Here is a 124,192-nt window from a genome sequence, read left to right as displayed (position 1 = left end):
ACAAATTGTGGGAGAACCTTCTATTTATCTAACCTGGAAGTTTTTCCTGAACGGGGTCTCTATAATTTACACATAGAATTGGCAGTTTTCTTCCTCCTCTCGGCAGATATTTAATACCCACGTATTGCATTTCTAAGCTAGTAAACCTTCATGATTATACAAAATGTACTAGAATGTTATGAAGAAATATCTTAAATAATTAAACAGAAACTGTGAGTGACAAAACAAACGCACAAACTGCAATTTGAGCTCTGTTATTCTTTCCTTTTTGTATTCACTTATTTGCTAATTTGCTGAACTTACTGAACTGCAATGGGTCTTGCTGTGATTAGAGAGAATTTGCCGAGTTCCTTTGTAATTGTTTCTTTGCAATTAACTAAATAGTAGCATGTTCTATGTGTGGCTCTCAGGGGAAAGGAAAGGAGCGGGCAGGTGCTTTTGTGATAGGATTTCCACGTCTTCCACCCATTTCCCTGGCGCTCACCAAGTATAAAAAGACTGGTAGAACATGAGGGCAAGCGAGCATTGCCTCAGGACTGGAAATGCCAGAATTAAGCTTTTCATATGATTTCTTTGAGTTTGCTTTAAGCTTTTTATGCTGGCCCTGCTTGTGACTATTCTTTCTTTAAACCCAAAGTCCCTAGGAGTACTTCAGAGGGAAGCAATGAAGACCCAAATGTACATTCCTGTCTGCAGCCGCCTCCACTCAGGGGAAATCCATCAAGCTGGGAGGAGAAGTCAACTGGGAAGAGCCCCTGCCGTGTGGCTTTGCTGGGAAGAGCGGAGGCTGGGGACTGAGCTGTCGTGGAGGGGGCAGCGAAATCTGGGGGAGGCTGGAGAGCAGCCCTGGGTTTGTTATTTCCTTTGATTTTCAGCAGAAAAATACAGAGGAAGCCCTGGGAGGGGAGGAAGGGTGATCCTAATAGAGGCACGGCCTCGCTCAGCGGGAAGGAGGCACGGCTCCGTGCACGGGCAGAGTTCATAGAGCAGCAGAGGTGAGCGGGGCCGAGGTGCTGCCGAACGCTGGCAGCTGAGTGCTGAGACACGGTTGTCTCGCTGACCTCCCTCTGACTGCCCGTAATTTAGTCCCTGGTCTCAAGAGGGTAACTCATCCATCTGCTGGCACTTGGAGTTCAAACTTGCCTTTTCTCTTCCCCCCCCACCCCGTTTTAATCTGTATTGTTGGCTAAAACCTTTCGTAACGTGTATTAGGTCTGACAGTCAGGGGAGGGCTCCTCACTTCGCAGTATATTAAAAGCTGAATTATTTCATTTCATAGTGAATAAAAAGAGCCAGGGGTATGGGATTGCTGTGCTAAAAGGTGCTCTCATTGCAAGTATCGCATCAGCAGTAGGGATGTCTGGAGCCAGAGAGAAGCCTGTGAAGAGTGAAAAATGGTGCATTTCTAGGAGTGCTTTCTCAGACTGCCTGATGGTCTCAAGGGGACAGGGGACAGCACTGGTTGCCTTATTTTGGAGGTTTAAACTAGTCTTTTTAACTCTGTTGTCTTTCATTTGGAAAACCTCTCATTTGCCTATTTTATCCAGTGATTCTTTAGCAAAGCCACTGTCAAAGCGAGTTAGCCAACGCTAATACGGCTCTCAGGGTTACTTTTCAGCAGGATTACCAGATAACAAGCTGACGTTTGCAGTTTGCTTTGGTTGATTGCAGAACTGCTTTCCGTGCAAGGGTGATTTACTGCTAGTTTTTATTCCTGGGATGTCACAGCAGTGGCTTCTCTGTTCATTTTGCTTTGGCAAAACAGAGAGTACCTACTTGTGTGGTGAGGGGAAAAAGGCTGCTAATAATCTAAACAGGAAGCCTTGATAACTGTCGTCTTGTCATGTAATCAAGAAATACCTGAATAGGATCAAATGAGATATGCTAGACATCTAAGAAATGCAAATGCTGCTTCCTGACGTGGTACAACAGGCTGAAGTGCTCTGCCACGGGAAGTACGGCCAGTGCTAGATCCTGCGGTTTGTCTCCTATTCCTAGTTTGCTGAATTTCATTTTACTCTTAATTTTCATATTTTCCCATATCATTATAAAGAATTGTGGGGGAAGAAATTAAAACTGTTGATGCCTCTGTTTCTCTCTAATCCCAAATCCTCATTCTACTATAATTTAATCCAGTTGTCTGGGCAGCAAATGGCTGCGAGAGAGGCGATGCACACCAGCGCTGCTGAGCCTGCTCCCATTCCCGCTTACCCCCTGTCCCCTGCACGGCGCCTCAAACTGCCGCGCTGATACTCCGGAGCTTACACCCCCATTTAATAGCATCCAGCTTTTTCTGTCGTTTGCTCCAAAACGTTTTGTTTGGTTTGATGTACATCAACGCTGTCACACAAGCTCTCAGCGCGGAGATGCTTGCTGCATCTGCTTCTGCGTCTGAATCTATTCCGTGTCCATCGTTTTGCTGACAAAAGTACTTGGGCTCGCAGCCTGGTGGGGTTTTTCTGTCTATCCAGAGGCCTGTGGCAGCAGTAACATCTGCAGGACAGATTCCAGCCTTGAGCGTTTTAGTGCCAAATTGCATAGACTCTGTGGCATAAGTGGCTTACGCAGAGAGATCTCTTGCCCCCAGCGAGGTCTCTCCGCTCCTTGTCTTCGGGTTGTTTGAACCGGAGGTGAAATATGTTAGATCACTGGGCTTTAAAATAATTCCTTCCTCATCCTTGCTGGCACTACGAAAAAGAGAGAGAGGAAAAAAAAAAAAAAGGCAAGAAAATAAAATTGGCTGTTGTTCAGCTGTCCTGTTGCAGAAAAATAAGAACTTTTCTTGGAGCAGGCTGGAGGGAGTTGTGGTCTTATATCTTGTACCCTTGTATATCTTGTACCCGCGCACACGCTGCGTGGCTGTGAACTCTCTGACGCGTGTCTTAATGCTATTTGTGAACGATAAGATTTCTTCTTAGCTATGTTGATAATACTCATAGGAAAATCCCGTCCTAGTCAAAAGCTATTAAAGTTGATGTTATACTTCAGAACATCAGCAGAAATATGTTTATTTGGTCCTAATGTGTTAAATAGCCCATTTTAACATTTTTGCTCTCTTTATTTATAAAATGCATCAGTGAGGACAGCGTAAAGTCCTAGCTGCATTTGCGGAAAGTAATAAAATCATACTTGCAAAAAGAGATGTCTATAATATCTACTGACCTGCCACCATTTAGGAGAAAAAAGCAGTTGGTATTACCTTTTTTTTTTTTTTTTTTTTCCAATGGGATACACAGCACTCCAATATTTTTTTGAGTTTTCATGGGCTATAATGGTTTCTAATTCTAAACAGTGCTAATTAGATGAGGGTTTCTCGAGCCTGTAAGACCTGAGAGACCTTGGCTTGAAGCCTGTTAGAAGGATGGATGGTCCTCCTTCTCCTTCCAACTCCGAGTTGTGTTGAGTGATATTTCAAATGTGTTGCTTTCAGCTTGTCAAATCGGCAGTGGGTGAGTTGTGCTGCTGCAGGGCTGGACAGGAGACTTTGGTCCCTGTTGACCGTACAGAGAGGGCAAAGGCCCAGGAGATGGTCTGAATAGATTGGGCAAGTTTAGAAATGTTAATGCTGGACCACACTGCGTAGTTAGAGCAAGAATGAAATGATTTGATCTCTTCCTTTTAACAGAAAACAAGAAATATTTGTATACATTTCAGTTGTTTTAGGAACAGCACAATCTTTGTAATGAAGTGAATGAATTTGGGATTGCTGCTGCTTGCTGCTGTTACCTTTTCTATTTTACTATGCTATCCTAACCTTATCCAGAATATTTATGTACTCGCTGGTTTCTGACACGTCCCCCCTGAGAGGGTATGCTCGTATTTTTTACCTTTAAGACTAAAAATAGTTTGGTTATGTTCTGTTTAGGAAGAAATTAAAGTCCTTTCCTGCCGGGTCAGAGTATAATCCTTGGGGAAGTTGTGTCTGAGCTGCTCTGCGGGGAGCACCCCACACGCTGTTACCTTATGCACAGCTCCGCTGCCGTACGCAGGAAGATGCTGTCATTGCTTAAACACCGAGGTGTTTAATTCACGGCTCTGGTTTACATAGTCATCAAAACAAGCTGACAATTCCAAGCCCATTGAAGTTAACGAAGCGATGTAATTGGCTTTGGGTCACGGACTGGAAGAGGCCAAACCTTTGCCTGCAGAGAAGACAGTGGAAGTTAAACCAGAGCACTTCACGTCTCTATGAAACGGATGAGGATTGGGCATGCTGGAAAACCATGCAAGGGGCCGTCAGTTTTTTCAGACACCTCGGTACTGATAAAAATTTCCCCCTGGAAAAGCCAAGGCAGGCCAGGGAAGCGAACAGGGACCTAGTGCTGGGGAACACGGGTGTTGCAGGAGGCACGTTCCTCTGCTAGGGCAGCCGCCACGTTGGTGCCCAGGGCCTGGGAACGGCACCCGGGGAAGCTAAGCGCCGTGCAGTTGAGTGCGTTTTGGGGTTATTTTGGAGGGAAAGGCTGCCCGGCAGAAAAGGACTTGGGGGTGTTGGTCAGCTGCTGGCTGAATAGGAGCCAGCGGCGTGCCCAGGTGGCCAAGAAGGCTGGGAGCATCCTGGCCTGTATCAGGAACAGTGTGGCCGGCAGGACTAGGGACGTGATCGTCCCCCTGTACTCGGCACTGGTGAGGCCCCACCTCAAGTGCTGTGTCCAGTTTTGGGCCACTCACCACAAGAAGGACACTGAGGTGCTGGAGCGTGTCCAGAGAAGGGCAACGGAGCTGGTGAGAGGTCTGGAGCACAAGTCCTGTGAGGAGCGGCTGAGGGCGCTGGGGGTGTTCAGCCTGGAGAAAAGGGGGCTGAGGGGAGACCTTCTCGCCCTCTACAGCTCCCTGAAAGGAGGGGGCAGCCAGGGGGGTGTCAGTCTCTGCTCCCAAGGAACAGGCCACGGGGCAAGAGGAAACGGCCTCAAGTAGCACCAGGGGAAGGTTTAGGATGGATATTAGGAACAAATTTTTACACTGAAAGGGTTATTAAGCATTGGACCAGGCTGCCCAGGGCAGTGGTTGAGTTGCCATCCCTGGAGGTATTCAGAATACACGCAGACATGGTGCTGAGGGACAGGGTTTAGTGTGGTTTTTGTCAGAGTTAGGCTGATGGTTGGACAAGGAGATCTGAAAGGTCCCCTCCAACCTAGACCATTCTATGCTTCTAAGGGGACGCCCGCTGATGCCGGCTGTGGGACGTCCACCCTCTGCCACCCGCGTCCGCACACCCAGGCACCATGTTACCGCACCAGCCTGCGGTGCTGCCGAAGGCTGGGCGACCCGGGCGCGCCGGGGCACCCAGGAGGACGCAGGGCGACCCAGCAGGGCCCGGCGGCCGCCTGAGGCCAGGGCCCGGGGGAGCCCCGAGGGTCCGGGGGAGGTCTGAGGGCCCGCGGCGGGCGGGGCGGGGCGGGCGGCGGCGGCGCCAATGGGAGCGGGCGGGCGGCGCCGGGCGCGGAGGCGGTGGAGCCTCTCGGCGAACAAAGAGGGAGCGAGCGGCGCGGCGGGAGGGAGGCGGAGGAGGCGGGGGGTGCCGGCCATGCGGGGCCGCGGGTGAGGAGGGAAGGAAGGAAGGAAGGAGGCAGCAGGCAGCCGAGCGAGCAGCTCCATGGCCGGCGGGTCGGGGTGAGGTGAGGTGAGGTGAGAGGCTCGGCTCGGCATGGCGGGCGTCAGCTACTCGCCGCCCTGGTGGGTGAGCCTGCTGCACCGCCTGCCGCACCTCAGCCTGCGCTGGGAGCTCACCGCCGCCGACTTCCGACCGCACGACGCCGAGTACCAGCAGGTGGGTCCCCGCACGGGGGTTGGGGGGTGTGTGCGGGGGGCCGTGTCCTGCGGGGGGCCTCCTCGCAGGGTGGGCGGGGGGTGGCTCCACAGCCGTGGGCTGTGCGGGGCAGGGGGCTCGGCCGGCCCGGGAGGTGTGGAGGGGGGGGGCCCGGCCCCGGCTGGGGGTCCTGGGGTGGGCGTCTGTGGGGGCCATGTCTCCCCTGCCCCGTGTGGTGTGTGTCCGCCCCACCAGGGGCAGGTGGGGGCTGCCTCCCTGCTGGGTCGGGGGAGGCAGGAGGCCATCACCCTCTGTCGGGGTGGGCAGCTTGCTGGAAGGCCAAGTTCTTCCTGGGAGAAGGCGAGGTGGTCCCCCGGAAGGGGAGGCAGGAGGTGGCCCTGGCCAGGTGCCCTCACCAGGTGCCCAGCTGTCGCAAGCGGGCACTGGATGAAGGGACCGGCCCGGTCTGATGCCCCTGGCCGGGTCATAACCCCTCATCGCTGGTGGTAACTGCGCTGCCGGCCATCCACGCACCACCACCGCCAGCCAGCCCTGTGCCGCCGCCAGCCATCCTGCCACCCCGCACTGCCACCGCCAGCCCGCCCCGCACAGCCCCGACCTGCGGAGAGGCCGGCAGTGCTTTTCCAAAAGCGACCAACTGCCTGCTGGAAAACGGATGACTTAATGCATGAGCGGCGTTAGCATCAAGTGCACAGGAAGATGCTCGCGGAATACTTGTGTGACGCTTTTTCTCTTTTTTTTTTTTTTTTTTTTTTTTTAATGCTGCTTAGCCTGTATCCTGTGCTTGGTTGGCTAGGCATGTAATTAAAATGATTGTGGAGTGAATCTGTGTGCCCTAACATCTGTGTTCTCTGCTGTCATCTTGGAACAGAGCTGCAGTGACTCTGCTGCCTCATTTTGCCACGGTCTCTGGTTTTGAAAACACCATTTTGCTTTTCTGAACATACTTGCAGTGTCCTATATATGCAGCCTGCTATCGTGCACGCAGGCGGAAAGGCTAGGGCATCTAAATGGTTCTCATTTGTCCTAGAAGTAAAAGGTATTAGAAATACTTTAGAAAGCAGTACGTTTTGGCTTTTTGTTTTAAAGAGATGAACAGATCTGTGGGCTGAAGCTAGAGCAAAATGTGAGAGATGTATTGGAAGAGCAATGGGTGGATGCGAAGTATCATCTTTAAACCAGTAAACAAAACAGACTTTTGACTTAACTTTTGTGTTTGGGTCTTCAATTTGTTAATTTGTTTTAGTTCCCTTGCCTTAGCACAGTTCAAGATGGCCACACACAGATGTAACACTGCACAGCAGCTTAGCTGTGTTTCCATGACCTCAGAGGGTAGCTGCCTTTAAAACAAGGGATATGAGATGCTCGAGATCAGAAGTTAAGAGTTCATGGAAGGATGTTCTTGGGAGCGTGTTATCATGAAACAAGCACTCGTTAACCTCTGAATAGACAGCAGATGTACTGTTTTTCACTTAAATTGCTTGAAAGCATTCCTCGCAACAGTCTGGGGTTGTGTTCATTTGTCAGATAATTTTTCTACAGTAATCATATTCCGACTTAAAGGCTCCTGCTGTTCTCCTCCTGTGTAGCTGCCTCCCCTCCCTTGATTATATTAGGGACTTCTTGCACAGCAGTGATGGCCTTTTAAGTCTTAACATCAGTTCGCAAAAAAAGGTCTTATCAAATCCAAACTCAAATGTCTGGATTACCGAAGTGTCTGTCATCAAGAAAATGATTTGGGCGGCAGCAGCATTGCTGGTTTTGGCATCAGTGAGGGATAGGAAGAAGGCTCCAGTAACGCAGCCCGTGTTATCGGTGTCGTCCCTTACATAACGAAGCTGCTGTGGCTCTGCAAGTTGGCTCTGGAGTTCGCAGCCACGTAGATTAATTCTAATGCAGTGAAACGGGGAAACCCTAATCCAGGAGTAGGAACTGTAATGCTAAGTGTTGTCTCATGCTTTAAATTGTTCTGAAGGCCTTTTGGTTTGAATTCTCATTTTTGTCAGTTAGCTTTGTTATGAATTTGCATCTCTTGCTCTGTTTGCAGCCAGTGCTGGCATAGTCTCCCCTTTTCTTCAGGAACCTTTCGCATTTAGCAGGCAAGATTGTATAAGTCCTGGAAATAAGAAAGTCCGTGGGGTTTTTTTGGGTTTTGTTTTTTTTTAATTTAAATTCTGCATATTTTTCTTTTCTTTGTAGGTCTCATTGGCACAAATTCTGTGTATTTTTGTTTTCTGTTCCATTAGTGGTTGATACCCTGGTTCTTAAGTATAAACTGATAAACTGCACGCTGCCTTTGAGCTCTCCAGTGGCTGAAGAGAGGTCAGTGGGGGATGCTAGCTGGGAGTTTATGGGGATGGGAGAGGGCAGAGTGTCCCTAGCTGCAGTAAGGAAGGATTACCTTTACTAAACTGAAAATACCTTTAAAGTTTCCATGACTTCAAGTCATCAGGTAGCTAGACTGCTGTCATAAATAGGCAACGAGCAAGGCTCAGCGTCCTTTCTCATTCTGACTTGTTAGGAGGAAGGAAGCAGTGTACCCTTTCTGATTCTTCACAGCTTCTCTAGAAAAGATTTCACAGCCCGTGACCAAGGGAGAACATTGCTTTCCTTATAAAACTGTTTCCTTTGGTAACCTCTTTGTAAAGACCTACCTTTTTTGTGTACTCGTGTTTTGATGATAGGCTTTGAACTTGTGCATCAACTGAACATCCCATTTCAACCGAAAGTGAAATACAGTGGCGTGGATTTGAGTGCTGTCACGTCACTTGTTGCAGTGCCACGTGCTCCTGCAGGTGAGGAGGCTGCTGATTTAACAGGCTTTCCACCTCTACCTAGCAAGGATTACTGTAAAGCGCAAGCCACTATTGCGCTGAAGCAGCACACATGCTTTTGTCCCCTGAAACCTCTCTAAATATGGTGTAGCTTGTAGATAAGCACATACTGCCGGTCTTTGAAGTCTAGGTCTTTGTTGTGTCTTATGGGACCCTGGATGATGGAGAATATCTGGAAGGACTTAGATCTAATGGCTAGTTGTGCTGTTCTGTCCCGTGTAATCCTTTTCGTCAGAGCAGCAGGGACACCCACTGTGCACCGGCCTCTCTCAAGGCGGCTGAGTCCATTGTGTACCAACCTACAGGAGCTTCCTCCTTTTGTCTGAAAGCATGAGAAATACTTATGGCAATGTTGTTGCCAAGGGCTGAGATCAATGCAGCTGCAGGTTTTGGCTGCGTACCTTCTTCACCTGAATCTGTCTCTAAAATGCTCTCTCTTGGCATTACTTACTTCTTATCTTCTCCCACAGCGTATCTTGTTGCATGAGGTTAGAACAGTGTGTGCAAGTGTGGAGGAGCAGAACAGATCCCTTCCCTCTGGACTAGATTGTTTAAAAATGTACGTGTATACATATGTCCTTCAGATGTTTTGCTTCCATCATGACAAGCTGTGGACGGCAGTACAGCTACTTATTCCTTTTTCTGGGGGAATGGAGGTGAGCTTCAGTGTAGAATAGGCTGGGGTTGTGATCCTTCTTCTCCAGGGGTTCTGGCATGCTGGTGAGTCCTGTCAGAGCTGCCTTCATGTGCTCCTTGCAGGACTTGCTCCATAGAGTCATCCCTACAGAGGATCTTATCAGACCAGTTCTAATCAAACCTCATCCTCCCATGAATCATTGGGGTTGAAGATATCTTGATATGAACAGTTTTGTTCTGGCTGTATTCTCATCTGAGTCATACTGCAGTGCTCTGCAAAGCCTTTTCATTGTGTAGTGAGTCACAAACTCTGGAGCGAAGGGAATGTAAAAATGGAGCAAAGCTCGTGTTCCTTCTGACAGCATGATGCTAAAGCCAGTTCTGGTCTGTGTGCCTTTTGCTGCTGAACAAATGATGATGATCTTACCAGTACTGTCCACTTACTTTCCAATTCAGTTAATCAGAGCAGTAAGATGGTCCTGAGACTGCTGCTCTCACTAATTTAATCTATTTAGTAATGTAAGTACTCCTACTTGTGACTGACTTAGTTGCATGGCTTTGACTTTGCTTTATTTCTCAGGGTAGAGTTGGTTGAGAGCCTTGAGGTAGTGTGGAGGTTACATGCTGGAAAGAAGTAGAAAAGCTGAATAGCTTTTTAATACTCACGACAACAGGCAATGGGATATCTGCCTGAGACAGGGTGTCTTTGGTAATGACAGAAAAAGAGTCAAAGTACAATGCTTTATTGTAGCTCTTAAGTCTCACTGGGTGCTGAGAAGTGTCCTAGAGACAGTGAAGAAGAAAAGAGGGCTGTAAAAGCTAAGCTACAGACCACCTTGACTTGAATTTCTGCTTTTCCCTGATTGTTAGAACGTGGCAATGTTGACCTGAATCTGTGTAAACATATGGGTTATGTGTGAATCAGGCTAGAATAAAGCAAAATTCTCTAGCATCTTTGAAACTCTTTCCTTGCACCACTCTTGCTTTTTCTGTGAGAGTCAGAACTGCAAATGCACAGATAGTAGGTGTAATGGCAACAGTATGTGCTTTGGAAAAAAGACTGGATGATTGATTCACACCAATTAAGATGCGGAACCACGCTAAAGGAAGCATTGATAAGGAGTATGCTCTAGTCCTTGGTTTTGAGGTGGGCTCTTTAGTGTTGTCACCCAGGAGTTTCCTGTCATACATCTATCAGTGCTTTTGTGTTGTAACATTCTTTTTCTGCTCCTGTATGTTTGTTGAGGGGGGATCCAGCAGTGAAAGGTGCTGTGTAAGCCCAACGATGCTTCCCACTTCTGGGCTTGCGGACTGTAATCCAAGGCATGTGTGTTTGAACCTGTAGGCAAAGGTTCAGTAAGGAATTAATTCTGTCAGGTACTTTCTGGCTCTGTGAGGCTGTTTCCCTACACAAAACAGCTAATGTCATCTTTGGAAGCGTATCTTGGCTGGAAAAACACGATGGAGCCTAAACTGCCAAAAAACTTGGATTAGAGAGATTGTTTTAGAACTTCCTCTACTGTACTGGCATCTTATTTCAATTCTGAAATCAAGAGCCTTTCTGTAAATTGGAAACATGTGTATTAGTCAAGTTGGATGACGTGTTCTTGTCTAGTTGGCTCAAAGTCAGAGGGTAATGTGCCTTTCTTAAAGGAGTTAGACTGAAAGTTTCTTTCAAGAATAGATGGACCGGCTCCAAGGTCTGATCAGCTATCCTGCTCTAGCACTAGTTTGCTCACATTTCCAGAAAGGCTAGGTGATCCTGGTTAGTAGAATCCAATGTTTTCTAATTAAACTGAAGTTGCTTTTAGGTTTTTAAGAACTGATGGTAAATCCCCTCTTCCCTTTACTCATCAGTTTCGGTTGCATGAGTAACCATGCAGTAATACCTCTCATCAGCACATTGGTGCTGTAGTCTGACTCCTCTGTTGTGTATTTAATCTGGAAGAGCCTTTACTAGGGATCTGCAGCATAGTGAATAACCAAAAACGTAGAATCAAGACAATTTTTGATGGCCGGGTTTTACCAAAGGTAGACATGCAGTGGTTTCTGTTGACCATAAATCCAGTCATGCAGCAGCATATGGTATACAGACAGGGTGAAAAAAGTCAACCTTTGCCAGCTTTCTGTCTGCAGCCTTACTTTTTTGCTGACCCATGCTGTGCTGCTCCGTTTTGAGATGGTCTCCTGAGAACTGACAGTTTCTGGAAACCCTGACTGTAGATTACCTTCCTCTAGTCAAAAAAAGTAACTGTTCTGAACGTATGGTTTTAGCAGACCAAAGTACGCACAGAGGGGTAAAAGGTGACTTGGACAAATGCGAAACACGTTGTGGAGGGAGGAGGGAAGGAGACGCAAGTGAGTGTGCAAAGATGTAAACCATACTTGCTTCATCTGGGTAGAATCCTAAAAGTATTAATACTGCACAGAGAAGATGCTTTTGCCAGCACTGGTGAGTTTCCCAGTCTTAGGAGACCTCTATGCTGCATGTGGTGTTCTGAAGGTATCACGCTGGTCTTAGCTGGAAGAGTAGAACCAGAGTTAAAAGCATTAGTCTGGTCAGGTAGCGGACAAACACTGGTACCTTGGTGCTGCTGCACCAAGACATTTGTACTCTTGAAAATCCTTATTATTTTTTTTTTTCCTACCGAGTGTAACAGTTTATGTCTCCTGGTCTGGATTTAAGTACTTACAAAGTAAATCTCGTGTAATGCATCTGCCTCCTCTGAGCGCTGTCTATGTGTTGTGGTTACCTTCACGCACACGAGTGTTTATCCATTTGGAGGAGCTGACGTTCATTAACCAAATTTCGCATTTGCTTTGGAAAAAGGGAGTCTAAACAGGAATTGAGAATGCAGATGAGAGTTTCAAACCTTCACTTTGCCACCAAAATGATGTAGCTACTTAGGAAGTTTATCTTGTTGTCCAGCTGTGAAGGCCGATCACTAGCATTCTGGAGAAAGGTCTAATCAAAATCAGTTCAGTCTTACCATCTCTTCCCTTTTATTCTTTTTTTGTCTTCCCCTCAATTCTTAATGCCTTTTTGAGCAGAGAAAAATCCACGCTCTTCATGTTAACAAAAAGCCTTTGTTTAAATGTTGATCCAATAAAACAAGCCGTGTTTCAAGCAGTTGCTGGTGTGGATTTTTAGTGCTCCTTATTTTTCATTATTAGGGAAAGTGAGAAATTCTCACCCCGAAGAACATATCCCATTAGGCATGACTCTGGAGATTAAGGGTGGGAAGTCAGGTGCTTTCCTCTGACTTAATCCCAAGGTTTTGAATGTGGATTAAGGAAATGTGCCACAAGTCGTCTTGATCTCTGACTTGTATTTTGGGATTAGATTTGTTTTTGAACCTGTAAACAAAAATCTGTCTATTGAGAGTGAGATAGACAAAAGTTATGGGCCTTCGTCACATCAGGTTTCTTGACATATGTGTTTTCAGAACAGACAGTTGGAGGGACAAGCACTCTCCAGTCCCTCGGCATTTCTCCCTTCTTTTTTTTCCCCTTTATTATTTTTCCCTTTTTCTTCTTCTTTTCTTTCTCCTTTTTCTTCTAGGGCAAGGCTAATTTTACACCTCTTCTCCCCCACCCTTTTCCCCCACCAGCACACTTACTGGTGGAAAGGGTGAAGTCCAGAATCGATGGTTCATGCTATTTGTGTTGATGTGGTAAGACTGTGTTGTGGCAGAGCTTGCCTGGCCAGCTCTGTGTGACTCCTTTCTGGGGACAGTTCTGTACCTGTAAGGATGCTGAAGACTAAGCAGGGATGGCTGGTGCTTCATTCTTTTATGTTCTTTGATGTCAAGTGAGTACGTTTGGGTGGCTGCAAGCAAGCACTGAGTAAGCTCACTCAATTCTTGAGGTGGAGGGGAGTCAGCAACTAACCTCTTGATGACTGTCAATTCTCCTCTTCTTTCTGCTTTATCTTTTAGTAGTAAGCTTTCCACCAGTTACGTTGATATTTCCCATTGCCCTGGAGTGGGTAGGAGAACTTGGCTGTTTTTCAACTGAATGTAATTCCCATAGCTGGGGGAAGGGACGTGATGTCTGGGAATTTATTTGCTCTAAGCTTCATTTGAGACTTGAGTAATTTTGGAATATATCAGGATTACTTTCTGTACTGAACTTTAATTCTCACTTTTAAGACATGGATAAGACTCAGAACACTCAGGGTCATACTGATATATACTGGAGAGTTGTCTCTAATGATGATAATAATAACAAAAACAAAACCTGGTAACCCTGCTCCTCTCTCAGCAAGGCTGTTTGTACTTTCTGGGTATGTCATCCTACTAGCTCTTTGTCTTAGCTGATGATGATTAACAAGACAGATGACCTAAAATCAAGGAGGATCCAAGTTCATGCAAGATTTTTAGTCCTGGGGGTGCACTCAGAAGACAGTCTAAAAAAAGAAAAAAGCCATCACTGTTAGAAATCCTTCCCTTTCCTCCACTTCAAGGAGTGGCTGAGGCTGTTGGTTGTAATGCAGTGGTGAAAAACTAGGAATTGATTATGTTTATCCCCAAATCAGAAATAACTTTTGCTGCATGGTGAAAGGGTCTGCAGGTATCTAGCAAATAGTCACTGTGGGGCAGTGCCATGTTGATGCTATTTCTTTTTTATTTTTTTCATATTAGATGGACTAGGAAAGAGCAAAACACAGTGCACTTTCATGCTGCAAAGGCTTTAATTTCAAATTTTTTTATTTATTTTTTTTTTAGATTTCTGGGTAATGAGCCGCTTGTAGTTTTTGAGTCTGATCCTTATAATTGTGAGCTTTAGGGTTTGGTGAGCCACAAGTGTGCATGTTCTTGCAAAGTAGTCATTTCTGTGCTTAAGGCTGCAAGGCCATTCTCTTGCTAAAAAGGAAAAAAAAAAAGTAGTTTAGCCTGCAATCCATGGACACGGCAGTCGGTGTAACTCAGCCATGATCCTTGTACTGATTCCCTTCTCTAAGCACTTGGATATGAGGGTAACATTTATGATAATGTAGGCTTTCACATGGTTATCAGGTTGCTTGCTTCAGCAGATACAACGTGTGCCAGACTAAAGTTACGATTTTAACAAATGAGCGGGTTTTTTTGGTGAATAGCAAGAGCAGCGTTGAAACCAGCCAGGGGAAAGAGCTGACGCTCCCCTTCACCCTCACGCGGACTGGAGCTGCACCCTCAGATTGTGATTTCCTTGGTCAGTGCTAAATGCTTTTTCTGGCTGATATGCCTCAGAATGGTGCCACACATGCATATGCATGAAAGTCTTTTGTAGTGTGAAATTAGGGATGAAAGATATTGCTAATCAGTCCTAACAATGCTGGACTTATTCCTGGACAAGGGGAAACGGGAATGTGGGGAATGGATGTTTCACAAATGTATAACACATTCAGACGCGTTGTTATGCCAGTGTTGGTGTCTGTGCATGGACACCCTTTTGAGTCTGTAAAATGCTGCCGTTCATGCAGAGAATTTAAACAAGCTGCCTATTCAACACTGAAATTCAAAATAACACCAAAATCCAAATGGAGGCACTTCACTTGCATAATAGTGTCTGTTACAAGGAGGACTCAGTGCCGTAGATGATGTAATGCTCCTTGGGAGCTGGGGGGGAGAGAGGGGAGAGGGTGTCTGTGAAGGGAACCCTTCAGGGTATTGGTAACGGTATCAAAGCTATCCATAGGGTGTTAATTAGCAAACCTGAATAATCCCAAAGTTGATTGGGTTACAACTGTACGGGGGGGGGGGGGGGAAGGCGCATTGCTTGGTACTACCTGTTTTCTCTGATTATAATTGCTTTAGTGTTGAATAGTAGATTTCTGAATAATGCGGAGGGGCAGAGTATGACCTCACCGTACTTCATGCCGTTTTCTTGGGGTCAGCTTTCTTGCAGTTTAACAGTGTGCTCAGGTTCCGGTAGCTGGTAAACTGGTAATTCTGAGGCTTGCTATAGGAGCTAAGATTCTTTTTTTCAGCCTGCCAAAGAGATGCTCTCTGTTGCATGGCTGACACTGTAATGCTTTTCATCTGGGCTGTGCCTGTAGCCTTGCTACTTAAGTGCTAGTTGTAACGGATGATGTTACTGTTCCCAGGCCTCTGGCAGTTTGGTACTTTCCTTCCTCCCTAAATTTATGTTTAGCATATACTTATTTGTTTCAGTTTAGGAATAGCCCTTTATGTTGTTTCCTCGCTGCCAGGGCCTCTCTAGCCTCTTCTCGGACTGTCATGGTCAGAGGGGCAGCATACGATTGCTGCCTCACATACGGCCCCCCCGCCCCCTTTCTCTCTTGTTTTACAGTATTCACTCCAGGAAATGCTGAGAAAGTCGAGAGTAATGGAATTCATGAAATTCAAGCTGCGCTTCAATGAAAACGTGTTTTCAATTTCTGCCTCCTTGGGAGCCTGAGACTGAACTGTAATTGTCAGCGCTGGGTGGGGGCTGGGGCTGGGGATGAATGAAAGCAGTGGAGTCAGCGCTCGGCGGAGCCTCTCGCCCAGCATCTCCCTGCTCCTCGGCATTCAAAGGCTGGTGTGTGCTTTGTGACCGCTTCAGGAAGCGTTTTTGTATTCAGCTGTCCAAAAGGGCCCAGGCATTTTCCTGCTGGGCTTGATCTGGCTGTTGGGATCTGAATGACAGTGACATGTTGGAGAAGAACGTGATGGGGGAAGCATCAGCTGGGGGTGGTTTATCCCCCCTCCCTGCTCTTCATCTTGCTCACGCTGTCCTTTGAGTGTCCTGCTGCCGATTAAGGGTGAGAATTATAATGGTGACTCAAAAGCCTTTGGTAAAACTCATTAATTCATTCCTCCTTTAATTAGACACCCAGCCATGGGCTTATAATTATCAGACCCTAGGAACATTTGCAGCTGTAATAAGCTGTGCTGCACCAGTTGCAGAAATCATGGATTTCTGGCCAATGCAGCTGTGGCGAGCTCTGACTTGGTTTGGGTTTTGGTGAGGAATGTGGAAGGGCATAGAAATGGAGGAAGTAGCTGAGAGTGTGCGGTGGTGACCTCTGGCTGAATCTTGCCTCGTGGGGTTGAACTTGGAGGAAAGGGTGGAGTTGTCATGCTTATAATTTTTTTTTTTTTTTTCCTTTTGAGGTGTAATAATGTAACTTTCAAGGAGAGAAAAGAGGAAGGAGAATCTATTGAAAAGTTACGCAAACACCTTTTCTTAACTTCAGCACCTGAGGGAATTGTACTTTTGGAATAAAAGTGTAACAGGAGCACTTGCAGGCTTTGCAAACAGTGCCCGTTTTGCTGTTTGGAAGTTAGGGAATGGTCGAGTGTTTTACAACAAAAAAGTACCAGCTTCCTTTTTTTGGGGTCTTCTGGGGAAAAGAATCAACCACTATTTTGTAATCTCTTCTTGTTTCTGAAATATGAAGGAAGGTAATTTTCAGAACTAATTTGGTGACCCCTGACAACAGATGACTAGGGTCTTCTGAGAGAAGTTTGTGCTACTTCTGGTATCTTTGAAGTACTTGTGCTTTTTTTTGCCTTTTTTTTTTTTTTCTTTTCAGAAGGAGAAGTAGAGGGAAGGCTAAAAGGACTTCAGGGAAGAACTTGTTATTTCTACACTACTGCAACTCTACTTGTAGCTAGGATCACTGCGAATGCAATGGTAGACCCTGAAAACATGATCTCCGTTTAGCTTTGGACTGACAGGCTGTCAAGTGTAAGCAATACCGAAAGTCACAGACCTAGGAAAAGGCTAGGGACGGAGCTAGCTGGGCTTAGATAGATATCCTTAAAAAGATAGGTTTGCTTTTCTTTTTCTTAGAATTTGAACTTGAGTAAGGTTAGACTGAAAGCCTTGGACTTGAGTAAATGGGGGCTATTGCCCAAGACTAGGTTAGAGGTACTTCTAGTCAATGGCAAGTATTAATGTTCATGCTCCCTTAAGAGGGAAACCGTTTCAGTTGTAGTAGGTGGCAGGAAAAAATGGATCAGCTGTGTTTTGGGTCTTTTTCTGTCTGGATTTAGTGGAAAGCACAGATAGCACATCCAGTGAGGATGGAATGATTTGCTTGACACTTCTGTAGCTAAACAGAAGTCTTTACTTCGGATGAGAGTGCTATTTTAAAAGCACTGTACAACACTTCCTGTGTGCCTTTTAGTATTTCAGAATGTGACCGATGTCTTCTGTTTGTCCTTATCGTCTTCTACCCACGCAGTCTGAGTTATTCTTGGCTTACGAGACTGAGAAGTGCATAGAGCTTGGGTAGGACAGGGTTTCATCCCTGGTCTCTGAGGTCAAATACACTGGATCGCTGGCCATTCGTTATATAGGTATATATATCCAAAATCTTTACAGGTTAGACAACAGATGTCGCATCAATGTGAGTAGACAAATTAGTGGGAGCGACAAATTGACAAGGTTAAAATAGCCTTTCGTTCTCATAAGTACAGCCAGGTAAAGATGCTGGTAACATTCTTGGCTGGCCTCAGGGACCTTGTTCTGGGGCAGGTTGAGTGCTCTAGCAGGGAACCTCTTGATCACTGCAGTGGTTGTTTTTCGAGCTTTTTCAGCTTGACCTGTTGCAAGTTAAAAGCTCTTCAAAAGCATTTTAAATGCTTTAATATTAAAGGGTAAACTGAAGGTGATGAATATAAAATATGCCCAGTGCTGTTGACAAAATTCTCCATGTGGACAAGCGGCACTCTGGGATGCGCTTCCAATGCCTGTGCGTTAGCAGGCGGCTCTTGGAGAAGCTGTGTGAGTGATAGTAGATGCTGGGAGCATTCTGCTGAGGTGTAAATAACAAGGTTGGACAGTTTACGCTAGCTGTGCTGTTTTTATTAGTGCAGTTTAGCTTTCGCCTTGGGCGATGTGGAGATTATGGGAGAAGGAGGAAAGGACAAGCTGTGAACTTGCCTCTGCTCCCAGCAGAAGATGCTGAGAAGGTATGGGGATCTTGTTACCCTAATCCCCATTTGGCATGTTAATTCTTCTTGTCTGTGCAGTCCTATCTTAAGTCTGAAATACTTACCGAAGCAACTGCATGCTGGGTCACATGTATGTCTTGCTCCCGTGCCCTTTCAACCTTTTTGATGTTTGTGTGGATTTTGCTGCAGCTATTAAAATTCAGTTGGCTGCTATAGTATTTCATTGCTGTTAATTTTGTTTTCAAGATAAAGTTGCTCTGAGAGACTGCTGCTCATCGTATTACCTCTTCTAAATTCATTTAATAGCTAGTTGCTAGCTATTGCTTCTTCTGTCCGTGACTGACCCATCTCTTGATGTGTTCCCAGTGCTGAAGAGGACTGCAGATCCAAGTTTGTTTGGTGGGTAGATCTGAATTGTCTTCTGATGATGTCAGCTATGCTTTAGCCTGGGAGGAGATGTGCCCCTTGTACCACAGCAGTGGCATATCCAACAGGTGAAATGTAGTTCTGCAGGTATAACCGATGGGCAGGACTTTCAGCACCAACTTAATTATTAGGTTTGGTTTGCTTGTGCTGGCTTCCGTAAGAGTGATCTTGATGACTTGATGCAATAAATGAAATCTAAGGTTCCTGAGAAAGAACCAGTTTCAAGGATAGGCCTCAAATGCTCATTGAAGTTTGGGTGCAAACCAGGCATGTCTGTATTTCTTTTCCCTTCCAAAGTGGAATTTGCTGCTTGATGTCTGATGTAGTGAATGCCAAGTTTTCTTTCTGACAACTGCGCCTTCAGATGGGATCCACCAGCTATTTAGTTCTTTACTTCCTACTCACAAACACTTACACCACCACTTCTTTGATACTAAAACTAGTCCTGCAAGACTTTCGTCCTTGGGGATGTCCCCAGCTAGCCTTTGACATGCTATTGCCTTCCAACAAATCACTGATTATGTCTCCTGGGAAAACAGAGATCCTGAGTATTTTCAGTGTAGCTACACTCGGACCTTGGTCAGTGCATGGTCTCTCCCATGTGCTATGAACACAGGCTAACTATAAAAAGGGCTGAGAGCTTCTGGAAACTACGCTGTAGTCCTCAGCAAGAATATTTTTTTTTTTTTTTTCCTGTTAGGACACCTGTGCAGCAGAACCGCAGCGTTGTTCTAATGCTGCAGTCAGAAGTATTACATGGTGCACAGTCTGATGTTAACGTCAAGCTATGTATTCCTCTTGTACTCAAAACATTAACTATACTGGGATAAGAATCTTGTTCTTGGTGCAGCTGTGGTTTGGATTGTGCAAGGGCTCTTTGGATTCTACTGCAATATTTCTGTATCCCCTGATCTAGATCAGGGTCTTGATGGCTGAAGCTGTGCTGGCAAGACCTCAGAGGCACGCATGCGTAGATACATGCCATCAGTTAGGCGAATGGTGCTAGCTGCTGCGTGTGAGCATCAGTGCTGTACTTGGGGCGCTGGCTCCCTGTACAGTCCTGGCTTTAAAGATCTAAAGCTCCTCCAGTGTTGCTGAGTGGGGTCTCAGTAGGTAGGAAAGTGTCTTGTTTGATTCCCAGTTGCTTGCAGGGAGTGCGGTCTTTAGGTTATTTATGCTGCACGCTTAGCTGTCCTGTATTTAACTTCCAGGCAGCACCCAGATAACCCCCAATCCTTGTGCCCCTGGTAAATAGGCTTCCAAGAGGGGTTTTGCATTCCAGGCACGTACGCTGTCCTGCTCTGCTAGCTCAAGCTGGGTTAGTCATGCGTCTCACCCAGTGTGTCAGATGGTCTGTCTCTCTTGCTTCGGATCTCTGAATCCTTGCTCTATAAAAGACAGTAATCAACAAAAGGGCAGTTAGAGTTGTGGAGCTTGGTTATATGATCTTGTCACTTCTTTCACCCTGATCTTTGGACTAAGGAGATGGTGTTTTGAGTACAGAGAAATTTTCAGGGTCCCGGGAAAGTGGCTGGGACTGTACTGTTCAGCTGTAGGGCACTGTCTAAAAAGAAATAGTGGGAGCCAGTGACAGGACAGTGAAACATCTGAGTTTTAGGAGAAAATCAAATGAAAACTTGATGCCTCGTGGTTAGATTCTGCCTCTGGAAGCTACTGTTAAAGCTCCTAGTCATTACACGGGGATTGCACTATCATGTCTTTAAAAGTATGCAAAAACCTGCTCTTGTTCCTTCACTTACAGGTTTTCCACCTGAAGGTATAATGTGGTGACAATATAATCTCTTCCATAGCAACCAGCATGTCGTAAACAGGATTATGGTGCCTAGTAAGGATGGAGGGCACAAAGAATTTAGGAAGGAAGTATCCCCTCGTGTAAATACCCTCATTAACATGGAGCAAAGAAGGGTAAATTGAGTGTCATACGTACAGAAAGCAGCACCCTGCTTTGCATGCTGTGTGGCACCTAAGGGCTGTGTCACCAGGAGAACAGGGGAAGAGGAAGGGCACACAGGCACGTGTGTAGCATGACGTGTGTCCTTAAACTAATGTGGCAAGGCCCTAAGAAGGTGAATCTGTGGTGTTAGCAAGCCAAGGTAAACCCTACAGAGAGCCTGTTATTGATGTCAAGGTGCAAGTGCAGCAATCTGCCTTGTCTCAGCTAAAGTGATTAAAACTCTGACGGCACCACATATTCTAGCCATCTCTCTTCCTGCCTTTCTTCTTTTCAGTCCCCCATCAAGAATGTCCTTACCCCCAGTCTGGAGAGGGTAAAGTGTGTCTGCTACAAAGTACTGCATTTTTCCCCACTAGTACTGTCTGTAGAGTTAAATTAAAATGCTTTCTCAATACACATTCAAGCTTGCTTTCTCTTTTTAGTAAAAACTTGAGCTGGCTGTTTTATTGTAAAAGATGATGGGAAGAACCAGCAAAATCAAAAGCTTCTCTCTTTAGCCCTTTCTGCAGTGAAGACTAACAGTGTCTTGTGACGTTCTTCTGCAGACCCATAAAGAAGAGAGAGCTACTTGACTTGCACACAGTTACTGCCAGAGGTAGTGTGGTGGGTTTTATGCTGCATAGAGTTAAGTGATAACAGTTACTGAATGCTGTGTAAGAGTGTTTGAGCAGATGCCCTGCTCTACTGTGTTCTGCAGTTCATGCACCACTTGCTTTCATTCAATAAAAAGCAACACGAAGGCATGAGAGTTATTGCAGATATTTGTTTTGTGGCTTCAGGGTATCTTATCTTGGGGCTGCTCAAAACTTCTTTCTAGTGAATTGCTCTCACTTTTTGGAGTGTTTGGATGATGTAATGAATGGTTCGATTGCTTCAGTGAGTCAAAATTACTGCTTGGCTCTTTCCCAGAAGCTTTAACACCTGCTAAAAGGGTGAAGAATTCCAGGCAACTGCTGCCAGCCTGTAAGTGCTGTGAAAAGTCTCTTGTCAAAGATCCAGTTTTCTGTATAGGTTGGGAGTCAGATAATGTTCCCTTCTAATGTAATGCGATTTGTCAGAGCGGATCTGGGCAGTATTGCTGCCCAAACTGATTTTCTTGGTGGTGGTGTAGTGAGCTGAGTTTGTAGCAAGGGATCGTGATCACTAGTGGTGATACCAAAGCGGTGATAGAGCTAAGGAGAGCATGGCTCTCTCCTTCCTACCTTCAGAGAATCCGCGATGGATGTCTTTAAACTGCTGGTTCTGTACTTAGTGAGGTCTGCCAGCCTCGCCTGATTAGAGAATAAGCTTCAGTAAGAGATAGTATGAGTCCTATACTGGAGCTTATAGTTTTTGCTTCTCTTTGTTCCCGATTAGGATACTCTCTGAAAATAAGTTCACAGATGTGACTTAAAATACCTGTCTATAAAGAGTAAAAAGAAGAATTGTGCGTAGGGAAGGGTGGCTCTTAAGTTTGAGATTTTGAGTGCAAGTTGAAAATCTAGTGCAACCTGGCTTAAAAAAAATGTATAAAACTACTCAAATGCAAAAAGATCCACCTGGCTCCCTTCTGTGGCGTCTTTTATAGGAGAGTTCATAAACAGCCTGGGGGACTTCTGCTTACAAATTGGTCAATCTGACTTTGTGTTCTAAATAGGCAAATTGCTGGTCTGCAGAGCTAACAAGATACTTGGTGCTTCAGAAGAGCTATTTCAAACTGTGAAGATAAATGTAGGTATTAACCCTGAAGGTTATTATTAAGCTAAGGAACGTGATTCACCAGTCAAGATAGCTCGCTGAAAGTCCATCCAGCCGCGGTAGTGAACTGAAAGGCACTGAATTAAAAATAAACAAAGCAGGAGATGGTTGGCAAATAGCAAATAAGTAACTAAGCACCAGTTCCTGGTGTGGATCTGATGAAAATGTGTTTCAGGAACCACAACAGCTAGAAGAGGTGAGCCCATGTATTTCTGCATTCAGCATTGGGGAACCTCTAACTTCAGAATGCTGATCTGGTGGCAGCCCTAACAGCTGTTTTTAAATAGCCTAATTTTTTATATTTTTAAGTTTCTGTAAGCACTCCCTGGAGGACTGGTAAATGCTTTTTTTGAGTTTTGGTTGTGTTTTTTGTTCTGTTTGGGGCTTTTTGTTTTGTTTTGTGTTTTTTCTTTTTTCATTTAATGGAAGCGGCCAACCTTGGTGACGTTGCAAACATACTGAATTTGCTATGAAGCACCACAAGGTGTGTGTTGGATGGCTTGCCAAGGCAAAGGTCAGAGGAACCACAAGGATGGTTCATAGCAGGCATTGCCCACTGCTCTGCTCTCAAATGGCCGTGGCCTGGGTGTTGTATGGGAGGCTGGATTACATAGACCTTCCCAAGAGTTTTCAGGCCAGGAATCTATCCTGACTCCACATTGCTTCAAAGCACTGCAGTACACGAGTACATAATAGTCAGTGGACAAGACAGCTGGCTGTTGTCCATTGGATTTCTTCTTCTTTTGCTGGATTCCTCCTCATATTTCCAGTTTGAACGTCAGGAGGCCGTGTTTCTATCCCCAGATGTGAGGTTAAAAATGAGACAGCAGGGTGAAACGCCTGTGTTCCTGGGTCTTCTTTCTGAAAGACACTGTAATCCAAAATCTGCCGCTCTTCTGCCAGTCAGTAGTTTTGAAGGTGCTGGTTTGTGGTTAGAAGTTCAAGGCCCTTGCGTGGCCACGTGAGGACCTGCTGAGCAGGGAGCTCTGCAACCTGGTTGGTTCTTCAGCTGGTGCTGGTATGACGGCTTGTTGAGTCCTGGCTGCTCTTACTCGTGTGCCAGATGCAGATGCCGTGACGGGGTGGGGTGGGGGGGTGGTGGTGGTGGTGTTCACAGCAGCTGTTTTGAGTGAAGAAGCCTTTCTCTTGAGGTTTATCGGGTGACTGTGCAACACCTTGGACTTGACCTGTTAAGCTCTTCAGCTGTAGTGCTTCTGGCTTGTTGTGATTCTTCACGGATAGAAAGGGTTCATCTCAAGCACTGGGTGTTAATCTAAAGGTATCACTGAGAAGACACGGAAATATACAGTAATTACAGTGTATCTATCTAGAAGAAAAGAAAAAGGGGTTGGTGGGAAGCATAGCTCAGGATTACACTGAGGGGGGGAACTATTAGCCAATTTAGGATGTGAAAGAAAAGGTACTTCCTCCTTCTACTTCTTTATAATTTTGCCCTCAGTGGGTAGCGTTGCTGCTGCTGTCTGAAGGAAGGCTTCAGCGTGCGTAAGGTTTTCAAGGTCAAAGGCGCAGGGCTGCTGACTAGCGAGGCTGTCTGTTGGTGGGAGGATGTGATGCTTTCAAAATGCAGAACTGCAGTGGTGGGATGAATAGCCTTTTGGCGGGTGGAGAAATGGGGAAAGGCTCCATATCTACAGCCAGTGTCTAAAGTGGCTTAAATTTCCCAATGAAATACAAGATGAAAGATTGCAAAGGGTAAGTTGATCGCAACTGGGGAAACCAATTTGCAGACAGTGCCTTTATAAAAGGCACAAATTTTGCTTTTAGCTTGTGGGGATCGCTTTTTTTCCTAGACAAAAGGTGGCATTTAGTGCAGCTCTGCATTGGTAGCAGTATATAAATCATGCATTGAATGGCCCTAAAAGAACAGCGTTGCCAGACGAAGGCATGTCAGGATGATGGCTTGCCTCTCTGTGGTTATCAGGTGTGACAATATCAACAGGGGAGCTGTTTGCGGTTATCTCGGAGCTAACACTGGTACTCCAGGCCCGGCTTTGGAGCAGCAATCCCAAGTAATGAAGCGCACTCGGTGGCTGCATCCAAGTGACAGACACACCGCTCAGCGCAGAGGGTTGGGGTGGCACATATTGACAAGGCATGGATCTATGGAGCTCTGAGCACTAAAGCTTCAGCAGAGCATATGGTGTTTGCATTTCTGCCTCAAAACCTGATCCAAGTACTGCTCTGCTGAGAGGTAGATGCTTTGCAGTAATTTCTTCTCCAGATGTAGCTGCTATGAAAACAAATGTTGAAGGACTTATTTTTCCACAATAGCCCTCTCTCTATCAAGGGCGCTTCAGTGTTCGCAAGTTACGGGATTAGCATAAAAGGGGTGGCTTGAAGCAATGCCGATAAGAGCAGAGTGTTTCCTGCTAAAATTATGACCGAGTGACTTATAATTCTGCTGTCTTGCACATTTTTCAATCACAGGCTTAAGAGGAAAGCTTTGGCGGCCTGAAGCGTCACCACTTCCTCTTTTGCATCTGTAAATTGCAGAAGGGTTTGATGGTGTCCAAGCCTGCAGCGCAGACTGGGGTTAGTGCTCAAAGAGGTCACTCTTTGTTCTGGGAACTGTGAAGCGTTACAAAAAGTTTCCTCCCTTGTGCTGTGATTGGAAAGACTGTTCTTTCTAATAACCCAGAAAAACAGGGCGTTCACAAGTCCTGCGTGGGTGTGTTTTTGTTTTTTTGTTAAAACTGTTTTTTTTTTGCAACATGCAGGTGCTTAGATATGCTCAAGGGATCCAAGAGAAAACTAACTATTGTCACTTTCCTTACAAGTTGGACAGATGTTTTGAAGTTGTTTAAAAACAACAAAAAATCCACCTTTATATTGTAGAAGCCCATGCAAACAAATTGACTTTAGGTTTGCCTGTTTGTACACTGAAAACCCAGGAAATATGATTATACTCAGTCCAGACTTTGCTGTGTCGTTTGTATTTGCGATCTGAATGTTTGAAGAATGAATCCGTTTCTCTACAGAGCAGCAGATCTTTTTTAAACATCCCCAAATTGCTTCTGCTGGGCAAGCCATGACTCATTTTGAAATGCACGCTGGAAGTTGTCCTTGCGTAACATGCAGGAGAAGGCGATAATGCACCGAGCGCAGGTAACCTCTGCTTGCGGTGGAACTGGATGTCTGCGTTCGGTAACTGCCTGCTCCGCTCCAATGCTCTGGAAGGCGGCTGTGCTGAAGACAGCACGGCTGGAACGTGCTGCTGCTGGCAGTTCTTAGACCACCTAGAAGTCTATGGCAGTGTGTACTCAAATATTTGTTGGTGTATCTATAAGCAAAAAGTAAATAAAAGTTAGTAGAAATCTCCAAAGAAGGTGGTGGTGAATGCAGTGCAGGAGTGCACAAGCTGTGCTTCCAGGGAGGTGCAGCTCAGGGGGAGCAAGGTTCTAACGAGCTCTTTCTGGCATTATCTGTAGCAGTGTGCTCAAAGTCTCCTTATTAGCTTTTTCTTCACTGTAGAATTCTTCTGCACAAAATTTGGCACCGAGTTGCCGAGCTGCAGCCTTGGAAAGCTGGATTATTATTTTTTTTATTGGCATCAAAGACTTTTTTGCTCCTGAACTGCTGTGGAATGGCACGACTGTATCGCTGCTGCAGTGCTCAGACCTCTCTCTTCCAGCATTCACTTGGAATAAATACATGTGTAATCCTTGTTGGACAATATTTCTGTACAAGAGGAAAAAGAATTGATAGTGCTGTATTCTAACATACTGAGTGTGATTTTAAAATTAGATTTGGGCTGTGAACATGAATGCTTGTCCATGCAAGGCCTCTTCAGACAAGACCTCAGTGGAGAAATGGTGCAAAAATGTGGTTTCCACATTGTTCTTTTGTTTGTGTAACTGGGACCTAAACCTGAGGGCCTGCGTAGGGAATCCTGAAACTGATGAGACGCTCCCATCCCTAATAATATTTGCAGCTTCAGACCCTTTAATCACACCTGTCTGAAGTGGAAGTTTGTGGCTCCTGAGGCCATGGTCCAGGGAAGGCGGCTGGAACACTTTGCACCCTGGAGCTGCTCAGTGATTACATCGGGGAACTGACCTGGCTGAAAACAGGGTTCAGCACCGGCACAGAGGTATGTCTGATCCAGGTTATAGTGTAACTAGCCCTGGTGTGAAAAGAAGCAGTCCGGCTAACCAGAGGCCGAGGTATTTGAAGGGCTGCCCAGTGAACGACATTGAGCACCTGATCCGGGCATAAAACACTGTTTCTTCTTGTCGGATGAGTTGTAACCCTGCGCTGGCATAAGCATGGGGTGGGAAGAGAGTAGCTGTGCTTCAGCGTTAAGAAAGTCAGGTGGAAAACTGCACCACACTAGGCTTTGTCTTGACTCTACCTTTTGGAATATTTTGGTGTGTTGAATCAATAAGCAGAATTCAGGAGGCAAATAAAAGTTTCCTGGCTGACATCTGTCTTCCTGTGAACCGATAGTTTTTTCTAAACCATAGCCTTTTTTTAAACCGTCATGGAAAACCACACACTTCTAGGTTTGGCTTATACATTAGCTGCTTCCTGCCCTTTATGGCTTCTTTCTGGTTTGGAGTCGGAAACAATGCTGAAAGCTGGTAGAACAAACCCCTGTACCACTAGTGAAAGGAACCTGTAATAGCATTTTATTTCTGGTTACTTTGACCTGCAGAATTGAAGCTGAGCAGGGAATATTCCTGTTAAAGTGCTAGCATCAACCCATACTTTTCATCCTTTTTTTCTTTGTTTCTCTCTGCCCTGAAGACCGCACTCCATCACTTTAACAGTCCTGAGCGGTTCTTGTTGCCACATGAGCAGCTGATCAATTGTTCACTTCTACAGCAGTGGATTATGTGATTTGATGCTCTCATTGGGTGGTGTGTGTGCATCTCCTCCTCACCCAAGTGCATTGAAGCTTTGGGCATATCCTGTGAAATCGCACACGACTGTATTGTGTCGACACTGAGCGTCCAGGGTGGCGGTGGAATGCAACTGTTAAATGCTAAATGGTGTAATGATATAATGTGGTGGAATGCCACTACAGCGGGACAAGCAGTAACACAAACGACTGTCTTCGCTAGACCCCTGGAGTTCAGCTGTACCTCTGTAATGTAGCCACGGTCCTCGGCTTCCCTTCAGGTTCCGCTGTTGCAAGTCTCTCTGCATTTTGAAGGCCTTTGCAGAGTTGTACCTCTTTAAAAGAGTAATGAGGTTGAAAGCAAGATACAGGGCTATGTGACTAGTTCAGGCCCATCCATTTATCAGGGAAATTGCTTCCTAGTGCTGCATACCGATAGAAAGTGTCAAGTCTGATAAATATGCTCGAGCTTCTTCACTTCTTCATTCTCCCTAGAGCTTAGTTTCTAGAAAGAAATATTGATATGTAAAATATTGGAGATACTCACCAGGGGCCAACCTGGAGTGGAGACAGGGTAGGAATATTTTAATTTTGAAGCTGGCTGGATAAAGTCAAACAAAGTAATAGTTTCTTTTGTTTTATAAAGACTTTATTTAACAAAAAAAAAAAAAAGGAAGGGAACTGAACTTCATACGTTGAAGTGTCTGGGAGGGAACATCCTTTCAGATGTTTGGTGTGTTGGAGATAACAGCTCCCTTCCTTTAATCAGTAGCCATTTTTCCAAGTGCTTTTTTAATGCAGTGCAGAGCCAGTGAGTCTGGGCTTCTGGGCATCTTATTTCTGTGCTCTGGTTGAAATAGCTCTTCCTGCTGGAATCGAAATCGGAAATGACTTGAGCCTACACACACTGAACAAGAGGAAGATGGGGAGTGGCTTGCCAGCTGGAGACTTGTTAGTTCTGTTTATCTGTTCAGTAGCTTAGAAATAATTACTTCTGAAATGTTAGGAATTTGTCTAGTGGGAGCATTTGCTGCCTTGTTATCTATGGAAGTGTGGTGCCGGGAAAAAGTGGTATTCTCCTTGTAAGATTTTATTTATAGTAAAATTTGTGACTAATATGGTTAAAAAACTTCCCCTACCCCTCCAACACCACTTTCATAGAGAGAGTTGTCTTGAATCTACCTCAGAACTATTAGTCTGAATAAAGATTTCTATGTGCTTGGTGAACAGAAGGTCAGTCAGATGATAACCACGCATGGGCTATGGCTGGACGTGCTTTAACCCCAGTCACATTGGTTTGCAATGTCACATTGGTCATGTGTGGTATTGAAATGCCATGCTGTTATTCCTGGGCTCCATGGATGAAATTTCAAGTTGACTGTAGAACCGAGAACCTCTTAAATAGTTTTTCTTTCTTACAATATCAGCGTACAGGTCCATATTCAAAAGAGTTGCTTTATTTTAAAGATCATAGGTATGTTGATACTTTTGAATGCTTTAGTCTGAAGTGCATAAATATGAAAGGGCTGCTTCTCTTATTTAATTGTAGTGGGAGTAAATTTTTCCTAATGCCTGTTTGCTAGGGAGTAACCAAGGGATCTAGATCTTGGCTATGGCTTAAATGTTGTCTTTTCAACTGAAGGGCGTAGAAGAAAATAAAAAGGGTGTCTCTGAAGGACAGACTGAAGTGACCAACGTGTCTTAAATGTGAATGATGAGGTCTTCCTAAATGTAAATGCTTTGCCCTGGCAATCTGTGGGTGCTTTTATATTTGCTTTAGGATGGTCATGTTTTCTAGAGGGACAATTTCAGTTGGAGAACGATTATAGTAATGGGATCTTGTGAACAGCAGGTCTTTCCTCTACCTAGGAGAGCCATTTTTGTGCCTGGAGAAATCACTAAGGATCTGAGCAAAAAGGACAGAAGACTAAACCTAGCTTGTCTAGAGATCAAATGCTTCACTAGAGTGGGTATTAAAAATAGTTTTGGGAGCTAAGATGCTCTTTGGTGCCTACAGCAATGAACTACGCGAAATAAGCCTGCTCGAGTCCTGGGACATCAGAGGCTTATTTTGAACTGACCTCCCATTAAAGGACTTGAAAAGACAGCCCTTGCAATTCAACTTGTCCAACTTGATTAGATTTTATCTGGAGCTTGATTGAATTTGTGGACAAGATTATGAAAAGCAACATGACTGTCAATGAGGTGAGCAGTCTTTGAGGGGAAATTCTCTAGTATCTCAGAGGGTAGCGCTTTTAAGTCCAGTTATGAATATTAGAATTCCTTGATTTAGTTACAGGTTTTAATAGGGCATTCTTGCTGCTGTGCCATCAGTGATACTAGTTTAACACATAATTTGCATGGTGCTTGTTACCCTGAGCTTGGTGTTTGCTTCAGTCTTAACTATCCTGAAAGCAGAGGGTTTTCTTCCCATCTTAGCGGTTACCAAAGTGTTCTTAGCCCCTGGGATCATAGCTTTTTAGGGAAAAGCTTTGATCCTAAAGTGCAGCAGCAAAAATAGCCTTGCTCGTTAGGGTGGAGTTGTGTCCGCTGTGCTCTGTTGCTCTAGCGGGTCAGATTGGGTAGATGATGACCTCTGGGTAGCTCACGCAAACAACACATCTTAATATTTGTGTAGTGGATATCAAAGTCAGACTCTCACTTGAGGACACAGAGATAGCCTTTTTGTAAGATGAGAGGAAAATGGAGGAAAACCTTGATATCTTTCCCCCTGCAGATGGGGTAAATAACAAGTTTTAGAAGCAGCTATGCTGCTGCTCTTTTGCTGGCTCTGTTTTAGTAGAAGCGTGGCGTTGTCTGCAGCTTGGAGACCAGTTGCTTGAGCCCAGTGAGAGCCAGCCTGAATTGTCCCAACCTTTTCGTGGTGGTGGTGGTGTTTTTCTTCTGTTGCTTAACACTCAGTGGCGATGCTGGAGAAGACAAAGAAAAAAAACTCTCTCTGACACATTCATATATAGTGGCAGCTGTTAATGGGGAAAGTAGTACTTTGTCAATACTGGGGACATCTCACTTGTTAAAACTATGATTTTACCTCTTTTTGTTGTTGTTGTTGTTGAAGTAAAAGCAAGTTGATGCAGAAATAACAGTAATTTATAAGCTTGAGAACTATGCCCATTTAAATGTTTACCAACCTTTTTGGCTGCTGCCGAATAATGAAGAAATCTAATCATTAACTGTCTGCTTGTCAAATGTCTCCGCAACTAGTTTTGCTGTACACGACGCAAGGGAACTAACGAAAGATGGGACAGACTTTCAAATGAATTGGTCCTCTTAGTCCCTAAAAACTTTAAAAATGTTTTCGTACTGGATATGCTGGCAGGATCTACCACTTCTCTGACAAGAAAGTGTATGGGGAAAGTGCTGTATTTCTCAGAGATTTTTCTCTGTTTGAGACAACCGTAGCAGAAATGGGCATGTGTATGTGCGCGTGTGGGGAGTCTGTGGTTTTTGTCTCTAAGATATTAAATCTGCTCTTTGCTCTATCCCCAGCAGAGCTGGCAGCACGGATTTCTTCAGGGCCTCCCATTTCAGTGCAGAGTTTGGTCGTCAGGAGCCAAGCTTATCTATTTGACTTCATGCTAGTGCTTCTCATCTGCCTCTGTGCGGTTTGATCAGCTGAGGGGCCGGCAGTTCAGGGGAGGCTGTGACATAAACCAGTTTTTTCTGCAGTGGTTTGACTTTTGGTTTATGAATAGTGGTAAACAGGTAGCTGTTATAGGCTGCATAAACAATTGCTGTAATTACAGTTGTGCGATGGCAAAAGGGAGAGATGCCAGTGCTTTTCCACCCTCTAACACACTCTTCTTTGCCAGGGAAGAGGTGAAGGTGACAGCGTTGTATGTGATGGACTCCTGAGGTTTGTAGCAGCTGGACCACTGGAAAAAAAACTAGAGAAGCCGTATGTGCATATGTTCTAAAATACCTTCTCCCTGTCCCAAAATTGTCATCTTCCCCTGCCACATGCTTGTAACTTACCTGGGATCTTGTACAGGCCTCAATAGTAGCCAACATTAACTTGTCACAATCTTTGTCTGTTGACTGCCCTAAGACCTTGCCATGGTCTTTGGTTTTGTGTTCAGTGGCCAAGTCAGGAATGCAACAGAGGTCTTTGCCTTGCTTTCTTTGGAAAACGGTAGAAGTTGGGCTGTTAGTTTTGCTGTTCAGTTTTCAGCCGCCTGCCTTCTTTTAGTTCTGCTTTTCCAAGCTCAGTCTCAGCACTGTGTGACCAGGCGCTGCCTGCAAAGATGCACCTGATCAGTAAGGACTGCTCAGAAGACGAGCTTCTCCTGGGCAGTGGGGCAGAGGAGTTCAGAGTGACCTTTGCTTGGCTCTGAGTAGTTCTGGGAGATAATGATTTTGTGTCTGGGCAGAAAGAATTCTAGACTTTTCTTGTGCTACAGCCTGCAGACCATTGCATTTGAGTTCTTTGTCCAAATGCAACATTTTTTCGTGTGTGTGTGTCTTAAAAATTAATTTTTGCTTCCATCCAGTGTTGTTTTGATTTAGGTGGTTGTGCTAGAGGAAAGCTGTAACAAGCTCTCCTGCTGTGAGCTGTCGTGCTCAGGCATTAGAACTAGTTTTCCTCCTCCACATCCATAGCACATTTCATGATCTGTTTTGTGGCTGCGGTGGTAGTGAGCCCAACAGCTGGATCACTTATTCTTCCACATTATGCCAGTTTCTGTACTCTCCTGCTTGTCCTTCTGCGAGAAGCTCTGATATTCTTTTGTAGATGTCGGTGTGGTCTGGGACCCTGCAATTGGAGCCCCTTCTGTAGGGAAGCTGAGGCTGGGTAGCTTTCTCTGTTGTGACAGCTTCCTCCCTTGCTTTCTTAAATTAACGGAGTGAAGCATCTACAGGAGCAGCACCAATGCTGTGCAGTCCTGCTTTTGAGGACTATTAATACCTTTTGGGTGTCAGCACTTCTCTGACCTGTGTCAGACACGAGCACAACTGCACATCGTACCCCTTCCCCTCCACTCCATCCTTGTTTCTGCAGTGCTGTCTTCCCGCTCACCGAGTAAAAGCTGAGCTGTGGACTGAGGCAGAACATGGGATTGTCCTATCCTGCTCTTGTTAAAATTACCTGGTGTGGCTGCTCTGCATCGACCCTGTCATTCGTTTAACCGAGGTCCTGCCTGCTTTGATTGTCTCTCTCTGATTGACCTCTGGTGGGGGAAGAGCGATCGATATTGCGATGAGCTGGAGCAGTGTCGGTGCTTGTCAGGCTGGGCTGTGGGGATGCGGAGGAGGGGTTGAGCAGGGAGCTCTCATGCGTGCTGGCAGCCTCCCACCTCCCGGGCTCGTTGCTGTGCAGCTCTGGAAGGCAGCAGCCAATGGGATGCACGAGCATCCATGCAGTTGGGTTCCGAATAACTCCCGAGGTGCCTTGTTTTCAGTCTGAAGCGTGTAACTTCTCTATTGCTGCTTTTTTTTCCTTCCCTACCTCTCCTTTCCTCCCCCCTCGGCTGTCTCATTTTGTTGTTTTGAGGAATAACATCCATGCTGTTGAGTCTCTCGCTCAAATGCTACTTGCTGTATGTCTCGCGCCCACAGAGCGACCGTCCGTGCTGTTCGGCGTGGGGGCAGATCTGTCACCTTTTGGTGCTTCGTGACTGTGTCAGGTAGGGTAAGTCATGCAGCTGGAGGCAAACCTGAGCTCTGAAGGCTGGTGCTTTGCCTAGCCCTCTAAGCAAGCTGAAAATAGCCCTAAAATGGGGTCATCAGCCATTTTGCGCACATGGGCTCTCCTCCAGTTATGTGTGCCAGCATAAATGCTGTATAACTGCATAATGATTTGGGGCCCCCAGTGCAGGGGGGAGCATGGTTAGAGGAAGGCCACTGAGATGGTTAGAACCCGACCTGGGAGGCTTGGGACCCTTCAGCCTGGAGAGGAGAAGACAAAAGGACAGATCCATGAGCAGCCCTTGCATACCTGGAGGGGGGACTTGGAGAAGACAGCACCAGGCTCTGCTCAGAGGTGCCCAGCAAAAGGACAAGCGACAACAACCTCAGGTTGCAATGGGAAATGGCACTTGGGTGCAATCATTTATGAACGCTTTTCTTTGTAGTGCTGGAGCAGGGGCTGAGGGGAGCTTAGGAAACTCGAGCCTTAGAGACGCTCGAAACTTGCCTGGGCAAGGCTCTGGGCAACCCCATCTATTAAATTAGCCCTACTTTTAGCAGCTGGGTGCACTACAGTGACCTCCAGAGGTCTCTTCCAGCCGATTGTTTTCTATTATTTCATGGAATCTGTGAAACTGAGGTTTGTCTCTGAAATCTTGTAACAGTAACGTGTTGACTTAGTGGAGTGAATGCTATAAAACTGGAGTTTTAAATGTGGACATTTAACATTTATGGGAATTAATCTTTCAGGACTCTGCCTATTTTCAAGTTACTGGGAGAGGAGACCAGGTGACTATGAATGCTGCTTTCCCCCTTCTCCGTGGGGTGCTGACTTAAGGCTGAAGGGTGCTCTGTTTTCCCAGTTACCCACCCCCCATTAGCATGTTCTCTATTTGAAAAGTATGTCTTACATTCACATATTCTCCATATAGTCCTTTCAAAATAGTCAAGACAAACATGTAAAGAAACAGTCATTCTTATTTTATCTTTAATAAAGTCCAGTGGTGTGCACGTGGGTTACAATCTAACTGTAATGAAAAGGCAATCACAAGCCTTCTCCACCCGCTGGGATCCCAGGAGGTTACTGGAGCAGCACACTGCCCCAGTTTCTCTTCCTCATGTGTGTGATTGAATTTTTTTATTTTGTTTGGTGTTTTAAGCATGACTCTTGATAAGCTAGTTTGATAGTTGGCTGCTATGTGTCGGGCCAGCATTTGACGGATGACTTTAGAGGGGGAAAGCAACTTAAGTAGCTTAATAGGATTTAGCTCTGTCTACACTGTCCAGCCAGAGCACGTTATAAACCACTTTAGTGGGATTCCTTCTTTAAATATAGCCATGACATCAGTGCAGGGAGAACGTCTGGGAACTTTCCTGAAAAATCGATCTCGAGATGCAATTCAGAAGAATTGATGAATGAATGAATGACTGCACAGGAGCTCGAGGAATCCTACCAGCACTGATCTCATGGCAGAATAGAAGGATCTCTGAAGGAGGGCTGTGTGTGTCTTAGTTTACCTATGAAGTGTATTGATTTGTAGTGGAAATGATGCATCTGCCTTGGGAAAGCGGAGCAGCTGATGAAAAATCCTGTTAGGACACAGTGGGGCAAACGCCTGCTTCTTTTAGCTGTGGTAGTTACAGCAAAATAGCCCCATGTCCTACGTATTCCCAAAACTTGGTGGTAAAGGAAGCTCAAAGTGAGGTGTATTTTTCCCTAACTAGCTGATATAAACCCAGCACTTTAAATTTTTTTAGGCCAATAGTCCATGGCAACTTTCAGCTTTGCAGGCAGACAAGCCCTAAGGGAGTTGAACAGCTTTCCTTCGCTGAAAGGAGAAAGTTTCCTCTCCTCCCTGACCCGTGGGGAAATGGAGAAACTGTGAGACGAGCTGCTCAGAGCCGAAGGCGCGAAGCGGGCTGCCCTCTGTAAATACCTGTTGTGGCACCATATTTGACTTGTAAATGCAAGGGGTTTTAATCTATATGCACATCTACTGTTATCTGTTGCCCTGTTCTCGTGAATGGCATCCAGGAGGTGAATTTAAAAAGCGTACGCTCCCCTCTTTTATTGGCATGACAACCGGGCAGCAGAAGTCGGGGGGTAAGATGTGACCGCTGGCCAGGACGCTCGCTGCTCTTGAGGGGGCAGCATCTGATTTTACTCTGGTTGCTGAGAAAGCCATCTTCAGCTCTGCGCTGCTTAATGGGGAAAGCTGTAAAGAAAGCATCTCTATTCAAATTGTATTTCCCTTCAGTGTAGCTGCCGGAGGCCCTAATCCCTTCTCGGCGTTTGGCGAGCAGCCTGCATGAGGCCTTTCTTAGCTCCGTAGCTTCCCTCGCACAGGCTGCGGTGCTGAGCGGAGAAGTGGTTAATGACGCTCCCAGTCTTGTCAGTGGTGCAGGAACACGGGCTCCAGCTGTGACTGTGGTGGGTCTTGGCTGGCTTGGAGAGGTTTTTGATCTGCTTCCTCTGTTAGTCTCTCTATGGTATTTTTTTTTCCTGAGTTTGAAGGTTCTCAATAGGGAATATTGATTGTCTTTGTCCCTGAGGGCATTTTTTCAGACCTTTTTTTTTCCCTCCTTACAGAAAGAAAAGAGGGGGGGGACGACACCAACACAAAAAACCCCAAAATAAAACCAAGGAAGACTCGATATGGAAATGTTTCCTGCATATGAATGAGCCTCTTTTGGGAGAGGGAAATGTACAGCTTTAAGTTGAAGGAAGAGATTTCCTCCATTTTCTTTTTCCGGTGGTTTTTTGTTGTTTGTTTTTTTTTTTTTTAAATCCTGACTGTAGTAGTCTTCAACGAGGAAGTTTGGAGTGAATTTATGGTGAGAAGCGTTGCACTTGTTTGTCCCTGGCAGTTAAATGGCATGTTTGCATTGTTTGTGCAAGGAGGTCGCTTCAGATCCGCAGTCAGTAGACAGGTCAGAGGTCTGTGTTCCTCCTTCCCCAACTTACAGAAGGTATCCCTGTGGGATATCACCCCTTTCCAGTTCTTCACGGCCTCTCCACATGACTGACATACTGCATTAAAGCTGGCTTCAAATACAAATTATTTTAAGGAAGATGTCATATGGACTGCTAGCTGTAGCACAAAGGGCTGTGACTTTTGAAAGATGTAGGGCAGTTTGCCTTTGATTTTGCTCTTTATCCCCTCCCAGAGGTCAGCCATCAGGGCAGCTAGTCCTGAGTAATTTGCTAATGTAATCGAAAGTGCTATTTCTCTCACCTTGTAGTAGGCTTAGTGTGTATTATGAACTACACTGTTTTTGCTGTGTAAACAGCCATTTTGCCTGCTTTAGTTGCGTAGATAAATGCTGGTAAAGCTGAATGAGGCCAATATCAATGGAAATGCAGTGCCCCACTTTTTAATTGTTGCTATTTTTTGTTGTTCCAAACGCCTCCCTTTTGATTCTGAAGATTGGGTTCAGGTAGCAAACTGAGCACAAACTGGACATGGATCTCCATTAGACACTTACTGATCTAACCCATTCCCATCAATGACACATAAATGCAGAAGCCCAATTTTAGCAACTTACCTTCCTGTCCATTCACTCCTAATAGAAGCAGTTTATAAAGCCATTTGCGGTGGATTTGTTATCTTGGCCAGAAAGTATCTCTCTTCCTCCTAATTATTTTTTTTTTTTTTAAACGCGGGTACCTCTAAATGCCAAAGTGTGTGCTAGAGCTTCTTACTGTGGCTCAAACGTTTTCCTAATAGCTCCTGTTTAGAAAAAGATCTCTTCATGGTGCTAATGACATGAAACAAGTTCTATAAATGTCAGCAGGCACCTTTCAAGTCTAACATTAGTTACAATTTGATGTTGGAGTTTCCATTCCAATTTGGACTCTCTCTCAAATTATTCTGCATCACTTTTGTGGTTCAATGCAGCAAATGTTATGCTTGAGTTTATAGCGTGCAGCAGTAGACGCATGGCACAAAAACTCCTAAGACACAAATGGGATTAAAATGTTGCCTGCAGAGATGCTGCCATTGAGAATTTTCTGGACAAGACATTGTTCTGCAGACGAGTGAAGGACACGACCCCATTGGCCAAGCAATGATCATGTTTTTGACGTTTGTCTTAAATTTTTTCATCTCTCTGGTTTCTTCATACTTTCTGTGTTCCTGTGGTACACTCAAGACACTCTCATAACCCTGATTGCAAGTACCAATTCCTTGTTTCCAGGGATATCTGATTTAAAAAATAAAATAAAAAAAAAGGTATTTAATATTCTGTGCATATCAGTTATGAGTCTTGCCATAAATCATTGCTCTACCCTGAATAGTCTCCTTAAAAATGAGATTGGTAGGTCCGAGCAGGCATTGCACTATGTTATTTGCACGCAGTGCTTGGGAACCGAGGTAAAGTTTCTGCTTCTATCAGTCCTGTTGTTGCACTTCTCCCCAAAGCCAATGAGCTTCCCTACCTCTTTGGGCCTGATCAGCAAGCCTTACTAAATCCGGGTTAATCCCACCAAAATTACTGGTGGCGGAAAGTTGCAGTGGTGTTGCGAAGGGAATGAGGCACCGTGCATGGTCCCGTAGTGGAAAACCATGAAAGGCAGCCTGCCTTGGCTTTCCAGAATCACTTCAGTCCAAGTGTAGTGGTTAAAAATATCTTCTCTTAAAATGAACTTCTTTCATGTGGAAATTTTGGAGACAAATTTGGAAAATCAGGGTGGGTTTTTTTATCACTTGGGGTAGACGAGAAGTGGCCATACTCGAACTGTTTTCTTCCTCAGCTGCTTTGGTATGTCTGCAAGTCACGAGCTGCAGAGAGAAGATGCCAGGAAAGTATAGTGAGAGGCAGAATGCTTGTGCTGAACGTCTGTGCTTGCATCCTATGCAACTGACTGCATACGCTGCTACGAAACTTGAACAAATCCTCTCTGCCTGGCAAAACTTCTGAACTAATGCATGTGATGTGATATTGAACCACTGAAAACAGTCCAGCAAGTTCAAATAATGCAAAAACAATGGCAGAAGTGAGCAGAACCACATTACATACGGCGGTCATGCTTATGGAAACACTGCCGTCCCTGATGGTGGGATGGGTTGACCGTGTTGATGGGTTGATGTTCCTTTGGGGAAAGTTTCCACAAATTGGACAAGTTTTTGTTTTCTGTTCCACTTAGGGGTGGCTCTGCTTGTTTCCATTTTCCTTCCTCTCCCTCCCTAATGCCTTGTTTATCCTCTTCCAAATAGAAATGGCATGTGAAAGCCTCTCCCAAAGCGGGCTGGTGGCTGCCTCCTAAGGTGGTACTGCATGGTGTATGCAGCTGAGGGCTGAGCTCAGTGTCTTCAAACTCTGTAGTGGCTGATCTCTTCCGATTTGGTTGGGTGGTTAAAGAGGAGATGATGAAGATCGAGAAAGCTGCTGTGAGCTTAAATACAGCATTTAATCTTAACCAGTATCATGTCGTTACCTATCCGGTCCTGGAAAGGACAGGGTTTTGGTCCTACAGAGGAACAGGAGACTCGTAGATGATGCATGTAATCATTTCTACTGAAAGATCCTGTCTTTGTGGAGAACTCTCGAAATTCACAGGAGCAGTATGAATACTTGGGTTTCAAACCATATCTAATAAGAAACAGCAACAACTAAAGAGAGCTGGTGGCCTGCAGTAGAGCACAGACTCCTTACAGCTGGAGTCTTGAAAGAAAATCCTTGAGGTTGGCATCTACTCCAAGCATGCATGGTCAGCAGAGATAGATTAAAAAAAAAAATGCGATGTCCCAGCCCTTTGCTTGATAGTGTGTAAGGATAGGCACATAGGAGGGATTTTTTTTCCTCTCTAAATGAAATGCATTGTCTCTGAGAGCCCACGTTGCAGGAGGGGGAAGGGAAAAAGGATGGAAATTGGATTAAGTCACTGGGCTTCAGGCCTAAGCATTTCCTGCTTTTTTTTTCTTTCTTTCTTTTTTTTTTTTTTTTTTTTTTATATATATACACTAGTGCTGCCTAGCTCACGTGCTGGGCTGGGCGAGTGTACCCTGGTCCCTGCCTGCGTGCAACAGGCAGCTTGGCAGTGCCACGTCTTGCCTTCGGGGAGCTCCAGGCCAGCAGGAGCATAGCTGAGCTCCCGCTGCGGGGATGGGGATGGGGAATTGTCTTGGCATGGGAATTTACACAGCCCTTGGGCTTCAGCCAGGTAACGCGGGCAGTGCTTGCTTGTCCCTGAGTGGTAGGAGCATTAAATTCATACTTCCTTTATAGCGTGGGGTTTCTTTCCATTATCCAGTTTGCTGGAAAATTACCTTGTGAGGAGATTGTGGTTTAAGACTTTAATGGATGATACAGCTTTCTAACCAAGGAAATAAAGCTGCTTCTAAAGGACCTCGAGTAGAGGAGTCACTGTCAGATGGGAATGTGAGAGCTAATCTGTCGTGGGAAAGGAATGTCTGGTGAAATTGGGCAGATCTGCTATGGGGAAGCTCCGCATGGACATAAGCAGTGCACAACACCCGCTGGATTCTTCCAGCTATCCTTCACCTCAATATTCCAAATATTTATCTGATTCTTGCCTCTAAACAAAGTTAACTAGTGTTTTTAACTTTGTCCAACTGGGAATACTAGGAAGGAGTAAACTTCTGAAGCTGAAGGCCTGTTCCCAAGAGGATTCCTTACACATTTTGCTGGTCTGGGATTTGGGGCAAAGACCTGCATGAACACTGATGCGTCCATGGTGTGTTTTTTAGAGCCCTGCAAGGGAATTTGCAGAATCCCCAGAAAGGAAATCCGCCTTTTCAGCGAGAATGCTCATTTGACAAGCTGCCAGTTCTGAGCTAAGCCTCATTTAATAAAGATTTAGTCTGTGGGGACCTGTCAGTGGAAACTGAATTTGGTGAGTGTCTCATTCTTTTCATCGCTGTAGTGCATAGAGGCTTTCAGCCAGCATTATGGAGAAACTAGGGATAAGAACATCCAATTTAGAGGACCCCCTTACCTCTGGGAACGCTTCCTTGCTGTGCAAGATGGAGATTGCTGAGTTGGTAACAGCTAAGGGAATAAATGGATTGTTATTTGACTTCAACCCAATAGGACTCCAGTGTTCACTGCTGATTAGCACGTCTTAGATCTGCATTTGTGGGCAGAAAAAAAAAAATCCAACTGAATTGTTAAGTAAATCCTTTCTACTCCATGCTTTCCACCTCTGTTTTGCGATAGGAGATGCTCTGATGAATTCTAGCACCTGCCCCCATGTAACCTGTGGGAGCTGAGGTGTGCAGATGTACCTGTGCTATATATTGTTTAACCACAGCTCTCAAAACTCTGGCAATGATTGTGTTGCTTGTTAGATCCTGCAATAAACCGAGTATTGGCAAGGTTGTGTCTTTTCGGCCTCTGCACTGGTGGCTTCTGTAAATTGGACCAAATATAAAGGCAGCCTTGAAAGTCTTTACTTATGAAATAAGGGGTCAGAATGTTCATATGGAGGAAATGATGAATCTTTAATCAACCTAGCCTTGTTTTCAGTCGTTGCCTGCACAAGGGCACTTGAGAAATTAATCTGAATTAACTGGAGGAATAAATTCAAAGCAGATTAGTTAAACCACTTTAAATGCACTGAAGTGAATTAAACTACACTGAATTAAGGCCATTCTAGTTAAACTACACTAAAACCCTGTGTGAACACTCATTTGTAATTAAAGTGGCTTTAGTTCACAGCTCTAATACCAATTATCTGTGGAATGCCCTTCCCTGTGCAGCGAGCTTCAGCATTGAGGAAGCTAGCCTGTTTATTTAACCAACTTGGTTAAATAGACGTGCTAGGAGATGTTTCAGCTGTGGATCTGTTTTATTCTAATGCGTCTGCTGTATTGTCTTCAGGTGATTTTAAAAAAAAAAAAAAAAAAAGCATGACATAATCCTTGGCATTTTCTCTTTTCCAGAAAGGAAAGCCAATTGCCAAGAAAAGCTAAAGGCAAAGTGTTGGCCTATATTGCTTGCTCTAGTGTGGACTTGCCCTAAATATATAAATATATATCTATCTCCTGCACTCCTGTACAGCGTGCTTTCTCTGGGAGATGTCTGTATAAGGACATTAAAAGGTGGAACCTGTCCTCTGTATCCATGGTGCTCTGCCATGCTGCGGAGGGATCCCTCACGAAGGAGAATACATCTCGGTACCGTGGGAAAAGCCTCTTCCACAGCACGTTTCCTGCCCAGCCTTGTTCCTTTACTGTCTTGAGTACAGTAATTGGCCTGGGAAGGCCTGTCCCCCAGGCAGAGGAGATATGGATGGTTTAGTGCTGAGATCAGCAGTGGTTTCCACATCCTCCCCCCACATTACATTTGCCAATACACGGTTGGCTGCATTCCCTACCAAAGCCTGCATCCTTCTGTAGAGGCTGTGGGATGAATGACATCCTGAGACGCTTAAGTATCTCAACAAACGCCACATACAGCATTTTTCAGAAATGAAAATTGAGTCTCTGAACATACAGCTTGTTCAGAGCAAGTTGATGAGTGGGTCAGAGTGTGTTCCTTGTGTTGCCAAAAAAAGTCAGTTTGGTAGGGCATACTTACTTATCTATGGGTACGTAAGCTTCTTAGACATGTCATGAAGTCTGCAAAAAACCGGTGTAGGAAGTAGTGTAGGCATGACACTATCCCACAGCAGTTTCTTTTCTTGCTAAGAAGACTTCCGTCCTTCATGGAATAAATAGAGATGAGTGCTCCTTTGGCAGCAGCCCAGTTTGCTTCATTTGTTCTTCTGGGTGAACGTTTTTCTCTTCCCACACTCCTTTAACCTCTTCTCTCTGTTTTATTATCACAATCTCAAGTCGCTGCATGGAAATCCAGAAGGAACATTAGTTGCATATTCAGTGGAAAGCTTTCTTTTGGCAAAAGCTGACTTTAAGGTAAAACTATAAACAGTTCTCGATCTGGCAATGATTAAGACAGCTGTGTTGTTGAGATGCTCAAAAGCTGTAGCTATTTTGTCCTGTGGGTTGAAATTATGAAGTTTTAAGATGAAATAACTTTAAAATTATTGATGGAAGATGAAAAGGGAAACTGCATGCTTTTCAGAAACCACCTGAAGGCTTGAGCTTTGCTCTCAAGTTTCTTAATGAGGTTTTAGTGGACTTTCTAACTAGTAATAAAATAGTAGTGCTATCCAGAAATAGCCATCATCTATTCCATGTGAAGAGCTGCTCACTACACCGTGCTGCTCTTAGTACAGTTAATGTCTAAAGAATGTGGCAGCTGGAAGTTGGATAGCTTGAGATGGGTAAAACTCGTATTTAATAAACACATGGATTATTCTGAGCCCGTGTGTATTTGGAATTAACTTTCTAAACGTTTTCTGCTGCCAGGACTTCTTGTGACGAGTAACCTTCATGGCAGAGGGGAGGTGACGGTGTGAGGAGGTGTCTGTCCCTAAGCCAACACTCCTCTGTGCAGTTGAGTGACCAACAAACAGCACTTAAGGCAGCACTAAACCTTGACGCTTAGGTGAACGCAACCCGGCGTTTACCTCCTGCGTTACAGCGCTTTGTGGCTTCATTTAGGCTTTCCCTTCTAAGGAAACGCACTCAAATGTATCTTGTATATCCATTTCTCATGTTATCTCTCACTTCTCTTTGTGACTATATGTAGGAAGGGGTGGAATATACATCCCCTTAAGTGTAGCTTCAGTGGCTAAAATTAGCCTTCCAGGGCCACAGTGATCAGAGGTACATTCAGGTAACGAATGCTGTGGATCGCAGTTTGGAACTTGCGGTCTGAGAGCTGAAACCAGCTGTCTGGTATAGAAATTTTTCATCCAGTAGACAAATATATTGGTTGAATCGATCCGCGGTAACATACGGCATGGTCTTGGAAACCAAGGATTGTGGTAACTGAAGGCTCGTCTACACATATGTCCTTAGGTTTAATATCAGCACCTGCGGGTGCCCTTACACCGTGTGGAAGAGCTAACCAGCCCTGACTGTTTTTGCAGGAGATGTTGTTGCCGTACCCAGTGATGGTGCCCCTCTCTGTGTGTGGGAGCCTCGGTATTTTCTGCCCTTTTTTTGGCTTCTTACTCCCATTGAGAGGGTAAATACTATGAATCCTGGCAACCATGCTGGAGTCGAGAAAGGCTGTTAAGGCTGCAGCAGGCTGTCGAGTACCGTCCCCGCACAAGACTGAGTGTATTCAGGTTTCATGGTGCCTTTCCATGCTAGCAGTGCTGCGCGTGGTTTCTTCCCTGTGTACTGCTATTAACTTTTATTTTGAAAGTGCTTCCTAATGCTGTAGCTTCGTCTCCTGCCAGTCTGGCTGATACCGCTTGGATTTACACTCATTTTCAGGGACTGCTCTGTCTCCACTTCTGCCATTAGCGTCAGCACAGTGGTAAAATGTTGCTCCTCCAAGTTGTCTCCATTTTCCTGTAAGGGCAGTCCATGCATCATTTGCTATAAAGGTTCTGATAGCTCAGCAAATGTTCGAAGGGGAATTGATGCTCTTCTGTGGCAAAAGGCCCAGTGCATAATTTTACATTTACTCAGGATAACGTGGCCTTGGATAACCGAGCCCCAGATTTACTGTTGCAGCATAGAATGTCTGAGGGTTTACCCAGCCTCAACCCCCCCTTTTTTAAATACTGTCATTTAATCCCGATGAGCAGGCACAGGCATGCCTTTGGTTGCCACCAGGCTTTCACTGCCAGCCAGTTTCTGGGTCCTAAACTGACTCATCAGTCAGAAAGATTAATAACTGCTCTGCTGGATGATTTCACTTGTTGTCATGGCACATATCCATTAATGGAAAACAAATATTCTCTGGAAAATGAAACACAGATCGCGGTGTAGTGGCCAGCCAAGTCCTTTTGGCCAGATGCATAAATAAAAGCATATATTAAGTGTCAAGAACTTCAGGTTGCTTGCTGCATGGTAGTCTTTAGTTTGGTTGGGTTTCTTTTTCCTCTTTTCAGTATTTCCTTTTTTTCCTTTTAAAGGGGGGGGGGGGGGGCTGTTTCCCTACGTCTGGAGCTGCAGTGTGAATTTTTTGCTGATGAAGAGTCACTGGGAGGATGTTTTCAGCTGGGTTTTTCTTTTCAGCGGCAATGCCTTTTAGCATCTGCAGGAAGGTTGAGGGTGTGAAGAAAGAAGTGCAGGCGAGCAGCGCAGGAAAGCTTTGCATTACAGCAGCCTGACGTCTTTAAAAAATAAAGAATATCCCCAAGGAGCTTTGGTATGCCAAATGTGTTAGTTAAATTAGTATTGAGTGCTCGTACATGGCAAGCCTTCAGAAGTGGGAGAACGTGGGGCTCTGAACGCAGCTTCCCTCTCGAAGGCCCCTTTCTGCTCAGGATCTCAAACGGCGCGCACACCATCTGGTGTAATCATGGGAAAGGGGGACGGGGCTTTTTCCCTTCCAGCTCCACTCCTCTCTGTTAAAGATCCCAAAGTTCACTTTCTACAGTGGGACTGGGTTTCTGCTGTGTAGTCTGGGGTAGCAGCACCTGTAAGCTCCCCCCATCCCAGTGCGCTTGGTGGGCTTTGGGTGGGTTTCCAAGGCTGGGGAAGCAACGAGCGCCTGGCTGCGTGGAGGATCTGTGATGGGAGCAGTTCAGTTTAATTAGCGTGAATCCCGTTATGTGTGGCTGATGGGCCCTGCAGTCTGTGCAGGCTGACGTTTGCTTGGCTGGGGACTACGTTGTGTGGCTCGGGTAGTTTGCCAGGATAAGAACTCAGCAGGGAGTACCTGTGGAGCAGGCTGGGGGGAAAGAAGGGGAAGAAAAGCCTACGAAGAGCAAGTTACTACCGGACCCTGTTAGAAACAGTCACGGGTTTTGCTCAGAATCTTACTTTAATCGCGGCATTCTTTGTTTTATTTCTTTGACCAGGAAGAAGTTATTGTTTCAATCAGGAGGAAGTGTATAAATGTTCTTTAAGAACTTTCTACATGGGGAGGAAAGGAGATACTGATTTAAAAAACCCAAACCTTTGTTTTAGGTTTGCTGATACAGATCTGTGTCTGCCTTCCTGATATTTGAGGCAACAGTAAGTGACTTAGGCCCTTTCCAGATATTTAAGTCATTTCTAACAAGTTGGCATTAGTCATCACTACCAAGGGTTCATCCAAAAAAACTTATGGATAAAATGACATCCTTCTTCTTCATCCATTCATGTGGGAAACTGTGGCTGGATTTGGTGTTAGAATAGATTTAAAATTTTTTTTATTAATATTTTACTTAACAAAATTGTTTTGCATTTTTGGGTTTCACCCAGGATTTTCCAAATAAAAAGAAATTGGAATGGAGTTAAATGAAATTGGAATGGAATTAAATGCTTACCGCTTCCCTTTCCTCCCAGGAACATCTGACTAGAAATAGGTATAACACAGTAATTCAGCTTGTGACGGCTTCAAGCCAGTGTGTCTGTAGCATCCACGTTTGTTGTACCTATATATGTGGATGGTATATGGAGGGATTTAGCATTTATTCTAGGTCTACCTTGAACAGAAGCATTGCATGGGGATTCATTTTTTTAAAATCAATCTCATGCATGTATAATAAATTCCACCCCCTTTCAAACCCACTCATGCACTTGGATTTCTAATGAATAAGCCTGCATATTTATTCATGAAGATTAAACAACTGTACAGATAGAGGCAGCTGGCTGAACTATTTTTTTTTATTTTTTTTTTTTTTCTTTAAATCTGCTGACCTCTGATCAGGGGTAAAGAGGAAACCCTCCCTGCTTCGCTTAGGCTGTTTGCAGACTGGGACAGACAAAATGGCTCAGTTGTTTCCTGCTTAGGTACAGAATGTGGTTTCATTGAGTGGGATGCAGAGAAGGGAGGAAGTGAGGCTAAAAATCTCCTGTTTATATTTAAAAAATATACAAAACCCACAAAACAACTTGTTTTAAAGGTTTGCCTTCAGCACTGTCTTGTTGCAGAGCCCTCAGACATCTGGCCCCTGATTCACACCCCCTGCTATGGCTGTGCCTGGTCGGATGTGACACCCGTCTCTGTTTTCCGCAGGCCCTGTTGCTGTTGGGTGGCATCGCTCTTTCCTGCCTTGCTCTGGACCTGCTCTTTCTCCTGTTCTACTCATTTTGGCTGTGTTGCCGCCATCGGAAGAGCGAAGAACATCTAAATGCTGACTGCTGCTGTACGGCATGGTGTGTCATCATCGCAACCCTGGTGTGCAGGTATGGTCCATGCCCGAAAAGGGATCTTCCCTGGTACTTGGGGTGGCGTATCCTGTGCGTGCATTTTCACACTGGGTATGCTGTGTCTGCAGTCAGTCAATGTTGGCAGTAATCCCTCTTTCCACTTGGTACATGTATTTTTTAAATATCTGTAATGTATTTTCTTCCTTCCTGCCACTTGCTGAACTGCCTAATGGCTTGAGCAATGTGGAAAGGAATAGCTAATGTCCTGCTCTTGATACTTCGCAAGTGGTGAATCAAGGACACTGTGTCCCCAGATGCTTATCACTTGAATAGGACGGATACAGTTGAAATATTTATCAGGTCTAGATGTAGATTTCTTAGAATCTAGTGTCCAAAAAGAATGACTACGTGGGAGAGTAGATTAGGAAGAAAGAGGCACAGATTATTCTTTTGGGTTTGGATGTATTGGTGTTTGACTGGAGAGGACGTTCAGATCTTGCAGCCTGTGTAAGACACTGCTGCGTTTCATTATCTGTACTAATGTGCCATCTCCAAGGGTTGCTAGTAATGCTGCTAGTGTCAGCAACGTTTCATGTTATGACTAAGCAATAGAAGGCCTTTGGAGGGGAGGAGAAAAGAAGGGTTGCCGAAAACAAGAAAAATCAAGTAACTAGTGGAGAACATGGGCAGAAGTTAAAAAGAGAGAACTTTACATTTTGTTTGTTTTCTGGGTTGTGGCTGGTTTGGTTTGGGTTTGTTGGGTTTTTTTGTCAGCACAGATGAGGATCCCATTTCCTAGAAAGTTAATGATGGGGCATCTGAAAGCAGGGATATGTTTGCAAACTTCTGGAAGGAGCCTTGGACTTAGTTTGTTTTGACTTGGACAGAGCAAATGCTCTGAGCTCTATGGATGTGTGCCCTGAGATTGAGCACCACATCTCTTACCAATTCCGAGCATCGTCCTACTCTTCCCCAAGGCTCCAGGTGGTCTTAGTTGCCCCTCCACAGGGCTGGCAGGTCTGGGAGCAGTCCCCTGTTCAGGAAGGACATACTGAGACGATTGTATTTTGCAGTGTCTCATGGCTCACTTTTTGTATTAACCTGCTGATAGGTGATGGATCTGGTATGTGATCTTTTTGGAGGTGAGCGTGTTCCTTGAAGGCCAGGTTTAGCTATTCAAGGGCTAGATCGTGCTACTAGTGCATTTGTGTATTTGTTCTTTCGAGGCACATACTTAAGAGAATAGAAAACCCCTGAAGTACTGGTACAAACACAGCAGAGCAGACATTATGTTGTGAGTTTAGCAGCTGGGGATGGATCTGCCTGTAGAGGCAGGAGCTCAGTGTTGAGGAGGAGAGCTAGTGCACTAGCAAACATTGCCGCCTTTGCAGGGAGCTTCTCTGTGCTTTGCTGACTGCAAATAGGTGCCTGGAATGGAAAGCAAACTAGAAAACAACTTGTGAAGAAGAAATCTCAGCCTCAGTCACCTTTCTCTTTAGTGATCTCAAGAGATTCAGCTGCATCCATTCCAATCCACTGAAAGTGCTGTGGTCCTAACCCTTTCTTACAGAAGCTCTAGCTGATGCTATTTATAGTTGTGCTGCTGCTACAGGCTCTCGTTAGCTATTGTTACGGAGCATATGTGTCCAAGACAGCTGCTCAGAGTGTGATAATTGTTTGTTTTGAGTTGTAGAAAGTGGAGGTATTCTGCACATCTCCCAGAGCCTGCATGAGACAATTTAAAGTTGGAAGGTCAGCGTATAAATTCTGGTAAACTTGATGCGACTCCCAGTCAAGTCTGCAAGCTGGAAAACTGCTTAGATTCCTCAAAGTGTGAACCACTGGATTCCACCCCTGGTGTACCATTTGTTTTTGCAACTATTAAATGCAGGAGTATCCTTAAAAGTAAGATCCTACCTGAATCTACAGTGATATTGGATGAATATCTGTCTCGACCTTTTTAATTAAGTTTTAAATTTGCGCTCTGAGATCGGCTCTGTTGGACGGCGGCAGGTTGGTACCATCCCTGGCGAGTGGAGCTGCCGTACAAGTGCTGCCGCTCTCCTGCAAAGCCGAGGTCGGTTTTCTGCCCCTCTGAGAGCAGCTGGATGTGACACTGCACTTGAACCGGTGCCTCTTTGGCACTCTGTGCTCAGCGTCTGGCTGGGAATGCAGATACGGCTCCTGACACGCAAGGAATCTAATCTGTGCTAGCAGGAAGTCCCAGCTAGATACCAATAGTTAAAGATTAGTCCACTGGATATATCCTATCCTAGCTGTGCGTTACACGTAACAGAAGTGCCAGGCCGGCAGATGCTGTTGTGTTTCGGAGTGATGGGGAATGAGGCTATTGTGAATGTCTGCCTGACGGCAGGCTGACCCGGGAGGGAGTTCGCACCACCGTATGTGAGGGGAGAGAAGGAGCTTGGATGGTGAAGCAGCAAGAGATTCCAAACAGTGGCTGGTCTGGTCTGTCTGAGTACCGTGAAGTGGACTGTTGTCTTCCTAGCTGAGAACTAGTTAACTCTGGTTAAGTCTAGCCATGCCTAGTAGATGCTTGTCTAGGTAGTACTCAATCCCAGAGGGCTGTTTGTACTGTGAATCCTGCTGAGTACTATGGATCACTGTTTCCTGATGACTTGATATTTCCTGCTGAGCGAAAGGGAGAATGCTGAGGCAGCAGGAAGGCGTAACTGGTTAACAGGACCTCTCCAACAAAATGTCTCTCTAATCAGTCTTCCCAGTTGCTCTAGCCACAAAGCTGCAGGAATGATTTGCCTAGACTATTCCTTGAATACTTAGTTCATTTCTACTCCTTACCAGTTTTGATCGGTTTCTGTGTATGGGGAGTTGTCTTATAAATCGTCTCATCCATCAGTTAGGTGACCCCAACTCTCCCAGAAGGGAGCTCAGCTCCGAAGGCGGATAGGAAGCTTCATGGAGAAGGTACCTGAAAAAAATCGGGTCCAAATAGATGGTGAAAACTTGCTTTCTCAAGTGTCAGTAATAGCGCTTTCCTCTGGCGTGAAAGTGCAAGGTGGTAATTAGGCAGACAAATTAACATTCCTCCTGAGAACACGAAGTCTAAAAAGGGCTCTCCTTATGAAGTTCCTGTAATTAAAGCTGACTTGGTGTAGTTAGGTTATTCATTTCTAAGGATGTGATGTGAATGGCTAGTGTTCATCTTTTCAGACTGGTGACTGGGTACCCAGAGGGGTTTTCGGTGTGTGTGTCTGCGTGGGTATTACAACGGGAGGATCTCTTCACCAGAAGGCACGTGTATGCTCTCTGGATCAGATTAACACTCTGCTGGTCATATATACTTCGTGTAATTCAGGAAACGTTTTTTTACGGGTCATATTGCAAGCTAATTTGGAATTACACTTGATTATTCTCTTCTGGTTCTTTATCAAGGGGTGTCCTAAGCAGACATGATTCTTGCCTATAAACAGCAGGAAAACTGTGCTCCAGACTTAAATTTCTTGAGTCTTGCTGGAGAGTGATACTGAAGTATGTGTACACAAGCTGCAGTGCTTTAAGTCATACTATTGTATCTGGAGGAATACGTAGGTATCACGGCATGCTGCTCTTCTGGCTCATGTCATGGAACTCTTGGAAGAGCTGGCATAGCGTACCGTTTCTCTCTAGTGCATTTCTGTGGGTGTGTGCCAGTGACGATGGTGTTAATCTCAGGAGTCCAGTGTTTCCTTAACGCAAGTGAGTTTCCTAAAACTTACCCAAATGACTGAGTAGCCAAGTGGCATTTTAAATGCAGTATTGGACAGCAGGAGCAACTTTTTAAATGGCCCGTGAGGGCGTAGAAGATTGATTTTTAAGATATTTATTCAAAAATACAAATGAGAAGGAACGCGGGGAGAGATGGGGGTGGTGGAAGCGACAGGAGACTGATACAGGTAGGTTCGGGAGGAAGAACTGAGGACAGGACGGTGTGGACGCAGGAGGAGAGAGGTGTGTGTGCGCTAGGGAGGGGAGTGCGACAGAAGCCAGAATAGCAGAAGTGGAGATGACTTTCCTATAGAAGCGTCGAAAATGCGTTGGAGTATCTTCCAGAGGGTGCTAGGGTGGAAAAAAGCTGTGTCATTCAGGAACGCTGTTCTTGTATCCACACTGCGTGATAGAAATGAAGGCTTCCCCATTGGGTGATGTTTTTGGCATCCTGTACTGGGAGATGGGTCTGCTGTATCTTAGGCTACAGAGCCTCCCAGGGTTTGTGCGAGAAGCCGTGTGACTTGTCCTGACCTCCAGGCTTAACGCTGTTGGGTTAAGATGACTTGATCTATTTTTACATTAAAAGAATGCACTTAAATAGAAGGAGCCCCTCGGTTTCCCTTTAATCAAATAAAAGGTAGTTAAAAACTAGTGCAAATCTCTAAATCTGCTTTAAACAATAGCAACTTATACCAGTGTGTGTAGGCAGGGATTTGAAACAACTGTTGGGATTTAGAAGAAGCCAAATGCAAACAGAAAACTAAACAGCAGTGGTTCTCTCCTCTTCCCCCACCAGCAGTTCCCCCGCTGCCTGCCCTTCAGCTCTGCCCCTCCACAGTCCCAGCGTGGGGCCGGGCACCGGCCCCCAGGCTGGGCTTTGGGGATGGTTTCCTTCCCTCTCTAGCATGGTAGAAGGGGGAACTGCCACAAAACCGTACAGCTTGCTCCTAGGAGAAAGAATGGCTGCGTTAAGTGGCTCTTGCTGGCACAAGGTGTGAATGCAGAGCTGGCTTTTGCTGGGCAGTAATGGAATAATTAATGCTTTACGTATAGTTTCCAGTGAATGTGTGATACGCATGTCCAGAGGAATTTGTTATTTGAATTAAGTGGCTTTTACCCCAGTTCCTGTCGCTCGAGTGTTTTCTTTCAGGAGTAGTGACTGTGCCTAGAGGGTTAAGGGCAGCTGAAGCTGCGGTTCGGTTCGTGCAGGGCTGGATGGGACGCCTATGGATGGGACGCCTACGAGGATGGCTGCTGGGGTGGTTCTGCCTTGCATAGGGTAACGACTTTCAAGTCACTTGCCAGTAGCTACTGGCACTTCATAAATGGTACCTTTGGGTAAACTGGCTAATACACCTAGCTGTGCTGCCCCTTTAAGGACGAGATGACTGCTGCTACTTCAGAGTGCTGTTTCTGAGTCTTTTCCACCAAAACAGCGCTATTGTGCTGGGAATACTGAGCCAAGCAGCAGGTTTTGGGCACTTACCAAGGCTTTGCTGAAAGAATAGGCTTCTAGTAGCTGTAACAGGCTGAATAAAAACCGCTCGCTAATTAAAGGGGTCAGATCTGCATATTCAATGTCAAGAATGTTCTGGAATTTATTTGGTGTCTATAGGAGAAAAACTGTTAAAGTTTTCTGCTGCTCAGGAGAGTGAAAGGGTCTGTGTGAATTTTTTTGCTCTGTTAAAGACAAAGGGGAATTCAGGGCAGAGGTTTGTAATTGCCAGGATGGGATGCTGGGTTGCCTTATCCTGGGCATAGCTCTGTATCTGGAATCTCCGTAGTTCAAGGGGAGGGGTATGTGTGGGTTTTGTTTGGTTGGTTTTTTGTAATCCCCTCCACCCCTGTGCATCCTAGGCATGCGTTATCAGGCTCTGGTAATAGCTGCAACTAAGGAGGAACGCAGGGGGCTTTTCTAGCTCTAATTATCGGCATCACTTGGATTAGGAAAATGTTTGAGGGACGGTGTTCATGAAGAAAGATGCTGATTTCTTGCATTAACACTAAATATTAAAAGTTACAGACCTGCTGCCTCTCTTTCTGTATATGAGGTAGTCTGACTACTGTCCCTGGAAGACTCTTCAGCGGAGGCTTTTATGGGCCAAGCTCTCTATAATTTATGGAGATTCAATTGTTGGAAAAAGCATGAGGCTGACACAGATTTTCATAGTGGATCCGCTTCCAGTGCGTGATCTTTGCTTCCATCTCTTGTATGTATAAGGAGAAAGTAGAAATGCAACCAGGTGAACTGTATTTTTCTGCTCACTTTTTCTGAAGTGGATGAGCCCAGGAAAGCATGGATGGATGCTGTCCTCTTGCAGGAGAGGAGCAAGAGCAGAAACAGTCGTTTGGACTGCAGATTGAAGTATGTGCCAGAGCAAATCTGTGCAAGGGTCTCTTATCTAGGCAAAGCCCACTCTGACCTGCCTGCTTGGGTTCATTTCCAAGCCGGGTGGTGATGGTGCTGAAGAATGCCTAACGTCCTTTAGTGACCCTTCCTATTAAACAAAGGCGCTACGCTTACTTGTCCTGAAAGCTGTTGTTTGGCTTGTTTCCTTCCTCTTTCATTCCTCCTTCAAACCAACTCTGTGAGGGCAGTGCTGTAACCCAAGCACGAAGTTGTTGTGAAGAAACTGAAATGTTTCATCCAGAATAACTTTAGATTTACACCAAAACCACCATTACCACCTTCCTTTCCACTACCACAAACACAACCTTGTTCTGAGAACCTTCCCAGAAAAGATCCTGGGTGCTCTGAAGTTAAATAAGACATGAGAATAGGAAATTCATGTCTTAGTAATGTTTGTTTGGGCCTGTAATGCCTTGAGTTTAGTTGTGTGACGCCTTCATAAGTTCTTTCCTCCTCTATTATTAGGAAAAATGGGCTTGGGAAGAGGAACTGTGAGTTCCTGCAGCGTTGTCTTAGTAGAAGAGGTATTGCTGACTTGCATGAGATAATCTCCTGGTTGCAACTCATTTACAGGATCTTCCTCCTTTAAGTGAGGCTTAAGCTAATATGGTGTACTTCATAATTGGGGCAGACTGATATGTGTGGACAGTTATGGCAAATCAGCTGATAGGTGGTAATTTGCTAAGCAGCTGGAGTTGAATTGTATCTGCAAGCTTGAAATTCACTCGCTTTAAAAATAAATAAGCCTTTTGTCCCAGTAAGTTATTAAGCCTTCTTTCCCAGTACTCTAAATCAGTGTGACACAAATGCTTCTAATGGGAAGATAAATCAAGATAGATGATGTTCATAGATGTTTCAGAGTGTAGAGAAGAGGGCATGGATAACGTGTCTGGAGGAACCACCACCATGGGGAAGTAGTCAATGTAAGCTCTTTGTGTCCTTCTTTTTAAAAGATGTCATGAAACAATCTGTATTTCGTGTCCAGAGAAGGCAGTGCCTCCTGGCACAGCAATGGTAGCTCTTGCGGGAGCCACTGGAGAGCCGCTTGGCTGGCTGGATTTCTGGTTGCCAATGCTAGATCTGAACTCTCATTATTGTACCATAAATGAAACATACATATTGAGAAGGGATGGTGTTCCACTGTTTCGCAAGTGGATGCTATGCGAACAATTAGTGGCTGTGTAGAAAACACAGGTAAATGTTTATAGGTGAATTTTTTTAGTGGTTGCTGAGGAGTGTGACTACCCCAGTTTTCTTTGTGACTACCAAGGGTGCTGTAGCAGTAAGCCATGCGTTACATAGCTTGCCTCTTAGCTTTAACTCTGCCCTTTCTTGCTTTCTTTCTCTGCAGTGCTGGAATTGCTGTTGGCTTCTATGGGAATGGAGAGACCAGTGATGGTATTCACCGGCTGACGTACTCGCTACGCCATGCAAACCGCACCGTGGCAGGTGTCCAAGACCGGGTAAGCGCCAGGGGGACACACTAGCAAATGGGGAGAGTGGAGCTGAGCAGACTTGCTCAGCACCTCTTCTCTTGAATCTGGCTGTGCCTGTGTCTCCTCTTCTTTTTTGTTAGTCTCCGGGCTTAGAGATGTGCTAAAATTTCCATTAATGGAGTGGTGCTTTCTTCAGCTCTTCTAAAAATACCAGAGCAAACACAGCTTGTTAAATGAAGTCTTCTCTTTGCTAGGTCTAAAAACAGCTTCTGATCAGCTCTCTTCCACACCCGGAAGAGGAGGCAGGCCAAAGCAGGCATGTCTCTTAGTAAAATCTATCATTTTAGTAGAATCAGTTGTTGCTGTGCTACCTCTAATTTCATGGTATCGTTCAGCAACCCTGATGGCTGTGAAATGTGTCCATGTGTTAAAGGCTCGGCTGAGTTGCCATCATTGGACTACTTGCAAAATCTACTTTATAGATGCTTATAAGTTGCTTTTGAAGGGTAAGCAGTCTGAGCCTCTTAAGATGGAGGACTGGTAATCTGGAAGCTGTCTGTAACTTCCTAGTAAGGATGAATCCTCTTTTACTTCCTTGACTTCCTGTCCTTCAATTATTTTTCTCTTTTTTCCGTTTTTCTTTTTTTTTTCTTTTCTTTTCCTTTTTCTTTCCCATACTATAGGTACTAGATACCACAGTGGCCCTGAACCAAACAGTGGAACCAAACTTGCTCATCTTGGAGGAGATGTTCACGAAGCAGACGGACTACCTGCATGTTATCCAGAAACTGCAAGGTCTCTTGGATGATCTGGTCAGGAAAACAACTGAGATCCCCTTTTGGAAGAATGAAGAGCTGTCCCTGGAAGAGCTGGCAATTCAGATTGACCTCTATGACTGGTACAGGTGCGTAGCATGCTGTAGGGTAGCGGTTGTAGCATCTGTTTTGGTCTGTTTTGCAGCAATAACGTGCGTGTTCTGGGTGGCTGAGCCAAAGGCTCTATATATTACTGCAGGTGCTCTTGGCCCTCCCAGCTGACTTGTTTCTTACAGCAAAATTGCATCCAGTTTAAATCAAAATGCATGAAAACAACATTTTTCTTAACTGTGTTTATTACCAGCTGAAGAGAAACTTACTTTCAATGTACAAAATCCATAGCTTGTGTTCTAACAAGCAAGGGAAAAATGAGCCACAGAGATAGCTACTCTTGTGTCTTAACAAGTGCATTGTTGTTGTCTGACACGTTAACTAAATAGAGTGGAAAACTGAACTAGTTCCATATGGGAACACCACACCCTTACATTTCTTTTTATTAAACTTCTTCAATAAAAGATTGCATCCAGTGTATTCCACAAAAGAAACCTCTGTCCACACATGTGGAATAACTGAAGCATTTTCTAACAAATGTCTAGGAAGTTCAAGAAGCTGCAATGCCTGTACCTCACTCACCTGGGGGTGTCCAGTTGTGTTCTCAACAACTGTGCGTGCTGTGTTGTGTAAAGTGTTGTGTAAATGCTTTTACCTACCTTGATTCCAGACCCAGCAAATATCCAGAGCTCTCTGGAGGTTAATCATTAGTGGTGGCTTTTACTTGAAGAAAAGAAGGGCTATGTTTTTCCCATGAGTCACCCTAGCTTCTTTATCTGTGCCTTTTATACGCCAGTTTTCCTTCGCAGACTATGTGTTGGTTTTTTTTGTTTTGTTTTGTTTTTTCTGCAGGTGGCTGGGTTACCTGGGCCTGCTCCTCTTCCATGTCCTGATATGTTTGCTGGTGCTCTTTGGGCTCATTAGAAACTCCAGGGCCATTCTTATGGGGTAAGTCCTGACCCAGGCGCAGTGCATACAAGAAGGTCAGCTGAATGCAAGTGCTTGCTAGTTTAAACCTCTAGACTCTTGTGAGTTCATTTCAAGAACTTCCGAGACTAAGCAAGTTAAATTTGCCTCTCAGTGTAGAGAGACTTTGTCAAGCTCTGTGGATAGGATTAGGGCTACGTGAGAGATGTTCACAGGAGGGTTTTTGAGCTATAAAATGCGATGGTACTTGTGTCCATTGCTTTTGCGTCGAAGACGAGAAACTCATCTGGGCAGTCTGCCTTTTGCTGGGCAGCATTGGTAGCCTCTTTGCTGGGAGGCAGTAATGTGAACTGTCCCTTAAATTTACAGGCTTTAAAAATCTCCCTTTAATTCTCTACAGTTGTGAAGGCATATGTTAATGGATGATAAGCATTGCATGTGTCTACACACCCTGGTAGCATGCCTTTTGTGTCACGATCTGCTCTTGTTTACCTTTGGCTGTCACACCTGAAGAAGTTTTTAAACTGAGAACAAGCAGTGGTTTGTACAGTTGGGGTACGAGGAGGAGTCTTGTTGCCATGGTACCGCGATATTAATGCGTGTCTATTTCTAAAAAGCACTGCAAATGCTGCCATGCTCAGGCCCCATTACAAGAAAAAAATATTCCTCTCCCTGTCTTGTAGCTTGGTTTAGCTTGGCATATTTGGCAAAGACGCTGGTATCATAAACACAGTGACAGTTTGACAACTGACATGGCCAAGAGTTTATCCTGGTACGTGGTGATGCCGTTAATAATTGGAAGGCGTATTCAGGTTTATTATTTGCCAGATGACTTCATACCTGGCAGGTTATACAGACAAAAGTCCAAGTGAATGCACAGATGGTAAACCCAGGGCTTAAATTAGAATCTCATTCTCTGTGAGCCAGAAGTTCATATTAAGGCATTCCCCAAAGGGAGCACATGGCAAGTGTGTCACAGCCAAGGAAGACGGTGAAATGCCAGCTTTAGGTCTTCTGGCCAACCAATCAGTTACTGACCCAGTCATCTTCATTTGAAGTAAAACAACAAATATGTCTTATTGAATTGATTACCATGCTCAGTTGGAGGCACCACGCCGTGTCATCCTTATGTCACAAAACCACAGAACCTTGCTGATCTGTGGCTGGTAATTCTTGCATCCATTTGGAAAAAGCATAATAAAGTCCTTAGCCATCTTATTCCAGAGTGCCGCACGGAGGTCAGACTGGTGAAGCTCCATTACTTCTGCAAGATAACTTACAGATCCATTCACAGAATAGGGATTGCTCAGGATTAAAAGAAGTTTGTAAACTGAGGTATAAATCTTTTTCTTTTTTTTTTAATGTAGGCCCATAGATTTATTTTTTTAAGGCTTTAGTCTTCCATGATGTAGCAGAATGTAGCAGAAAAGAGGTATGTCCCTTCCTTACAGAGATGCTTGTGCTAGGTTTGAATAAAGAATATCTTGGTTATGAACAGGGTTTTGTTTTGTTTTCTTGTGTTTCAAAGCCTGAAGGAAAAAGCATCCCTGAGAGAGCAAGCCAGTGTCCCTTTACTTTGAAGACAGGGATACATAAAATGAAACTGCTTATTAGTCTGCATCCCCATACCTGAGGGAGCTGAGGAGCACTTTTGCCTAAGTATCTCTAGCACTCGCTGACAGCAAAGGTGAAGAGCTAATGTGCTGGCTGGGGAGGTGCAAAAGCCTTCCGCCAGCGTGCCGTGCGCTAGCTGCATGTCACCGAGACCACTGCTCTGTCATTCCTCTGCCTTGTCTGCTTGAGAGCAGACACTTCCCACTATTTCTGTCGGTAATGAGGTCCAGCTGTCAGAACAAAACCTTTAAATCTGTGCAGAGGTGCACTCGCGTGGCTGTGGTAGGCACCTGAACTGTTGCTCTGGACTGTCTGCCTGCAGGTGACCGTCTCTCTTCTGGGGCTGTGTGGGGCGCTCAGGTGCTGTTTGGGTGCACGCAGCCTGGAACCAAAGTCAGGTGTCCTAATGCAGGCTGAGGCTCCCTCTTTTGTATCAGTATATTTTTGGGTTTTTTTTAATATGCTTTCCTTTGAATATCTTTGGACCAGCATGGGGATGGTGGAAGTGATGGGATTGTAGTCATCCATCTGCCAATCTGCCTTCCCTACGGCTACCCCTTTGTCTTTGGCTTTCCTGCTAGAAGCAGAGTAAGACACTGCTTCCACCCTCTTCTTTCCTCTGCGGCCCTAGGGCCAGGTAATGTGGGAACCGACAACTGGACATAAACTTCTCTGATTGCTGCTGTCCCCGTAAAATTGAGTGGTTTATCTGAAGATACAGTGGTTGGTGATTTCTTGGATTTGGTAATTGCTTTGGACTCCAAATAATACATTGTGTGAAAGGATCTGCTTGAAGTCAGAGCTTCTACATCTGCCATCTGTCTGTCTCCCACAGGGTGTGCTTGCTTGGGGTGTTTGCCCTGATTGTCAGCTGGGGATCCCTGGGTCTGGAGTTGGCTGTCGCTGTGGTAAGTGGCTCTGATCCAAGTCCCGTTCACCCTTTGCTGCAAGTTTATCTGACCGGAGATTAATGCTACGCTGTGCCTGTTTTATAGCGCATCTTGTCCAAAGTAGCTGTCCTGGCAATTTGCATCTATGAAAAGTACAGAGCTCCTCCTTCCTCCCTGGTGTGGTGTGCTAGCTGGTACTCCAGCACTGCTGCGGTTGTGTAAAGCAGTGCTGGTGGGGGGTGACGATGAGAGACTTCAGCCTCTGAAACACCCCCATAGGAGAGTGTTCCCTGATGTTAACCTGGCTCAACTGCTCTTTGATACCGGTGTTCTTTGATACTCCTTTTCCCTTTTGTCTTGCATCTATCTAGGGCTCCAGTGACTTCTGTATTAACCCCGATGCTTATGTCTCCAAAGTGGTCGAAGAGAATGCGGTGCTTAGTGCTGGTAAGTGCTGGGACTGGCTTTGGCACAGGGTACGGCACCTCCAGCTGTCACACGGGAGCGTGGCAGTGGCTGAGAATCCAAGGCATTGTTTGGAACAGAGGAGCGGGATACAGTGGGAAAATCAGATGTGTGTGGAGCTCTGCAAAACCAATGTTCTTCCCAAAGAAGCATTTATACCCTTGTCAGAAGTGCACATCTACGCTTTTCTTTCTCAGAAGAGCCCTCAGAACCTTTCTTCTGTCTTGGCCCTTAAGTGGAAATAAATGATAAGATGGAACAGAAGTTCCTGGATTATTTTGCTTTAAATGTAGCACTTCTCTCTAAGTGACAGAACTGCGGCAATAGCTGTGTGCCATTTGAGTTGTCATTTTTAAAACTTGCTCTTAGATCTCTATTCCTGAATCTAGAATACTTATTTTTATATCTGTTATAAACAAATATATATCATTTTTTCTCTTAATGGTGGCTATAAATAGGAGTCTCTTTAAAGCTAATTTAGAGGGTAAACGAACGGAAACAGCCACAGAGAAGTAAGAATTGCCATTATAAATGCAGTGTTTTGACTGCTTTGTTTATCCTGTTCCATTTAAAGCAATCTGCCTGCATCACAGCGGCATCCAGCTGAAGCACTGATGGATTTTGGGTTTGTTGCTCCTGATTTAGACTGAAGTGCTTGATGAGATGAGCGGTGCCTCCAATTTGGACCTTGGGCGAGGGCAGGGGCAAAACTGTGGCTTAACAAAAAAGTGGCTGGGCACCTGTCAGCGGGGATACCTTAAGTGCTAAAAAGTATTTTTCAGGTCTGAGTTTGCTGCTTAGATAACAAAGTTAACTTTTCTTTTCTCCTACCTCGTCTCCCCCAGTAGTTCCTCTCTATAGTTCTGTGTATGGTAAAACACAAATAAGCAATGACACTGATTTGTAAAAGGAGACACTTGTGGTTTTCCTGGTTCTTATTTAGTGGAATCGGAGAATCTTTGCCTTGTGTACTGAAGGTCTAGCGTATGGCCGTGCGCTTAGCCAAATGCTGCCTCTTACCGTGCAACTGATAGGAGATTAGGTATATAGCTGTGGCTGAGCACGCGGGGATTGAAAGCAATAAGAAATGTTTATGTCTGGAGGCAGAACGTAGTATAAGAGAGTACGTACAGTTGATGTTACCACCCTACAGCTTATTTTTGGAATGCCTTATTTATTGATTTCCTGGGAAGGAGAGGGTAGAGTCAGGCCAGCTCTCTTCGTAACAAAGAAATGCAATAAGGGAAGAGAATGAATGCTTAACACCCTGCAAGATGAAAATCCTCTCCTGGCTGTGAAGGTGACAAAGACATGGCTTCAGGTACCAAGCTGGCTTCCTGATTATTCAAGGAGGCAAACGGGTCAGTGAGGCCAAGGGGAAATATCTGATGCTAATGCCAGCTGTGTGCTGTGATAATTTGGTAACCCACATCAGCTCTGGAGCGTGTTTGATAGCAATTAGATTGACCCTGGGAAACTGAAGAAATGCCTCTTTGTGCTACTTCTCCATTTCGGTTGTCCTTGTCTGCTTGGCTCCGGCAGTTCTTTGTTAATCAGTACCATTCATTTAGAGGCTAACGGTGAGTGCAGGACTGACGTTCCTGTCCTTCCTCCTGTTTCCCCTGGCAGGGACAGTCACCTCCCCCGGGTGAAATCAGGCTCTGTTCTGGCAGCACCGCCAGCTATAACAGTTGTTGAGGCTCCATAAATAACAGTGAATGGGTCTAAGTGAAACACTGAAGAGGAGGAAGAGCAGGTGTTGTCACAGGCTTGAGTTGGAAGGGTGGCCCCTTCCGTGGGTTGCTGGTGTGTCAGCTCCCTGCTGTTAGGCAGCCGTTGGGTGTTCGTGAGCGCCTTTTCCTTTTTTTCAGAAGGAAATCAGTCTAACTTCTGAGCCTGTCATCGCGCTAGGCAGCTAGTTGGGAGATGGTTGAATGTTCTGCCTTCCCGTGTGGATTTTCACTGCTGTGTCATAACTTAATATCAGGAAGCTACAGAAATAGCTCTTGGTCCCCGATGTCAGGACCGTCCTGGGCACCTGAGCAGGAAGGAGTATCGCAATGTGAGGACTGCGGTGTGGCACTGCTCAATGACACTTTAATCACCATGATGGCTCCTTAGAAACGCCTTTAAAAGTCTGAAAGAAGTGTTGGTATCCCTTAATGTGCTTGAGTGTAAACTGTAGCAGCTGCTTTGCGAACAGTTCAGCCGTATGTACAATGAGAGTGAGGAGCTCAAGGAGGCAGGGCAGGCAGCTGGGAGCCACCATCGATGCTCTCCCCTCAGAGGAAGCCGCTCTGTTTGAAGGCTCCCAGTTCTAGTGCACGGACTCTTCACGCTCTCTGGTTTGCTGCCTCTGCCCTGTGGGTGATGGTGTCCGACATAAACAGCTGTATAGACAGATGAGGCTGAAACACTTTTAAGGTTCTCCAGCTAGTTTCACTACGGTGTATTTGACCATGCATTTTTTCACTTCAGAAAAAAGACGACTAGGAGAGGATGTGAGTGGGTTGAGGGACTCAGGTAGTCCGTGGAATAAGAATCCATTGGGAATTGCCATGTATGTAGGAATCGCCTTTACCTTGGGAATCACTTGAGCTGAAGTTGGGCTGAGAGGACGCTCGTGTTTTCAGTCTTGCCTAGGGGTCTGCTTTTGGCCGGTGCTGGGGTATGGCATACTGCGCTAGGTGCTGCCGTCTATTTTTAAGGATATAAGAACCAACAAGTAATCTCAAGAAGCTTTGTAGTGCTGGGTCAATTTTTCCCTTTAATCGCTACTTTTAGTTGTTGTTTTTAAATATAATGTGTTGTGATATTCCCAGCCCTATGCTCTGGCATTCAGACTAGGATGAGTCATCTAGGTTTGCATATTTGCAATGCTTTTTTGTTGGTGGTGGTTATAGGAGTTTTCATAGAAAAAGAACTGTGTTGGATACTGGGCAACTAGTACGTTAATGTTCCTATTTGTGTATTAATTGCTGTTTGCAAATCTAAAGAGAATTAATGGAGCTGAGAATAATCTGATTAAGTGCATTATTATTGTTGTCGTGTTTTTAGCTGGAGAGGAGATGTCCTTGTTTTGTAGATAAAATGTGCTGCATTAGAAAAAAGCAGGGGAAAAGTGGGGGCAAAGCCTTAATGCAGGTTTCCTGGCGAAGGAGAAACTTAAATCATTTTGCAGAAGAGGCTGACATATGTGCCTAACTCGTGCAGTATTCATTAATTGAGATAAAGCCAATGGAGTTGAACAGTGGCTGTATAATCAGCTCCTGCTGCTCGTAAAAAGACTTGGTGCAGCCAAGATGTTTATTTTCAAAGCAGGAGGCCATCTTCTAGTCTCATTCTTTTTTCATTGATGTTATGTTATTATCAGATGACTTATTGCATAAAATTAAATAAAAAGGCACAATCTGTCTAAACAACAGGAAGAGCTTTCTCCAGATTCTCTTACTGGAAATCTGCGTGGCGAACAGACACTTGCTTCATCCGAAGGAACTGCAAACCTCAGGGGATGGATAATGGAGCCTTTTACCTCCAGTCCAGCCAAGTTGGTCAGGCTGGATGCTGAGACTTCGCTACTCGGATATAAGCAGGAAGCGTTCTTGTCGCGTGCAGCCTCCTAGTTGGCCTCTCACTGATTCACTCTCGTCTTAGAAGCCCAGAGCTGAATGAAACAGAGGACTGACACCGCCACCGCCTCCCTTTCCTCTCTAGAAGTAAGGTCAGGACAAAACCTCACATGGGGCATGTGGTGGTCGCGCAGTTATTACTTGAGCTCAGCGAGCACTGCAGAAAAGAGTTTGCCCAAAGAAGTGCTCTCGAGAATCCTGCTGCACTGATGTTGGTGTTGAGAAGCTGTATTTTCCTGCCTGGTTTTATTGGACTCCTGATTAGCAGAAAGCTTTGAGCGGAGGGCATGTGGGATGGCTATGAGCTCCTTACTGAAGGCCCCCGATGAATGATTTCACCAGTACAAGAGTGGCATCTAAGAGAGAAATATAAATGTTACGCAGATACCTCCCTTTGCTGTCAGACTGTTGCCTTAGGGAAACAAACTCTTGGTGGAGAACGTGTTACCTGGGCAAGAAAATGCTTCAGCTTTTTCTGATGATTGAACGCACAGAGTCAGTCTCATTTGGGTGTATGTAAAATGCAAGCTGCTTAGAGAATGCTCAAGTAGAGATGAAGGGCTGGGAAAAGCTGTTCTAGGTGTGGGGATTTATTTTTTTTTTAAACTAGGATCTCTTTTTCTGATTGCTCTTTTACCCTGCAGACCTTCTCACTGCCTTTTGGCGGGTGCATAATGCCGTTTTTGCATTTCAGCTGGGCTTTGAAGTGAATAGTAAGTCTCCATGGTTGCAGAAGCAGTAAGTAGTTCTAGCAGCTGAAGCCGTCTTTAGTAGGCAGTTCTACTTTCCTTTCTAGGAAAAACAGACTTTGCAAAAATAAAGCATTTTGGGTAGTTCCCTTCCTTGCCTTCTGCTCCCACATTGCCTGCGCACCAAGAGCGTGGGTCAGGAGGATTGCTGCTAGCAACAGCAGGCACAGGCAGCTGCAGATGTCACCCTGCCTAACCCTTCTATGAACTGGATTGCCCAAAGGCCGGCTTCAAAAATCAGATCCAACCTTCAGGAATTTTCCATGAGAGGAAAATGCATCAGAAAGATAATTACAGAGAGAAATTGCCTGGAGCTGTTAGCAGAGTACAAATGATGGGTTAGTGTAGCTGTTCTCTGGACAGAAACGTGAGATTTGGTGTTGCAGAGGATAGCCTCCACCGGGTTTAAAACTGGTGAAGGTGCCTCCTGCTCTTTCCTCTTTCCCATCCAGGTGGTATGGAGGCGCAGGGGTCACGCTCCTTTTGATTTCCAGGCTTTGCAGCACAGGATCCCTTTAAGGGAGCTTCAGTGCCTATTGTAGCCTTAGTCTTAAAGCACCACAGCTATTAGCACACTGGTTGCGGTGCAGGGGAAGGCTCCTCCTGCTGGCTTTGCCATTTTGAAAGCACATTTTATGTACAGAGTGTCACACTTGTCAGCTGCAAAGCCAGCGCTACCGCAGTGAAGCCTTGTTGATCCTGCCTTCCAGGGTGAAGCATGGGAAGCACTTATTTCGCTGTACTGCTTTTCACTTCGCTTGTAACCAGCACATCTTTATCCTGGGCTTACAAGCTGCAAACTATGATGATATCAGGAACTCTCATCTGTAATCTGCCCACCAGGGATGATCCAAAAGGCCCTGAAGAAGTGTTTCTGGAGCTCTGTATTAGCGGTATGTCATGCCACTTAAGGCACCTACAAAGGCGATGTAAACTTGATAGCACTGTGGGAGACTAAAAGAAACTTCTAGCGGTTTGTTGATTTAAAATAAATAGGTGACAAGATCACAGCTCCTTTAGGTCGTCGTGTGTGATGCTGTGGATGGCTGCTGCTATGCTGTTCTCCCAGCACAGGTACCTTTTAATCTATTTTTCCGTAGCCGTTCAGTGTGATTTATGAACCTGGGAGGAGCAGCCCTTTCCTTGGCTCAGTAGTTGTGGACAGTCATTTGTGTGGCCTGCCCAAAGGGAGGCACACAAAGCAATTCTTGCTGCCCTCCTATCTACTCAGATTTTGCTGATTGCTGTTTAGAGGCTTGGCTGGGGAGATGTAAGCCATCCCAGAGAAAGAGCTGGTGGGGGGGAGATGGAGCAGCTGGCAGAAGCTGCCCCAAAGTAGGCTAATGAATTATAAATAACAGCTGTCAGGTTGCATTGCCAGTGTGCAGGAGCTGACAGTCTGTGTTGTACCACTTGGTCTCCAGCGGGTTGGCTTGCCGAAAGGTGCATTCAATATTTATGGGAAGCGCAGCAGAGTCAGGATACAGTCAGGTCTGCCTTCTTCACAGCTCCGCTCACTTGTGGTTGTGCCTTTTACTGATTTCTGAGTTGGGACTGATTAGAATACCTTTGCAGCCTGGAATATGCGTGACTGAAAGTCACCGGCAGGAGATTAAAAAGAATGGAGAAAAGGATGCTAGTCGGGGGGAAATGCAGAGTGTATGTGTGTTTTGGGGCTTTTGTCATCTTTCGCAAGCAAATGTCACCCTTGCTTTTGCTGAGCTGATGCTCTCCCATTCGTCTGAAGAGGAACTGTAAATGTTTGAGAAATAATCTAAAGGTATTTGGATGATCAAGTCTTTCAGAGCTCTCTCCCTGGATAGCATTATTGAGAATGGCGGGGGAAAGCCTGGTATTTGTAACTTGTGCGTGCTGGCAGTTGTAGCGTTATGGAGGGCTCATGAAGGCACCAGGCTGGTTTCATACACACTTGAATGAGGAGAAATAAATCTGTGTCTTCAAGCCTGAAAATAAGGGATGCTGCTAGCAAAGTACTTCAACAGTCTTATTTGGAAGTTTACGAGTGTGTCTTCACTGTACTGTGATTGCTGGTAGAGCTACTCAGTGCTAAGACTAACTTTGGGGATGTTGCCAGCCAATGATCTGAGGTCCCCCGAACAGGTAAACATGTTGCTCTTATCCTAATACGTGGAAAGAGCTTTCTTTCCTGATCAAGTCTGCAGTATTGACTCAATACCGAAAATACCTTTTTTGCATAAGTCAAAAGAAGGATGCAAAACAAATGACGTGCACTTCTTCTAGTTAAAGTCTAATTAAAGCCTTCTTATTAAAATCTAATTGCGTGCAAGTGACATCCATCATAAAACAGACTATTTACTTGTTCGCCCCTAATACCTGTCAGAAAGACAAGAACTTGTTGTCTTCCATCCGTTTCCTTGCTTGCTTTTCATTTTTAGGAAGTGACATTACTGAAAGTTCTGGTTTTCTTGAATTAGGAGGACTTTCTTTTGTTCTTCTACAGAACACTGTCTAAAACCAGTCTCTCCTTGAACACGACAGAAGAATCCCCAGTTGTGAAGATGTCTTTTTTTTGCCTGTTTTTCTTTTAAATGCTTGAACTCGTATGTTTAGTACGCAGTATATTCAGCACTGTGTAATAGCACAGGGATGCGTGTACGCACCTCCTTTGGCCCAACGGTGTGCTTCCACAGGTATTTTTGATAGCAGCCTGTATTTATATCACAGCTCTAGTGCCTCTCCTGTACTAGTATTTTGTGGCTGTGTAGTGACCTATCCGGTGAACTGAATTGGCTGAAAGTTGAGTTGTCTCTTTGTTATGTGCCCTAGGCAGCAGCCCGTGGCTGCTTTCAGTGACCATAGAAGGGTATTCTGACACTGGGAAGTTGCAGAAATTAAACATGCAGTTGGATTTATCCTAGACTGACGTCTTGTCTTATGCCTATACTGTGGATAGTGTTGACTTTTGAATAAAACCTTTTGGATGTTTCATCTAATGGTGTAAGTGGGGCAGCCCCATTGCCTTTTGCTGTTCACAAAAAAAAAAAAAAAAAGAGAAAACCAATCTTTCTTTTCTCCCCAAAGGCAGCTTACAAGGTTTCCCTTTCTCTAGTGCCATCCTTGCACTGTAATCCTACATGGAGAGAGGGAAGTGATTTTATTTATATTGCATTTTCATTTTGCTTATTGCTTTCAGAATTTAACACCTCCCTTGTGGCAGTCATAAAATACTGCAAAGCTGGAACAATGTATTTAGCATGACTTTCTTTTCTTTTGTCTTTGTAGATACTCTCCGCTATTACATTACCTGCAGTGCTGGGTACCCCAACCCTTTCCAGCAGGTGAGTGTAAGCATCCTAGCTCTCTTCAGCCCTTCTCAGTATCCTGCAGGGTATTGGTTAAAGGCTTTTGATGCCAGCAAGTTGCAGGGTGTTGGCTTTAGGGAGCACTCCACCTGTTGGTAAAGCTTTGGTAGCTGCTTTCCAGCTGTGCAAGAGGTGGCACTGTGATTTAGTGAGCAGTTTTTTCCAACTTCATCACTACCCGCATAGCTTCAGGTCCAGGATGCCCTCGTAGAAGGGCCCATGTGTGATGTGGTGAAGACCATGGCTTTGTTCGTGGCACCTCTGTTTACATGGCACTCCTAGAAGAGCAGCAACGCGGAGATAGAGCATCCACAATTAATGCCAGGGTGGGAAATGCCAGACTTCCTGCTTTGAATCTCTTCTTGCAGGTTCTTTTGGGTTAAACAGTGACAACACTCCACTCCCAAAATGCAGCCACTTCTGTGGGTGAGGGAGTGATTCTCACATACACCTCTTAAATCCCTTGGAAGTTGAAGGGTTTGTATCCTGAAGTATAAATGTGAGTCATTATTCTTTTGTGTGGGGGCTGAGGAACAGCACCTGGGCCCATCCCAAACTTTGTCGTATGCATCAGAGGCCAGAATGAACCCACACCACCCACCGTTTGGCAGACACCAGCTGCTTCACCATTTATATTTAGGATTTTTTTAAGTCTTGTCTTCCTCTGTTTTAAAGGGTGGGGTAAGAACACTTCAAGCTGTGGTATGATGCACCGTTGCCATCTGTTGCATTTCTGGTTGCTCAGTATGCTCTGACATGCTATTGCATGTGAAATTCCCATGGATGCTTTAATGGGATGGGAAGGCTGCACCCCAATACAAACAACGTCTAGTGTTAACATGAAGTCTTTCTCAGCCATCCGATTTAATAGAAAAATCCAGCTGTACTCTGCGGTGAGAACCTGGGTGCTTTGTGGCTTTCTCCTCCTCTATCCTGGAGCCAGCCCCAGCTGCGCAGATGTTTTTGTGTGTGTACATGTTTGTTTTTTTCTCCTGGTTCTTCCCTTTCCCTCTTCTTTCTGTCCGTATTTCTTCCAGGTTGGTAGAAGTCAAACTTAACCCTATCGCAGCTGCATCAGTGTCAGTTGGGACATCCTTAACTTGTACCATTCATACAGATAATGCTTCAATATTTGGGTAGTAGGGTTTAAGTCTTTTCCCAGGAGTTCTGTTGGTTCGTGTGGCCTGAATTGCTGAAATATTGCATGTTTTGTGTTGAGCAGAAGCTGTCAGGAAGTCACAAGGCTCTGGTGGAAATGCAAGATGATGTTATGGAACTCATGAGGTCAGCAAGCAGAGAGCACCCCACCTCCAAGGTAACTCTCCTTAAGTTTGTTCTCCCTGTACTTTCTTGCTTCCCTGACCCTTGAACAAAGCCCAAGATCACCTCCTGCTAAGCCGTTTCCTTGCTGTAATCACTGCCTTGTTGCTTACAGGAGTATCTTACTCGGATTCAGGAGGTTTTAAATTCGACAGAGATCAACTTGCAGCAACTGACAGCTTTAGTAGACTGTCGGAGTCTTCATTTGGTGAGTACTCAGTGACTGGGCTTGAGCTAAGAAAGAACAAAGCGGGTGTAGAGCCTGTAGCGTACTGATTACTTTGGAGTTTCAAATCTCTGGTGTGCCGAAACAGTTTACAACAGATTTTACTGATTGACTCCAGCAGAAAGGAGAGTGGGAATTTGGGTCAAGTTAGCTTTCTGTTTAAAAATCAACATAGGAAACTAGATAACATGCCTTTATACATCTACAAGCTGCAGCCTTAAGGTTTCAGGGGCCTTCAAGCATTTTTTTCTATAGCACGTAGCTTGTTGCCTTTCCTGTGGAGCGGAATGAAGGCTGCCGTATAGCATGGCCTAACTGTTGCCCTGGCTGTGTCTCTGAAGGCAGAGAAACAGATAGTCCGTGCTTGTGTTCTTGGGCAACGGGAGATAGTGAGGGAGCTGAGAGGCTTTAATGAAAAATGTGGTATCGTAAGTTGGGTGGATAAGCTTGCCTTGGCTTTTTTTTTTTTTAAATTATTATTTTTCCTCTCTCTTAAAGTCTTATTGTGTGAGTTTGAAAATATTTCCGCGTCTAAATCCGAGCTGGACTTCGTGAGGGGAAATAAGGGTTAGATCAGTTATGAAAAACATTGGGGTCCCTGAAATTAAAATAGAAATATGCTCTGGAAAAGGGACTACAGTCTCTTAAGTTGTTTCGGAGAATGTAATCCAGGGGAAGGGCTTTTGAATTAGAGCTCAATGTTAACTCTCTAGTGATCAGGAAATTGTTCATTTCTCTCCCCAGGATTACGTCCAGGCTTTGACGGGCTTTTGCTATGATGGAGTGGAAGGCCTCATCTACTTGGTTCTCTTCTCCTTTGTCACAGCCCTCATGTTCAGTTCCATTGTGTGCAGCGTCCCACACACTTGGCAGCAAAAGAGGTATAGAGAGGGTTTAGCTCCTGTAGCGTTGTAGAGCTCTTTCCTAGTGAAGACTGGCTATTGGATTTGTGCCCGTGAGCATATGGAGCTCTTTCCCATACAATCCCTGGAGTGTGAGGGATGAGGCTTTATAAGCACAGGTCCAACAGGAGAAAAAACAAACTATTGGCTTTTGCTCTGGCTGTGGTTAATATTTACATCTGAACCTTATTGCACTGGAATACCTTGTATGCAGAGTATTCAGTATGCTGTATGACCGACTGTGAGTCAAGTCAGAGATGAATGATTATAGCTTAAAGAGAAGTAATGCTTGAACTATGTGCCATTGCTGTAAAATACCTATTCTCTTGCATTGCTTTGAGGCATTTGTTCGAGTACGGGGAAGAGAATTGCAATGAGAAGCAGTTCGCACTTGCCTTTTTGGCTTTGCTCACCTGGGGCGGCTGACTTGCATAGCTAATAGAAACCAGGAACTGTCTTGTTGGCAATAGCACGGGCAGGTGAGATACTTGCAAATTGGGGGCAATCATCTAACAGCAGAGTTGTTTGGAACTAGTATTAATGATGGTAACCAGGCTGATCAGTAAGTCTTGAGCAAACCTTCGCTTCACTGACCGGCTGCTGCGCCACATGCAGCTATTAAAATAGCTTGGAGTTTCTGTTCTTGCAGAAGAGCCACAGACTGTGCAGCAAATCCTCTTCTGTGGTCCTCAAACGGGACTTTTGTGGTCTAAGCCCAGGCTCAAGGTTCAAAGTAAAATGGAACATCCTGAACAATAGCAGGAAGCCAGAGCCCGCCAGGCCTGCGCTGCCCACAGAGAAAGCCTTGGGAAGTGCGTCAGAACAGCACTTAAGAAAATGGCTGGGTTCCTTACCTCTTCCACATGCGGCTGCAGAGGCGATATCAAGAAGAGAATGTAGTCAGCCCGTTTGAAGGAAAAAGATTTACCCAGTGGTATCTCTTGTGCTGCCTTCCATGAGGGCTGCCGCCTGCCCTGCCAACCCCAGCAGGCTCAGGCTGCTGCTCTGAACTGAAGGATTCCCTCTCGCATTCCCTGGAGCACCATTTCTTCCTCTGCCTCCCTCCGGGAGGTGGAGGATGTCGTACTTAATTGCCTGTAAGAGCCTGTGCAGGCCGCAATTCCCTGAATAAATCTTCAGTGCCACCTTGTGGCACAGAAGCTGCAGGTGATGTTTGGGATGTTTTAGTGATGTCCATGCTGTCTCCCCTCAGCAACGAAGTGTTCCGTGTAGACGGTTTTAGTAGCTTTGTCAAGTGTCACTAAAATAGATTTCAAATCTCGTTGCTTCATCCCACAATTAGGGAGATGAAATCGTAGTGTATATTACATAGGAGGGACAAGAGAATGCTGTGGGAAGGGGGGGAAAGAACCAACTGGCAAACCAGCTCTGCTCTGCAATAAAATGGATTTAAAATCCTGGCGTCAATGAGCTGAGAAAGCCTCTAGACGCAAATGTTACAACTTAGTCCGTGTAAAGACTTCTGAGATTTTGTTAGAAGCTGAAGCAGACCCTTTTGTAACCAGAATGGGAGTTCAGAGAAGTCTACAGGGAATTATCCTTAAAAGTTCTTTGGACGTGGCTGCAAGAAACGGAAAGACACAGACTGCAGTTTTGAAGGATGCTTTCTGAGGGCTGCATGGCACTACGTCCCCACTGCCTCTCCTTCACTTTTTTTAAAAGTGCTGTGTATTGCAGGATGTTTGTCCATCCTTTGGCTGTACGACTGGGCAGAACTGTGCTGTCTGCCAAGCCCGTAGGGAGACTGCAGGGGATCACGCAGTGTAAAAGCCCAGATGGTATCTGTGGGAGGTCTGAGTCACTGTGGTGTAGGCTGTGTTTGACACTGCCACCCTGAGGCATCCCAAATGGGTATAAATGTGGAGGTGTGGAAGATGGTTGGGAGGTTCCTAGGATTACCATGGTTTCCTGCAAACCCCACGTGTGGGGTAATTGTAGGGTTCTAGGAGGAACTTTTTCTCCTTCTTGCAGAAGCTCAGATGATGATGGGGAAGAAGAATCAGCTGCTCAAGGGAGTAGACAAACACACGATAATCTTTACAGAGTGCACATGCCCAGCCTCTATAGCTGTGGGAGTAGTTATGGCAGTGAGACCAGCATTCCAGCAGCAGCACACACAGTCAGCAATGCTCCCGTCACGGAGTACATGTGAGTATCCCGACAAGAAGGCTCTATTGCGGCTTGTCCAGGTTGCTTCACTCTGATTTCTCTCGTCGCCAAGTGCTGTGAGGCTGGGACTTCTGACCAAGCAGTAGAAGTGATAAAGGATTTTATCCAAAGTGTCAAAAGGCATGTTTTCTGATTGGCATCTACTGGGAGAATAGAATAGCTTAAACGTGCTGCAGTCGAAAGGGTTGTTGTATTAGACAGCACGCTGCAACGTACGAACAGCTTTGTCCTGCAGGATTTAGAAATCTGGCTAGAGAAAAGAAGTAAGAAAGTATTGTCCGGGCTCCTTATTACACAATGATTCTGATCTCCAGAAGACTTAATTCTTCAGACAGAGCAGTTTTGCCAGAAGATTTTAAGCCTCCTGAGAGACCAAGAGTCAAGACAAAACCTGCAGGCTCCTTACACAATATTTGCAGGCAGCTCTGACAGCCGTTGCACTATGGAGCTACCTAGTCCAGGTGGGATCTTTAGAGCTTTCTCCAGAAGTGCCTAACCCTGATCACATTCGGGTTACCTTCAGGGCCCATTTTTTTGGGGCTGGCACATCATTTTGTTCTTCCTGTTAGATTTTTGTCCTCATTTTATCTCCATTTCTGCAGCTTGGCAGTTCTAACGCTGCAGGGAGGCAGATTCTCACACAGACCTATTTTTAAATCACTTGGCGTGATTCAGTGTGGGCCCTTCTGAGTAAGAGTGTAAAGATAGTGCTTGATTTGAGGAAAATAATGCTAGTTTTGTGCCCTTGTCTGGAAAAGGGGGATCCACCTGGCCTGTTAGAAAAGCTTTGAGGAAGACTGACCTGTTACAGTATTTCTGGGGGTGCATATGCTCTGTCCCATGTCACCGTCAGAGACCTTCCCCAGAGAAGTGTGACACGTACCCCTGTTACCATGTGTGTCTTCCTTTCCTAGGAGCCAGAATGCAAATTTCCAGAACCCCCGTTGCGAGAATACCCCGCTCATTGGCCGGGAGTCCCCACCTCCCTCAGTAAGTCTCTCTTTACTGCTCCTCTCTGCTTCAGCAACTTTGGGGAATACACGTTTACCACTCCTGTATACTCTCAAGGGAGCTGATTGTGCCGCCAAACACAGGATCTGGCCCATAAGTGGCAGCAATTTGAATAGACAAGCCACGTCTCACCTGCCGCGGGGAATAAAACCTCGCTCTGCTACTTTGGACATTGCACATAAAAAGAATAAAACTCGGTCTGTTAACACTGTTAATGCTATGGGCCCAGTCCTGCCACCACTGGAGTGCATGACTGTCTTGGTGGGTGACTTCAGCAGGATGATTCACTTGCATGCAGTGTACTTGCTATCTGTGGCATTGGTTCCTCAAGTTTAAAATGAAAATTGTTAAAACAGTAAATTCAGAGTTATTGCTGAACCTCTCTCCTTAATCTGCCCTAAAGGGATGGTAGGATGAAACCTGTATTATTTTTTCGTTGAGATTTTTTAATTTAAATCTTTATTTCACAACTGTTTTTACTTTCTTTAGAATCTATTTTTTGTATTTAATTTCCTATGGAGGAAAAAAAAAAACCAACCAACTTTCATGGAAGGTTTTGGTATTTGGAGTGGCCTGATAGCCATTTCTGTGCGCTGGATAAAACATGGGCTTGCCTTCATGTATGTGTAAGAACTAGATGAATCTTGCCCTCCTTCACTGGATCCTGTAAGCCTTACTTACACCAGAACTTGGAGAACATGCCATCACAGTGCTCACTAACTTGGTGGTGTGGATGCAGAGGATGAGTAGTAGCATGCTTTTAATGATCAACCAGTCTTCAGGTATAGATAAAGAAAATACACTCCGTGGTGCATGGTTCAAATTTATGGGAAGGGGAGGAAGAGGATGGAGGAATAGAAACTGTGGTGGAAAAGGGGACATCACATTCATGTTTTCACTTCAAAATTACCAGCTCATCTTGCTGTAGAGAAAGTGGAAAAGCGGAGAGTTAATCCTTGTCTCTGTACTTGGCCAGACTCTTTCAACCTTCACAAAGAGTTTTCCCTGATCTGGTGCTCTTATTGCGAGCTCTGGTAGCGTTATCTGCTCTCAGCAACGAGGTGGGCCTTGGGAGAAGAGCTGACGTGTTGCACACCAGTACAGTGTGGCAAATGCTTTACCGCTGGCGTTCCCCGTTGACCGAAGGGCACTGTCCCTCTGGTGCTGCCAAGGCATATGTTCATTCAGCGTCTGTAGACCCAAGGTCCTGTTTCCCCTTCCCCTACGGCTCTTCTGCTTCAGAGGCAGCACATTCCTTTCTACGGGGGCTTTAGTTACACAAGAAGTTCCCTGGTTCTTCAGTAGCTGTTTGTGTTAATACCCTGAGGGGGGATCCGAGTCCTGGTGCCTTAGGCTGGTTTCTGACAGGAGATAAAGATGAGATTTTTTTTTACTTGGCAGCCATCGATATGGGCTATAGGGAAGCGCAGGAGCTGGAGGAGGAGAGCGCATTGTTGCTCCTATGGACAAGGGGAGCTTCTCCCTAGACAAGGCAAGGAACAGGCTATAGGATGAATGCGTTTTCTGGAGGATCAGAGTGGTAGTAGCCGGGCAGTGGAAACAAGAAAAATGCTGCCTGCTCTCATATTGGCAGGCAGCAGAGAAGGGGGCTTTTCTGGGGTTTTTGTATTCGTGGCTCTCCATAGCAGGTGGCTGAGACCGTACTGAGGCAGGAGAACTTGCAGCTTTTCATAGCAAACCATCTGTGGGAGGAGAGAGATGAAAAGGGAATACCAATGCACATGTCCCTGCCTCTTCCCGGGAGGGAGGAGGTGGGGGTAACCATCCAAAGAGGTTACGTCCAGCGGGTGGACAGAGCTGATGTATTCCATTTAGCTTTCTGTGAACAAGTGGTGAAAACTAAGATGTGATGATCCTGCTGCATTGTTTGTCCGTTACTTTTCCTGGCTTTTTGTTTGTTTGTTTTTTTTTTTTCCCTTCTCTCATTCCTTCTGTTTTCTCCTTCTTGCCACAGGGCTATTCCCTTAGGGTTGTAGAGCCCACCTTGTCACTGACACACACCACGGCGTTTCACTTGCTTGCACTGTGTTTTTCATGCACGTTGAGGCTGCACTCTCTTTTTCTCTCTCTTTCTTGCGTCATCACAGTTGTATTTGGCTGCCATGGACAGTAGCAGCCATATGAGCTGGCAGCTTAAGCCCTCGGACAGTGCACGGACATACTGGTAACAGCGCCCGCAAATGGAACAGGTACTGGAAAAAAGGTCCTTCTTGCTCAATCCCTTCTCCACTCCCAACCACTCCCTTCATCCCTGCACTGTTTATCCCAGGCCAGTGCCTTTTATTTCTTCACATTCCTTCCCTCTGCACCTCCCACCCCATTCCCTCCTGCCAAGGGTTAAAATTAAAAATCAGTTTCGCTCTGGTGCAGACTCAAGGAGCAATATCAACCTTCCAAAGGCTTCTGGTGCGCGTTGTGAGGGTTAAAGGTGCCCATGCCTCACAAAGGTTGACTCACAGCAGCTTCAACTCAAGAGTCCACACCTGAGAACAGCTTGAACACTTAGTACTGCGTGCTGCCCAAATGTAGAACTAACCTTTCACTTCAAATGCAAAATAGAAGTTCTGCCACCACAAGAAGCCCATTTCTAGAAGTAACGAGAACCAACCTAGCAGCTTTTCAGTTGGGACTGGTTGTCTTAATTCAACTTTTTGACTTCCCTTGAGACCTGCTGCTGTTCTGTTTGTCTCGACTGGTCATAACGGCATGTGCCCCAAACCACTGATACCTATCTGCACATGCTTCAAGCTCCTCAGCAGGATTTTTAATTTGTTGAAAGATCCTAGCTGGTAATGGTGGCCTGTCCTGTTCATTGCCTGTTAGATCTGTGTGCAGCTTCTCCTTTTTTATCCTTGCATTCAAAATCAAAAAGGAGCAAGTTTAAAAAAAAAAAAAACCAAACAAAAAACAACTTCCCAGAAGGTCCAGACATAAGCACTAAGATCTGTTTCATTCTGTTTCAAAACCTTTTACTGTTTTGTTTGTTCTGTGTGTGTCCAAATCATCCCATCCTTGTCCCACAGGCTCTGTGAGCAGGGCCCTCCTAGTACCATTTCGTGGTCTGAATTCCTAATGGGCTGTAGTTGCTGATGTCCTCCAAGATAGCCAGCGTTTGTTCCTTTGCAGTGGTCCGTGACAAAGCCATGTGCCTGCAGAAGGAGTAGGTGGTCTGCATTAGGCCTTGTAGTTTTTAGCTTGGTTGAATATAGGGTATAATTATTGCTCTTAGGCTCGTCATACTCATCTGGTCTGAAGGACAGCGTGCTCCTTCAAGGGAACTACAGCCACACAGTCACTGGGAGGGGTTGGTTCCAGTTGGAAAAGAGGGCCCGTTGCTTTTGAGTCATGTAGTCAATGACCTCTATCTTACTTTGTGTTCCCACAAATACGTGTCCATAAAGCTGCTGTTCCTCCTTTTCTGCCGTTCTTGTTGGGACTTTTGTCAGCCTTGCATTGGATTCCGTTCTGTCATGTTGCTGCTTGGTCTGCATTCTTGCTGCATCTTGCCGTTTGTCTGCCTGCCTTGTGACGTGCTGGGAAGGGTGCTGTCTGAATCGGGTGTCTTGATGCCCTCTGCCGTGGTGCATGAATGCAAACAAACTTGTCTTGAAGCATGGTGCTAGCACCCTCAAAAGGCTCACAACTTTATTCAGTCTTAAGTCTTGCAAAGACTACTTCTGGGTGTCAGCTTATGGTGGGTTTTCTGCTTTTTGATTCCTGCAGGTGGTAATGTAGTGATATTAGATGGGTCTATTCCATGAAATAAAATATTGCTTGGGGGGCGTGGGGAATTCTAGTGCCTTCATTCTGGCCTTGAAATCTCCTCTGGGCTGAAACATGACCTATCTCAGCTTGCGCTGTCTTCTGTTTACCTAAAGTCACACCCAGAGTTTAATGTGGCTGTCTGCAGGGCTAAGAAAAAGGCATTGCGTTCTTTCCAAGACTTTAAAAACAAACAAAACAAACAGAAGCTCTGTTCCTTGGACTTGGAAAAGTTAAGTCACTTTGAATTCAGAACCCACTGGCTGGAATTGGCCGTTTCCCTGCATCTTGTACCTCCCATACATAATGGTACCAAACCCTCTGTGTTTACTGTGCTCCGGCCATCTGAGAGGTGGATCAACCATGAAGAACTTGAATCCAGAAGCTTTGGTCTGTATTGGATTACCTGAATAGCTCTGGCAGGAAATCAAAGTCGGGGCAGCTGAAGAGAGATATGTATGGGGTTTTTAACCACAAACAGTAAATGGTTTATACTCAGAGTCATGGTTTCATATGGTAAGTGATCTTCCAGCACAGCTCAGTTAGCTGTGAAGTACTCGTGGTCTGCACAGTTCACAGCAGTTGGTAGAATTTATGGTCTCTAAAATTAACTGATTATTCTCGTTATTTTTTTAACTTTTTTTTATATTTTTTTGCAACCAATGATTCCTTTGTACACAGGCTTTACGTGTTTATACCCTCAACAAGGCTGAATGAGAAGGAAAGCCTTTTTTTTTTTTTTCTTTAGAGAAATGCAAAAATAAACTTACGTGCAATCAGCTGTGTTTGTCCTAGCTGACTGGTAAGTGACTGAGAGGTGTACTGTGTTGGATAGCACAAGCCGTCAGGAGAAACGGTAAAAGAAGTCTTTTAGGTACTCTTTTTAGGGTAGCTGAGAGTGTGGTGAAGGTATGGGTTGAAACTTGTCCTCCGTGCTGTTTTTGAAAGGGTAAATGAAGGTGTATAGGCACGTGGGTACTTCCAGAGAGAGCAGCGGAAGAATGACTGCATTGTGCATGTTCTTTAACCTTCTATGAAAGCTCCTCTTTGAAGGAAACTAAATGCCACCGTATACCTGATAGCTGTTGGGTACTCTATCCACTTTATCTCAGAGTCCGTGACCTCAATGGCTCTGACTTGTGCTCGAGCTTTAAGTCTTTAGAGTTACTTTTTAAAGGAGCCAAAGACTTAGTTGTTTTAACTGTGGATAATATAGTTTGGTTTTGTATCCATGTGACTGGCAAGTTTCTGCTGATACCGCTTCATCTGCTGGCCTGTCCAGATGTTGGGATCTGTCTGTTCCGCAGCATCTTCCCTCTGCTTCCCAGCAGAGGATGCCCTCCCCTGCAGGACTTGGATGAGGGACTACTGTCAACAGCATATGGAGCAAAGCATTTGTACGTGGAGTCTGATGCAGTGGCTGAAGATCCGGTGCACGCTGATAGAGCTGCGCTGGTGACGAGAGGTGCACAGTGAAGTGTTAGCTCTCTACTTCCAGCTTTCAATCAGACTTATCATGGTCGTTAAATTACACTTTAACAGAAGGAGTGACTGGTTCAAACTGTAATGGGAAAAGGTACAAAGGCGCAAAAATCCTGAGTTAAGGAGAGAACATCAGCCCTAACTCTGACTACTCTGAGTCTTGATTTTGTTCCTTGTGGTGGATTGCAGGTAGGTTTGAATGTAAAATGCCCTCTGCTTGACTGTCCAAATCTCATGTTCCTGATTACTTGGGTTTAACGATACTTAAACAACTGTGGGGTGTTTTCTTAGTGGAGGAAGCAGTGAATTTTTTTCGACTTCTCCCTCCACGATGGGTGTACTTCGTACATCCTTGAAATGCAGTTCATCAAGTGGCCCTTCTTGATTTTAATGCTCTAATGAAAGTTGATGTTGCATGTTGTGTGCCGAACCTATATGACTTGTCCAGGAACCTATATGACTTGTCGAGGAAGATGCACAATAACCTTCCATGATCTGAGAAATATTTTTTTCTAAATACTTCTTACAGAAGCTTAGCATCTGGAAATTCTCTGTTCGTACTCGTCTGCTGTCACATCACATATAGAATACAAATGGAAAATGAACGATCAAATGCATTTTTCCTTCTAAGACCCTCTTCTTAGCATGACGCTTGGCTGGTAATTTCAGCATTTTGCTGCCCTACTTCCTCTATGAGAAAGTTCTTCGACTTGTAAACCTCTCTGAGCCCGTTGGGTTAGTGTCATACATTTTAATAATGCCCTAAACTTGATTTCTGAAACAGTAATCCCACTTAGTAAACTATAGAATGTAGTCCTAAAATGGGCTCAGCTTGGTATTTTCTACCTTTTTCCTTCTCACTGGCAAAAAAAAATACATCTCAAAAAGAGAAAGAACAGGTGTACCCTTTGTCTTCTAAATATAGATGCCATTTCTGGGACAGACTTTTATATTAAGATCCATGTTCAGCTGAAACTTTTCCAATTATGGAAGACACTAAGAGATGAGTGTGCAAATAAGCCACAGGTGTCTTCATCTTGTGCCGATGGGGTCAGCTCTGCCAAAGGAGCAGTTTCTCTCTTCTATTGTGCAGAGGTTCAGCCCGGGTCAGTCTTTGAAGGAAAACTGATAAAATACTGTTAATTCTCTGAAAACCCCTTTGGACAGCTGAGCTTTTGAGAGCCTAAAGATGCCTCATAATGTTCTTTCCCAGTGGGCAAGATAAATCATACCTCCTGGGGTGGAACTGCCTTTCAGTTGTCTCTTTGCCAGTTTAACCGGCTATTTTATGTGGTTCGGTTTTAAAGGTGATAAAAAGTCAGTACGCTGAAGAGCACTCTTGGGAAGTAAGATGTCGGTATTATAGAATTATTCAAGCTCCAGCTGGTATAAAAAGATGAATAAAATGTCTGTCCTCGTTGCTTGGTTGTTAGTATCATGGTAGCAGAATCCCAGAAGCAGTAATGTGGTCATGATGAAGGTATTGAACACATTGGCACAAAGAGGCAAAAAGTCTTTTGTTCTTTCTGCTGGGTATTATTTACATGCTTTTCAGCTTGTTATTCAAAGCTGAATGGCATATGTTACCTCAGTAGCTTCTGGGAGCTGTTTTGGATTACCTTGCTTAGAATAAAACAGAAAATAAGAAAAAACAACTCCCCCCTCAAGGAAAACAACCTCTCGTCTTTCTGACTTTCTCTTCTCCCCCCAAGCTGGAGTCTTGTCTACTGCTGCACAGTACGCGAGTTGGATCCCAAGCCTCAGTGGATTATTACCCATCTGATAACTGTTAGCTAATATCGTCTTGTTTGATGGCGACCTGTTTCCAGCCTGACAGGGTCTGTTCTTTCTTGGGCGTAAATTGTTCAGAGACTCGTTCTTCCACACTTTTCTTTCAAACTGCCCATCTGTGATGCATGCAGTCTTATGATGCCTTCGTTGCCGTAAAATGCAACGTAAGAATGCAGTGCAATCTCATTTCCTTTTCAACCTCCTTTTCCGGCATGGTTGAAAGCAATAACATGACTAAGAGAGGATGAAGGTGTGAGGCGGGTTTTCTGCATGGTTTCCATTTCCCTCTCTTCTCGCAAGCAAAGTATGGCATATCTCGTCTCAATGACTACTGAATTTCCTTCTCTGTAGAGAGCCTGGATAAATCATTAGCCCACCTGCACTGACCTGGCCAGCATCCTTGCAGCAGGCCGACTCAGAGTAGACTATGCAGTGACTCGTGAAACTTTCCTTGTCAGACCGAGCCAGCAGCTCCTTGACATGCTTGCTGTAAATACAGACCAGTTTGTGCTGGGAGGTGGTCGTAATCTGTGGTTCAGTGTTTGCATTAGTCATTCTGACTTACTTTTCTGTTCTGTTTGTTTTTGTTTTTTTTTTTCTTCTTGTCTTATCTTCCTCCAGTACACCTCCAGCATGAGAGCCAAATACCTCGCCACCAACCAACCTCGTCCAGATGCTGGCAGTGTGCATTAAAATGAAAAAGCAAAAGCAAAAAAACAAAACCCACACGTGCAGTCAGACTAAACAATGTGCCAACTGCTGTGCCCCTGTGCTGTCCTCGTAGAACAATCCTGCTGTTCTGCCCAAAATCCAGTGCAGCTCCTTCTGTTTCTCCAGTCCAGACCACCCTCCAACCTGGTTCCTGCCCATTGGAGCAGAAGCCCCTTCTGAATTTAAGCCTTCACCTTGTTGTACCTGATGTGCGAGAGAGAGCAAGCACGTGCAGGCAAGCAACTGGGAGCTCCCAGGCAAGAAACCGGGTCCACCTGCCTGGGGCCAACTCTATCAGAGTAGCTTATCAGAAAAAGTTGGTGAATATCTTCTGCCCCCCTTTTTCCCCCCCTTCTGTTCCCCAGAGGGACTCGGTGAAAGACGGTGGTAGATCTTCTTCACTTCTGCAGTGGGATCATCAGTCTCAGAGAAACACTGAAGAAGCAGAGGCTCGGTGCCAATGACTGTCGTACAATGAGGGAATGCTGAGTCAAAGCACGATGCAGCATTTTGGGAGTCCTCTGGTCTGGTGCCCTGTGTGAGGGAGGAGGGAAACCCCTGCCTGATGGTGTCACTATATCCACTGTAATTCGGGAGCCTGGGGCTCTTCTAGAGCAAACCATTCCACTACCCTGGTTAACTTTTTTTTTTTTTTTTTTAAAAAATCCATTAAGAAAATGCTTTTTTCTTTCCCACTGTATCTGGCCTGTGAATTCTCGAGGAGGAGCAGGGGACTCCCGGCACCAGTCCATTGCTCTGAACCTGACCTCTCTGCTCCACCAGGGGAGCCCAGGTACTTGCAGATGGTGTTCTGGGTGCTGTCTTTACGAGGCCGACACACAGAGCAAACAGGAGCCAGCCACCCACTTGGTGCCAAATTTTTCCAGGAAAAGACTTGTAAGACTTTATGGGGGGTATTTTTGCACTAAAGAGTTTCAGCTCTCTGATGCTAGATTTTATGGGACAGTCAGCTTGCAAAAAAAAAAAAAAAAAAAAAAAAGAAGCAAGAGAGACTGGAAGCACCAGTGGATTTAGAGCAAATGCAAGTTCTCCCTGCAGGAGTGACCTGTGAACTCTGCTGGACTTTTTCTTTTCTTTTTTTTCTTTTTTAAAGTCATAATTTACAGCACAGGGTTGCTGAGCTGGCACTGAAGGAGGTTTTTAGAGCCTCAGTCCTAACAAACTCACAAGATTGTCAGTATATCTTCTTCCGTGTTCCAGAATCAGAAACCCAAATGACATCTGAAGAACATTGTGACTGTCAGAACAGGTTTTTATTTTATTCTATTTTATTTCGTTTTGTTTTTCAAGACATGTTGCTAACCACTATCTGACCGTATTAAGGCACGTGTAAGGCATTTTTCTCGCCATGAGGCAGAACAAGGCTTGCAAAGGGGCAGCTGGGTGCCTGCAGAGGGCAACATCCTCCATTGGTGCTGTACCTTCCACTGAAGAGCAGTGCTCCAAAGGGCGCTGACAGCTTCCTACTGGAAGAGGAGACCGCCTCTTCGGAGGTACTGTCGAATACTGCCCTTTCAGTAGGGTAGCTTCGATGTTCCTTTTTGTCTTTTTACCTCTGAGCAGGGGCATCTTAGTGTAGTTGCTGAGCATTATATTAAATAACTGGCAGAGTAAATAAAGTGGGGAAACGTCTCTCGAACTGGAGTTGAGCCATTGGCAGAGGCAGTTAGTCTTCGCCTCGGCGATGTTCAGACTCGATGTCTGTTTACCCCACGTTTGCTGAACGGGGCACAGAATCTACCAATCTGCCTTTACTCAAGTCAGTTGCCTTCTTGCAGTGAGGTAGGAACTGCTCCGAGCAGGTGGCTAACTAGGATGATGATATCTGCTGTAAAATGGTACCAGCTCTTGTCGAAGAGCAAGCTTTGAGACTCCTCTTAAGATAGAAACCACTACTAGACTGGAAAAGCTGTAGGCCAGCTATTACCATTCAAAGGAGTGAGGGTGACAGGGAGGAGGCACCGCCATGCAGACAGGAAGAGAAGGTTTTGGAGGAAACTTCACACTTCACTATAAATCTCTGGAAGCAGGATTTTCTTGCTCAGGACTGAGTACGCCCTTTCAGACACGTTTGATGGGCTTCACACTGAAACATACCTCTGTGTTATCAATAACAAGGGCAGGGAAATGTAGTCACAGGTGATATGGAGGGACACTGTGGCTCACGAGCACCAGGTTTTCCACCCTGTCTTAAAGCCTACCAGGAGACGGGGGTGTGCAAGCACGTGGCATGGTTAGCTTGCAGGGCCCAAAGCACACTGCTGTCTGGGGGGAACTGAACCTCCCCCTTGCTTGGAAGAAAGATGCAAGAGCCATATCATCCTTATCAAGACTGAGTTGTTCTGCCATCATCTCTCTTTGCAAGGACGTGCTCGGATTGTTACTTATGCTATCAGTTTTAGGGAAGCTGCCCTAAAACCTGTGGCCCGGTCCTACTCATTGAAGGCAAGTGTTTTGGAGGCTGGAGGGTGTGGGGAACCCGTGAAAACAAGTGCTTCTGTATATTGATTTTTCTGATATACAGAATGCATCCTGAACATGCGTGTGGCTGCACTTTGGGTTGGATCTAAATTGTCACAGTGGTATCGTCTGTGCCAGCAGGGGTAACGGGGGAGCGAGCCTATGCCTTTTTGTTTGCAGCATCTAATGGAGCAGCCACCTTGACCTGCTTCCTTCCAAGGTTCGGCGTAGCCACTCAAAACACCCGGGACAACTGCTGACAACGTTTGGGGCTTGCAGCAAGGCACAGATGTGGAGATATGTGCTCTGTGACTTCAAAATATAACTGGAAAGAATGTTACGGAGATAACATTTTGCTCTCCGGAGGCCAGCATAACGTGACTGCGGTGTGAGCTGTGTACCTTTGTCCAGCCAGCACTTCCTTTACTTGACATGGATATTGCACTTTTGTAAAGCATCCTGGAACTCTGCTGCCCCGCTGCATGCTGTGCAGAGCGCTGGATAGGAAACACAGACAAATGGGTTTCTTTTGGTTTATTGTTATTATTGCTACTTTTTTTTTTCTTTTTTTTTTTTCTTTTTTTTTTCTTTTTACTGGAACCTTGAGCAACAGTGTGGCATTTCTGCAGGCTGGTCTGAACAGATCTGCTGAAGAACAGATGGCCTTTGCCTACTCTTATGGCTGCGGCGTAATCAGCCCCATCCATATGGTCACATTTTGTCTGAGGAGGGGACTTTCCAAAGCCAAGATCTCCCAGATTCGGTGCCTCCCTCTCGGGTGAACAGCAGGTGCTATCTGGCGAAGACTCATCTGTTCTAGATGGCATTCATGGTTGAGGGAGTCCAAACTCTTCAAGCTGTAGGAGGTAAAGCTGTAGAGACTTCTCTCTCTCTTCCATTGTGTCTCTCTGTTTTTAATGTGACAAAATGCCAAGGCCATATCACTTGGTGTGTCCCAGCTGACCTTATCGGAACATTACTCGTGTTACTGGTTGCTAGCAAAAGGGTCCAGAATTCAGGGGAGATGAGATTGGCCTCTGGACGCCTTGCTGACTGCGAAATGGAAGGCAGCTTGTCCGGTTGAAGGCGACTGCATTGGTGAAGACACTTCATGTTACCTTTTCAGAAGCACAAATGTGGTCATGGGCTTGTCTGGTTGGCTTGGTTTATTTCCACTGCATCATCATGTGTGAGTGACACTTTCTTTTGGAACTGAGAACTCTTCCAAGCACACAAACATCTCCACAATGTGAAATGTAAATAGCATGTTGGACTCTCGTGTCCAGTGTTCAAGACTGCATTGTAATTGTAAAGGAAATCGAATCGAGACTTGGCTGTGAATTTCTTGTGCTGTCTTGGGAATATAACTGTAGTGTTTGTATCCTGTATGTATTATTAAACTGAGTTCATTTTATGTGCTGATAAAAGGGTTCAAGCTAAGATTTTTAGCGTGCATCCATGTATCCAAATGTGAAGGATGGAGTGCTCCCTTCCCCTCCTGTCCTTTTTCAGTTTTCTCCATTTGATAGGTGTTAATTTTTCCGTGTACAGTCATCTCAGCCAAGATGCAAGGATTTGAGTGCTTTGAGGGGGACACAGTGCATGGGGTTTTAAGTGATCCTAAGCCAGGATTTCCATAGCAGTTCCCTGAACATACATGCAAAGTCTGGCCTTTCCGAGAGTAAACCGTGTCTCGGGGGGCTGCTCAGCCATCGCTCACGAGAGCTGTGGGTGCTGCAGGGTGACAGCGGACAGGAGCCGGGCGATACCCGTAAGAGCAAGGTACAGGCCCCTGTGTGGATAAACCCATGCTTCACTTCTGGTCCCGCCTTCCCCTCCTCCTAGCAGCAACTGCAATACCATGCTGAGCCCTTTGAAGAGGAGAGAAGTGTCTTGGCTTGTTGATTCTAGCCCCCCCCACCCAACTGGGGAGTAGATGGGGTGGGTGGGTTTTCCTTTAGCTAGGGAGGGGAGGTGTCTTTGAAGTACTTCCTGCCTGGGGACCAAGGAGAAGCCGGGGTCTTCCCCCAACTCGCCAAGGCTGCTGGTGTAACTAAGGGAGCATCTCTGCGTGGGAGGGGAAGAGCCCTCCGGGCAGATACCAAGGAGTAGATCTGATGCCTTGAGAGAAGAGACCCGACAAGACTTAATCTGTACCTGTAACCAGGTGGCTTCTTTCATCACAGCCTACTCCCCTTTTCTAGAAGTTGTTCGTGTGCATGCTATGGATGGCTTCCCTAGTCATTCCAGGAGGCCCGGCAGAAGCGTGGGATGTTTTTGGTAGCAAGTAATCTGTGCTTTTGGTGGGGGAGGAGAGCAGGATCTCCTGCCCAGCCCTGATGGTGAGTGTGTTGCCCAGCTGGGAGAGAGAAGGGACGGGTTACTGGTGGTAACTGGTGAGCTCCCGGGTGCTTGCCCAGCCCCTGTGCCTGCATGCATGAACAAAGTGGAACATAAATTGATGTACAACCAGAAAGTTCAAAATATTCCTTTCCTAAAGAGGATAACTGTAGCATGAAGCTCTTAGGTGCTCTGCATATTTGATACCACATCGCTCCTCACTATGCAATTCCCAACTCCTTCCTTCCTGTTCCTCCTCTAATCTCACCCCAAGACTTCTCCAGCGGCTTCCACCCAGGAGGCCGCTGAAGTCCCAGAAAAGCTTCGTTTCTTTCATTGTCCTCTGCATTGGGTCCAGGTGCCCAGCCCTCACGTCGTGTGCCTCAGGTCCCTTGATAACGGGAGGCCCCATGAGTTTTATTCACATCATTCAGAGGGAAGTTTATTTTCTTGGACACTGTGCACAGAAACCTAATGGTGAACATGTACCTGGCCTTTTTGTAACTTTTCTGTTTTTTCTTCTTAACCATAATGGTTGTATATCATACCACTTTATATACATATATAATATATAAATATATATAATTTTTTTTAAAACTTTGGACCTGCTAGTTTCTTTCAAGTGTTCCTGCACTTACCCAAAATGTTTTTAAATTGTGAGGGTTAAAGAGGATTGAGCCCATTTTTGTATCTTTACTTTTAATTCTGTAGTTCTATTGATTGTAATGTAGCTATTTTTTACTGTAACTTTTTGGTTTGCAAATACTAAACAAAAAACCTAAATGTAATTTCTGTGGTTTCTATTCAGCTTGGGTTTCATGTTTTAAAAATAAACTACTTAAAACCACTGTTCCTATTTATTGAGTCTTCTTTTCTTTTTTTTTTTTTTTCCTTTGGTTTCCCTTTTCATAAATCTGCTTGAATTTTTGTTCTCTTTCCTACATTGTGGTAGATCCATGAGGTGAGGCTGGGTGATAGAGCCATAAAGTCTAATGGTGGAGGATAAGAGGAGCGGGAACCCGAGTGCCCTGTACTTCAGAAATCAAATTCTTGGTGTCAGTGCTGGGGGTGAGACGAACCGTGCTCCCAGGTGTTGGCGGAGCTGCGTTTTCCTTTGCTCGCAGGTCTCGAGGCCTGCCCTGGTTGCTGTTAGAAATCCCAGACTTCGGGATTTCTAATCCCATTTGAAGACTGGACTGTTAAAATTGGGCAGCCCCAAAAGAACCTCTGAAGAAAAATGATTAACGTGGATGTTTCCTCCATGGGAAGCTGCTCTAATCCTGCTTTAGAAAGAAGGTGGCTTTTCCCCCTCCCCCCCAGGTGAGGTTTTGGAGCCTGGATGGGGGCACAGAGCCGGGCTGTGGGGCCGTCCCCGTACCAGGGACCTCTGGGGCCACAGGCACCGCTGCAGAAGATTCTGGAGCGCTTGGGGGACGTGTCCATCAGCCCATGGAGATGTTCACCCTGTGCACGTTGCGTGGCATGGGATACCCCCCCACACCCCGAGCAGCAGCGGACGCGAGCAGTTCATTTTCACCAGCAAAAGAACAAAAAGTGTGGAAAAACGGTATGGGGGCAGGGGGGGTACACCCCCCATATCAGCTACCGCGAAGGCATCCCTCTTCGGTGAAATGCATGTCTGCGCCTCCGGTAGCGGCACACGGGCGCCGGAGGAGCCGGCGCTGCAGCTCGGCGTGGGCTCGGCTCTGCCCTGGGCTACCGCGGGTTTCTTTTTAGTTCTTCCTTTGTTCTGTTCTCTGATGGCGGGCCCACTCTGCCGCCTCGCTGGCAAGCGGTGAGCCGAAACCTCCGCCTTCCTGTAACTCTCTCGATCTGTTTTCTGCCTGATCCTGCCAGTCGAAGGGAGGGACTGGTCTCCTGCCCCCGTCCTGTGCTGCTCTTGCCCCCAACCTCGGCCCCTCGCTGACTGGCTGCGGGTCTTTGGGAAAGTGCCCCCCGAACCGCGGTAAAGCCAAACAGCACCTCGTGCTGCCGGACACCCCCGCACCTGAACTCGACCCCTAGGACGAGGGACAGGGGAGCAGAGCAGCTCCTCACGCAGGAGTGCAGGGCTTCTGGGGGAGAGGAAGCCACCGTGGGGTGGGAGGGGACATGGAAAAGCCCCCTCACGGCGTTTGGTGACAGCAGGTACCTCCGACTGTGCTGAGTGCTCTTAATCCAGCCATGGGTCAAGGCAGAAAGCTCCCAAACTACGCAGTGATGCTGTAAAGACCAGCTGACGGTCCTGGATGTCACCGCTAAGTGGCAGAGCCAGTTTGAAGGCCCCTGGGAGGGGACAGTGTCCTGCAGCCCTGCCACCTGAGCGGGGCTCCCGGCCACCCTCCTCCTCGGTGCCGCTGCCCCGGCCCCGCTCCCCTGGGAGAGTGTGTGTGCCCGGGTACGTGCCGCTTCCCTGGGAGGCCGCACTGCTCTCAGCGAGGCTGTAGCTCTGTCGGTGAATGCTGTGGGGTTTTTCGTGTGCTGTGTGTATTTATGTGACTGAAACCCACACCCTTGCCCTCGAGTCCTGCCCGTCGGTGCAGTGCAGAACCACAGAGGGCTCTTTCCTGCCTTTCACCCTCACTGCTGTGAATCTCGACAGACGCCAGTTTTCCTCCCTTCACTAACAACTGACAGATTTGCCTCCCTTCTTTTCTTTCCCACCCCTAAAAGAGGAACCCACGTTTTCCGTCTTCATCCCGGACGTGAGCTGATTAAACCTGCTCTCCGGTGCCAAGGGCTTGGGGAGCAGTGAAGGGAATCGGACGGCGCAAAGGAAAATCAAGCCCCCATCGGAGTCAGCACGTAAATATTTTACAAGGTTTACAGACTCCCACCAGGGCTGGGAATGTGCAAAAGCCACCTGCGGTGACCTTTCCCAGTGCTTTCCAGCAGCCGCAGGCTTCGCTCGCCCTGCTGCTCCGCTGCCTGTCCCGGCCGGAGCAGGGTATGGCTCTCCCCGGAGCAACCAGGAGCCGGCAGAAACCAGAGGGGAGGGTGAAGGATGTGTTTGAATAAACCTTGCCTTCTCATCAGCCTTCAGTAGTGGTCCGTTAGATCTCTGTCCTGGGAGATAAAGCAGGGAGGTGTGCCCTGGGGAGATGCTTTCAAACTTCTTTGCTCTGTGGTGTGCTGAGCTGTGCTAACAGGAGCGCTGCCTCCCGGAGCTGCCGGTGGGTTGGCGGCTGGAAAACCGGCAGGCAAAGCCGGTGGTTGCGGCGTGCTCGCTGGGACGCAGGTACGGGCTACATGTCCCCACCTCCTGGCACCTCTCGGGGTGGGAAACGGCAGGTGCTACTTGGCGGGGCGATGCTTTCTGCGGAACGTGGCACTGTGCGTGCAGCGGCTGCTGGTGATGCTGAAGCCTGGGTCTGCCCAGCATCATTCCATCGGATGCACCTGAGATCTGGAGTCACAGCTCTCCTTTGGCAGGGTCTCGTTGGGGCTCTGCCTTCCCACGTGTCCAGGGAAAGCAGCGGGCAGAGGAAATCCCATCTCATCTCCTCTGACCCCTTCTAAAGCACCCTTGTCCCCGAGGAATGACCCCATCCCACTCTGCCCCGGCAGGTCTGCTTTCAGGGTCATGGCCACCCCTCTCAGGGTGAGGGAGGCCAGGACAGACAGCCGAGCGCCCGCTGGCCCCTTGGCTTGAAAGAAAAGCCTAAACAGGGAGACTCCGATCTGTCTGACCACATGGGGATGCTGAAGTCCTGCTCTTGGTGGCTGGAAGGGTTTGCAAGAGGAGGCAGCCACGGGAAGGGCGAGGGGAGAGATGCTGCTGCTGGCCCAGGGCCCGTCCAGCCCCGCTGCACCCCGGGGCTCGGCAGGGCTCCTCTGCACCCCGCCATTGCAGCCCGGCCTGGAGCCACTCCAGGGGTCACAGCGCCGCGGTACAGGGGGACGTGACCACCCCACACGTTTGCCAGCCGCCTTCACCGGCTCTGGCGGCCAGGGAAGGAGGGAGGGTGGCCTGGCTGTGGCCATCTCGGGCCATGGGTCCAGCCACCGTGATGGAGCAGCCGGTCGCACTGCTGTGCCCTCGTGGAGTAAGGACGGATGGCGGCAGGAGCAGAAGGACTTTTCCTTCTGTGGGTGATGTCTCCGTTGCCGCACGCAGGGCGCTTTGCCGCGGCTCTGCAGGCAGGAAGGTCTTTGCCCGGCGCAGGCGGCATTTCTCACCATGACCTCAGCAAAAAATCCCTCCTCAGGCATTTATTTTTAATCCCAGCCCGGTGCGTGGAGGGGAGTGGGAGGCAGCAGAGCTCCCTTCTCACTGTGAGGTGTCGCAGATGCTGGTCGTTCTCCCGCCCGCTTCCTCTTCCCACCAGCGCAACACCGCGGGACCTGGCGCTTGCACCCCATAAATCACCCGGTCACTCGTGATCCCGCTCAAAACGCGGCTGCTCTGGGGCCCGTGGGCTGCTTGGGCAGGGAGCCAGCAGGCCCCCCCGCTCCCCGAGGGGCTTCGAACTCAACAGCCCGTCCTGTCGTCCCCCCCTCTAAATAAAGGGGGGGCTCCCCAGGCTGATGTGGACACGGCTGGAGCATCCCCCAGCGCTGGCCGCTGCTTTGCTGGGTGGTGTCACTGCTGTCCCCTCAGTGGGGGCAGGAACAAACCGACACTGTCCCCCCCCACCCCGGTGAAGCCACCCTGGTTTGGGGGGATGGAGGAGGACACATCCGCCGAGGAGGAGGAGGGAAGGATTGGGAGCGGGGCCATACAGCGGTGCGGCAGCGCCGTGGGTCTCGTCCGGCAGCGCCATGGGAAGCGTTTCCAGCTGCTTTTAAGATGCTCAATTCATCTCCTCCTCCGCTCTTGGCTTGCCAAATGGCTACGGGAGCAGAGCTGGGCAGCCGAGGCGGGTGTGGGAGCCCCAGGGCCGGGGCTGTGGGGGGGGGTTGGTTTTGATCGATTCAAGGCTGGTCTTAAAAGTCAGGAAGAGAAAAATAAAACTTTGGAGGGTTGGGGGCGGGGGTTGTATTTCTTTTAACCACCTGCAAGTGATGCAGGGGTGGGAAATAGTAGAAAGGTGAAAAAAATAAAGGGGATGTGGGTGATGGCTGGGAGCTGCTTTTGCTGGGGGGGGGGAGTTGCCCTGCACCCCCCAGCGCTGCGTCTCGGCCGTGCTGAAGACATTGCTACCTGCTGCAGGGCTTGGCAGCCCCTCGCTCCAAGGCAGAGGATGCTGATGGGGGATTTAGTCACCTCTGGCTGCACAGAGGTAGGGGGACAGCTCATCCCCCCCCCCACGGGGACCCAGCGCTCTCCTCTCCCAGCCCTGGACCAGGCGGCTCCCAAATCCGCAGCTGGTGTGCTGCATGCATCGCTCCGGCCCTGCAATTTGTCCACTTTTATGTTCGTTTCCCACAAATATTCCAGTTTGCTGGGCCAGAGCGGCTGGAAGTGGCGCTTGGAGCCGATTCACACAAGTTTTGTTGTCTCCTGACACACACACACACACACACACACACACCCCGCCACCACCAGTCCTGTCCCACCCCGAGTCTCAACTGTTTATCGGCACCGTCGGTGCCAGGTGTCCGTCCCGTCGGTGCCAGGACGGGTGTTGGTCCCGTCGCCGCACACCCAGCGCCCTGGTGAGCAGCCACAGCCAGGCTGGGACCACAGGGAGTCACGCAGAGTCCAGAATTCCGAGTAACCCAAATGTAAAATGAAGCAAAAAAAAAAAAAAATATATATATATATATAAATAAATAAAGGAGGTGGAGGAGCAGCAAAAGGACTAAAGCAGTGTGTTACTCTCGACCCGTGATGCTGCAACCACCCGGGCAGCAGGAAAGCCTTTGTCCAGGTGCTGTGCCGGAGCATCCCTTGGGCAGGACGGTGGTCCCTATGTGATGGCAGTGTCCCCACCAAGCCGGGCTTGTCCCCAGACCATCGCTCTCCAAAAGGTACAGCCGCCTTATCAGCCGCCACGAGCAGCCGAGAGTAAACAGGACGTCCCACGGCAGCGCCGGGGCGCAGATGAAAGCAGGCTGGCCTGACGAGCCCGCCAAGTATGCGAGAGCAGCAGGCTTGGCTTTTGTTTTCCTCTTGTTTATTAATGCCTGTATTTATTTACTTTTCAGCCCACGAGGAGGGAGGGAGGAGGGAGAGGCTGGGAGTCTGGTGTGGGACAAACCGGAGGGATGGTGTGCTGCCTGCCCCCGCTCCTGAAGGCTCAGTGGGGTGTATTTTATTTTATTTTATTTTTTTAATTATTTATTTTATTTTATTTTATTTTATTTTATTTTATTTTATTTTATTTTATTATGTTATATTTTATTTTATTTTTTATTCTATCTTTTATACTTTATTTTATTTTAATCTTTTATTATTTTTTTTTTTATTTTTATCTTATTATTTTTTAAGCCCCCTCCGGGTGTTGCACCGCGCCCAGCATTCCCCCCCACCACCACCACCACCCCCCCACCCGCTGCCAACCCTTTACCCCTGCCAAGGGGCTCCTGCTCCTTGCAACAGCATCCCAGCCCCACGCCACAGCCCCCGGCCCCCCCAGTGGGTGCTTAGCACAAGATTTGGGCTGTTTTGCAGCAAACAGGCCCCCTGCACCCAGCCGTGCCTGGGTGAAATGGGTGCTGCCCCGTCCTGGCTGAATGTCCCCATCCTGGTTGGATGTCCCCGTCCCTGGCGGGGGAGCGGCGGCAGGGCCAGCCTGCAGAAGGGGTGACGGCATCGCTGCCGGGAAGCGCCCGCGCTGCCGAAACCGCGGCCCGGTGAGCAATAGGAAAATACGCGGGCGAGCGGCGGGTGGCACGGCTTCCTGCGCCTGACGCAGGTCCCCTTCGCTGACCCCGTGCCGGGGACAGGGCGGGGGGGGTGCGGAGAGACACAAACCGAGAGGCACCAAACCCTGCACCCACCAGCGCCCCAGCCCTGAGCCCCGCGCGCTGCGTGAAGGCGGCTTTGCAGGGTTTGCTGTCCACCCTCCTTTCTCCGGAGAGCTTTTTGGGTACCTATGACTTTTCGGGAGGGGGGGGGATCTGGGTGAGGGTGATGCTCAGTTCCCCAGGGCAGGATCTGCAGCCCCCCTGCCCACACACACACACACACACCTCTGCCCACAGGACTGCAAGAGCTGCAGAATTTGGGGGATTTTTTTTTTTTTTTTTTTTTTTTCTGACTTTTGGGGCTGTCTGAAGCGAGCGGGGGTGCGGGGAGGAGGGGTTGCTGCTTTAGCACACGCCGACTTCCTGCTGGGCCGTATTTTTAGCAAGGCCAACCCCCGATAACCCAGAGATTCAAGTGAAACTGTGAAGTAAGAAAGTGTGCCTCGAAAAGAAATTGAAAAAAAAAAAAAAAAAAAAAAGAAAAAAGAAAAAAAAACAGATGCTGGGTACAGAGGAAGGCGGGGGGGAGGAGAGAATGGCGCAGGCGAAAACCGGTACCGATGGGGCACACACAGGGCTGGTTTTAGTATGGGGGGGGCAAGATTTTCCGCTATTGCCACATCCCGTGAAAAGTGGGGCTTGTTACTGGCAGGTGGGTGCTCGGTGTCGGCTGAGTCGGTGTCGGAGAGGGCGAAGCAAGGGCTGGGAGGAGGGACGGGGCTCGGCCCCCCCCGCAGCCCCCAACCTTCCCACGCACACGCCTGCCTGCTGGCTGTTAACAGCACCCTGCTAACAACCGGCTCCCACCCCCCTCCCGAGCCTGGGAAAAACCAGCCCCGAGGTGTCGAGCCCGGCCCCGGCCTTTTGGGGAGGGGAGGGAGGAGGAGAGGACCCTCGCACCCGGGGATGCAAACGGCCAGCGGTACCCGTGGGAACAGAGAGGGATGCAGGCGCGACCCCTCCTCGCTGCATCCCTGAGAGCTTCACTAGAGGCGATAACATCCGCGGGGGTGTGTGTGGGGGGGGAAGACGGGGGTGTTCAGCGCAGCCCATCCATAAAGAGACGCCGGAGCCCGGGACCAGGTGACTGTGGTCAGCAAAAAAGCTGCTTTATTGGTGACGGCTCCCACGGGGACCCCGTGGCAGCGATCGGGTTCAAGTCCCTGAGAACACGCTGTCCATGCTCGTTCCCCATCCCACATCTATTGCTTTAAACGCATCCTAGTTATAAAAAGCACAGAGTGACGTTCCAGATACTGGAACACATAAATTAAGGTAAGTGATAGTTACAAGACATCGCAAATTTTTTTTTTTTTTCTTAAACAGATTATCAGAAGGTTGGGGTTGGGTTTTTTTTTTCCGATCCACAGAAAACGTATAAAAAGCATTTTAAAATCTACATAATTCTCAACGGTTTTTGTTTGGGTTTTTTTTTGTTGGTTTTTTTTTTGTTTTTTTTGTTTTTTTTTTTTTTAAAAAAAGAGGCACAGTAAAAAAAATACTGGCGCAATAACATATTTACAACGCACCCATTATGGGCTATTTTCACTCAGCTTCGGGTTGGAAACGTTCAGCTCCGGCTCAGCCTGCTTATCCCAGGGGCACAGGGCTGGGGGGGGCAGGCAGGGTGGCAGGTGGGGGGATGTTGAATCCTTCTCCCTCCCCGGCTACATCGGCGGGGAGCAAGGGCCAGGCTGGGAAACGCCGCCTGCCCACGGTGGGTGTCCATCCGTCCGGGCACCTCTTGGGTGCTCTGGCCACTGCAGCATCCCCCGCCGCCGAGCCAGGGATGGATGGAAGATGCTCCGGCCCCACGGCGGGGGGGGGACACGGACACCCACGCAGCCCCCAAAGTGCTCCTTCGCAAAGGCGCGGGCCGGCGAGCAGGCGGGGGGGCAGCACTGGAGGGAGACTACAAACACAGCACCCACACTGTGCCGGCGGCTCTGGGAAAATCCTCCTCCCACCCCCCCCCAACCTGTATTTATAGAAAATCTTTACATTAGTCTCTATAAATAGTGCATAGATCGATGCCGCCAGCAACAGTTTAGCCAGAGGAGGGGAGCTCCGGGAAATGGCACTCACGCCAACACCGGCTCGCAGCCCACCCCCCCATCCCCCTCCAGTGCAGCCCCCCAGCACCCGGCAGCTTCGCAGCGCCCTGGAGCAGCGTCAGCCGTGGCGGGGAGGCCCCCCCTGCCCACCGAGCCGGGCAGCGGGACGCCCCGCTGACCCTTCATCATCCCCATCGGGAGCTGGAGCTTCGCTGCTGAGATTTTGGGGCTGGGAGAGAGGACGGGGCGGGTGAGGGGGGTGACGGAGGCACACAGCAAAAAAAACTTAACATTTAAAAGGAAAAAAAAAAAAAAAATAAAAAACACAAAACAACCAAAACAAAACAAAAAAAGGAGAAGCAAGCCTGGGGGAGGCAGAGCCACGCAGCGCCCACGGTCGCTCCCCACACATGGCGTGGGGCTCGCCGGCGCCGTGGGGTGCCCAGCGGTTAAGTGCTCAGGACCCGTCCCCTCCCCGCCGTCCCGGACGGAGCGGGCAGCGGGCACGGGCAGCGGGGCAGGCAGGGCAGGGGACAAGGGGCCGCACAGCAGCCTTCAGTACACACACACTGTGCAATACCACAGCAACGACGTCTCCGACCGTCCGCCTCACGGCGAGGCCGGACCGACAACACCCGCACGCAGGTCCCGCACGCCCGTCGGATACCGGGGAAATTCGGGACGAGGTTGGAGGGGACACGCGTCTCCTAGTAAACCACGTTGGCGGGGCACCACGGCGTGTCGGGGTACAGCAGGCAGTGCACGGAGCGGAACCTGCGGAGGAGAGGAGCGATGCTGAGCACGGGACGGTGGTGGCCCTGCGACACCCCGGCTTGGAGGGGGGGACAGGGTCCCCCCATCTCACCTGGATGGGTCCTCCTCGACGGAGAAGGCTCCCTTCATGTGGATGGAGTTGCGCTTGTTTTCGAACATGCCGTAGCTTAGTGTCACCTGGTGGGGAGGAAACACAGTGGGGTCAAGCAGCCGACACGATCACGAGGATTGAGCAGGGGCATGGGGGGGGCTGCAAAATTCACCCCTTTTCCCACAGCCTCCAGTTACGCTCTGCATTGCCCCACGGGGATGGGCTGATGGGGCTTTCCCCCCTCCGCTGATGTTTTGGAAGCACATAAATCAACATCTTAGTTGCGATGCCCAATTTTTAGGTGCCAACATGAAAGCAGATGATGGTACCATCCAACCCAAGCCCTCCATCCACCCCAGGGCATCAGGACAGGGATACCTGTTTGTGGATCTCCGTCTTGGGCACCTGGTGGAGGTTCTCCAGGTGTGAGTGGAAGAGGTTGCTGCGGATGAGCTTCACCCCCAGCACGGACTCAATGATGTAGCCAATGGTGCAGTCGTCGGGCAGGCGGATCTTCTCCGCCGTGCTCATGAAGTGGCCCCCGCTGCGGGGAGAGAGAGAGGAGCTGCAGAGGAGCAAAGCCCAGGGATATGTGGCCACCCCACGGGGTCTGGGCTTGGCCAGGGGGTGCCCAGCTCTAGCTCTAATTAAAAGTCAATTAGACTTGGGGGAACCGAGGTTCTTCCCAGCTTCTTTGCAAGCCCCCTACAGACACTCCCAGCAAGGCAGGGTGGTAGAACATGGTCCAACATCCATCCCCAAAGATGTCACCGCTCTGTGCCCCGCTGGGACCACAGTGAGTCCCCCGGGGTGAGCAAAGCCAAGGCTCTTACCTGGCCCACGGGCTCATCTTCAGCGCCAGCCCCCGGCTGATACAAAACCCTGCTCCTCCCGTGGCAAACCAGAAATGCACAGGGTGCTGCGAGAGAGGGGAAGCAACGGCAGTGAGACCTCCTGCTGCCGAGCGGGGGGCGAACCCCAGCCCCAACCTCTCCCCCTCGCCCCCTCACCATCTTGTTCTCGCTGATCCTCTCCGTCGCCTGGATGGGCCGGTCCAGGCTGGGCTTCCCAATGTAGATGTCCTGCGTGTGGGGGTAGCTGGAGAGCAGCTTCACCAGCGTCCGCACGTTCACGTAGTTGTCATCGTCCACATGGCAGAACCACCTGCGGTGGCAGCAGTGTCACGCCGGGCCGGGGCAATTCCCCAGACCCCATGATGAGATACGGCCCCAAACAACACAAACAGCCTCTGCCTGGACCATCCCACCACACCCCCCGCCCAGCCCCGCCGTCCCCCGCGGCAGCGCCGGGCACTGCTTACTTTCTGCCAGACTCGATGAACTTGTCATACTCCACGGCCATCTTGCAGGAGAGGGCCTGCCGGCTGTGGGCGGCCGAGCAGTTGGTGTTGATGACGTTTCCTGCGGGAAGAGACAGGGGTCAACGCCCGGTGCCGGGGTATCCCACGCCTCCCCGCCTGCTCGAGCAGCGATGCTTCACCATGCACATTCCAGGGGCAGCAGGTGGGATGGAAACCCCAAGGATGCTCGATGGCTTCCCTGCCACATCACTTTGGGCAAAGAATGATTTTTTGGGGGGGGTAATGGCTTTTAGATCCACATGAGACAAGGGAAGGGATGAGCAAGGGATGTGGATGCAGCAGGTGCATCAGAGTTGAGCCGTATCCCATGTGCATGATGCCACCCTACGCCACCTTGCCCATCCTGGGGCCGTGCACCAGCCACCCCAGGGGTGTCCGTGAGCTGGCTTCTCCACCCACGACACAATAGCCGAAATCCTGCCCTATTCCCACTGCCTTTTCCCACAGCAGCCACCTGTTATTTGCTTGCCCAGCTCAAAGGCAATCCCTTCCCGGCCTGAAAAGAAGTCATTTGCATGGGGAGAATAGATGGAGCTGACCCTGGCCCGAGGGAGCGGCTGCCAGGGAAATGCTCCCATGAAACCCTGCCCATGTTGCCTATCAATCCCAGCTCGCCCCAGGGACACACTGGAGCAAAGGCACCCCCAACCAGTTAGCGTGCTCCCCAGCACTGGGCCGACTGGGAAGGAAACCCATCCCCATGTGAGGCTTCCAGGCAGAGGGTGCTTTAGGCACCATCAGTGAAACAAGTTGCCCTTGTTCTCAGCCCAGGTCCCTACGGTGAGAGCTCCTGAGGGCTAACTGGTGGCATTTTGGCCATTTTTTCGGAGTTCCCGGGGCAGGCTCCACGCCAGCCGCGCTCCCCAGGCGGGGGCTCCTCAGAGAACCTCTCCAGGAGATGCATGCAAAGGGACAAGGGCCACGGACTCACGTGCTTGCTTCTTCAGCTCCTCATCCTCGCCATCCGTAAAGATGAAGGTCTGAAAGAGAAGATGAGGCACCTTTGAGGACTGAGAAGTCGAGGCCACGTAGCTCTAGACACCACCTGGCACAGCCGGGTGGCACTGGGGACTGGTCCCACTGGGGCGCCAGTGGTGACCCCTTCCTCCTCACCAAAACCCAAGGCAGCACCGGAGAGCCAGGTAAACCCAGGACACGCTCAGCCTCAGACCAAGAAGGGAGCCAAGACGTTCTGGCAGGACATGACACGCAATGCCGTGCCTCGCCGGGGTGCAAACCCCAGCCCCCTCCCAGCGCCCGCACTGAGCATCCCCATCCTCCGGCCTTTTCCATGGGGCAGCAGCAGGCAGGGGGACTTTGGGTGACACGGGGGCCGTCCCCAGCACGAGGCGGGTGCGTGGAGAGGAGCGGGTGACGGGGAGCTGGTGCAGAGTGCGGCTGGATCTGAGTGGGGACTTCAGACTTTATCCGGCGCGGGCGGCACGTGTGGCCGGGGACGCCAAAGCAGCCGCCCAGCGGCTCTCCCTGCCCAGGCAGGTGTGTTTGCCCGCGGCGCCGGCTGCCAACCGTGTCCCCACCTGTGTCAACAACACGTGGCCGTCCCCGGCCACTTGCACAACACCCCCATGGCTCCTCTCCGCTCCCCGTCACCCCCCCAGGGTGGCTGAGCCGCTGCTGGTGGGTGACTCTTGCCAGCCCCAAGGAGGGGACGGTCCCTCGCTGCCCGCCCCAGCGCCGTCCCCGCGGTGCCAGGCAGCACCCTACCTCCTCCCTGGGCACCCGTGCTGCCCGCCCGGCCGCACTCCTCTATTTACACAGCTAATTCCTGGCATATGCTGCCTGGGAAGGAGGATTGGGGTGGGGTTGGGGGGCCGCTGTTGGCCTGGGATTTGGGGAAGGGGGAGAAGCAGGAGGAGAGAGCAGGGGGTGGGAAAGGCATCGCCATCAATCAGCGGGCAGCAAACAAAGCTGGAGGAGAGAAACCACAACCAGCTGCCAAGCGCTATTAAAAACCAGACGTGCACAAAAGGGCAAAGGAAGAAAGACAAAAGGGCTGGGGGGGGTGGGGGGGGAGAAAGGCAGGAGGCGACGGAGGGGGAACGATGGAGCCCGAGAGCGTTGGAGATGATGAATTACAAGTGAGCTGGAAATTGGGTGCCACCCCGCAGCCGGCCGACCCCGGGAACGCGCTGGGGTTTTGTGGTTTGTTTGAGGAGGTGGGTACGATGTACAATAGCGGGGGCTGACTTTACTCAGTGGAGGGAGAGTTAAGCGGGCAGCGGCGGTCATTAGCATACAGCTGCGCTGGTTAAGCCGGGCCCGTGTTTGCTCGGGTCCCCAGGCTGGTGGGGACAGCCCCGGCCTGCGGGAAGGCTGAATGGGAGGGGACGGGGCTACAAGTGACCTTTGAGGCTTGAAAAGGAGAAAAGAAAAAGTGGTGGTGGGGGGAAGGACGGAGGAGGTGGGAAGGCAAGTTCTCACAAACGCACAGCCCCGCTTTTGGGGAGGGACAGGGGTCAGCCCCCCCCCCCGCCATGGGTCAGGAGGGCTGCGAGCAAAGGGTTAGGGGATGGGGGAACCTGCTGATGAGGAGGGGACAGCTGGGGGATGGGGACATTCGCCCATTGGCTGCAGGGCCAAGGATGCCCGTGGTCGTTGCGGCCCTGGGACGCATCGTCGCTGGGGTGGGACGGGGTCAGCGCTGTACGTGGTCACCCCCAACCACTGCTGGGGTGGGACGGGGTCAGTGCCACGCATGGTCACCCCCAACCAACACAGGGTCCAGCCAGCACCTCGCCGCTGGTCCCCATTACCTCCAGGTGCTCAGGGAGGGGTCAGGCGGTTGCTGGGGGCATGAGCTGACGCAGGGCAGGCGGAGATCATCCAAGGATGCCTAGAATGACCCCATCACAAGCCCTTTCTCACCCACCCCGAGACATGTGGCGCCCCAGTACGTCTCACACCAAGCCCCATCCCCGCTGGAGGGGGACGGGGGAGGCGGGGGACACGCAGCCTCCGCACAGGCGAGACAGAAAATGTTTGCTTGATTAGCTCAGAAACGCCGTCCAGCAACTGTGCCTTCAGCCGCTCCAAAAATAACCCCGCAACTAATCCTCCGGCTCAGCCGCTATAAATAGACCACAGGGACAATTGTTTATTATTCGCCCGCACCGAAAGGCTTCTTCCTAACGAGGCATCTTCCCTCTGGCCTCTCCCCACGTACATCCCGTAATTTTCCTGGTGCGGGTGGACCAGGTGGCACCTTGGGGACCAGGACAGGGGCACGCAGGCCTGCAAGCCACCTTGCGGGGGCTACTGGGGCCTCGCAGGTTCCCCACCTCCCTCCCAGCCTCACCCCAAAATTCAATTAAAACTAAAAAAAAAAAAAAAAAAAAAAAATCAGAGGCCCTCTTTTTTGCAATTAGTTTGTCTGCATTTCTTGGAGAGGAGCTGTGCCCTTCCTGCATGGCCCTCTCAACCGGGGCTGCAGGGAGGGGACACACCAGGAAAGGAGGGGGACAAGAAAACATCGTTTCCACACGCCAGGAAAAAAACGTGGGTCAGCCTTGGGCATCCCCGATGCAGAGCACTGGGCATCAGGGCAGTGCCCGGTTTGCAGCAGGGTAAGTGGGATGGGACACTGCAGCCAGTGTCCCCGAGCCGTCACCTACCGAGCCACCACCTCCAGACCCAACAGCAGCAGAGCCAGCCCCCCACCCAGGCAGAAAGCACCCTCAGCCCTTACACCCGCTCCCCTCCACCTCTCCCCCACTTGGCCCCCATGCCAGCCGTGGCACCAAGGGGTGCCAGGACCTCTCGGGCACCCCCGCAGTCACTTTTCCTGCGGGGTGCAGGAGAGGAAGGGCCCGCTGGCCCCCCCCCCCCCCCAGCCCCTGCAGGAAACCTCATTGTTCTCAAAACTGCAGCTTCAAGAAACACAGGATGCCAAATCCCTCCCGAACAATAGCTGCCACCGCTCCATACAGCCCGGCACAATGCGCGGCCTCCGTGTACGGGGACCGAGAGGCACCCGGGGTCCCTATGGCCGGGATGGGGTCAGCCCCCCCCAGCTGCCTGCAAGGAGCCAGGCAGCCGCCGGCAGCCCCCTTCCTCCTCCTCACCCTTGGGGAGGGCCATTTCTTTTTTTTTTTTTTTTTTTTTCACCCTCCCCTTCATTTCTCCTTTTGCAGTGACTCATTTCCCCTCCACCGACCGAGCTCGTGGGTCGCTCATGGCTGGGTGCTGCGCAAGGCGTCCCGCTAGCCGGGGCCACCCCTCTGTCCCTGGCCGAGCATCCCACCAGCTTCCCGGGGTGACACACGCTCAGCAGACCCCACGTCCGCTGCCATCCCCACCGCCCCCGGCGGCAGACCCGCCGAAAAAGGGGAACCTCAGCCGGGCGGACACCCCTGTGACCCTGCGGCACACAAATCCTGCCCCCGCGCCATGTCTCACTTCCCAGTGCTGGAGCAGCCCAGCACCCACCCATGCCGCACCCGGGGGGGGCTGCAGCCCTTTTCACCACAAGGACAAGGGGGAAGCGGTCACCCTGCTTGGGTGCAGGGGGAGGGAGGCAACGGAGAGGTGCTGGGGGGGGGCTCAACCTCCAGCTGGGCAAGGGGCTCCGGGGGGAGGCAAGGATGCTGCTGGAGCAGGTCCCTGCCCGGCTTTGTGTCCCCCACAGCAGATGTTTTCCCTCCAGCCCATGGGGGTTCAGAGGGAAAATCCCCACCTCGCTCCAACGGGCTGGGAGCAGCGCAATGGTGGTGTCCCTGCCACGGCAGCGTCCCCACCATGGCCTTCCCCAGGACAGGGGGGGTCCGTGCTGGCACAGGGTCCCAGGGCTGGAACCCGCAGAGGCAGGGAAGGGGCTTGCAAGGCCGTGGGCCCTTCCTCCCCCCCGTCTCCTTTCGGCAAGAGGAAGAATCTTCCACTGTAATTTTAAATGCTATAATTTTTTAATAACCTCCTCGCAAACAATGAGCTCATTGTGCGGCGAGGGTCCCCCACCCTCCCGCCTGGCGCTCCACGCGCGCCGCTCGCTGGCCCCACAGCTTTTATGGACAAGGACAGCGGCATCATCCTTTGGGGCAGGCAATTAAGGGGCCTCCACCCCCTCCCCCCCCCCCCCCCAAACCACACAGGCTGCCCGGGGCTGGGGGGGAGACAACAGGGAGGGACCCTCACACATGAGCTGAGTTCAGCAGTGCTCAGCAGGCCCTGGCACACAGCCCAGGACTGGGGGGAGCCGGATGCACCGCGGAGCTGGTTTGGGATGAGCAGCCCCCATGGTCCCAGCTGCTCCGGTGGGAGCGCAAATGGGACATGCTCCACCGAAGCCCCCCCCCCACCCCCCGAGGATGGGGACCCTGGCCTAGGTGCCAGAGAAATCTGGGAGCTGCCATCAGCGGAGCGCGCTCTCCAAAAGGCTAAACCCATTCCCTGTGCCCCGAGAGCAGGAATTTTTCAAAGCCTGTAATTATCACACCGAGCTGGAGGAAGCCAGCGGATCCCACGCCGGCGGGACGGCAGCCCAAGCCCAGGCCCCTCGCAGGCACCGCGGCGTGTGCCGAGCCGCCCGGCCGCCTTCGGGCTGCCCCGGGGACAGGGGACACGTTACTTATGCAACTCTACCACAGCAAATCACCCGACTCAGCAGGAAACCAGTGGGTTTGGACTCGCTCCTGTCCAGGATTTCTGCCTAATGGCCATTTTCCTCCTCCCCCCCATCTCTTTTCTTTCAAGTGTAAAGTTTCCCCAGACTGCACTCCAGCATCCTAAGGGTACCGGGACAGCTGGAAACTCTCCCCAAAGCAAGTAGGGGAAAAAAATCCATAACTCTCCTCCAACAGCAGCTTGTCCTGCCTGGATTGTGCAAGCTGGGGAGCAGATTTCAGAGACAACAGGCATCTGCCCCCGCTCCCGTGCGGAGAGAAGGAGGAAGGAGAAGGGGGTGCCCCATTTTGGGGTCTTGGAGGGGACAGAGGGCAGGAAACAGGGACTATTGTGGGCAGAACAAAGAGCGGCTGAGGAAGGACACAATAGCTATTCCCCCTATCTGCCAGGGTCTGGCCTGGAGTTACCTGCTGGATTTAATCCCTTCTCCCCAGGGCCGGCATCCCTCCTCCCCAGGGCAGGGAGCTGCCTGGCTAATGAACAGCCAGGAGGGAGGCTGAGGTTTGATGCCAGAGGAGGGTCAGGGAAGGATCGGGCATGGGGGATTCTCAGCCCTTGGGCAGGAATTTCCCTGCGTCCTCGAGGCGGCACAAGACGCCGTTAGCGAGACACAAACAAGAGAGGGACAGGATGAGCAGAGCCGGGCCTGACTCAGACCAAGAGAGACGTTTGAGCAGAGGCAGCGCCCCGCTGTCACCACACCACCCGCCCGGGACAGAGACCACGGGGCAAGGAGGGGATGCAGGAACCGCACAGCCCCTCCCCAGACAGGGATGCAACGGAGAGGAGCCCCGTGGCACCCATCCTGCACTCTGCAGGCAAAAGAACCCCAGCCTGATGCCAAGTTTGGGGGAGCCCAGGGTGCCCCAAAGCTTCCCAGAGCCAGCAGCCAGGTCAGCGAGGGAAGGCAGGAGCTGATTGCCACCGGCAGCATGGGTTTGTCCCCTCTGCGTCCGTGTGTACCCCCCCACATCCAACCCTCGCTTTGCTCGGCTGGAGTTCGCGCCGCCTCCGGCTCTCTCGGCAGCTCCTTGTCCTCAAGTGCTGTACAAGAGCCGTCACTCAGCGGCTTGGCTTGTCAGGCGGGCACCTTGCCGGGCTGCGGCCCCCCTGGCTTCATGGCCCTCATCTCTAGGCAACCTGACCTGGACACGGCCGGCTCCGGCTCCCCCGTTCCCATGGAAAGTGCCACACAAGAGGCTGCGAAGCCTTTTCTCTGCGCCGGGAGAAAAGGGGCTTTGTTAGCTTGCCCAGGGGGACAGCGTGAGAGCCGAGCCTCGGGTCTCTGGGAATCCAAACGGACAAACGAAGCACAACAACAAAAAAAAAAACCTAGAAGAAAGCCGGAGCTCACAAGAGGGAGGGGGAAAAAGAAAAAAAGAGCAGCCATTCCCAGGATCATCTGTAGGTGCTCAAAGAGCATTTCCCCCCACCGCCACTCGCCACCCCCTCGCAGTGACAGCAGAGCATAAAAGAGGTTTCCATTAAATAACTGTACCAGGGAGAGACGGCAGAGCCACTGCCAAGCCCAGGAGATCTCAGCAAAAAGAAAGGGACAAGATTCACAGGGGTGGGGAAAAAAAAAAAAAAAAAAAGAGTAAGCGAATGTTTGGGGTAAATTGCAGGCGCCAAGCCCTCCCGCGGGGTCCAGCAAACCCGGGTGAAAGAGGCAGGGGCAGGTCGATTCCCCCCCACACACACCCCTCCCCTCCCTCCCCAACCACTTTAGATTTCCAAAGAAAACAGTTTGCAATCAAGAAACACAAATCCAGGCCAGGAGGAAACACGTGGAGACAGTAGGATGGAAAGGTTAGGGCCAGGCATAACTTACTTGGGAAGCTGTCTAAGGACAGAAAAAGTGTCTTAAGAGCAGATGGCAAAGCACGTTTCCTAAGGAAACGGCATTTCCCCCCCCCCTTTTTAATTTTGCTTCACAACTTGAAGGACAGCGTAAGGGACAGCCAGGGCTCAGGGCACGACATCAGTAAGGTCAGCAATCAGACTAGCTGCAACTGCCCCGGTGCGGGTGAGCCAGAGCAGACCTGCAAGAGCCCCCAGCCACTCCAGTCCTGCCCAGTTCCTGGCAACGGGACCAAAAGCCTCAGCACATCCCAGTGCTCTCCCAGCCCTGGGCTGCTAAACCGAGTGTCCTTTGGGCAACCCAACGGCAGGCACCTCCTGGGGACCTGCCAAACCTCATCCACAGCCAGGCCCCGCAGCCCAGGAGAGCATCCGCAGGGACCTGACACCACAGCAGGCACCAGTGGATTGGGCTCCATCCCTACACCGTGCCTCAGTTTCCCCAGCGGACAGCAACTCGGGGCAAGCTCTGCAACGGCAGCTGCTCAGCAGGAAGGCCCCAGAGCAGAGTTCTGGGGGGCTGCCGAGTGCGAGGAGCTTGTGTTGGGCTCCCTCCATCGCTCACTCATCCCAAACTCACCCTGCAACGCCGCATTTCACCCTCCCCAAAACACAGCTGGCTCCAGCACAGCCCTGACGGCCTCGCAATAGCCCTCCTGGCTCAGCGATCTGCGGGGAGCAGAAAGAGGAGGTGGCGTTTGCCGGGCCACAGCACCCCTCGGACCCCGCACAGCAAAGGGCTGTGACCGCGGCTGTCACTCGTGGGCTCAGCCCGGGCCGCGTCGCTCCACCCCGGCGGGGACCGTCCCCAGCCCCCGTCCCCTTACCATGTCACGGTTGCGGGAGATCCAGGTGTCGAGCAGCAGCTCCAGCCGCGCCTTGTGGAACTTCTTGGTGGTCTTGACGGCGATGAAGACATCGCGGGGGGAGATGTCCTCGGCCGGCGGCCGCGGGGGGCTCGGGGGGGCGGCGGGCAGCTCCCGCCGGGCTCGGCTCAGCCGCCCGAAGTAATCGGCGAAGCTGCGGAGACCGGGGGGACCCTGCGCCGCCGGGGGGGCGGCCGCCGCCGCCCCCAGGCTCTGCAGCGCCCGCTGCGCCCCGCCGGCCTCCCCCCGGGCCAGCCCCGGCCTCCCCGGCGGCTCCACCATGAGCACCAGCAGGCAGGTGAACATGGAGCCCACGAGGGACAGGAGCAGCTTCCTCCCGCAGCTCTTCAGCATCCTCCCGCCGCTCAACTCCCCCTCTCCGCTCCGCGCCGCCGCCGGCCGCGCTCCGCCCGCCCCACCGGCCCGGCCCCCGCCGCGCCGCCGCCTTTAAACCGCCCCCGCCCCGCCCGGGGAGGGACCGCACCGGGGCCGCCCCCACGCGGGGCGGGAGCAGCGCCCGCCCCGATCCGTGTCCCCCCTCCGCCCGCGGCATCTTCCCCGCCAGCCCCCTACACGCCGTCCGCCCGCCCCTCGGCCCCGTCCTGCCCGTGGCTGTCCCCCGCTCCTCTGCCTTGCCCACGGGCGGGACGCGGGGGTCGGTGCCCGCAGGCTGCCCGCTCCTCCTTCCCTCCCATCCCGGTCCCCGGGGGGGGATGGCGGGATGGGGGTACGCCGGTCCCTGTACCCCCCCAGCGTGCCCGGAGCACGGGTGGCTGCTGTGCCGGCAGCGATGCTGGCCCTGGGCTGTCGTTTCCCAGCCCTGCACCGGGGGTTTCTCACAGCCGTGGCCAAGAGGTTACCAGAAAGCCGTCCAGCCTGACCAGACTCCGGGCTGTTTCCCATCAAGTCTCATCTGAGGCCAAGCATAGAATCATGGGATTATAGAATGGTTTGGGTTGGAAGGGACCTTTAAAGGCCATCTAGTCCAACCCCCCACCATGAGCGGGGGCATCCTCAACCAGATCAGGTTGCTCAGAGCCCCCTCCAACCTGACCTGGAATGTTCCCAGGGATGGAGCATCTCCCACCTCTCTGGGCGGCCAGTGTTTCACTACACTAATTATAAAAAATTTCCTTATATCTAGCCTAAATCTCCTCTCCTTTATTTTAAAGCCATTACCCCTTGTCCTATCGCACCTGGCCCTGCTAAAAGGTTTGTCCCCATCTTTCCTGTAGCCCCTTTAAGTACTGAAAGGCCACAATAAGGTCTCCCCGGAGCCTTCTTTTCTCCAGGCTGAAGACCCCCAACTCTCTCAGCCTGTCTTCATAGGAGGGGGGCTCCAGCCCTCTGATCGTCTTCATAGCCTCCTCTGGACCTGTTCCAACTGGCCCATGTCTTTCCTGTGCTGAGGGCTTCAGAGCTGAACATAATGAAAAAAAAAAACAAACCCAAAAGTCCCCCAAAACACAGCAGTGCTCTCACTTCCACCAAGCTGCAGTCTGGTGGGTAAATCTGGGCACTGGGTGCTGGGGGGTCTGTTCCCATCCCTGCTCGGGGAGTCCTGGAGATGCTCCCAGACCTGGCTAGCCCCATTGTGGGTGCAGCACCGTGCTTTGGAGCCCCAAGGTGCAGGGGTGTCTGAAAACAAATGCTGCATAGATGCCGAGCAAGCCCCACCAGTGATCACTAACCATGATAACGATGCCTTGTTAAGTGAGACATGGATGTTTCCAGCCAGGCAGTGGGAGAAGTGGCGGCTGCAAGGGAAAACTGGGTTGAAATCTGCTCCTGGATGTGCCACCAGCCTGCTATTTTACTGACGCCAAAGCCCGGGGCATCTTTTCCCCCTTATCCACCCTCCCTGCAGGCAGGCAGCGCTTGGGGTTTTCTCTCCCTGCGTGTGCGCTGCTACAGGGAGGCGGATTTGGGTTTGGGCCTGGGCTGCAATGTAATGCCCTAATCAGGGGCTGCTGCATTTTTGGGCAGGGACCTTGTCCAAGTTGCATTTTTCCTGCTGTCACGTGCTCCATTCATCTCTGGCACTGGATAAACAATACCATAATACCAGCCAGGACGAAGCAGGGAAGCTGCTTCCTCAGGCAAGCCCCAGCATTTGCCTCCTCCTGATTTTAGGCTATACATTCCCCTGGTCAGCCCTTGGACCACAGCCCCGGGCTAGAAATGCTCAGGGAGGCTGTGGGGTTTGCTTTTGCAGGCACTGCCCATGTCTGGGGAGAGACCTATGCTGCCAAAGAAGCCTCCCATAATAAAATAAAAAAAAAAGCAGTTAGACCGTACAAACACAGGAACCGAATCCCACACTCCCCACTTCCCGCTATTGCTGCAGAGCCCAGCCTTCCAGTCTCGATTTGCTTTTTTTTTTTTTTTTTGGGCGCCCTTTGTCTCCAACCCGATGGCACAGCAACCGCTGCTCGAGAGGCAGCTGAAAAGCCCGATCGGCAAAACCCTGAATGAAGAAAGAGCCCTTTTCTCCAGGAGCCAAAAGGGGAAGAAAGGCATTTTCCCCCGACCAGCTGCTCTCCCGCTCCCGCAGCCCCGGCGCTGGCCCGGGACACGCGCTGTGCCCAGATGTTGGGGTCCCAGCCGGCGCCGCGAGGCGAGTGACAATACGGGCTCTGTGTGCCGCCAGAGCAATGTGGCGGGGTCTGCTGAGATGCTGTGCCACCACCAGCGCTGGCACAAGGGCTTTTCCGGCCCCCTGGCACTGCTGTAACCCCCTTCCCGGGGCTGGCACTGGGCTCAGCCCGGCCACCCGGGGTCCGTGAGCTGTGGTGGCAAGGGGAAGCCATTCTTTTGGTGGCATTGTCCCACTGGAGCAACACTCCACAGGGATTGTCCAGCCACTGGCTGCATCCCCACAGGCTTCCTCTCCAGGTGCCTGGCCTCCTGCCTCGGCATCACCTGCCACGTGGACATCCCCAGTGAGGCACCATCCCCTCAGGGAAATGGTGATGGGGTACATGGTCACCCCCTTGGTGGGCACAGGGTGGTACCCAAGGGGCGGTGAGCAGGAGGCTGCCATGGGGAGGGTGCTCCAGGAACGCCCCGTACCCTTTTCGCTGGCATTCAGCCACTCTCCTGGGTACGGAGAGCCTAACCCTAACCGGAGTGTCCCCACTGCCAGAAAAATTCAGGTGCCACATAAATACAAGAGCCAGGGGAGAGAGACGGTAGACAGTCCCGTCGGCTCTGCAGGAGGGATGCCAGGGCTGTACCGGGAGGGGCATCTCACTTCTCCCCCAAAAGGGATCCCATTTTGGACACAGCCCGCTGAGGTGTCGCAGGGTGAGGCTGGCTGTGGCTGCAGGGTGGCAATGTGCTCCCCGCTCTGCCCAGCCCCCCAGGGATGGGTCTGAGCCAGAACCTGCTGCCCAAGTCCCCCAGATCTCAGGGATATGCCCTTCGCAGAGGAGCCCCACCAGCTCATTCCCACTGCAAATTAACCTCACCGAAACCCCACACTGGTTTTGCACTGGAGCTGGCTGGATTCAGCCCTGCACCGACCCAGGGCCGGGGCTGCACGTGGGGCATCTCCCTTTCAGCCGTACCACGGTATTAGGTCTGTTTAAATTGGTTTAAACCCTCCGCATCACCCCCCGCTCGCAGCCTGACCCCGGCACTCGATAGGTGGTCCCTAAGAGGCTCCCAGGTTCTCAGGGCTGCTAAAAACGGTTAATAAATCCCCAGTAATAAAGTGTTCAGGTCATCCGAGAGAAACGCCGTGCTCGGGCTGGAAAGCTGCATTGTCCGCCCAGAGCGATTTACGCGCTTCGTCGGACAGGGGTTAAAAGCTCTGTCAGGCGCCGACTTCGCCGCCATCGTATTGTCGTGGGTATTTAAGGGGTTCGGCCCCGACACGCAGCCGGACGGCCGCTGCTCCGACCGCAGGGCCGAGGGGTGCGAGGGGGACGTCGGAGGAAGGCAGCCCGGGAGCCGGAGCCTGCCCGTTGTCCCCCTCCCACCCCCAGCTTTTTCTTTCTGGGATTTTCTGAGAGCACAAAAGAGACTTTGCATCAATTACTGGTAGGAAAACGGCAGCGCCCCGCGGCAGACTTCTGCGCTCCCCGGCCCGGGTTTGGTTAACTTCCCATTGTCTGACGGGCTGTGCTATTCAGGGCCAGTTGCGAGGGCTCATTATTTTCATCTATTGGTTTTTTTTAACCACCCTGGGAACACAAAACCTTCCTGCCCTTGCAGCAGAGGGCCCGGCAGTGCCATGGGGGTGGCTACGGAGGGCGGAGCACGCCGGTGCCTCTCTGCCCGGCACCCAAATCTCCTGCAACGGGTGCTCACGGTGCATCTCCTGATGCTGAACCGCCCCTGTCCCCATCGTCCCCCGATGTGCTCCAGCTCTGGCACCGCTCTACGCCAGGACCCGCTGTGGCCTCAGACCCTACATCGCTTTCCCCCTCCACCTCGGGGGACCGCGGGTCCCCTCGGCGGGGCGGGGGGTGGGGGGGGACAACGCTGCGATCCGTGCGGGGCGCTCGGCGATCCCACGGGGCCGGGGGGCTATAGAAATGCAAAGCGTTATTATTTTCCCGGGGCTGAAGCAGAGGCCTGAGAAAGGTTGAGGGAGAGAGAGGCAGCGAGCGGGGAACAGCGGGGGATTTAGCTCCTGAAAAGGAGCTGGGGAAAAAAGCGGGCGAAGAGCTTCATTGTGCGCTGGGCAGAGGGGGTCACGAGCAAGTTAAACTGGTTAATGTATTGGAGAAGCTTCCTCCGAGCTGCCGGGAGCAAGCAAAGCCCTGCAACAAAAGGCCGAGGGAGCATTCTTGCGGGGAAAGTGGGCTCTCTCTAAAAGGATTTGATTTCTTTTCTGTCAGTTGAATGGAATTCGGTGGTGACTCCTCCAGGTCTAAGAATTTGGGGCTTTGGCAGTGGCGGTGGCGGGAGGGGACGGTCCCCGTCTCCCCCTCCCCGCTCCCGCATTCTTCTCCATCTCCAAGCCCGCTGCCCCCAGATTACAGCCCCCGGTGCTGTGGGGGGAGAGGGGGCTCGCGGAACACAAGTGGCCCCATCGAGGCACTGATCCTGAAAGAAAGCTCGGGGCACGGGGCCATCCCCGCCCGGCCTGGTTTCTCATGCTCCCTATTCAGCCCAGGGGAGGGGAGGTAGATGTGGGGAGAGGGGAGGGCGGCGGGGCGGCCGCCACTGATTTAACGCCTCTCTCGGGGCTTCGTGGTCGAGGTGGATCTCAGGGGGGGTTTCAGCGGTGTAAGGTGTGCGAGGGGAGCTTTCGGCTCCTTCCTCGGAGCGAATTTTTAATGTTAGAACTGTGGAACGAAGGTAAAAACAGGAGGGAAAGGGAATCAGTGAACCAGCTGGATCCGACCCCGCTTTCCCGCAGCCTGCGCATCTCTCTCCTCCCAACAGCAGCTCCTGGGGCAGACCTGGCCTTACGGACCTGGCTCTCCCACCCCAAAATCCCCCAGCTAATGGGCAGGAGCCCCCCGGCTCTTCGCGATGCCGTGAAGGGGTGAACTGCTGCCGGCCAGGGATGCTGGGCTGGATGCAGGGTCTCTCAGGCTGCAGGTCCCTCATTTGGTGTTGACCCTGACAGCAAACCAGGGAGCTTTAGAGCTGCCCTGGGCTGGAGGCTTGCTGTCGCACACCGCTTGGATTTAACTAGCAGTGTGAGTTTGGGGTGGTAAAAGGCAATAATTAATTAAGCAGAGCGTAAGTGACTGGTGGCCCTGCGCTGCATGAGCTATACCAGAGCCAGAGCCTTCAGCCGCAGTCAGCTAGGTGGACAGACAGACAGACAGAAGTGAGTGGGGCAGCAAAGACTCCCATCGACTGCGCCCAGCTCGCCGTGCCTCAGTTTCCCGAGAGGTGACATGCCTCCGGCAGAGATCCCATGGCCCCTGTCCCCTGGGCAGCTGCGTGCTTGGGAGATTCCCCTCTGGGCTGTCCATGGAGCCTGTACGTGTCCGTCTGTACAGGCATGGCCGGAGCACAGTGAGATGAGATCACGCTTTGCTGCAATGATGGCCAGCCTGTCCCAAGCTCCTTCCAGCCAGAGGTGGGGTCAGAGGAGCTTAACAGCTCCTGGCCTTTAATTTCTGGCATCTCATTCTTTCTGGCCCCAGATTTTTTCCCATTCCTGTCCTGAGCTGTCCCTCTCCCCACTGCCTTTCTGAAGATGAGCCAGAAGCTGATGTCAGGGGAAGTCTTTAGAGATTACCCCTAGGAGGAGGCAGGAATCAAGTCTCATACTGGGCTGGACTGGGCTGGACAAAGGCCCAGTAAATTCAATGTCCATCTCCAGCAACAGCAGACCCGGAGTATAAGGACAAGCAAATAAAGGGGGGGGCTGCTCCCAGACCCCATCCCAGCTAAGCCCTGACGTGTGTTTGCTGGTCACCGCTGTGCGTCCTGGGCAAAGGGAGAGAAGGCAAGAATGGAGAGAGGCAACAAGTGGGAGCAGGTGAGATCTGGCCCCGAAACGTCACACCTCAGCTGTGCCAGCAGCCACAGGCAAGAGCAGTGCTGGGACCCTCCTTGCAGGGGACAGCCCCGACGCTGCACTGGGGAGCTGAGAGGAGCCCAGGTGGCTGCTTGCCCCCAGGGCTCCCGTCCAGCTCAGCCCTTAGTGACTCCCTAACTCTCCTGCTTTAAGGTCCACGTTTATGCAGCAGCTGGTCCCCCCTTGATGGGACAGCGGCCACTCTTTTCCTGCCCACAGCTCCCTACAGCTCCAGCTCTCCAAAAACCTGCCGGGGAGAGGATCGGGGATGCATTTCAACTCCCTGCCTGGACCTGAGCATCTCAGTGCCTGCAGCTCGCCCCGGAGCAGCGATAGCTCCGGCAGCCGCCCGTGCACACCCTCTGCATCCCACCCACATCAGATACGTGTGTCACCCCGGCCCCGATACGCTCCTGCCAAGGCTATTTCCAAACGCTGGCTGCCCCCAGGGAATTTGGCTTCTCTCTGGGCCCCCACAGCTTCTTGGCTCCTTCCTCACCCCTGGGGTGCCCCGATGAAGTTGCTGAGTAGGTTTCCAAAGGCGGATCGGTGAGTCAATATTCCCCCACTGCTTCCCCCAGCTTGCCTTGGTGGTCTCCAAAAGCCCCTTCCCCGTCACACCCCTGGGAAATTGTTCGCTCCTTTCCCATTCCCCCTGCAAAGGGGATTAAAAGCAACAGTTCATTTTTCATGTGATGTTAGTTTAAATAGGAATTTCGCTGCTCTGGCTTCGCCTGGTTTCCGGGAGCCGAAGCAGAGAGAGGGTGGTATTAGCGCTGTGCGAGGCAGGGAGGAGGAGGAGGAGGAGGGAGGTGGGAGTTGAAAGGGGGAAAAGGAAGGGGGGGGGGACGTGCGGGGGTGAAGACGGGATTAAAACATCCCATTAGAATTTCTGTTTTTGGAAAGCTCACAAAAATGTTGACATGTAGCATGACTAACATAGTGCAAATGTCAGCCCGGCTCTGCGAACGGGGGCCCTCGCTCTCCTCCCAACACGCTGGCCCCCTTTTAAGGCAAAAATATACAATGAGCCGTACAATGGCCGAATTCCAGAGAGCAGCGCTAATTGTTCCTCGCTCACGTCGTTGGGCTAATTGCTGCGCTGAAGCCATTCGTGCCTGGCCTGGATTCCACGTGTTTTTACCATTTAATTAGGACAGAAAAGCTGGGGCAAGGAAACGGGATGAGATAAAGGCGGGCAGAGATGGAGGACAGGTCGGGTGCCCCAACCTGGAGAGGAGACGTGCTACGTGTGCTCCGGCAAGTGAGCGGGCAGGGAACAGCCCCTGCTCTGTGCCAGCCTCCAGCGGGATTGAAGCTGTGCAGGCACCCGGCAGAGGAGAGGGAGACTGGGATGGCTCATGATCCTGTCGAGACCAAATGTGAGATGGAGAAATGCCACCAGCGGCAAATGTTTGCAAGAAACACCTTCATCCAGCTGCTCAGTGACGGCTCCGAGGCTCGTGCAGACAGCAAGAGTATGCGGAGCTCTTCACCCGGTGCTGTAATTAGAAGGTCTGTCAGTTTTCAGACAGACCATGTGCAAAGTTTGATCAGGACCCAGAGAGGCAAACAATAGATGGGCAGGAAATGCCTTTTGATGGCTGCTTATTGTCTTCCACCTTCTGGGGGAACTGGAAGTTTAACTATAGTTTTCCTCTTTCAGGTATTCCTGTACGTCTTCGTCCTCGGAGGATGCGCCTGGACCACAGCATCGTCTGGCGCTGGGCTCCATTGTGCTGAGGAATGTGCGTGTGGTTTTCCCCCTGAATAGCTCCTCCGAGACTGCAGCGACCCAGAAACGCTGCAGGGCCCCTGCACATCCCCCCCCGGGGGAGAAGGGTTTGCTTCGGGTGCCACTGTCCCCTCCAAGGCGCAGCGCAGCATCTCTGCTGCCTCTCACCCCACCGCCAGGCTGCAGGCGATGCCACTCCCCACCTTGTAAACAGGGGTGGGTGCACAGGGTTTAATATTAGCACTTCCTTCCCCTTCTCCTCATCCATCTTACAGAGCACCACTTGCTCCACAGCATCCTCTGGGATGTGCGTTTTCATAGGCAGAAAAAGCTACTTAATACATATGATCTGACACCAAAGTGCAGCATCTTCTAGGGTGGACCCTGATGGAGCTGATCTGTAACTCCTGGAGGTATTTCATCTCCCCTTGAATGCAAACACCTGGGGACTCCTCCATTGCCCACCTATACATCTTCCTCTGGCGAGAGCAACCATCAAGAAGCCAACAGCCTTGTTCACAGAATAATGACAGGGGCTGGAAGGGACCTCTGGAGACCACTTAGTCCAACCCCCTGCCAGAGCAGGGTCACCTAGAGCAGGTTCGTGCAAGAGGGGTTTGATTCACTGGTCTCACAGAAGCCTGTACCACCCTTCGTCCCCCTGCAAGTGCTCCCAGCGTTCAGCATCGCAGCAATACAATTCGCACTTGGCAAGATTCATTGCCCAGTGGCTCCATGTCAGAACAGCTCTTGGCCTTATAAGCAACACACCTGGTGGGTTTGGGCACTCGGCACAATCATTTCAGACGGGTGTGGAGATTGGAGCACATCTCAAAGTGAAGGTGGCTGCAGCCTCCGCTAGTGCTGCAGAGTAGCCCCAGGAGCTCTGCTGATGGGCTGTCACACCCCCCTGGGCAGAGGAGCTGTGACATCTGTAGCTGGAGGAGTTTTCTTCCAGCTGTCCTGGAGATGAGGGAAGTGCTTGGGCTCTGCATCCCTCTCAACCCAAGGCTCTCGGCTTTCAGGTCTCTTGAAAAGAGGAAGCATTTTGGCCAACTGCAGATGAAGGGGGAATTAGCCACATGGAGCTCAACCATGAGCAGATGTGGAAACTACCAAAAACGGGGAACCCAAACTTCCTGCAATTCTCTGTCCCAGTATAACAAGGGTTATCTTCTCTTTGTGTTTCCATGAAAGCCCCTAAGAGCACACCCACGCCCTGAGGACAAGGATTTTAGCAAACACTGGAATTTACAACAGCGATTTAGTCAGAAGAAAGGCTCCAGGTGAAAAGGACCGATACTTAAAAAAGAGAGAAAGAATTCTTCATAGATGCAAATGCAATGCTTGTAAGTCAATATTTGCTCTTGCAATATTGGCACACGCAGAAACGGTTTTCCAACATGAATGGGTTTCAGCCCAGCTGCTCCAGGATCACATTGTTCAGAAGCAGTCAGATCCACTTCTCAAACTTCATTAAAAATGTGGGGTTTTTTTAAAGCCTTTGGGGAGCTAAGAGTCTTTTATGACAAGTCCTTCTAGCCATTGAAATCCACCAGTGCCATGGGGCGGCCTGGTGGTAGCTAACCAAGAACAGATGATCCCTGTAGGAAGAGAATGTTAGAAACCCCAAAACACAGACAAGACAGAACAAATCCTTGTGGCAATAAGAGAGTTGAGAACATTTCTTCTCAGATGAGTCGGTCATAGACAAAAACCCCAGATGATATTTATTCCAGGACTAACCCCCACGCATATTTCCAGCTCCCCCCACGCACTGGAACCTCACCCCAAGACACCTGGCACTGGTCACTCACATGGGGTTTGGTCAGTCCCCTTGAAGTTGCTGTCACGTATGTATGAGCAGGGTGCCTGGGACACCCAGGTGACATTAGGACCTGCTGGCAAGGCACAGCCCACGTGTACTGCAAGCCGATGTCCCTGCCTCAGTCTCCCCGTGCCTGTCCCACACACAGAGCCCAGCGGGGAAGTCCCTGGCCAAGGGATGTGGAAAGATGCTCCCAACACCCAGCGTGGCCAAGAGCCTTTCCTCAGACCTGGGCTGATTTGCACAAAGGAGGAAATGGAGTCAAAATACTGGGAATTAATTTTCCTGTCTGGGAGGGGAGTACTGGTAGCAAAAAATGAGGAAACTCCTTATTCCTGTTCCCTATGGCTCAGAAAGGTTATTGTCAGGAAAGGTGGAGGCGGCGCGTTTTGTACTCTTGGAAGGGACTAGGCGTCCTCAACAAAGTGATCTTTGAGGACGACCCTCCTCTCCTTGCTGCAGAACGGCCTCTGTCCTTTGCCCTGAAAGAGTGCCCTTTTCCCCTGTTCTGTGGCCTTGAAGGACTGCATCTAAGGATGACAAGGGCGTTTCTTTTGGCTTTATTTCAGGTGTTGCAATCCCCACTGAGGAATGGCATCCTGGCTGTGGGTTGTCCACTCTGGTGGAGAAAGGGCTGATTCAAGAGTAGGTATCCTGGTTTTTACAATGGGAATAACATGACTTTTATTCTGGAACAAGCTGGTCGGTGGCTGCTCCCCTGGAACGGGGCGCAGGGAGCGTGCCAAGCCCACGGAGGGGATGCGGCCACCTGCCCCGTCGGAAGCGGGACGGCAGCCAGCCGGCGGGGTTTGCGCACACGGCCGGGGAGGCACCCAGCGGCAGCGGCGTCCTCCACTACCGACCTGGGCTGGATTCAAACTGGCAGCTGAGAGGGAAGAGGAAACCATATTATATCGTTATCTCTCACCTTGCTTCCCTTTCGTAACAACCCCATCCCTTTGCAAAACAGAAAAACACACCGGGGCTTTGCAGGGGCTGCCGGAGCCCATGCACTGAGCCCAGGCCAGCCAGGGCTGGAGCTTGGATCTTCCCTCGCCGAGGGCCATGCGCGGACAAGCTGTCGTTTCCCCAAACTGGGTCAAGTGCAAAAGAGAAAAGCTCAGGGAACGGGGAGACTTTGTTTCCCAGCTCAATCGAGCCTCTGCAGGGTGGGATGCTGTTGCGGGCAGGTTTCCTCCAGGAGGCAGGACCTGCTGGCGCACCGTCCCCTCCTTGAGACCCTGCAGTGCCGCCCAATCACTTTTACCATGATCCTTTATTATAAACGCCCAGGAGGGATATGAGTCAGAAATGTGGGGGGAAAGAGAGACCAAGCTCCCAAGATGGTGGCTGTCGTGCTCTCCCCTTGCGTTGTGCGACGGTCCTGTCTCTGCTCGGTTTAAGCTCCTGATGTCTCAATCCCGGGGTCTGACAGAGAGCCTGGCTGTCAGCTCTGCCCACCCTAATCCGTTCATGTGGCTCCTGTACAGGCTCCCAGGAGCGACGGAGGCCGGTTCTCTTTTTTTTCACACCGAGAAAATTCATGAGCTGGTTTCACATTTGTTTTTCTTTCAAACTGGAGGCTTTGCAGTTATTAAAATATAATCCAGGAAGAATTTGCTTTGTGAGGGAAGAGTGTGGGATCACGGAGGGGAGAGGGGTCAGTTGGGGGAGCGCAGGGAGGTGGGGGTGGCAGAGATTTTCATTTCCCTTCTGTGTCCCATTGGGATCGAAGTTTTTACCTCCCTGCAAACAATAGTGGCCAGTATGGGACCAGTTAAAGGCTGTGGGAGACTCCAGGCTCCCCCAAGCTGGGAATTTCTATTTGCAGCAGAAATTTTAAACATGGCCCATAGCAAAGGCAGAGGAAAAGCTCTTCGCAGGTGGTAAGAACTGGAGAAGATGGCTGGGACCACGGAGAAATGAGTAGAAAGGAGGGAAGAAAACATCTCTCCTAGTACCGAGTTGTTGTTCTGCATTAAAAAAAAAGGCAAACAAACAGAATTTGTGTCATAGGTAAACAGAGGAACTGGCCAGGCAGCACAGGAAGGCAGAGCCCCGTCAGAGCCCCGCGCCGCGTGGGGAGATAAACAAGAATCCTAGAAATGTGGAGAGAGGCTTAAGGTGATTGCTCAACGCGTGAGGAAATACGGGGCAAAAGGCAGATATCAGGGAGAGGAAGCTGGAAAAGGGCAGGCTGATACGAGCAATGAGGTCAGCGCTGCAAAAATAGTGCAGGAAGGCTTCCTGCAGGCAGCGAGCCGGCGGAGGACACGTGCTCCCGCTGCTCCTCCTGCCTTAGACGCGCAGGTGGCAGGGGCTTACAGGCCCTTGTGGGGTTAGAATCACTCAGTGATGGTGAGTTCAGTCCATCGAAGGCTCCTAAGCTGCAAATCCCACTTCACAGCACCTGCGGCCGAGCTTTATTTCCAAGCAAGTACTTCCAGATTGATGCAGCTCCGTTGGCAAAGTCCCATTGAGTTGCCCCAGCTGAGGCTGTCACCTGAAATGCATGAGGAATGCGCGGCTTCATCCACTCAAAACAGCCATTTTTCTTGAATGAGCATAAAATTGGCCCCAGCTCGCTGTCAGTGCGAGCACGAGACAGACAGGCTGCCCTCCCAGCTTGGGTTTGATCTCCAGCCCCGTTGCGTGGTGAGCTCATCTCTTCTGGACGGCGAGGCACACTGCTGGGAGAGCAGCCAGCTGACCTGCGGCCCCGCCAGCACTGGCAGCACGGTTTGTTTGGGTTCCTGATATGCCAGGGGTCTTGAGGCTTATTTTGAGTTCATCTCAGTTTGGCAGTTTTGATGGATTCTGCCTTTCTGGTCTGGTCACAAGCAGTTGGATGTTCATACAGATCTTGCTCTAAGACAAACAGTATCCATAAATTGCTGGGTGAAGCCAAGAGAATCTTGTCTTTCATTGGTCCATGCTGTTCCCTCAGCCCTTTGAACCCCTGGTGCCCTCACATGCATGGAAACCTTAACCAATGTCCTCTCAAAAGAAGTAGAATAAATCTCCTTATCTTGTGAGACAAGGTTACGTTCCCTGTGTGGCCGTCTGGCAACAGATGGGGCGGATCCTTGGGTTGTCTTCTCTTTAGAGGAAGTCTTCCATCAATTCTTGCAACGCGTGAACCCCTATATGTCTCAAAAATGCAGTTTCAGCCCTGCTGTGGCTTGTTTGGTGGGTCACTGCTCAAAGCAGAGGACTTCCCACTATTGTCCACCCTACCAATCCATCCTGCTCCAAGGAGACTATATGGCATGCTTCCAGCCTTGCCCCCAGGATCTCGCTAGGGCATCTCCCATGAGGATCCCATGCGGTATTAAGTAACTTCTCCAGTTTCTTTGACATATGACTGTTTTTTTCAGTCACCTATAGAACGAGGGAACTCTTTGAGGAGCAGGCCATGCATTACAGCTCCTTGTGCGCAGTCGGGCTTGTTTCTTTAGCTCTTATGCCCTCTGTTCCTGCTGCTCTGCCTCCTCCCATGTTCCCAACTAAAAGATTGCACCAAAGCCCAACAAAATCAATGGGAAAACTGCCTTGAATGTTAATGATTTCTGGGTCAGACCTTGACCTTGAACTTATAGAAAAGTCTGTTTTCCTGCCCTGGCTGCACTGGCCCAGGCACGGACCTGCTGCTGGGGCCAGCGGCCCAGGTGGCTGTGTGACACAAACACGTGTTTTTAGACAATTTCCCCTTCCACCCTCAGGCAGGGAAGAGGACGAGGACGTTCTGCGGCTGTTTGAAGAGGACACACAGCTGATAGCAACCACATTCATGACAGTGTTTATTTGCATTTCCAGCAAGCCTTTGATAAAGCCCAGCTCCTGCCTGTGCTGCTCAAACTCCAGGGACCATGAGAATGCTGGGACGACCATCTCCCCATCTGGGAGAGGACACAGGAGAGCCAGCGACCAGCCCGCTGGCCCAGCGGCACAGTCAGCTGGACACACATCCCCTTCAAGGGACAAAGGGACTCGTTGAGAGAGGAATAAACCATGTGTGGCCTACAGGAAGGAGGGGGCTGAAGAGAACTTGACTTCACCGGCAGCAGGGAGGGAAGATAAGGATGGAAAATCAGATTATTTCCAGCTCACGTCCGGGCAGTGCGTGGGGAAGAAGCTATTGGATCCATGTGTGGTATGAAGGGGCTGGAAGTTGGGGGAATTTGAGAGAGTCTCCAGGAGACCCTATGAAGCCTCTTTGTCCACTGGAAGGTGATGTCTCTTGCCACGGTGGCGGTGGCAGTGGCACGAGGAGGGTCTCCGTGTGGCAGAGTGAAGCCAACCCCACCACTGCCCTCCGTCCTCTGCTGGATCACATTGCAGTTGCCCTTCTCAGAGCCCAGAAAGGATTTTATGGGGAGCATCAAAACTCCTCGTCCCGTATGAAATACCATATGGTGTAGCTGGAGAGACATGGAGTAATGACGCATTTTCCCTTCTCCTCGGGCACCCTCCAGCCATGTCTGCTCGCAAGGCCCCCAGCAGCTCTGGTGTCTGCTCACCCTCCCCGAGAACAGGGACCCTTTTCTGCCTGTCACCCTATAGCCATGACCCAGTTTCACTGCGGCATTTCTCAACCCTGGGCTTTTTCCTTTTTGTCTCCCCTCTTGCCATTCCCCTCCCTCCCCTTTGGCACCGGCATTTGATATTTACTTTCAGGTTGGGAGGGACAGAGGAGGCTTTTCCTTGTGTGCCCCCACATTGTTCCCCGCTGGTATTTGGGAACAAGTGTGACATTCAGGGGAGCTGGAGAGGACAAAGCCTGCCTGGAGGTAATCATACCGCAGGCGGGTGTATCGGGTATCTGTGGACGCAGGGCATCCGAGAGCTTTTGACTGCGTCTTTTTTAGGAAGAGCTTTCTCAGCCTCGGTATCTCTCAGATTAGGTTTTGTCCCCAGAGGAGCCTGTTGTGCCTCCATTATAGCGCAGCTGTGGGAACCCACGGCACGGCTCGGCACCGGAGCGGTAGGACAATGCCGAAAGGCACCGGTGCTCCTGACCTATCCGATGGGCGGCTCTTCCTGCGGTCCAGAGGGACCGATCTCTAACGAGGAGATTGTGTCGACATCTGCTTCCCGGCACTTTCTCTTCTGTTCTCAGATGTCCACAAAAGAGCAGGTATGGATGGAAGCCCTGTGCCCTTGGCAAGCATCCCTGAGGTGTGCATGGAGATGGAGAGGGTGAGACACACACACACGCGCACGCACAACCGGGGAATCTGGGTTCGTGCCTTGGGTGTGCAAAGAAGAGGTAACACAAGGAAACCACCTTGTCACCCTTGGCTCTGCACTGGGGGAGCAGCAACAACCTCAAAAACTCAGTGACCAGTGGAGAAATGTGGAGGAAAGCCCAGGGCTGTCTCCGTTTCCTCCCATGCACCCTTTGGCAGAGCCGGTCCTGGGCACAAAGCACTTACAGCCTCTCACAAAAAGCGGGAGACGCTTGCTTGCCTGTCTCCGACTATCTTTTGCACTTGGGGATTTGCGGGGACCCTAAATGCTTCCCAGAGACATAAGAAGGGATATTGTCCTCAGCCTCTGCTGCAGCACAAGCTCGTGCTGCCGGCTGTCCCGTCTGAGGACGTCCAGCCCCGTCCAGCATAGACAGAGCCTGGCTGCTGCATGACCATGACCCTGCCCGTCCCGGCATGGGATGACATCTAGAGCACTGACAAGTCCAAGGACACTGCAGTGTCTCTTCTTCTCAAAGAAATCAGCACTTACCCCTCCCCTATCCCATTAAAATGCCTGATTTAGTGTGGATACTGACTGCATTTAGTCCATGTAAAGCCACTTCTGGCTCTTTTCTGCTGAGGAGCAGCGTAACCCCGGTGAAGCCTCGCTGATATAAACCAGTCATTGACTGATCCCTTATCTCCAGCCTTCTCGTGCTGACTGATCGGTTCCTCCCTCTCCTTGCAGCCGAGCCTCTGCTCTGGGTTCATACAGACTTTTCATCACTTTTAAAATCCTGGCCCAATAAAACATTAAAGCACTTGAACATGAATGGGACTGTTTACTTGCTTAAACCTAAACATGGGATGTAGTTGGATCAAGACCTTTCTCTTCCTGCCCAGTGCTTCCTCCTCCAGTGTCCTGGCTGCTCTCCTCGGCATCGTCTGTGGTTTCTCTCCGCTTCGGCGCAATGTCACGGAGAATTTGCAGTTTCCCATTTGTGACACCCTGGTTTTGCCTAAGGTGACAAATGACCTCCTCCCTTAGCGATAAACCAATTTACTCATCCCAGGCTGCGTCTGCTGGTTTGTCACAGTCTGCCCTCGGAGCTGAGGCTTTCGGTTCTGCTCAGCATCTGCGCTCCAGCTGTTTGCCATTGACTTTCCCCTGTTGTCTTTAGCACCCAGCCACTCGCTTCCTATTGCGCTCCAGCTCATTGCGTTTCCTTTTATTATTCTCAGTTCTCCAAACCAAGCTGGCTCCTTGATACGTCTTCTGGGAAGACCAATCCTCTGCCAGGCGGCGAGGCAGCCCTTGGCGGCTCGGTGTGATTACGCACGTTGAGTTTGGTGAGAAATCCTGAGCATTTCTGGGGATGATGGGACATGCGGGTGGGAGATGCTGCTGGGGTGGCTGCCGTCCAGGATGGCTGGCTGAGGAGGGGACGTGACCTGCCGCCATGTCCCTGGATGGGGAAGGACTTTTTAGGAAGTCGGGTAATGGTAGGACTAGAGGGAATGGATTAAAACTAGAGATAGGTCGATTCATATTGGACTTTAGGGAGAAGTTCTTCACCATGAGCGTGGTGAGACACTGGAACAGGTTGCCCAGAGAGGTGGTGGAAGCCCCATCCCTGGAAGTTTTTAAGGCCAGGCTGGATGGGTCTCTGAGCAACCTGATCTAGTGGGAGGTGTCCCTGCCCAGGGCAGGGGGGTTGGACTAGATGATCTTTAAGGTCCCTTCCAACCCTGACAATTCTATGGTTCTATGATTCTGTATGCTCTTGGATGGGTAGAAACGTCCGTGCAGCAGCTGGGGAGCGAGGCGGCACAGCCGGTGCGAGGCTGGTGTCTCCCCAACGCGGCGTAGGGCCAGCTGCCGGCAGCTGCCGAGCCACCACGGCATGTGCAAGTGTGCAGCCCATTGGACGTGACCGAGGTGTCTGGGAGCAGGTCCAGGCTTATGCGAGTCGGGCCGGCTGCTGAACACGCGCATCCTCCCTGCAAGGAAAAGATGTCTTAGCAGGGTTACAAAGCGCACGATGGGCAGGTCCCTGGATGAAGCGACTTCCCTCCAGCACATCTGGAAAATTGCTCCCATCTTCTGGTAAACAGGCTTCCAGAGGAAGATCTGTGCTAGTGTTGTCCTCCCTTTGGGACGTGGTGGAGCCAAGGTAGGAAAATCCAGCGGGATGGGAGGATTTAGGCTCTCCTAGAATAATTTACAGCTGTCCTAGAAGCTCGGAGACCCGGAGTGCTGAGGAGTGTGTTGGCAAAGTCACAGATCTCGTCAATTTTCTTTATTCTTGGCAAAGGGCCGGGGGAAGACACGGTTCCCGTGGGACAGCAGGGATGATGAAGGTCCATCTGGAGTCCCTGTTGAGTTCAGCTCTTTCTCCCACCTCCGTAGACCCAGAGGAGCAGCAGCACAGGTGGGTCTCTGGGCCAGGCTCAGGAGAAAGGCTGGAGGAGCCAGCACAGCTGATACTGATACTCCTCCTCCTCCTCCAGCTGAGCAGAGGAGGTGTCAGGAACCCTCAGTGGTGTGGTGTCTTTAAAAATCATTGTATAATATCCTGCATCCCTGAGGATGGGTTATTGTTTTAAGAGGCTGGTGAGAAGAAAATAGAAGTGGTGTCACGGTATGAAGTCCTCCAGGGAAGGGAAAGGATCCAAGAGAAGGACCTCAGGTCCTCATCCCTGGAGCAGAAATTTGGAAGGGGCTATTTCAGGGCTCCTGCTCCAACGCAGGGAGAAGCGGTGAGAAAGTGCTGTAGTGCTTCCAGAGCAAAGGGAGGGCTTGCTTAAATCTCTGGTAACAATAATTATGTCACAGCTGCCGAGGAGACGGCCCAGAGCTATTTTGTCAGAGATTGCAAGCCCAGATATGGGTAAATCAGGGAGCTCAACTCTCTCTTCAGAGGGGGATAAGCAAGGAGGTTGTTCTTCAGCGTAGATGAATGTGGAGCCCTGTGTTCCCTCCAGGCACCACAGAGAGATGTCACACATGAGAGAAAACAAACCAGAGGCATGATTCACGGCACATTGAATGTGGTGCTGAGGTGCCGCTCCAGGACTGCGCTCCAGCCTTGCCCAGCAGCCCCAGGCACGGAAACCTCCTGCGTACTTGAAGGAGACTCCTCTTAGGAAACCAGGAGCCTGCTAAATTCAGCTCTGGTTACAGCCTTAAACCATCATGTCATAAATCTTTTTTGCGGCATCCTCGGCAAGGGTGTTCTCCACCAAACACCTTGCTCAGCAGCGTGGCGAAGGCGGTAGCCGTTTTTGAGGGTGTAACTCTCTGGTATGGGAAGGGCAGCCCCAGAGCAGCCCTCAGGGCACGCTCGGACCTCAGGAGCCCATCATTGTGGCCCTGGGGAGGAGACAGAAGATGTGACTTTTCCAGCCTCCCCAAGTCCTCTCCCAGCAGGAGCTCCCAGCCTTTCCTTGCTGAGCCTCCCCAGGCAGGGTGATGAGGCAGACAGCGCCGGACACGCGGCTCCGAACCTGCCAACCCTCCTTCCAGCGAGGCGACGTGCCCAGGCAGGCTGGTCAAAGCTAGAGCAGTCTCTCCACCCCGCACCGATGCCCACGCACCCAATGGCACGAGAGCCAGGAGGTCCCAGTGCCACTCTGTGGCTGGGACGCGGGTCCCCTGGGTGAGCTGGTGGAGGGGGCACCACTAAAAGTGGGGGCTCTGGGTTAAGGGGTCAGCACTGAGCTCTGGAGGACTTTTTTATTAAAAAAACACCAACAGGAGCCTGTTCAGACTGACTGTTTCAGAGCTCTCCCAGGCACCGCTCTCCTGTCCCTCTCCCTCCCCCTGTGAGGCTCAGTCCTGCCTCCTGCGAAATCTCCAAGTGACAAAAGGCTCTTTGGGGCTCAGCATCAGCCACAGCCCATCTCCCTCCTGCCCGGCCACATGGATGGAGGACAGGACCATCTGCTCCAGGGCAAATGAACCCCACGGCCAGATGCTCTGCTTTGCTAAGGAGGCTGTAAAAGCCTTGGACCCGGTTCATGGGAACCGCTTTGCTCTCCCCCGCCTCCTCCTCCCACACACATTAACCTCTTTACTGCCACTGATGTCTTTATAGCAACATCTGAGGGAGGAGAGGGAGGTGGGTGAGAAGGCACGGGGGCGGAGGCGCAGGATGCTGCGGAGGTGTGCTGGGACACCAGCCTGACACGGTGGTGTGAAGTTTGCCATCCTTCCTCCCCGCTTTGGGAAGGTGGGGGATGAGAGCCCCTTCCCGGCGGGGAGGCCGCAGGCAGCACGGGAGCGGGTGCGGAGGCGCCGCAGGGGTGAGAGGAGGAGGTGACAGGATTGGCACTCGCTTTGGAAGTGTCCCTGCGGGGATTTGCTCTCTGTTGCAATTCCCACGAGCCGACCGAGCCCCATCCCCCAGCGCCAGTCCCAGGGTTTTCCATGCACCATCCTGATGGTCCCCATCCTTAGGGCAGCTATGAAGGCACCCAGTATTTTCTCCGAGTGCTTTGGCTCTGGTGGAGAGGACAGGAGAGACCGTGGCTGCTGCCGGGTCTCTGTGGCTGCCGTCCCCATCGCAGTCCGTCCCTGCACTGGTCGCCCCCCAGCCGGCTGCTGGGAGGGGGGACACGCAGCCCAGCATGGGGAGCTGGGTGCTGCGGTCCATGCTGGGGTCTGCCCTGCCAGGCACAGCTGATGTCCTGCCTGCACAGTGTTGCTAGCGATAGCATACAATTGCAACAGCATATGACGCACATTTGCACCAAACAGCACAGTTTTAGGGCAGACAGTGACTCAGATGTCCTGCGTGGTTGTCCCCATCGTGCTGCTAATTGGGAAGAAGCCACATAACCTCTCTATTCCACTTATTTCTTCCAGTGGCAGAAAGGGGGTATCGGTCCCACCTGGCAGGGTGCTCCCACGCAGCACCCCAGGTTTGGGCAGGGCTGGCAAGCGTCTGGACCATGGGGATGTATCACCTGCATACTGCGCAGCGCTACGAAGCCCACCACGTAGCAGGTGAGCAGCTGCTGATCCGGGCTGGATTCAACCCTCCTGCCTGGACAGGGAGGCTTTTGACCTGTTAACAGCCACAGGGTGATGCAGCTTCTACTGCGGTGCTGCGCAGGCCTCTCCCCTCCCTCCCCGACCCGTTTGCTGCCCCTCTAAATTCGTTTCCAGCCACCCAGGCCACCAAGGGTTAACGCCGCCCCGCTCCGGTGGGCTGTCTGCAGGGGGGGACAGGAACTG

General features: G+C 49.4%; 2 protein-coding genes and 1 long non-coding RNA gene across 4 annotated transcripts; 2 read left to right on the top strand and 1 right to left on the bottom strand.

Annotated features, from left to right (window-relative positions):
- The first annotated feature begins 5,501 nt into the window (after positions 1-5,501).
- TTYH3 (tweety family member 3) lies at positions 5,502-85,035 on the top strand. 2 transcript variants are annotated; one of them, XM_054212040.1, is made up of 14 exons: positions 5,503-5,770; positions 45,764-45,933; positions 53,388-53,499; positions 54,156-54,376; positions 55,191-55,286; positions 57,715-57,787; positions 58,141-58,216; positions 65,877-65,932; positions 67,179-67,271; positions 67,392-67,484; positions 68,247-68,383; positions 70,397-70,573; positions 71,509-71,584; positions 79,283-85,035. In XM_054212040.1, the coding sequence occupies exons 1-14, from the start codon at positions 5,648-5,650 to the stop codon at positions 79,352-79,354; spliced, it is 1,575 nt and encodes a 524-aa protein (XP_054068015.1). In that variant the 5' UTR covers positions 5,503-5,647; the 3' UTR covers positions 79,355-85,035. The 2 variants fall into 2 exon arrangements, with proteins under 2 accessions (XP_054068016.1, XP_054068015.1); XM_054212041.1 differs by lacking the exons at positions 70,397-70,573; positions 71,509-71,584 and having other exon boundaries at positions 5,502-5,770.
- Positions 85,036-93,156: 8,121 nt separating this feature from the next.
- LFNG (LFNG O-fucosylpeptide 3-beta-N-acetylglucosaminyltransferase) lies at positions 93,157-104,116 on the bottom strand. The gene is made up of 8 exons (XM_054212843.1): positions 103,670-104,116; positions 96,277-96,325; positions 95,286-95,385; positions 94,975-95,128; positions 94,798-94,883; positions 94,343-94,508; positions 93,965-94,050; positions 93,157-93,873 (listed from the first exon to the last, which is right to left on the bottom strand). The coding sequence occupies exons 1-8, from the start codon at positions 104,060-104,062 to the stop codon at positions 93,807-93,809; spliced, it is 1,101 nt and encodes a 366-aa protein (XP_054068818.1). The 5' UTR covers positions 104,063-104,116; the 3' UTR covers positions 93,157-93,806.
- Positions 104,117-120,262: 16,146 nt separating this feature from the next.
- Positions 120,263-123,955, top strand: LOC128913253 (uncharacterized). Its single transcript, XR_008467894.1, has 3 exons — positions 120,263-120,303; positions 121,269-121,385; positions 123,821-123,955. It is a non-coding gene; the product is annotated as an uncharacterized LOC128913253 (long non-coding RNA).
- The last annotated feature ends 237 nt before the right edge of the window (positions 123,956-124,192 follow it).

The sequence above is a fragment of the Rissa tridactyla genome, chromosome 8 (genome assembly GCF_028500815.1).
Source record: "Rissa tridactyla isolate bRisTri1 chromosome 8, bRisTri1.patW.cur.20221130, whole genome shotgun sequence".
Lineage (NCBI taxonomy): Eukaryota > Metazoa > Chordata > Aves > Charadriiformes > Laridae > Rissa > Rissa tridactyla.
The sequence above is the reverse complement of the archived record's forward strand: the minus strand, read 5'-3'. Positions and strand labels throughout refer to the sequence as shown.

What these genes read in the sequence shown, in the direction of transcription:
- TTYH3 (XM_054212040.1), top strand. Translation starts at nt 5,648, where the DNA reads ATGGCGGGCGTCAGCTACTCGCCGCCCTGGTGGGTGAGCCTGCTGCAC. An exon ending in GAATGCGGTGCTTAGTGCTG is followed by an intron (nt 58,217 to 65,876) that starts GTAAGTGCTGGG and finishes TTGTCTTTGTAG; the next exon opens with ATACTCTCCGCTATTACATT. An exon ending in ACCCCAACCCTTTCCAGCAG is followed by an intron (nt 65,933 to 67,178) that starts GTGAGTGTAAGC and finishes TGTGTTGAGCAG; the next exon opens with AAGCTGTCAGGAAGTCACAA.
- LFNG (XM_054212843.1), bottom strand. Translation starts at nt 104,062, where the DNA reads ATGCTGAAGAGCTGCGGGAGGAAGCTGCTCCTGTCCCTCGTGGGCTCC. An exon ending in TTCATCGAGTCTGGCAGAAA is followed by an intron (nt 95,129 to 95,285) that starts GTAAGCAGTGCC and finishes CTGCCACCGCAG; the next exon opens with GTGGTTCTGCCATGTGGACG. An exon ending in GTCGAGGAGGACCCATCCAG is followed by an intron (nt 93,874 to 93,964) that starts GTGAGATGGGGG and finishes TCTCCTCCGCAG; the next exon opens with GTTCCGCTCCGTGCACTGCC.